The sequence below is a fragment of the Pinus tabuliformis genome, chromosome X (assembly GCF_031772625.1).
Source record: "Pinus tabuliformis cultivar Carrire ecotype Pingquan chromosome X, CPIR1, whole genome shotgun sequence".
Classification (NCBI taxonomy): domain Eukaryota; kingdom Viridiplantae; phylum Streptophyta; class Pinopsida; order Pinales; family Pinaceae; genus Pinus; species Pinus tabuliformis.
The window spans coordinates 1,086,247,530-1,086,391,708 of NC_142308.1; positions in this window are offsets into that span (position 1 = coordinate 1,086,247,530).

Consider the following 144,179-nt stretch of genomic DNA (forward strand, 5'->3'; position numbering starts at 1 on the left):
GGTCTTTCATCTTGCATTAGAACAGCACCAATTCCATTTCCTGAAGCATCACATTCCACAATAAAGGTTTTTGTGAAGTCCGGTGTAGCTAAGACCGGTGCTTGGCACATTGCCTCTTTAAGATGTTCAAAGGCCTTTGTTGCTTCCGGAGTCCATGAAAATGAATCTTTCTTCAATAATGTTGTTAGAGGTGCTGCTATTCTCCCATAATTCTTAACAAACTTGCGATAATACCCTGTCAACCCAAGAAATCCTCGCAGATGCTTTATGGATGTGGGGATTTTCCATTCCTTAATGGCTTTAATTTTGCTAGGGTCTACCTTAACTCCTTCATGAGATACAATATGACCCAAATATTCCACCTCCTGGACTCCAAAGAAACATTTGGATCTTTTTGCATATAATTGTTTCTCCTCCAATAGTTGTAGCACCTTGTCAACATGTTCAACATGATCCTTCCAAGACTTGTTGTAGATTAGTATATCATCAAAAAATACTAACACAAATTTTCTAAGGAATGGTTTGAAAATTGAATTCATCAAACCTTGAAATGTTGAAGGTGCATTGGTAAGGCCAAAAGGCATGACCAAAAATTCATAATGACCCTCATGAGTTCTAAATGCCGTTTCTGGAATGTCTTCAATCTTCATTCTGATTTGATGATATCCCGAACGAAGATCCAACTTGGTGAAGTAGATTGATCCATGCAATTCATCCAGTAATTCATCAATAACAGGAATGGGGAACTTATCTTTAATAGTGAGCTTGTTGAGCTCCCTATAATCTGGACACATGCGCCATGATCCATCCTTCTTGTGCACCAATACTACTGGAGCTGAGAAAGAACTTTGACTCGGTTGAATTATACCAGCCTCTAGCATTTCTGCAACCATACGTTCAATTTCACTTTTTTGGACATAGGGATATCTGTACGGCCTGATGTTTGGAGGAACACTTCCTGGAATCAAATGAATAGCATGATCATGATCACGCATAGGTGGGAGACCCTTGGGAGTCTCAAATACCTTGGAATGATTGTCCAAGACTTTTTGGAGATCTGGAGAAATAGATGATTCCAATGTGGAAACATCTAGCGAGCATAATTGTGCAATTACACCTCTTTGCTCCTTTCTTAGAAGCTTTGTCATACCATGAGAGCTGATTATCTTTCCTGGTTTCCCTGCAATACCCCTTAATTCAACTTTCTTTCCTTCCGAAGAAAATTTGATGAAAAGTTCTTGAAAATTAAAAGCTATTGTACCCAAGGATTGTAGCCATTGGACTCCAAGTACAACATCCGCACCTCCCATTGGAATGGAAAGCATTGGGCTAGTCAATACATATTCTCCCATGGATAGCTTGATATTATGGCACTTTCCAGAGCAATTTATTGTTCCTCCATTTGCAATCATCACTTGACACTCTGGTGCTGGATATAGGAAGCAATTCAATTCTTTTGCTACCCTACAATGAATAAAATTGTGGGTGCTTCCTGAATCAATCAACACTATTACCTTTTTCTTCTTGATTTGTCCTTCTATCTTGATGGTTTGAGGAGTGGTAATTCCCGCCAATGCATTACAAGATATGGTCGGATTTATTTGTTCTTCATCTAGGCTTTGTTCCTGGAATATATCCTCTCCTTTTGACCTTTCTTGCTCCTTTTCTTCTTCCTCTTCACAATCTATGTAGAATAATTTCTTCTCACCACACTTATGACCTTTTGTATATTTGCTATCACAATTGTAACAAAGCCCTTTTGCTCTTTTTTCTTCCAATTGTTGTGGTGTCAACCTTGTAGGTTGTGGAAGACTATGGGCAACAACACTTCCATCTTTATAGTTGTGAGTGGTATGCTTCCTAGTTTCCATAATTTTGCTTTCCATTTTTCTTGCTAACCTGAATGCCTTCTCTAATGAATCAGGTTCCCAAAGGCGCACATCATGTTGGATATTATCCTTTAAAGACCCTATGAACACATCAATCCTATGCTCCTCTGGAATATCTTTCACCCTTATGTTCAATTTTTGGAACTCCTCAATGTGCTCCATTATTGAACCCTTTTGTTTGAGACTTATCAATTGGCTAAAAAAAGTGTTGCTTTTTGTATCCTCATAATGTGCTATCAATTCTTCCGTAAAAATTGCCCAAGTGATAAATTGTTTACGAGAACAAAGCCATTGATACCATACAAACTGATTTGGTTCCAAATATAAAGTTGCCATATGTACCTTTTGTGTGTTTTGCACATTATTGAGATCGAAGAATTGCTCCATCTGGAATATCCATGTGGCGGGATCCTTGCCATCAAACTTCCTCATATCGATTTTTGGAACATGGTGAGTCTTCGATCCAACATTAGAGTCTATGGAATCATAATTAGCATTTCTTTTGTTCTCATCATGAGTTTCCTTTACTACCTTTTCACCATTCGTGACCCTTTCTTGTAGCAAGGTCTTCAATTCTTCCATGTCTGTCTTCAAATCTATCTTCAAATTTACCATCGAATCCTCCACCTTAGTTTCCATACCCTCTATCTTAGATTCCACGCCATTTATCTTAGATTCCACGCCACTTATCTTAGCTTCTGTTAGCTTTTGTGAGCGTGACATTTGTTGCACTTGTTCTTGTAATTTTGATATATCATGTAGCATTTCTTCCTCTTCTTCATGAGTCATGCTAGAGCTTTCAGGTTCCTTACTAGGTGTTTGCATTTTCTTTCCTCAGGGCATCAATTACTGATAATAATGCTTTACTATGCCCTTTGAATTCCGTTAAACCAAGCTTACATAAAAATTTAAAAAAAAAACTACACACCTTTTTTCACTTTATAGAAGCCTTATATTGAATCTGATGTATCTCTGTAATTTCGGATCATCTAGTTCTGAAATTGCTAATTGTAGTAGCCTTCTACGTCCTCTTTCCAATGCCACAAGTCTGAGCCAAATTGGATTCTCCAAGTAAGCGTTATGTGAAATCTCCCACAGTGACTTGCTTTTAGACTCGTTCAGTAGAGCGAACTTGTACGACGTGCCACGAGTCACTGTTTCAACCTTTGAATCTGAAACACACATACAAGCAACTACAGTCTGTCCTCTTTCTGTACCTATTTACGAAATTTCAATCCGATCCTCAGAGAGAGAGTTATGACGATTTTCCCCAGGTCACCTGTTTTGAATGTAATTCAGGAGTCTGCAGAAAGGCCAACTTCCTCAGATCATATCTCCGACACTATCACGCGAAAAGCTCTGAAATTCGGACCCACGGTTCAGCACCAATTCTTCTCAAATGGGTTTTTTTTGCGACTTTTGAAACGTCACAGAAAAAACGTTATAGTGAAAATGCCACGATGACCTGTTTGGAGCAGCGAAACCCTAGAATCCAAAGCTCTGATACCAAATGTTATGAAACCAACTCAAGAAAAGATAGAAAAGATAGATCAACGCCTTAGAATTCAGCCTCTTCGAGGGGGAAACCTCCTTTACATTACATAAATGAACAATTCTTGGATGATACAAATGACAAAACCTCCTTTCTATATATAGGAGTCTAAGGAGTCACAATATAATCCAGCCGACCTAACAATAATAATATAAAGCCACACAAATAACAATAGGGGGCTTCTATGGGGCACATAAATAACAATATGGGGGGTAATAGGGGCACAACAATATAAATAAGGGGTATAACTACAATATTAATGGGGTAATCACTAGTATTATAGGGACCCAACAAACTTACTGGAAACCAAAGAGGAAGACACTGTTTTTCTTACTCAAGAAGAATAGGATTTATATATGCTTCAACCGTTGCAGTTAGAATCTGGTGAATGTTTTGATTTTAAACAGGGATATGAGTCGGCTATATATAAGGTACATAAACAATATAGCTTGAGATGTAAGAAGAATAACGAGACTCCCATTAAAAGATCCATCCAAACCCAGACTAAGATAATAAAAGAATCTCCAGCTAATAAAGTGTTGCAAATCCTTCCTAAGGGAACACGAGAAACTTCAACCCGTAAGATTGTAGATATAACCTCCACTGAAACCCAAACAGAGACAATTAATGAAAACAATCAGAATAAAGAGAAATAAAGGAAAAACAATAGAAACACAGACTGAAATGCCTGCCACTGAGAAACATAATAAGGACACTCAATGTACACATATTAAGGAGGATTTAAATCAAACAAACAAACCTCAGCTCCCTTTCAACATCAAAAATGAAACAGAAAAATGAAAGATAACAGTTCCTTTGACCGAACTAGTAAAGAATGAATCTTATAGGTCACAAATAACTGAGACTTTGAATATAGAGGAGGGAGAGGATTCTATTAATTTGGATGATGACCAACCTGAAAACAAGAGTTACACATAAACATTCATGATAAAATTTTGCATAACACTATGTTGGACTCAGGGGCATCCCACAATTTAATGTCAAAGGCAATAATGGAAAGACTCAACCTAGACATTACTAGGCCTTATAAGGATTTTTTTCTTTTGAATCTAGCGAGGTTAAATGCCTTGGTCTAATCAAGGACTTATGTGTGACACTTGTCCAGTGCCCTACAAAGAGAATTCTAATGGACATTGTAGTTGCAGATATCCCACCAAAATATGGAATGCTGCTATCTCAGTCATGGGGAGGAAAATTGTAGGGATCCTTGCAGTTGGATATGTCTTATGCCACCATATCTATTTTTGGTCAACCAAGAAAATTATATAGGGAGACCTTGATGAAGTTCATGGTCAGTAGTGTGGAGAAGCCACAAAAATTTCCCATATATTCCATGCATTCAAATATGGACTCTTTCATCTTATACAATGTAGAAAGTGATAAAAAGGAAATCACAACTAAAGACCTTGAGTACAAAACAATTGACAGTGAGAACACATTTCATGAGTCACTATGGCATTTAGACTTGGATGGGTATGTCAATAGATTAGGGGCTAGTGCAGGAGTGTGGATTCATAATATGGAGAATAATCATGCTGAGGGACATGCTTGCATATTGAAATTCACATGTACCAATAATATGGCCGAATATGAAGCCCTAATTCTAGGGTTACAATTAATTGGTTAGGAAATTGGGAGCCAAAAGAGTTTCGATCATGGGAGACTCGGAGCTGATTATCAAACAGATCAGTGGTGAATACTCTGTCAACAACCCTAGGCTTGGTCGATATAGGGATACCATTTTAGACTTGATTAAGGACCTCTTGGAATCAAAATTTGTTGCCATTCCTAGAAAACAAAACATGCAGGCCCACAATCTAGCCACCTTTTCTAGTACTTGTAAATTGCCATTTCAACCAAATCACCTGTACACTGTAGAAGTCAGGCATAGGTCTGTGATACCAGATAACCTCAAGTATTGGTATATTTTCTCCTAGCACTCTCAGAGCTGTGATCTGTGATACCAGATAACCTCAAGTATTGGTATATTTTCTCCTAGCACTCTCAGAGCTGTGATTTCATGAACAATGAAGGTGAATTTCAGATTTGCAAGATAGATACAGACTATACAATAGACAATAATCTAGAAAGTAGCACAGATGTAAATATTTTCGATATAGATAAACCAACTAAATTTACTATAGTAGAAATAGATAGTTTAGAGAATGGAGCATAAATGAAATAATGGATGATGATCCTAAGATTCTTAATTTGAAAAATAATTTTTTGCCTAAAGGATTAGTACCTTTAGAGGATTTGTTTGACTCTAATGATGTAGCTAGGAACCCAAGATGGAACCTCTGAGAGCTGACATAGAGGAGGCTAACATAGGAATTGAGGATAAACCAAAACTCATCAAAATATAAAAAGCCTTACTTCTAGAGGAAAAGGCTAAATACATCAATCTATTTAAGGAGTTCTAGGATGTATTCGCCTGGAGTTATGAAGACTTAAAATCTTATGACATCAACATAATCCAACACAAAATACCTCTGAAAGAATATCATAAATCACTACAAATCTCACAAAAATGAAATACAAAGGTTGTTAGAATAATTGAAAAGAATGTTTTACATTTATTGGATATGTAGATGAACACCATGGAGATAAAGATGAATTAAGAGGATGTTATTATAGTCATGTTTATTTTCTTCCTCAAATGAAGAAAGAAACATGCCAATAAGCAGGGGAAATTTTAAGGATGGAAATTTATCTTAAAGTTTATAAACCTCAACGAATCTTACTAGTCTCTAATATAAAAACTATAAAATATTTGGGCATATATTTGTAAAAACATTAAAATTTATTATATTTTTATATATACTCTGTATATGATTTTGGTGATATTTAATGTAAAATAGTTTTATATTATAAAATTGGGCGAATTATTTTATGGAAGTTTGTGAATCTTTTATTTGGAAAAGCCATGGAAAATTAGCCCGAATACGAATATTAGCCCCTAAACTTTTCCATGCGAATAAGGAATGAACAAATATCATAGTGGATTTCTATGGAATTTGTGAAGAGAATAATCTAATGAGAAAATTACCTTCATTACATAGGCTGAAGGAAGCATACCAAGGCACATAACATAGCATGAAGTGGCTATGATTCATTAATAAAAGGTGTAAAGGACCAACAATACATTCCTAACAAGATATTTGAAAAATATAAAATGAGGTAGTTAAGCCTCTTAGTAAGATCTCCATTATTATGAAAGGCTAGAGAAAGAGAATACATAACAAAATAAAAGAATTATATTTTAGGAGAATTGAAAATTATGTTTGAATATACCACGCCTTCAGTCCATTAAATATGCACTATTATAAGATAAATAAATTAGGGAAATATCCATTAAGAAACCTAAGAGAAAGGAAAAATACCCCCTATAGTTAATATTATGGGGAAGGTTGCTAACTTTCTTTTACGAAAAGTCTTCACCCCCATGCGTTTTGATCTAGGGAATCACGTATGTGTATATTGGAAATTTTTTGATATAGACTAGTTTAGCGGACTCGTGAGCTACAATTATTGTAATTAACAAGGATACCTAGTTAATATTGAACTTAAGAGAATAGTTATGAAATACAAATACTATCCTTCAACTTGAAAATGGATAAATTGTTACTCTAGAAGGAATTTTATAAGACATCATTATACCAATTAATTCTTGGATGTAACCAAGACACTTCATTATTTTAAAAATTGAATGTAGACTTAATGGGTATCCACTTATCTTAGGTAAACTGTGGATGGTAACAACCAATGCATTGATAAACTATAGTTCAACATATATGACCTACTAATCCCCATATAAACCCCATGTTAAACCTAAATCCCCCTATTAACTAAGATATATTGGTTAATTACATTTCTATTTCTATATTATTATGTAGGCTAGTACCTTTAATGGTCCCATTTTATTGTAATTATATCCATTGTCTCCTATATACGTACAAAGGAGACCTAGTGATAGTATCATCAAGTATTGTCTTGTACATTGTATTCGTTGTAAAAGGAGGTTACCCCTTAAATTTTTTGGGTGTATGTTATATTATTTGCATGACTAGCCTTACATAGCCAAATATAGCATAACCTAGCCTAGCTTACTTTATCCTACTCTAGCCTAGATTATCCTAGCTTACCCCACTCTATCCTATCCTACCCTAGCCTAGCCTACTCTTGCCTACTTTAGCCAAGCCCAACCTAACCTAACCTAGTCCAGCCTAGTCTATCCTAGCTTAGCTTAGCCTACTTTAGCCTAACCTTTCCAACTTTGACTTAGCCTACTCCAGCCTAGCCTAGCTTAGCCTACCCTAGCTTCGTTTACTCTACCATAAACTAGCTTACTCTAGTCTACTCTACCGTATCCTAGCTTAGCATACTCTAGCCTAGTTTAGCCTATTCTAGCCTAGTCTACTCTCTCCTAGCCTAGCCTATCCCACTATAGCATAGCCTAGCCTAGCCTAGCCTAGACTAACCTAAAGTACCATATGCTAGCCTAGCCTACACTAACCTAACAGACCCTAGCCTAGCCTACTCTAGCCTAACCTACTCTGGCCACTCTTAGCCTAGCCTACCCTACTCTAACCTTGTCTAGCCCACTCTAACATAGCCTACTCTAACCTAGTCTATCCTGCTCTAACATAGCCTAGGTTGGATTAGCCTATCTTAGCATAACCTAGCCTACTATAGCCTACCTTAGTCCACTCTAGCCTAGCCCACTCTAACATAGCCTAGGTTGGAATAACCTATTATGACCTAGCCTATCCCACTCTAAGATAGCCTAGGTTGGACTAGCCTAGTTTAGCATAGTCTAGCCTACTCTAGCCTAGTTTATCATAGCCTAGCTTACTCTACCCTAGCCTAGTTTACTCTAGCCTAGTGTACTATAATGTAGCCTAGCCTAACCTACACTAGTATAGCCTAGCCTAGCCTAGCCTAACGTAACCTACTCTAACCTACTTTGGCCTAGCCTTGACTATCATGACCAACTCTATCTTACTCTCATCTAGCCTAACATAATCTAGCCTAGTCTATCCTATCCTAGCCTAGATTAGCTTACCTTTGCCTAGCCTAGCCTAGCCTACTCTACCCGGGCTTAACATAACCTACTCTAGCATAATATCCTACTCTAAAATAGCGTAACCTAGCATAGCATACTCTAACCCTACTCTAACATACTTTAGCCTTGAATACTCTAGCCTAGACTATCCCAGCTGACTATACTCTGTCCTAGTCTATCTTATCCCAATCTAGCCTAGCCTAGCCTACTCTAGCCTAACCTACCCTAGTTTATGTCAGCCCACTCTTACTTAGCCTTTCCTAGTATTACCTTGTATACCCTAGCTTTTTCTAGCTTAGCTTAGCCTAGTCTACCATAAGTTAGCTTAGCCTACTCTAACCTAGCCTACCGTAGCCTAGGTTAGCCTACTCTTGCTTAAACTAGCCTAGCCTTACCTTCACTAACCTAGCTTTCTCTAGCCTATGTTAGTATACTCTACCCTAGCTTAGATTAGCCTTCTCTAGCCTACTAGCCCAGTCCAAAATATCATAGCTTACTCTAGCCTAGTCTACTTAATCCTAGCCTACTCTAACCTACTCTATCCTAGCCTAACCTAATCTACTCTAGCTTAGCCTAGCCTAGCATACTCTAGCCTAGCCTAACTTAGATTACTGTTGCCTACCCTAGCTTAAACTACTCCAACCTAGCCTACTTTAGCCTAGTCGAGCCTAACGTAACCTAGCCCACTCTACTCTAACCTTTTCTGGTGAAGCCTAGTCTAGCATATCCTATTCTACTTTAATTTACTCTAGCATAGTCTAGCCTACTCTATCCTACTCTAACCTAGCTTAACCTACTCTAGCCTAGCCTATTCTAGTCTAGCCTACTATGGCCTAACCTAGTCTACCCTACTCTACTCTAGCCTATCCTAGCCTACTTTATAGTACTTTAGCCTACCATAGCCTAGCCTACCTTAGCCTACTCTATCCTATTCTATCCTAGCCTAGCTTATCTTAACATACTCTAGCCTAGACTTTCCTACATTAGCCTATCTTAGTTTCTGTTTAAAGTTTGTTGTCCTCTTCTACTCTAACCTACTCTAACCTAGCCTACTCTATCATAATCTAGCTTAGCTTAGCCTAGCTTAGTCCACTCTAACCTATCCTATTGTAGTCTAACCTACTATGGCCTAACCTAGTTTAGCCTACTCTACTCTAGCCTAGCCTAACCTAGTTTACAGTACTTTAACCTACCCTAGCCTAACCTACCTTAGCCTACTCTATCTTATTTCATCCTAGCCTAGCTTATCCTAACCTACTCTAGCCTAGCCTTGTCTACATTAGCCGAGCCTACTCTAGCCTAGCCTATTTTATCTTTATATTTGCCTCTCTTCTTCTTGTCTAACCTACTCTATCATATCCTAGCCTACTCTATCCTATTCTAGCTTAGATTAGCCTATTTTCATCTAACCTACTCTAGCCTAGCTTGCCTTAGCCTACTCTATCCTAAATTATCCTAGCCGAGCCTATCCTAGCCTACTTTATGCCATCCTAGCCTAGACTATCCTTAACCCACTCTAGCGTACTAGCCTACTCTACCCTAACCAACTCTAGCCTACTAGCCTACTCTACCCTATACTTTATCCTAGCCTACTCCAGCCCATCCTATTATACTCTAACCAACTCTAGCCTACCTTAGCCTACTCTAAGCTATTCTAGCCTACCTTAGCCTACTCTAGGCTAGCATATTCTAATATGACCTACTCTATCCTAGCCAAACTTAGCCTACTCTACTCTAGCCTAGTGTAGCCTACTTTAGCCTAGTGTAGACTAACCTACCTTAGCGTGCTTTATCCTACTCTAGCCAACTCTAGACTTAGTCTAGCCTAGCCTAGTCTAGCCTAGCCTTACTCTAGCCTACCCTACCTTAGCCTGCTTTATACTACTCTAGCCTACTATCTCTTACTCTAGCCTAGCATAGCCTACTCTAGCCTCGCCTAGCCTACTTTCGCCTACTCTACTCTATTCGACTCTGCTCTAGCCTAGCTTACTCTAGTCTACTCTACTCTACTATAGCCTACTCTAGCCTAGCCTAGCTTACTGTGGCATATCGTAGCCTACTCCAGCCTATCCTAGCCTACTCTAGCCTATCCTAGCCTACTCTCGCCTAGCCTACTATGGCCTAGCTTACTCTACTCTACCTTAGCCTACTCTAACCTAGCATAGCCTACTCTAGCCTATTGTAGCCTTAATCTAGCCTAGCCTGGCCTAGGCTACTCTAGCCTAGCCTAGTGTACTCTAGTCAACTCTACTCTACTTTATTGTAGCTTAGCCTAATCTACTCTAGCTTAGCCTACTCTAGGATATTGTAGCCTAGCCTAGCCTACTCCTACTCTAGCATAGTCTAGCCTACTCTAGCCTAGCCTAGAGGAGTGAGTACACAAGCTTAGCTGAGCTTACTCAAGCCTACATAGCCTATTCTAATATAACCTACTCTAGTCTAGGCTATCTTAGCCTATATTAGCCTATCCTACCCTGAGCTAGCCTAGCCTACTCTATCCTATCCTAGATTATACAAGCCTACTCTAGCCTAGCCTACCATATCCTACTCTACTCTACTCTAGCATAGCCTACTCTACTCTACTCTAGCCTAACCTAGCCTATCATATCCTATCATATCCTAGCCTACTCTAACCTACTCTAGTTTAACCTAGCCTACTCTACTCTACTCTAGCCTAGCCTAGCCTACTCTAGCCTAGCCTAACCTAGCCTACTCTACCCTAGCCTAGTCTACTCTACTCTACTCTAGCATAGCCTAGCCTAGCCTAGCCTATCCTATCCTTGCCTAGCCTACTCTTCTCTACTCTAACCTAGCCTACTCTACTTTAGCCTAGCCTATCCTACTATACTCTACTCTAACCTAGCCTACACTAGCCTACTCTCTTCTACTCTACTCCACTCTAGCCTAGCCTAGCCTACTATACTCTAGCCTAACATTCTCTAGCATACTCTACTCTACTCCACTCTAGCTTAGCCTACTCTACTCTAGCCTAGCCTACTCTACTCTAGCCTACTCTAGACTACTCTACTCTAGCTTACTCTAGCCTACCCTACTCTAACCTAACCTAGCCTACTCTAGCATGGCCTAGCCTACTATAGCCTATCCTAACCTACTCTACTCTAACATATCCTAGCCTAGCTTACTCTAACCTCTCCTAGCCTAGCTTACTCTACTCTAGCCTAACCTGTCTTACTCAAGCTTAGCCTAGGCTACTCTACCCTATCTTAGCTTAGCTCACTCTAGTTGACTATCCTACTCTAGGCTAGCATAGCCTACTCTAGCCTAGCCTAGCCTACTCTAGCCTAGCCTAGCCTAGTCTACTCTAGACTAACCTGGCCTAGTATACTCTACACTAGCCTAGCCTACTCTACCGAAGCCGAGCCTAGCCTAGCCGAGCCGAGCCAAGCCTATCCTATCATACTCTATTCTAGCCTAGTCTAACCTAGTCTACTCTAGCCTAGCCTAGCCAACTCTAGCTCAGCCTAGCCCACTTTACTCTAGCCTAGCCTACTCTATCTTATTCTACTATAGCCTATCGTATTCTACTCTACCCTACCCTACCCTACCCTAGACTACTCTAGCCTATCCTACTCTATCATAGCCTAGTCTAACCTAGTCTACTCTAGCCTAGCCTACCTTATCCTACCCTAGCCTATTCTATCCTAAGCTAGCTAGCCTAGCCTACTACATTTTACTGAATTTATAGGAGTTTATCTATATACATATTGTAGTTGAGACAATTAATGAGTGTTAAAAAACATTTACTTACAATTTTATTTTATAGTGTGTATTTGAATATAAAAGCATTATCATTTTATATTATATAATTCAATCATTTTTTCCTTATACATTATCTTATTTACATTAAACCTTAGGTTTAATATAAGTTTATAGAATATATATATATATATATATATATATATATATATATATATATATATATATAATTGACATTTATATTAGAATTTAATTTTATAATGTAAATTTATATATTTTCAAACTAAACTTTTTTCCCTTATATTACTTAAATTAAATAAACACACCATATTATATTACTAAAATAATATAATATAAATTTAATAATATATTAATTATCTTAATTTTAAAATCATTTTAAAAATAAATTAAACTAAAAAATATTAATAAAAACATTATTTAAAAAATAAAATATATAGCATTAATTAAAAATTAAACATAACCAAAATATTATATATATATAAACAAAAATTTAATATAGAAATTTATAAGACATTAACTAACAACATATTTCTAAAATGTAAAAGCTCAACAATCATTTAATATAAAACCACATTGTTTCATAAATTAGATTCAAGCAAACCAAAAATTAATTTTAATTATAAGAGGGCAGCCGTAAAAAACACAAGTTACACTAACTAATCAAGTATTTCGGAATATCCAGGAAATCCGATAGACATGAATCAAACAGTGAACTTCGCTCATATTTTTTAGATTTTCAAACAGTGAAGGAATCGTCCACGCGGTATCTTCTCTGATGGACTAATATCTTCTCACAATCACATAGCCTTATTTAAAAAAGGGACTAATATCCTCCCATGATGTATATTGTTTCCAATCACTTTAGATCAATGATGTAGTATCATCTCACTTATAACTCTCTCATGTCATGGAAAATTCTGAGAATTAATTACATGAAACTTATCAACCACAATTAACAAATTGGTAAGGAACTTTGCATGTGCACTCAGGCACTGTGATGGAAAAATGTCAACAATATGAAATCCACACTAACAACAGCTTTAATACCATGGTCGTGTGCACAAACTATATTATTATTTAGTGTCAATTGTGTGGTTTTTTTTTAACAACTTCATGCCAACATGACATGAAAAGCATGGCCAACAGAATTTTGACTCTTAGCTTCAATTTGTGGGTAATTAAAGAAAGGAATGAGAAAATGGGAATATAATAAAGGATATTCATAGTTCTTAACCCTTCATTTTATGAATTATTTTTCCTATCCTATTGAAAATTTTGATACAATTTTATCAAAAGCTTGACTCTCATATAGAAAAGATATATTTTTTTTATGGGTTATGAAGGTTACTTTTATATTTATATTTTGTGTGCACATGATTTTCTTATTTTATTAAATTGGAGGATTTGAATTACATAGGGAGGTTGGGATCCCAAAAAATAATGTAGGATTTAAGGATAACACCGATCAATCAAAGAAGTGATTAGGATTTCAATTAGATTTTCCCTCCAATCATACATAGGAGGACAGGTTGATACACTAGAGAACTTATACTTTTTTCAATGTTATTATTTATCTAGTACTACCAACACCTCATTTTGAAGTAGGATAAATCCCATTGCGCTATCATTATGACAGGTTTTCAATAAGAGAGTAAGATAACTTTTTTTGATTTTTTAGTTTTTCTTATCTAAACCAGGGTTCCAATAGCATCCTTGATTAGGTCCCACTCAACAAGAGATCCGATAACACATATATGCATCTCTTTCTTATATTTCAATTCTATTTCATTGTTGATTGTATACTTTTATGGTACGACTATTAATTCCTATAGTACACTAAGATAACTAGTTAATTCATGTTATTTCTAAAATTTATATATTTTTCTTCGTGTCTTTGAATAAAAATTATGTTATTTATACTTCCTCCATTTAATTGCTACAATTTAGTTTATAATCCTTAGTACTTGAAGCATGTTTGAAAAGAAATATAATATTTCTAAAAGCTATAAGGATTGGATATCGAATAGCATTATTTAGAATCTTAGTCCCAAAAATGCATTGTTGGCTAATTTTTCATGCTTTTCTCGAAAAAACATTCGCCAATTTCCATTTCTTTTAGAAATGATTCGCCCAAATTTTAGAGTATAAAATTATTTTACCAAAAAAATGGCTAAAATTGTATATACAATAATATAAATTATAATTAGAAATCAAAATAACTTTATAAAAAAATTTTCAAACATCTTACAATTTACATATTAGTTACTAATACCATTCGCCAAGATTTCTAAAATTTAAGATAAAGTTTCATCCTTCAAATTTTCCCTACCTATTTCTTTATTCCTTCACAAATGAATTGACATATTTATCCACACTTGTACATTGTGAAGGGAGTTACAATGAATATCACAAGATTTATGGTATGTAGCATAGAGAAATGACTTGTTAAACTCCAACATTCCACCTATTCAATTATTTAGAATTCTATTTAATTTCAAATTAAGATCTTTCTAGTTGCATACATAGTGAATCACACCTGATAAGTTTCCACAAAACATAGGTTTTCATTTAAAGAGAGCTAATATATTCAATATTCATTGTTGCATTATTATTCATTTTAAAATATATTAAGAAACAATACATCATTTTATAACTAGTTTGCATGAATCAACCTAGAGACACATCTCGTATATTCTTACCGAAAATGTGTAATCTAAGTCTGAACCAAACTCACTTACCTTTACCTAAGTGTGTGGTTTAGTAAATATAGATGAAATTCACAAAGAGATTAATAACATGTAACATATTCTTAAATATTCTATAATCAATGTTTTCTTAACCTTATTTGAATACTCCCATAGTAGTTTTGTCTCCCAACAATATAGGAGGTCTAAAACAAGGTATTAAGGAAGAAAAATAATGAAATATGATTAGAAACACCTAATTCTAATATAAATATATCAAATACCAAAGTGATAATATTAAAAAAATCACCCTTATCCTGATATTTTGTTGTCTTGTCTTTAATCATCTTGTTCACACAATTCGATATGAAATATAAAAAGTTGTGTTACTGAAGTACTTGATCCATGAGATCAATGGAATTTAATATATAGGAACTCTTTGGATGAAAAAAACGGCTATAAGTGTTTCACATTTTTCTCTCCTTCTTATGGTATCCTCCCTTAGTGATCAAAATCTCCTTAGTGGATTCAATGCTTTCTCCATTTATGTGATCAATATCCCTTGATTTCTACTTGTTCTTCTTGGTATCATCATGCATTATAGGTACATGGGTATTCAGTATGTTGATATCCCCCATGTTAATAATCTTATATTGCTAGTGAAAGACTGAATCTATAAAGTCATCTATATAATGCATCTTCTAGGTTTTTCCCATATAAATTCTAGTAGTGTGGAAAGAACAAACAAGCCTCGAAAACATAGTTCTTGAATTTGAAATACTGATATTATAAGGTTCTTAAATTTTCTATCAATGCCACATACCTTAAACTATTGAATTATAATATTAGGCTCAAATATGTGAATTCATTTTCGAGTTGATGTCCTCTCAACCCATCCCTATTTGCAAATAACCCATATAACCTAGTTCATGTGTCATTTGGAGTTGTACAGGAATCAATATGGAAGAGAAAAACTATATAAATGCACAACCATTATGTCACATAATCCATATCCATTTTGTTAAAGTACGTTGCCTTCACTAGAGATAAATTGATATTTTCCTTAATATGCATAATGACTATAAATTTCCTTACTTCATATTAGAAGAATTATGCAGGCCTTCCCCTCAAATAGTTAAATGGAGTATGAATAACAATGATAATTAGTTGATACATTCTGTTTGGGTTGTTCAATTCTATATGACATAAAATAATATGAGTATATTTTTCACAAAATCCTTAAATTCTTTGATACCTATTTTAAGAATCAAAAGATCTAGTTGTGTAAAAAAAACTACATTAAAAATTGCATGAAAAAGAGTGAATAGAGAATAAAATAACACTAAAATAGACTAAGAGACTGAAAGACCAATTTTAATTTCCTACTAATGGACTAAACAATTGCTTGACTAGATTACAATTAAATAGAGAAATCATAGAGAGAAGTAATGTGCACTAGGTATGGTTCCTTGTGCATGCAAAACTAATAGAGAAGGAAATCTTAGATCGAATTAACTAGCCCAAAAATGGAGTTTTATCTTCTGAAATTGAGTTAGGTTCAATAATAAGTTTGGATAAAGAAGTGATAATTATAACACACAGATGAAACTCTTAACTGAAGAACTCATGAAATACTCCAAGAATAGAACTAAAAATCAAAGGATAAGTATTCTTATGATAAAAGGATAAGAGTATAAGGTTTTTGATGAGGAATGTCCCTAGAAATAGGAAGGAATTATGCACTTGTGAATAACTAGGTTATAGATAGGGAAGTGTGGAGTAATTGATAAGATATATTCAAGTCACTACCTAGGCAATGCCTAATCACGACCACATGTCCTCATACATGAAAATGCATACCAAAAATAGGCATACTATAAGTTGGAACTTCTAAAAATAGTAGGAGGTAATGCACATGTACACCAACAAGTGAAGCAAACCTTCATATAGAAATGCATGGATCATTGCAATTCTAGAGAAACTAGAGAGTCGTTTTTTAGATTGATACAAAGAGAGAGTGAATCCCTTGAATATTATGAAGAAATATCTCAACTTAGTTAGAAGAGGACATATATTTGCATGATAGACAAGGAATACCCAAAACTTGTGCTAATTAGAGGTGTGAGTAAAGAGTTAATTAAGGCTTTGAACTTCCTTTCCAATGGAGAAATTTTCTAGTTAGATTATGATGACATAAACAAAGTGTTCAAAAAATACTCTTTGTCAGTTTAAAGAACAAGGGTAATAGAAGTTATTCCCAACAATATTCAAAATCTAACACTACAAATCTCACAAAAAATGAAATACAAAGGTTGTTAGAATAACTGAAAAAAATGTTTTACATTTATTGGATATGTAGATGAACACCGTGAAGATAAAGATGAATTAAGAGGATGTTATTATAGTCTTGTTCATTTTCTTCCTCAAATGAAGAAAGAAACATGCCAATAAGCAGGGGAAATTTTAAGGATGGAAATTTATCTTAAAGTTTATAAACCTCAACGAATCTTACTAGTCTCTAATATAAAAACTATAAAATATTTGGGCATATATTTGTAAAAATATTAAAATTTATTATATTTTTAAATTTAATCTGTATATGATTTTGGTGATATTTAATGTAAAATAGTTTTATATTATAAAATTGGGCGAAATATTTTATGGAAGTTGGTGAATCTTTTGTTTGGAAAAGCCATGGAAAATTAGCCCACCTACGAATATTAGCCTCTAAAATTTTCCATGCGAATAAGGAATGAAAAATATCATAGTGGATTTCTATGGAATTTGTGAAGAGAATAATCTAATGAGAAAATTCACTTCATTACATAGGCTGAAGGAAGCATACCAAGGCACATAACATAGCATGAAGTGGCTATGATTCATTAATAAAAGGTGTAAAGGACCAACAATACATTCCTAACAAGATATTTGAAAAATATAAAATGAGGTAGTTAGGCCTCTTAGTAAGATCTCCATTATTATTAAAGGGTAGAGAAAGAGTATACATACACAAAATAAAAGAATTATATTTTAGGAGAATTGAAAATTATGTTTGAATATACCACCCCTTCAATCCATTAAATATGAACTATTATACGATAAATAAATTAGGGAAGTATGCATTAAGAAACCTAAGAGAAAGGAAAAATACCCCATATAGTTAATGTTATGGGGAAGGTTGCTAACTCGCTTTTACGAAAAGTCTTTACCCCCATGTGTTTTGATCTAGGGAATCACGTATGTGTATATTGGATATTTTTTGATATAGACTAGTTTAGCGGACTCGTGAGCTACAATTATTGTAATTAACAAGGATACCTAGTTAATATTGAATTTAAGAGAATAGTTACGACATACAAATACTATCCTTCAACTTGAAAATAGATAAATTGTTACTCTAGAAGGAATTTTATAAGACATCATTATACCAATTAATTCTTGGAAGTAACCAAGACACTTCATTATTTTAAAAATTGAATGTAGACTCAATGGGTATCCACTTATCCTAGGTAAACTGTGGATGGTAATAACCAATGCATTGATAAACTATAGCTCAACATATATGACCTACTAATCCCCTTATAAACCCCATGTTAACCCTAAGCCCCCTATTATTTAAGACATATTGGGTAATTACATTTATATTTCTATATTATTATGTAGGCTAGTACCTTTAATGGTCCCATTTTATTGTAATTATATCCATTGTCTCCTATATATGTACAAAGGAGACCTAGTAATAGTATCATCAAGTATTGCCTTGTACATTGTATTCGTTGTAAAAGGAGGTTACCCATTAAATTTTTTGTGTGTTTGTTATATTATTTCCATGACTAGCCTTACCTAGCCAAATATAGCCTAACCTAGCCTAGCTTACTTTATCCTACTCTAGCCTAGATTATCCTAGCTTACTCTTGCCTACTTTAGCCAAGCCCAACCTAACCTAACCTAGTCTAGCCTAGTCTATCCTAGCTTAGCTTAGCCTACTTTAGCCTAACCTTTCCAATTTTGACTTAACCTACTCTAGCCTAGCCTAGCCTAGCCTAGCTTAGTTTACTCTACCATAAACTAGCCTACTCTAGTCTACTCGACCGTATTCTAGCTTAGCATACTCTAGCCTAGTTTAGCCTATTCTAGCATATTCTACTCTCTCCTAGCCTAACCTATCCCACTATAGCATAGCCTATCCTAGCCTAGCCTAGACTAGCCTAAAGTACCATATGCTAGCCTAGCCTACAATAACCTAACATACCCTAGCCTAGCCTACTCTAGCCTAGTTTAGCATAGCCTAGCCTACTCTAGCCTAGCCTAGTCTACTCTAGCCTAGCCTACTATAATGTAGCCTAGCCTAACCTACACTAGTATAGCCTAGCCTAGCCTAGCCTAACGTAACCTACTCTAACCTACTTTGGCTTAGCCTACTCTAGACTAGCCTTGACTATCATGACCAACTCTATCTTACTCTCATCTGGCCTAACATAATCCAGCCTAGTCTATCCTATCCTAGCTTAGATTAGCTTACCCTTGCTTAGCCTAGCCTAGCCTACTCTACACGGGCTTAACATAACCTACTCTAGCATTATATCCTACTCTAACATAGCGTAACCTAGCATAGCATACTCTAACCCTACTCTAACCTACTTTAGCCTTGAATACTCTAGCCTAGACTATCCCAACCCAACATGCTCTATCCTAGTCTATCTTATCCCAATCTAGCCTAGCCTAGCCTACTCTAGCCTAACCTACCCTAGTTTATGTCAGCCCACTCTTACGTAGCCTTTCCTAGTATTACCTTGTATAGCCTAGCTTTTTCTAGCTTAGCTTAGCCTACTCTACAATAACTTAGCTTAGTCTACTCTAACCTAGCCTACCGTAGCCTAGGTTAGCCTACTCTTGCTTAAACTAGCCTAGCCTTACCCTCACTAACCTAGCTTTCTCTAGCCTATGCTAGTCTACTCTACCCTAGCTTAGATTAGCCTTCTCTAGCCTACTAGCCCAGTCCAACCTATCATAGCTTACTCTAGCCTAGTCTACTTTATCCTAGCCTACTCTAACCTACTCTAACCTAGCCTAACCTAGTCTACTCTAGCTTAGCCTAGCCTAGCCTAATCTACTCTAGCTTAGCCTAGCCTAGCATACTCTAGCCTAGCCTAACTTAGGTTACTCTAGCTTACCCTAGCTTAAACTACTCCAACCTAGCCTACTTTAGCCTAGTCGAGCCTAACGTAACCTAGCCCACTCTACTCTAACCTTGTCTAGTGAAGCCTAGTCTAGCATATCTTTTTCTACTTTAATTTACTCTAGCATAGTCTAGCCTACTCTATCCTACTCTAACCTAGCTTAACCTACTATAGCCTAGCCTATTCTATTCTAGCCTACTTTGGCCTAACCTAGTCTACCCTACTCTACTCTAGCCTACTTTATAGTACTTTATCCTACCATAGCCTAGCCTACCTTAGCATACTCTATCCTATTCTATCCTAGCCTAGCTTATCTTAACGTACTCTAACCTAGACTTTCCTACATTAGCCTATCTTAGTTTCTGTTTATAGTTTGTTGTCCTCGTCTACTCTAACCTACTCTAACTTAGCCTACTCTATCCTAATCTAGCTTAGCTTAGCCTAGCTTAGTCCACTCTAACCTAGCCTATTGTAGTCTAACCTACTATGGCCTAACCTAGTTTAGCCTACTCTACTCTAGCCTAGCCTAGCCTAACCTACCTTAGCCTACTCTATCTTATTTTATCCTAGCCTAGCTTATCCTAACCTACTCTAGCCTTGTCTACATTAGCCTAGCCTACTCTAGCCTACCCTACTCTACCCTAGCCTAACCTAGCCTACTCTAGCCTAGCCTAGTCTACTCTACTCTACTCTAGCATAGCCTAGCCTAGCATAGCCTATCCTATCCCTTCCTAGCCTACTATACTCTACTCTAACCTAGCCTACTCTACTTTAGCATAGCCTATCCTACTATACTCTACTCTAACCTAGCCTAGCGTAGCCTACTCTCTTCTACTCTACTCTACTCTAGCCTAGCCTAGCCTACTATACACTAGCCTAACATTCTCTAACATATTGTACTCTACTCTACTCTAGCTTAGCCTACTCTACTCTTGCCTAGCCTACTCTACTCTAGCCTTCTCTAGCCTACTCTACTCTAGCTTACTCTAGCCTACCCTACTCTAACCTAACCTAGCCTACTCTAGCCTCGCCTAGCCTACTCTAGCCTATCCTAACCTACTCTACTCTAACATATCCTAGCCTACCTTACTCTAACCTATCCTAGCCTAGCTTACTCTACTCTAGCCTAAACTGTCTTACTCAAGCTTAGCCTAGGCTACTCTACCCTATCTTAGCCTAGCTAACTCTAGTTGACTATCCTACTCTAGTCTAATCTACTCTAGGCTAGCGTAGCCTACTCTAGCCTCGCTTAGCCTACTCTAGCCTAGCCTAGCCTAGTCTACTCTAGACTAACCTGGCCTAGTATACTCTACACTAGCCTAGCCTACTCTAACGAAGCCGAGCCTAGCCTAGCTGAGCCGAGCCAAGCCTAGCCTATCATACTCTATTCTAGCCTAGTCTAACATAGTCTACTCTAGCCTAGCCTAGCCTACTCTAGCTCAGCCTAGCCCACTTTAGCCTACTCTATCTTATTCTACTATAGCCTATCGTATTCTACACTAACCTACCCTACCCTAGACTACTCTAGCCTATCCTACTCTATCATAGCCTAGTCTAACCTAATCTACTCTAGCCTAGCCTACCTTATCTTACCCTAGCCTATTCTATCCTAAGCTAGCTAGCCTAGCCTATTACATTCTATTGAATTTATAAGAATTTTTCTATATACATATTGTAGTTGAGACAATTAATCAGTGTTAAAAAGCATTTACTTACAATTTTATTTTATAGTATGTATTTGAATATAAAAGCATTATCATTTTATATTATATAATTCAATCATTTTTCCATTATACATTATCTTATTTTCATTAAACCTTATATAAGTTTATAGAAATTATATATATATATATATATATATATATATAAAATGTAAATTTATATATTTTACAACAAAACATTTTTCTTTATATTACTTAAATTAAACAAATACACCATATTACATCACTAAAATATTATAATATAAATTTAATAATATATTAATTATTTTAATTTTAAAATCATTTTAAAAATAAATTAAACTAAAAAAATGTTAATAAAAAATTATTTAAAAAATAAAATATATAACATTAACTAAAAATTAAACCTAACCAAAATATTATATATATATATATATATATATAAACCAAAATTTAATATAGAAATTTATAAGACATTAATTAACAACATATTTCGTAAATGTAAAAGCTCAACCATCATTTACTATAAAACCAAGTTGTTTCATAAATTAGATTCAAGCAAACCAAAAATTAATTTTAATTATAAGAGAGAAGCCGTGAAAAGCACAAGTTACACTAACGAATTTTTATAACTCATATCAAACTGCCCCGAATTTAATAATTTAATAAAACTAAACTATAGAGGAATTAAATAGAAACTATGGTACACCATAAAAAAATTTAAATCAGTGGAGAACCAAAATATTGAACACATTGGAATGTTTAAACGTACATGCAGCTGAAAATACAACAAATTCAATTAATAGGAAACTATAATGATTTAATAAGCGCTGCATGCCTCGATGTAATAATATGAATAGAATGGAATAGTGATTGGATTAGAGGGAATTTCAATTATGAGCGAAGAAATTAAGCAGAGAATGGAGGAGTGGGATAATTTAATAACCAATAAAAAATATTTTCAGAAAATCAATTAGTGGCTGGATTGGTAATTGATGAAGACAATTTAAGAAAATTAAAAAAAAAAAAATCATAGAACTCTTGATTTCAGTTATTACATGGCTGAAAACTTAACATAAAGGAAACTGAAATAGAAAGAGAGATTAGAGAAAATCTACCTGTAATGGAAGCCCTCCAATTGCCTTTTTATACAACATGACTGAGTTTGCACAGGTTCCCTCATATGACAGGCATAGGCACAGGCATAGGCACAGGCACACGTAACCTTGGATTTAAATACCAAGGTTACTGCAACTGATTTTTATAACTCATATCAAACTGAACCGAATTTAATAAGAAAATATAATAATTGCATAGAAACTATGGTACACCATAAAAAAAAATTGAACCAATGGAGAAACAAAATATTGAACACATTGGAATGTTTAAACCTACATGCAGCTGAAAATACAACAAATTCAATTAATAGGAAACTATAATGATTTAATAAGCTCTGCATGCCTGGATGTAATAATATGAATAGAATGGAATAGTGATTGGATGAGACGGAATTTCAATTATGAGAGAAGAAATTAAGCAAAGAATGGAGGAATGGGATAATTTAATAACCAATAGAAAATGTTTTCAGAAAATCAATTAGTGGCTAACTCATGAAGACAATTTAAGAAAATTAAAAAAAGGAAAAATCATAGAACTCTTAGATTTCAGTTATTACAGGGCTGAAAACTTAACATAAAGGAAACTGAAATAAAAGGACTAGGGTTTCAGAGATTGGATTAGAGTAAATGTACCTTTAATTGAAGCCCTCCAATTGCCTCTTTATACAACATGACTAAGTTTGCACAGGCTCCCTCATATGACAGACATGGCATAGGCACAGGCCGAGGTAACCTTGGATTTAACGCAACTCATATCAAACTGCACCGAATTTAATAAGAAAATATAATAATTGCATAGAAACTATGGTACACCGTAAAAAAATTGAACCAGTGGAGAAACAAAATATTGATCACATTGGAATGTTTAAACGTACCTCCAAATGAAAATACAACAAATTCAATTAATGGGAAACTATAATGATTTAATAAGCTCTGCATGCGTGGATGTAATAATATGAATAGAATGGGATGAGAAGGAACTTCAATTATAAGTGGAGAAACTAAGCAAAGAATGGAGGAATGGGATAATTTAATAACTAATAGAAAATACTTTCAGAAAATCAATTATTGGCTTGATTGGTAACTAATAGAAAACAATTTCAGAAAATTAAAAAGAAAATCATAGAACTCTTGATTTCAGTCATTACAGGGCTGAAAACTTAACCTAAAGAAAACTGAAATAGAAGGACTAGGGTTTCAGAGATTAGAGGAAATGTACCTGTAATTGAAGCCCTGAGAATTATTGGGGAGGAGCAGTCAGTAAACCATAGCCGGCTCTTTAATTTGAGGTTCCTATCCATCATAACAAAGGAATTACATGAAACTACATCAGGGTACACGAGTGGATGGAATGATGACGTGGGTAAAGAAAGCAACAGAAAATACACTCAAAACTTAAAAGAATATACCCTGTTCCTTCTGTGGTTTGAGTTGAGGAAATCCCGATTTCGGCGCACAAGAAATTAACAAAAACAAAATAGAAATAAATGGGATGGCTGAATTTGCCAGTAGATATTAGAGGAATTGAGGAGGAGCATAACCGACTCACAACAATACAACATAAATCCCTTCAATAATTTTCAAGGAAATAAAAGGAATACATTGCAATGGATGAAATGAATTAAAAAGAGTTTTGATATACATAAATGCATTGCAATGGATGAAATGAATTAAAAAAAGCCTATTGCGTCTAACAACATAAATCCCTTCAATAATTTTCAAGGAAATAAAAGGAATACATTGCAATGGATGAAATGAATTAAAAAGAGTTTTGATATACATAAATGCATTGCAATGGATGAAATGAATTAAAAAAAACCTATTGCGTCTATCAAAGTAGAGAGAAACAAAGGAGAAATGTACCTGAAATTAAAAGACGCAGAGAAGATGGCCGCCTTTCCTTTGAAGCTAGGGAGTTGTTTGCGCACTAGTGGATGATCCAAGTGCCTCCTTATACAACATTACTGAGTTTGCACAGACTCCCTCATATGACAGACATGGCACTGGATGAGGCACAGGCACACGCAAGCACACAGACTGAGATGCCCAAGCACATATACCAGACCAAACCAAACAAATATACCAGACCAAACCAAAGACACATAAACATAGCACACATAGACACATCGGACCAGACAAGAGGAGGAAGTAAATGAGAAATTTCTGCAATCTTAGATAGATATATGTAGGGTTTCTATTGGCCTCCTTTTTTGAATAACAGCTTGAGACAAATCCGTGTCTCTTCCACAAATGGGAGAGAATTTAAAATTGGCATAAAACGATCATGTTTTTCTGCTTTTTATGCTTTAGCTTTTTCAGTTTCTTTTAATCATTGCGTTTTATGATCAATGATTTAATCTTACTTTTTAAATATGAAATAAGGTTCAGGTTTTTCATTCCTTTAATTTCTATTCACTCTTTTGCTTTTTCAGTTTCTTTTAATCACTTGGCAGATTGTAATGATGGACCAACGAACACCAAATTTTTAAAAAATTAGAAATGGAATTGTTAGACTCATACAAGTTAGCTATTCTACCCTTTCTTTAACGGATATATCTACCTATTCTCTGTTTCACGAAAATCCTCTTATTTCTTCGAGAGTGAAAATTTTAAAAATTAATTAGGCTCATCTATTAACTATGTTTTGTTAATTATTGTTAACTATTTTTTATTAATTGTTTTTAATAATAAAAGCATTATATCAATATCTTCTGAAATTTTGCAATAATCTATATAGGGTTTCTTTTAAGGAATATACTCGGGTCTCTAATTAAACAAATGTTTCTTTTATTTAATTGAACAATTGTTTCATATATATATATATATATATATATATACTATTTATATACTGGTTCATTTCTAAAATCTTTAAAACTGGTTTACCCCACCATCCTTAAAAAATAAGGCAAAAAAAAGTTTGTATGATTTTTTTTTTTTTTTTTTTTAATTTCAATTTATGATTTTTGTTTTCCTATTTATTTTAATTCCTACATTTTACTACGATGTCTCTATTAATCCTCATTTACTATTACTTTTTCAAATTTAGAGCAATAACCCAAATTGCTTAACACAATGCTGATGACAATTCTTTAAAACAATAAAGTATGACTCAAATAAAGGACAAAGACCAAATCCATAATATGTTGGCCACTATTTATTTTTGAATTGAAGAACTCACGTAGTGACTCCACTGAATGGGATTTGATCCCTTGACATATGGAGTTGAAATTGTTTTATGAAAGGTTGATAAAGTGGATGATAAAACAATAGAGAGTAACTCCACTAAAGGACAAAGACCAATTCCCTAATATGTTGGCCATGATATATTATTGAATTGAAGAACTCACTTAGTGACTCCACTAATTGGGATTTGATCCCTTCACATATGGAGTTGAAATTGTTTTATGAAAGGTTGATAAAGTGGATGATAGGGTAAGCATGATTATGCATTAGTACAAATGATTTTTTTTATTAATTGGGATTTGATCCCCTCACATATGGAGTTGAAATTATTTTATGAAAGGTTGATTAAGTGGATGATAGGGTAAGCATGATTATGCATTAGTACAAATGATCTTTTATTTTTATTTTTTATCATAGACTTCTCAAGTAAATGAGAATCACTCGAACAAGTAATTGTTACGTTATTAATAATTTAATGCAAGGGGATTCTATTTTCAAATATAACAAGTGTGGTTTTAAATAATAATCTTGGTGTCATAAATCTACTACTCATCTAAAATAAAGCTATGAGGAATATGAATAGTTAGAATAGACCATTCAATGGGTATCTTCGCAAATGGATATTGTATGAGAAATCATTTAAATGGGATGATTTTCTTAAGTAGTGTTGCACTAATCGTGGTGTTATCACGATATTTTCAAAGAAAAGATAAAATCAGCTTGTTTAAAGTGAAAAACCTGATTTTATTTCATTTTATTTATTTATTTATTTAGTGTTGGAGGCTTGGAGATTTTTCCATTTTGGAGCTATATCAACTAAGTGGAGGAGAAAATAAAAGAGTGAGCTAAGGAGGAGAGAGATTATATCCATAAAAACTGTATGGGCACCAATAGTTTTTGTTTTCATTGTTTTGTATCTTTGTTTTTCTTTTTTTCAATGTTTTTGGTTGGGTTTGGAATGGGGTTTTTGGCATTTGTCCAATGCATTTTTTTTTCGTTTTTTTGGTTGGGTTTGGAATGGGGTTTTTGACATTTCATTGTATATGAAATTATGACTCATGAGATACATTATTATATTTTTTTTGTCGATATTTTGAGGCTGAGTTGGGACTCAGGAGTCGAGACTTACTATTCATGACATGATTCACTGTTATGTGTGATTTTAACACTAGAAATGATATTAAACATCTTATATATTAGTTATTTTATAATATTTATGTGTCTATGTATTTATTTTATGTTGTACATGGTTTAGATATTAAAACAATTGGAAAAAAAATGAATATTTTTGTACCAAAAGATTTTTTCCCTATTACTACCGATTTTTTCTGGATTATTACGATTGTTTTCCGATTTTAGTGCAACATTGTTCTTAAGTGCTATAAAAAAATCCATGCAATTTTCTTTCTTATGGGCATGAATCAAGAGGAGGTAAAGGATTCATGGAATTTAAATACTAATCATTTTGAATTTTCATTTAATGAGGATAACAAGGTTGTGAAGGAGCCCTTCAAACTTAAAGGTGTAATGAATATACTATAGGATGTAATAATTTTTTGAACTAGTGATCCTAAATATTAATATGGTGGTCTATCCATGGAAGAAACACCCCAATCTATGAAGAATGTCAAGTGAATAATAATCAAGGGAATATTATTCATGTGTGTGAAAATAAATCCACCATGTGCATAGTATGAGTATTGATAGAAGCCATCTAGAAAGTTTTTCTCCAAATCCATGAAGAATACATTAGATATTTTTATAGCCTAGAGGAGTGAGTACACAAGGAATATATAAAGATTTTAATGATATAGAATTTGATCGTGAAGAGAATTAATATGAGGAAGGGTGTGCCATTTATTTTTGTAGTGTTGTTATGTTTTTTTTTCACTTCTCGTTCATGGACACCCATGGTCACTGGGTCCGCTACATCCAGGTTCGTTCAACGCTAGGGTGGACCCCACCCGAAGGGGGTCACAACCCTCGACCTATTTACGAACCTGACCCCAAGAGCTTTCGGGATTCGACCCTGTGACCTCCCATTGGCGAGGCACTTGATTTGACCAATTGAGCTAACTCTTGGGGCTCTAGTGTTGTTATGTTATTTGATATTGTATATAATGTAAAATATTATATTCATAGGGGTATTTAGAGAGTATAATATTACTATTAACTACTTTCAACAATGAATAATGGTTTCCAATGTTATAGGTTGATTTATCATGCCTAGAAAGCTATTTACTTATTTAAAATCAAAAAGAAATTTTGTCCTTCTATCTTCAAAAGGTGCAGATCCAAAAGGAACAAACTTACATGACTATCTAACTAATGATAATAGGTTTGCATCACTAGTAATCGATATCGATTTCTTAGTTAAATATGTTAATTTATAAATTGTGGGCATTCTCTCTTATTGTCAACAATTAATTCTGTATAACGAGGGGAATAGGTTGAACCAATTGAATTATGCATAAAATATTTTTTCATAATGTTAGATCATAATATTTTGTATTGTATTCATATATATGGATAAATAAGATATATGATTCTTGATTCTATTTCTGTTCACAGCCAATATTAATATTAATGTTGTCTTGTCAATGTGGAGAAACTATCAACCCATCCAAGAAGCTCCATAATTGATTAAATTTGCATTCCGAATTCCCTTAATATAGTATTCATTATACAAGTTAGGTTAGCTATCTAGTTATTACATTTGCATTTTGAATTCCCTTAATATAGTATTCATTATACAATTTAGGTTAGCTATCTAGTTATTATAGCAATAAGCTCCATTCAATTGCCAAATGAAAAGCAATCCTATCTTTTAAAATAGTTATGTTTCTCTCATTGTTAGGTTATGCATAAACATGTAATATAGCTAGAATATCTTACATTATTCATGGCTTGAATTCTTGGTAAAACCAATAACTCATGGTTTTGGCATACATATGATTTGATTTTGAGTAAAAAATTGAATCCTACTTGAATGAATTGAAATTACAAGATTTTTCCCATTAGTGCAACAAGTTGAAGATTATGGTTCTCCCAACAATCCCACAAAGGAATTTTGTCCCCAAGACAAAACACCTCATATGGCAGACCCATTAATGAGTATCATTTCGAATTCGTCTCATTCAAAAACATGCATGTAAAATTGAAATGTTGGTTGAAACCTTGGCTTCATTAAGTGTTGATGATCATTAGAAGTATAAAGCCTCATGATTGTTGTTTCAAGATTACTTGTGTTATAGCTTAGAGCTACAACCTTATTATTAATATAAAAATATCATGCGACCTTACATGTGACAAGTATTACAATGAGAAAAGGTCCACATTTACAAAGTCACTAGTAATCTCATATTTGAGTTAAACGGAAGGGCACAATGAAAAATACATTGAATATAGAAAGAAACTTTAGGTCGAGTGGTGAAAGCCTTATCCATTTATACTCTTAGAAAAGAAACTACCTTCTTTTACACTCTTAGAATCAAACAAATTAAATGATGGTGAAATCATTGTGCAGTTGAGAAACATAGAGAGAAGAAAGAGTGCACATAAAAAGAAGGTATTCAATAAAACTCCTATGATGTAAGTCCTATCATCTCCATTCACTTTTTTAATAGCATTTATTCACGTTCTTGAAATATATTCTCCTTAAGCAAAGTCAAAAATACCCCATCATAATCCCAGGTGTTGGATCAAGGATTGATCTAAATCACAAAGCTTTCCAATGGGACATGTTCTTTCTTTTTAGGTAGGTGGGACTACACACAGGTTTTTAACTAATGACCTTAACATCAAGGAGTTCCTTAAAGGTACACCCAATAAACATCTATTCAAAATCCCTATGGGATGGGGGAGAAAATATAATCATAAGGGAAGACATGTAATTGCATTTTGCAAATTCGATATGTTAATGTGATGTATTTGTCACAATCACAAAGCCTTATTTAAAAAAGGGACTAATATCCTACCATGATGTATATTGTTTCCAATCACTCCACATCAATGATGTAGTATCATCTCACTTATAACTCTCTCAAGTCATGGAAAATTTAGAGAATTAATTACATGAAACTTATCAACCACAATTAACAAATTGGTAAGGAACTTTGCACGTGCACTCAAGCACTGTGATGGAAACATGTCAACAATATGAAATCCACACTAACAACATCTTTAACACCATGGTAGTGTGCACAAGCTATCTTATTATTCAGTGTCAATTGTGTGGTTTTTTGTTTAACACCTTCATGCCAACCTGACATGAAAAGCATGGCCAATGGGATTTTGAATCTTATCTTCAACTCGTGGTTAACTAAGGAAAGGAATGAGGAAGCGGGAATATAATAAAGAGTATTCATAGTTGTTAGCCCTTCATTTTATGAATTATTTTTCCTATCCTATTGAAAATTTTGATACAATTTTCTCAATAACTTGACTCTCATATAGAAAAGATATATTTTTTTATGGGTTATTAAGGTTACTTTTATATTTATTTTTTGTGTGCACATGATTTTCTTACTTTATTAAATTGGAGAATTTGAATTACATAGGGAGGTTGAGATCCCAAAAAAAAATGTAGGTTTAAGGATAAGACCGATCAATCAAAGAAGTGATTAGGATTTCAATTAAATTTTCCCTCTAATCGTACATAAGAGGATAAATCCCATTGCCCTATCATTATGACAGGTTTTCAATAAGAGAATAAGATAACCTTTTTTTCATTTTTAGATGTTCTTATCTAAAACTTGGTTCCAATAGCACCCCTGATTAGGTCCCACTCAACAAGAGATCCGATAACAAATATATGCATCTCTTTCTTATATTTCAATTCTATTTCATTGTTGATTATATACTTGTATTGTACGACGATTAATTCCTATAGTACACTAAGATAACTAGTTAATTCATGTTATTTCTAAAATTTATATATTTTTCTTCGTGTATTTGAATAAAACTTATGTTATTTATACTTCCTCCATTTAATTGCTACGATTTAGTTTATAATCCTTAGTACTTGAAGCATGTTTGATAAGAAATATAATATTTCTAAAAGCTATAAGGATTGGATATCTAATAGCATCATTTAGTATCTTAGTCCCAACAATGCATTGACCTATTTCTATGGGAAATTTTAGGGGATAATATTTGCAGGTTGGCTAATTTTTCGTGCTTTTCTCGGAAAAAAACATTTGCCAATTTCCATTTTTTTAAGAAATTATTCGCGCAAATTTTAGAGTATAAAATTATTTTACCAAAAAAATGGCTAAAATTGTATATACAATAATATAAATTATAATTAGAAATAAAAATAACTTTATAAAATTTTTGTCAAACATCTTACAATTTACATATTAGGTACTAATAACATTTGCCAAGATTTTTAAAATTTAAGATAAAGTTTCGTCCTTACAATTTTCCCTATCTATTTCTTTATTCCTTGACAAATGAATTGATATATTTATCCACACTTGTACATTGTGAAGGGAGTTACAATGAATATCACAAGATTTATGGTATGTAGCATAGAGAAATGACTTGTTAAACTCCAACATTCCACCTATGCAATTATTTAGAATTCTATTTAATTTCAAATTAAGATCTTTCTAGTTGCATACATATTGAATCACACCTCATAAGTTTCCACAAAACATAGGTTGACCTTTAAAGTGAGCTAATATATTCAATATTCATTGTTGCATTATTATTCATTTTAAAATATATTAAAAAACAAAATATCATTTCATAACTAGTTTGCATGAATCAACCTAGAGACACATCTGGTATATTTTTACCAAAAAATTGTAATCTAAAATTTGTAATCTAAGTGTGAACTAAACTCACTTTCCTTTACCTAAGAGTGTGGTTTACTAAATATAGATGAGACTCACAAAGAGACTAATAACGTGTAACATATTCTTAAATCTTCTATAATCAATGTTTTCTTAACCTTATCTGAATACTCTCATAGTAGTTTTGTCTCCCAACAATATAGGAGGTCTAAAACAAGGTATAAAGGAAGAAAAATAATGAAATATGATTAGAAACACCTAATTATACGATAAATATATCAAATACCAAAGTGATAATATTAAAAAAATCACCCTTATCTTGATAGTTTGTTGTCTTGTCTTTAATCATCCTATCCACACAATTCGATATACAATATAAAAAGTTGTGTTATTGAAGTACTTGATCCATGAGATCAATTGAATTTAATATATAGGAACTCTTTGGATGAAAAAAATTGCTATGATTATTTCACGTTTTTCTCTCCTTCTTAGGGTTTCCTCCCTTAGTGATCAAAATCTCCTTAGTGGCTTCAATGGTTTCCCCATTTATGTGATCAATACCCTTGATTTCTACTTGTTCTTCTTTCTATCATCATGCATTATAGGTACATGGGTATTGAGTATCTTTATATCCCCCATGTTAATAATCTTATATTGCTAGTGAATGACTGAAACTATGAAGTCATCTATATAATGCATCTTTTAGATTTTTCCCATATAAATTCTAGTAGTGCAGAAAGAACAAACAAACCTGGAATACATAGGTCTTGAATTTGAAATACTGATATGATAAGGTTATTCTATTTCCTATCAATTCCACATACCTTAAACTATTGAATTATAGTATTATATCTAGAGAAGAAGTATTGTATGTTTTTGAAGTTTCATGGGCTCAAATATGTGAATTCATTTTCCAATTGATGTCCTCTCAAACCATCCATATTTCCAAATAACCAATATAACCTAGTTCATATGTCATTTGGAGTTGTAAAAGAATAAATATGGAAGAGAAAGACTATATAAATGTACAACCATGACGTCACATAATCCATGTCCATTTTGTTAAAGTACCTTGCCTTCACTAGAGATAAATTGATAATTCTTTAATATGCATAATGACTATAAATTTTCTTACTTCATATTAGAAGAATTATGTTGGGACTCCCCTCAAATAGTTAAATGGAGTAAGAATACCAATGATAATTAGTTGATACAGTATGTTTGGGTTGTTCAATTCTATATGAAATACAATAATATGAGTATATTTTTCACAAAATCCTTAAATTCTTTGATACCTTATTGTATTTTAAGAATGAAAAGATCTAATTGTGTAAAAAACAACTACATTAACAATTGCATGAAAAAGAGTGAATAGATAATAAAATAACACTCAAATAGACTAAGATACTGAAAGACTAATTTGAATTTCCTACCAATGGACTACACAACTACTTCTCTAGATTACAATTAAATAGAAAAATCCTAGAGAGAAGTAATGTGCAGTAGGTATGCTTCCTTGTGCATCCACAACTAATAGAAAAGGAACTCTTAGATCGAATTAACTAGCCCAAAAATGGAGTTTTATCATCTAAAATAGAGATAGGGTCAATAATAAGGTTGGATAAGGATAGGCTGAGCCATAAAGAAGTGATAATTATAACACACACATGAAACTCTTAACCGAAGAACTCCTAAAATACTCAAAGAATAGAACTAGAAGTCAAAGTATAAGTATTCTTATGATAAGAGGATAAGAGTATAAGGTTTTGGATGAGGAATGTCCCTAGAAATGGGAAGGAATTATGCACGTGAATAAATAGGTTATGGATACGGAAGTGTGGAGTAATGGATAAGATATAATCATGTCACTACCTAGTCAATGCCTAATCACTACAAATGTCATCATACATGAAAATTAGAAATAGGCATATTATAAGTTGTAACTTCTAAAAACAGTAGGACGTAATGCACCTGTACACCAACAAGTGAAGCAAACCTTCATAAAGAAATGCATGGATCATTGCAATTCTAGAGAAACTAGAGATTAGATTTTTAGAATGATACAAAGAGAGAGTGAATCCCTAGAATATTATGAAGAAAGATCTCAACTTAGTTAGAAGAGGACATATATTTGCATGATAGATCAGGAATACCCAAAACTTGTGCTTCTTAGAGGTGTGAGTGAAGAGTTAATTAAGGCTTTGAACTTCCTTTCCAATGGAGAAATTTTCTAGTTAGATTATGATGACATAAAAAAAGTGCTCAAAACATACTCTTTGTCTATAACTTTAAAGAACAAGGGTAATGGAAATTATTCCCCACAATATTCATGATCTATCACGACAAATCTTGCAGAAAATGAAATACAAAGGTTGTTAGAATAATTGAAAAAAATGTTTTAAATTTATTGGAAATGTAGATGAACACCATGAAGATAAAGATGAATTAAGAGGATGTTATTATAGTCTTGTTTATTTTCTTCCTCAAATTAAGAAATAAACATGCCAATAAGCAGGGAAAATTTTAAGGATGGAAATTTATCTTAAAGTTTATAAACCTCAACGAATCTTACTAGTCTTTAATATAAAAACTATAAAATATTTGGGCATATATTTGTAAAAACATTAAAATTTATTATATTTTTATATATACTCTATATATTGTTTTGGTGATATTTAATGTAAAATAGTTTTATATTATAAAATTGGGTGAACTATTTTATGGAAGTTGGTGAATCTTTTGTTTGGAAAAACCATGGAAAATTAGCCCACCTACGAATATTAGACCCTAGAATTTTCTATACGAATAAGGAATTAACAACTATCTTAGTGGATTTCTATGGATTTTGTGAAGAGAATATTCTAATGAGAAAATTAGGTTCATTACATAGGCTTAAGGAAGCATACCAAGGCACATAACATAGCATGAAGTGGCTATGATTCATTATTAAAAGGTGTAAAGGACCAAAAATACATTCCTAACATGATATTTGAAAATTATAAAATCAGGTGGTGAGGCCTGTTAGTAAGATCTCCACTATTATGAAAGGCTAGAGAAAGAGAAGACATACACAAAATAAAAGAATTATACAATAAATATGCGCTATTATACATTAAATATGCGCTATTATACAATAAATAAATTAGGGAAATACGCATTAAGAAACCTAATAGAAAGAAAAAACACCCCTTGTATTTAATGTTATGGGGAAGCTTGCTAACCTGGTTTTCCGAAAAGTCTTCACCCCCATGCATTTTGACCTAGGGAATCACGTATGTGTATATTGGAAAATTTTTGATATAGACTAGTTTAGTGGACTCGTGAGCTACAATTACTGTAATTAACAAGGATACGTAGCTAATACTGAACTTAAGAGAATAGTTACGACATACAAATACTATCCTTCAACTTGAAAATAGATAAATTGTTACTCTAGACAGAATTTTATAGGACATCATTATACCAATTAATTCTTGGGAGTAACCAACACACTTCATTATTTTAAAAGCTGAATGTAGACTCAATGGGTATCCACTAATCCTAGGTAAACCCTGGATGGTAACAACCAATGCATTGATAAACTATAGTTCAACATATATGACCTACTAATCCCCATATAAACCCCATGTTAACCCTAAATCCCCCTATTAATTAAGATATATTGGGTAATTACATTTCTATTTCTATATTGTTATCTAGGCTAGTACCTTTAATGGTCACATTTTATTGTAATTATATCCATTGTCTCCTGTATACGTACGAAGGAGACCTAGTAATAGTATCATCAAATATTGTCTTGTACGTTGTATTCATTGTAAAAGGAGGTTACCCCTTGAATTTTTTGGGTGTATGTTATATTATTTCCATGACTAGGCACACATGCGGGGAATGGTAGGCCCCCATGTTCATTGCACTAGGTGCAGTAGGGGTGTCATAGGGGGTGGAAGCCCCCTTCTGTCGGGGGGTTTATAGGGGGGTGGTAGCCCCCCAACATGGGGTTCAACGTAGCAGATGAGATATTTTTTCACCTATATATATGTGGAACCAAGGATTGGGGGCAGACCCAAAGATTGTGGGAGGACCTAACCACGGTTTTGTGCATGGGTTTTGCACATGGTTTTATGCATGATGGTTTTCTACCTAATGTATTTTGTAGATTTAGTTAAGGGATCTATGGTTATGTTATAATCCAAGGTTAATATATTGGGGTTTATAAATTCTTTGACATGTATATATATGTATTGTAACATTCAAAGGAACATAATGAAATAATTAATCTCGTAGTCCCAGTATTTGAACTCAGGGAAAATCTATGAGTATTTATTTTATGTTCTCTTCATTGTATATTTTCTATTTTAAGAATTCATTTGCAGGTAATTGTTGTACACGGTTAAAATCTACAGTTGGTATTAGATTTGTTTCCGCTTCAAGGGAATGCCTTTGTTGTTGAAGTGTTTTTCTAGGGACTGTGGTAGACCCATTTCAGTGGGAGATTTGTGAGTTCGATTCTTGCAGTGAAAGAAGATGGAAAGTTGTGGAAAGATAGAGAACAAGAAATTTATCTGCTAGAGTTTGGAGTTGTGGAAGCTCAAGATGGAGGATATTTTGGTGGATAATGATCAGTCGCTCATGTTAGATCTAAGTACCAAACCAATGAAAATGCTTGCAGAATACTTGGTGATGTTGGACTAGAAGGTAAAGACCCTAATATGGTTGTGTATATCAAGTTTAGTATTGTTGAATGTATCATGGGAAGCTACAAGGGAATTTCTACCAATATAAGTCTCCGGTGAACAAATTGCTCCTACGGAAAAATATATATAGCCTCAGAATGAAGGAAGGAGACTCGGTGACAAAGCATGTAAACACATTTAATAATGTGGTGAGAAAGTTTTTATCTATTGATATAAAAAATTTAGACAATGATAACTGCATAATTTTTTTGTGTTCTTTACGAGATTTGTGGGATAGTTTGGTTGTTGTAATAGGTAGAAATACAACTACCTTGAACTTTGATGAAATTGTCTCATCCTTGTTGTCAGAGGAGATGAGATGAGAAAATATGGAGAGCTAGAATGGAGATGCATTGTTTGTACGAAGACAGTCCTTGAGAAGAAACAAAAATAATTCCTCCAGTGGGAGATCTAAATCTAGAGGGAGATCAAAATATCCACGAAAACCTGTAAATATATTTTAGAAATGTGGAAAGGAAGGGAACAAGAAAAGAATATTGTGTATCTAAAGCTCCTAAGAAATGAAAGTGATTAGAAATTTGGAGAGAAACAGTGAATATTGGAGAATACTGTCAAACACACCCTTCCTTTGTCAAACGCGCCCTCTTAGTGTCCAACACACCCTCCAACTTCATAGTTGCATCTGGGTCCCTTCCTGGTGTCAAAATTTTCTCCAATATAGCTCGTTGGAAATCCCTTCGAGTTTACTTTCCAAATATGCCTTCACGTTTCAATTTGGAGGTCATTTTCCCTGTCAAAATTCCAATCTCCCAAAACTAGTAAAGGCGTAGTGATGAGGCCAAAAAAAGAGGTAGAAAGGTGATTTTTAGTGGTTTTTGACCCTTTTGGCTCACTATTTTTCCACAAAAAAGAGCACAACACCGTAGGTGTGGCGTGTTTGATAGGAAACTGGTCAAAGACACCCTATTTTTGTCAAACACTCCCTCCATCTTGCAGGGTGATTTTCACTACCTTCCTAGTGTTAAAATTGAGCCTAGAATAGCTCATTGGAACTATTTTCTTATCTAGTTCCCAAATCTACCTTTAATTTCCAAGATGGACTTGATTACATCCTCTGAAAGTTGATTCTCCCAAGACTGCTCAGAAAGTGCAGAATGAGGGTGCAAAAATTAAGTGTGATCTCGCAAGAAACTTTTGGAGGTCTTCCTCAACTCCAAACGGAGCTCATTATTTCTCATTGGAAATATATTTCTTCCTTGTTATCATTTGACTCATAAAGTAAGTCATTTGGACACTCCATATAGGAGAACAATTGATTTTCCCAAGTTTGCTCCAAAAGGGCAACAACCTTCTTGTACAAACCTATTTTTTGACATTTCTCCAAAACCATGACACTTGTGTAAGAAAAGAAGGAGGTTTTTCATTACTTTCTTATCATTGACAAAAACCTCTCTAACTTTTGTAAAATTCATCTCTGTTTGTTTGGAAACATACTTTGAAACAAAATTGGCCCTATGTGTGGTAAATTATTTGTCTCTTGGAATGACTTCTTGAAAAATGATGGAGAAGTGATGTTTATGAGTTGGAATGATCTCATACTTGCTGAAACGACCTATCTTAGGCCTCCTTTGCTCAGATGTATTCGATTCTATAGCCAACCCTAGCTCTATGGGAGAGGAAATTAGGGTTTAGTGCTTGTGGAAAATGATGATTTGGACGCCGGTAATCCTTTGAAAATCTACCCTTTCACTTGACTATTTCCTTTGAAAAATTGATCTTTTGATGGTCTTTGAGAACTCTTTGAATTTGAGTTTTCTTTAATGAAGTTGGCATATAGAGATTGAGTTGGCAACCTAGGAACATTACTTATTACATATAATGAACATAAAATTACATGATGAAATAAGCATTTCTCTTTACAAATCTTCCTCACATGATGACCCTAAAAAACCTAATGAGACCTTGAAGGATTGAATTTCAAGATGACATGACTGATGCGATGGCATGATGTCATTAACTTTATGGACAACGGATATTGATCAAGGTTGAAATGAGCCAAAAAGGGGTAAATTTCTAAAAGGAGTAAAGGAAACCCTAATTCAACCTTCAGTGACCAAAATTTTGCATGAAAACCTAGTGGAATGATAAAAATTTCAGAATGGGACCCTAATAAGATATGAAAAGAGGATTTTTGATCACTCATGGTAGTATGAAAATACTGACACTAGCATCATGAAGAGCATCTGAGGATTTGTTTTATAGACATTGTGGTAAAATGTAATACACTCTTTTAACGGTCGATGAAGCATTTTTTATCAGATACATGAGGTAGGTAATATTTAGACGATAATATCTCGGTGCCTTTAAACAGATAGTTAAACGTTATTTTGTTCACACCATCTTCTTCTATCATTTTTATTTGCAGTGAAAGTTTTTGTGTATCTCCATGTTTAGATTTGACTTTTTATGACTCAAATGGTTTTGACATTAAATTTCCATTTAAAAACCTACTTTTTGTGGTTTATTGATGAAACATTCTACCGTTCACTAGAAATATAAAAAAATCTCTCTTTGTGATATTCCAATAAGTTGTTGAGAGGCTATGACTTTATAAAACATATAAATGTCAATGAGAAAAAGGGTCACTATAGAATCCCTCATTCTATAGTATCCCTATCTTATTTCTATTTGTATATTATAATGCCTTAATAACACTTTATTTCATATGATTGATTGAATTATATATAATCCCTAACATCTACATGTGGTATAATTCGATGGAAAGTTATTACCTAATGAATCATAAACTATGTGATAATTTACGCTTGACCTTTTTAACATTTTGTTTATTTTCCATATTTTGATATTTGTTATATCATTAAATTATCATATAAGACTTGGTTTAAATATATTACTGACTAGACAACTCATTTATGATTATTGTGAGTTTATATTCATGTGTATGTTAATGTTCCTTTTGAAAGTTTCATATTTTCAATCATGAGAAATGATGGTTCTCATGCTAAGGGTTATTGCTTTGAGATTTGTATTAGGTTTCATGAGTGATTTGAAATTCTTGTCAGAGATGCTAATCCTGATTTGCACTAATTTTCTCAAATCCACCACTCACGGACACTCATATATGAAGCCATTAATGTCTCTATACCATACCTCCCAACTGTCAATGTTTGAGTTACCCCTTGGGGTTTCTAGGTTACCAACACCTTGTTGTTTCATTGTTGTTGTTCATATTTTTTACATTGCTATGTAAGTTAGGGTTTGGTGACTGTTCATTGTGCATTTTATCTCTACGTTTCACGCTAATTCCTAGTTGAAACCCTCTTGGATTCTAACCATGGAACCCCTTATCATGTTTAAATCCATTGGAGCTAAAATAATAGAGGCAAAGGATGAGTATGTAGACTTGTTCCGCCAAGTCAACTAGTGGGATTTGCTTCAGTTGTTTCAGGGTTATAGTAAAGTAGTTGTCAAGGATTTTTCCTCTTCTTTTGATACAAAGAAAGATTGAGTGGGTTATCTAGAGATGGTTATAGATATTTATTTCATTGTAGAAACTACTCATATGCGCTTTGAGAGAGATAAGTGGTCTAAAAATTGTATAATGTGTGACATTCCCTCGAAGAAACTTATCGTTAGTAAAGATTGTGGATATCATGTGAAAGGTATGCCAATTTCCTCTTTGAAATCTAAATGTCGTAATTTATTTCTTTTCTTGCATTAATATGCTACTTGTGAATGGTGACATAGTTTGGTTTTTATTTATCATAAAAGGTTGCTAATTGCATTTCTCACCCATAAACTTAATTTTCCCTTTCATCTTTATAAAAGCATAACTAAAATGTCCTGAACATACCAGTGACATCGCAAGAACACTGAAAAATCACTCCTTCATCATAGTTTCATCTATATTCTAGTTAGACACCATTTAGCATAAACGGGGGATGAATAGGATCATTTCCTAGATTGAAATGGTTTCAAAAAACCAAAACTACAAAATTATTCCAATTCCTCATGTATTTTTCCACATAGCCCTTCATTAGAGAGTCTTGTTCAGTCAACATATCATCATTCATTATAGAATGATCATGTAGAATCATTTCATGAAGAAAAACTTGTGTTTGAAATGAAAATAACATTGAAACCCTCAAACATACTCATGCTCTTTTAAGTAGAAGCATGAACAAGTGTACCATTGTCTATCATATGGAATTAAAATTAGAATTTAAGGATAAAAGAGAAGTGAAACCCTCTAGGGTAAGTCTTCGACCCAAAATTGCACATAAATAACATGTACATGTAAAATAAATGAATGAATATGAACAAAACCCTCAATCTAAAGTTAATATTAAACAAATTAAGAGGAAAATTTTTCGAGCAAGGCGAAACAGATAGTAGAATACTCCTAGAAATGATGAGTTTGTCCATATCGAGGCTCATCCTAAAACCTTTCCAAAATGAAATAGGCCATAGGTCGAAGATAATTTGGGATCTTTGTGTTGATTTCGCTTGTTGTAATGGCAGTCCTACAAGAAACATCCATTTGAATGAGGCTGAATTGAGAACATATATTGGTACAAACAATAATTGCTCACTCTATCATGTTTTGAAAAGTGTTTTCGTTAGCTTGTCCATGAAGATAATCAACTTAGAACTTCAGTTCAAGCTAAGGAAAGACACAATGAACAAAAATCTTCTAGTACCAAAAATAAATCTCAGTCTAAAGATACACATATTATTATTAGGTCATCAATGGTGAAAGTAGTTATATCTTCTAATGTAGATGGATATAATCCTGATAAGTAATGACTTTATTGTTATCTATGATCGGGAATTTTGAAGTTTTCAAGGGATGTATCTATTTTGATTTATTTTACTAAATTTAGGAAAGGGAAAATACATAATCCCTCATTTTGTAGCAACCCTATCTTCTTGTCTGTATAAATGCCTAATATATGTCTTGTTGGTTGTACAAATTCCTCCATATTCACCGGATGATGACCTTAGATACCACAATGGAGGGTAACTAAGGTAGAAAGGAGAATAAGTTTCTCACACTTTTAATTTAATTATTAATAATTATTAGGTGAATGGTAGAGATTTAACCTCCATGGAATATGCTAGAATAGTCATAGTAGTGTTCACATATCAAGGGTTAAGATATACCTCCAAGTTAATTATTTTGTTTTAAATAATTGATGTCAAATTGTTTAATTAAAGAAAACAACATATCAACATATGCCATATTGAACATGCAATATTTATAAGCCATGGTATTGGCCCATAGTATTTTAAGAAGAGCTATTTACTTCAGTTAAGAATTTCCATGGTAAAGTGGGGATAGAATTTATAATAAATTTATAATTTAGTTAAATTTTATGATTCTTTTTTATGTGGGTAATGTGATATTTATAATGGGGTAAGTGTTTTGATGCTTAAAAATTGGTAAAATTTCATATTATGTGGCTTGTAGTCTTGCTGAGTTATTTCTTGTTATATGGTACTAATGTGAAATAAAACATCAACCCATTGGTAATGACAATGTAACCTTTGATATTTTTTGTAGACATAACTTTATGTATAAATACAATTTTTTTCTCAAAATGACAATGAATCTAATCTATAGGGGACATGCCTAGCATGCAAATATATTTGTATATATCAAATACACAATCTATGGTATAGTGAAAAGTAATAATCTTTTAAATCATATAGTGCTCTAGAATAAATTATAGTTGTTTGGAGAATAGTTTCGTCTAAGGAATACATTCTTTTAACTATCAATTTTCTTTCTTGTTTTCTAGGATAAACTTTTAGTTGTTCAATATTGTATAAAAGCTAAAAAAATATTAAGAAAATATATCTAAAATTACAAAAAAAAAAGACAAGGCAAAGAAAGAAGAAAAAACAATCAAAAATATAAAATATATTTTAAAATATCAAAATATATAAAAATTTGAAATATTATGCTTGCATATATTTCGCCGATATTTTCGCCGATATTGCCGATAAGAATTTTCTGGACCCTCGATAATACCGATATTATCAACACTGCTTCAAACCATATAAAGAAATGTGTGCATGATATTTTAAGAAGAAAACTCTATACTAAAAATATTTAAACACGCAAATGCAATAACCAAAATAAGAGAAATTATCTCACTCCCCATATGCTTAAAAAAAGAGGTAAACACATGAGTAATTTACTATAAAATGTATTTTCAAATATTGAAAACCTATAGCATTAGAGTATCTTTCAAGTATTTAAAATTTACTTAAATTATCAATATTAAAAAAAACAAATAACAATTTTTTAATAGAAATTTACATACTAGCACAATTATATAAATTAAACGACTAGCAAATGTTAATAATTATCATTCCATAATAAAAATCAAAACATATACTTCATAATACATCTCATGTTCCTAAAATTTAGGAAATTATGAAATAAAATTTATTATTATTATTTTTCTTATTATAAGTTAAACATATATTCATTTCGGAAAGCATGGAATAAGACTTTTATCCATGAATATTTATATCCACTTTATTACCGAGTTTCTTAATCTATAAATAGGGTATGTTGCAATAACATGGGCAAGGGCCATCACTTCTCAATATCACATGCCAAAAAAACCATTACCCATGTTGGGTGTAGGAATTGCACTTGACAAACTCCTCAACACTTAATTGTCAACTCGAGGGTTTCGCAAACTTAGAGATGAAGCACACGCAATGATAGAAATGGTATGAACTTTTCCTATATCTAATCCTACTTCTTAAAGGAAATGCTTTGCAGAATTAGACAGAAATCAATCGGGAAGATAATTGACACCAAAGAAACTCTAGTGCTAGAATGTAAAAGACAATTTGGATTTAAATAAAGTAAAGAAGTTCCACACAACATAAACAATCTTAAATGCTATGTTCATCTTCAGATGGATGACTAATAGTTGTACAAGTGGACCCTTGCAAAATTCTATCTTCCTTATGAACTTCCTTCCACACAAGCAACCTATTCTTGCACTATTACAATATGCTTATACTAGTGCAGGTACAATGTCTCTGTGCAAAAGTATATATGACCTTCCTTATTGAAGACTTATGTCTTAGTGGAGGTGCTCCAAGCATAAGGGCTTAGAGCACTCTGTTTCTCTAACAAGAGACCAGGCCTTGAACCGAAGCCGAGCTTCCTTCACCTAGCTTCCAAATTACTTTCGAAAAGACTGAAATATGTGTCGGAAGAGAATTGCAACTGTAAATGAAATTTTGAAGTAAATTATCTGTGAAAAAGGAAATGCTTCAATTCATTAAACCTTGCAAAGGAAATAAACTTCATGAAAACAAAGCACTTCAAAACAGTCAAACAATAGTCTAAGTGTTTTGCATCCGTTATCTAAGTTTAGTAATCCATTCAAAGATGTTTTTTTCTCTTTGCAAGTATAATATGTTTATGATGATTTTATGCAACTACTTCTAGATCCTCTTAAAGATGCACTTTTAATACCGAAGACAATTACTAAATTAATGATTCATTTACTTGCATAATAACTGGAAATAATATGCATACAAGTGATTCACTATTCACTGCAAAAGAATGATTAAACCAAAGTGCAGGCAACACCATGCGTTGGTGCATTAAAGGGTTCTCTGCACGATCTGATAAAAAATATGTTAAAAAAAATATTGAGAATAAACGAAATGCAAGGAAGATATCTCATAAACATAGTAAACAAAGTTGATTCTCAAACCATGGATCTGTTTCACATTTTTACTACAAAAGATATTTTAAATCAAAACTTGAAAGATAAAAATAAACATTATAACATCACGCAACTGCAAATGAAATATCCACACCTTCTTTCTGAATAACAAAAGTGAGAGGCTTAAACGAGCTGGGTTGGCTGGGCCTAGCCAACCAGCTCATTCCACTTCTAAGGAACGAAAAAGATCAACACTTCGAAAGATACATCAAAGGTAAACTAGACATTGTGTATGCAAATCATGGTAAGTCTCTTGTATTACTTGATTAAGGAAATATACATGACAAAGGAGTCCAACTCCAGAGCTAAGGAGATAACTGGATTACATAAAAAAATTAAAATCAATGGTTCTCTACTTGCCTCCTCCTACCTATATCTATATTATATATATCCTTTAGGCTCTAGCAGTTTTCACTAATTATAGACATTTCTTGTTCACTAATTATAGACATTTCTTGTTCAGGCCTTTCAGCCGAACAGACTTAGAAATTGAAATTACAAACTTGGCCAGCAGTTATAATACACATGAATCTCACTTAGTCGTAGCCTAACTTTGGAAAACATTCCCTGATTGCGCACCACCTGTTATCCTGCTTCAATTCATCAACAATTAAACTAAGAGTCAAGGATCGAGACCCATCCTCATGGAATATTTAGCTTCTCGGAAATATCAGAGAATCTTCCTCGCGGTGCAGGAATCTACTTGCCCTAGTCATACTCATTCATAATTGATACCAAGTTCCATGATTACTCTAGGAAATTAATATGAGTTACAAGAGATATGTAAATAGGCATGAAATCTATTAGAGTCCTATAGTGATAGGATTCATAATTTTGAATTGGTTGAGGTTAACTTTTGTAATATTGTACATACCTTTCATTTCTGCAAATGTTTTCCATATTAAAATTAAAAACTGTAGAGAGGGTATGTCCTAAAAGAAATATCAAAGGACACGAAAAATAAGAAAAGATCAAAAACCACAAAAAAATATGGAAAAATATGAACCCCAAACAAAAAAAAGATCATGAAAGTGTGCAAGTCCAAGCGCCACTACTTTTTACTTTAATATCTTAAATAATGGTTCTGTGCAGCTTGTCATACATGCCACAACCCATGATAGTCAAACTAATTAATCTTGACTATTTCATGCTTTGAATTTCACATTTATAGTTATAGAATAAAATTTGACCAAACACTTTAATCTTGGCAGATCATTAGATAGGTAGAGAAATAAAAGGAGCTCATTAGTTTAATCTGAGCCCTTGGAAGATATAAGGTTAGAAGTATATAGTTTGTTTTATAAAAGAAAAGGAAAGAAAAGGGCTTGCTAGCTTAAGTGCACCCACCAAAGTGAAGAAAAAGTGTTAGGGTAAGTAAAGAAAGGTTGTAGAAATACAAGTTATTTAGAGCATAAGCACTACTATCATGCTTAACTATGTGTTTCAATTGTGCAGGAGCAACTATCAATGAAAAAACCATGATCATAAGTTGATTGGCCTAACTCCCCCTTCATTTCATTTCACCCCCACTATATACTCACTAATTTCCCTTTTACCCCTTCATGGCTAATGAAAACCCCTTTACCCTCATTTTTACTCCTACCCGTTAGTTTCACACATTTCCCTAGTTAATTACTCCTAAACTCCATTGTCCTAAGTGTGAAAACCCCTTCCCCCCTTTTAAAATCATTTTTTCCCTTCAATAATTACCCAAAATCCCCTCTAAAACCTTTAACCTAACATTAAAAATCCCTCGCTTCACTAACTCCACCGCTTAACCATTTTCCTGACTAAACCCGAATTTATCCCGACACCCTCGTGAAGTAAACTAGCCCCGCTACTCCAAAAAATCCACAGTTTAATTAAATCTGCAATTAAGCATGGGTTAATTACTCTAAATAATGATTAAAACCCATGGGTTCCACTAACCTTTGCCCAATCATCCGACCACACAAATTTCCAACGTGATGACCATCTGATCATCCACCCCCATATCTAACGGCCATCACCCATATTGCGCTTGCACAATGTGTGACCTTCAATGACCCGAGAGCACGTGATATGGGTAGTTTCACTCAGGGCCCATTTTCCTATGTGTCGGCCTCTAGCATAGATCACATTCCCGCAGCAAAATACTTCCCAACCCCCATAAGTAGTGTGATGGCCTCCAAAACCACTTCCCCACAAAAATCAAAGCCATCACTATTCATTAAACATTTTTTCCCCGCCATTTTCCATTTGGTCATGGTTAAAAGCCTTCTGTCCCCCATTTTCGCCCTTTTTCGCCCAAATCACACTTTTGAACCTCTAAGGCACCTGTGCATTCTGAACTCCTGTGATTAGCTGTCAACCATCAAATCCTTCCGACGCCACACTGCACAGCATCCTAGCTGCCAAAGAGCTCTGCAAACCAATCATAGCCTCGATTGTGAATTCTAGGTATTTAAGAAAAAAATGAGAATTGTCTCCTCTTTAATGAAATAATATTAAATTCTTAAAATAACTGAAAGAATTTAATTAATTTCAATTTAAATTGAGAGTCTACCATCGCCAAAGTACCAGAACCCTAAACTGTAACTTGCTAGTACCCAACCCTACTTTCAACTACTCAAGCTTCACTCTCGAAGCCATTTAAAGCCTAATTTTCCACATTTTATCACAAAAATGTTTGCCCCAACCTCTCTAGATGTCAAAAAAGTGACAACCCCTCAATTAGACATTAACGACCTGGCCTTAGCAGAGAGAGGTTTTCAAACCAAAGACACAGTCACCCAAGACAAGCTTCTTAGAATCCATTGCTGGGCCAAGGATAGATTCTTGAACAAAGAAGATTATATCCACCTTTGGGACTCAAATCTACCCAATTATACATTCCCAAAAACCCATCTATTCCCAGACATTGTACATTTCTACCATGCATGTTACATACCTAGCTAGAGGGCTATAATTTCCCAAAACCAAGACTTCTTATTTGCAATTACTACTGAGTTGAGGAGCGCCATACTCCTAAGGAAATTCTATCCTATGCTTTTGCTATCTTTTGAGGGACTGGGAGGAGAATAATCTCCATGATCTCATGCATCCGAGGATTCACATTAGATAATTTTGTGGATGAAATAATCATGTCCTTCTTGTCCATTTTCACTCCAGGCTAGCCTGATCCCATTATATGTGATTATGCCCAGTTCATTGCAGAGAGAATGCATGAACATTTCACTAGATTTTCCACTGAAAGAGCCTTCAAATACTCTTTAGTAATGTTTCATATGTCCATGTATTACCAAATAGACAAGTTCCCAGTGAAGATTCAGAAAACAGATACTAGGGGAAAGGATAGATCAGTCATCTACTAGACACCCTTGGTCCACAAGTATAACACAACATTCACATACACAAACTTCATAGAATGTTTTTTTCACCTAGTCATGAACATGCTAAATTCTAGCACTCAACCTAGAATCAGTACTGAGATCAAGAGAGTATTGCAACTACAGAAGAATAGCAGAGTAGGAGATTGGTACCTCTACCCAAATCATACTGAAATTAGGATCTATGGCTATGAATTACCCCCTAAAAATTGCCTAAGTATCTTCCAATGAGATTATTTTCCCTGGAATACTTCAGGAAAATGATAGGTGTGGATGAGGTCCAGCTCCTAGCTTCTAGGAAGAAAACATAGTTTAAAATGAAAAACCAAATGGGCCCATTCATCTGCAACACCAAAGAGGTTGGGCCTGAAGCTGATAAGATACTCTAACAATTCAAATTCATGAATAGTTTCATCTAGCATTATGCCCCTCATGAGGTTATAAGCAAACTCATACAAAAGGTCAAGATTGGACCTTACCTCCACTACCCCATGCCTGACATTGAACAATATGATAATCCGTTAGAATGGGTAGAGAACACATTGATAGCTAATGACATCACATAGGTGGATGTGGAGAACACCATAATTGACTTGGAGAAACAATTTGGCCAAATCTCTTTCTTGCAGATCCTAGAGTTGGAAGAGCCCATGAATATCCCTCCCGTCATTCAGAATCCTGTCAATGAGGAGAAGAATCCCAAAAGAAATAGGGAGGAAGCTTCAAGATCTGCTATGGTTACCACTAATTAACAGTTCCAACTAATCAAATGGCACAAATTGACTCCACTGTCTTAACATGAAGAACACATTACAGCAACAGAAATGATTGATACTGATGCAATGGGGCAAAGGAGTAGACAAACAATTAATACTGTTGCATCAACAAAATCACAACAGCCTTCCTCTTAAAACACCTAGATTATACATAGGCATAAGAGTGTGGAGGTGTCTTCCTTTGTCAGGCCAGTTGTCAGGGAAGCAAATATCAAGGAAAGATTCAAGGAGATCAAAATGAGGAATGAGAAGCGCAAGGTAGACACTTATGCCAAGTACATGCAGATGACAACACTAAACCAGAGTAGATTGATGTCAACCTTTGACATCAAAGAAGATAAAATGCAGATGTCTTTCTTACAGCCTATTTTACAGTAGCCTAAAACCACAACAGACTATAAGAAAACAAACTTTGAGCTCTTAGCCAGGGATGTGCATCCCATAGATCAAATAGAATTTCACAAGTAGGTTGGAGAGATGATATACTCCACCTTCACAACAAAAGCAATGGCAGCATTCAAGCTCAAGGAATCATTAAACAATCTGACAGCCCAGTACAAACTAGAAACAACCTCCTCTAGTTCCAAAGACACAAGGATCAAGTCCTTAGAAGACCTGATCATTGAGTTGGGCCATGACCCAAAGGACATCAAGGCTACTGAACATTTGATTAAGAAGAAAAATGAAGACATTGCAGCCCTTAAGAAACAACTCAAGTTGCCTCAGTCACAACATTGTCAAATGAAAGAAGTCCTAGAAAGCCAAACAAATCATGGGGAAATGATGGTCTTGGTGTTGTAATTTAATGACGAGTTGAAGGAAATGGAAAAGGAAATAGATAGCTTGATTCAGCTCAAACAAGCTACTCTAGATAGTTCTCCTTCAACTGTCATTCCTACAGAAACCACAGCTGTGCCTTCCACATTCACAATGGCATTAGCTCCCGCTGGTCCAATGGTCACTTCATTGCCAGCAAAAACAACAACTACATCAACATTGATATCAACAAAAATAGGTACCACTGGTGATGAAACAAATAGGTTGGTTAAGGGAATGAAATAAATGTTCATTCAGACTAGTGAAATGAACAAATTAAAAGAGAAACTTAGCAGCTTAGAGACAGATTGTAGGATAGCCCAGATAATGCACACGGATGAACAACAGAAGGCTGCTAGAATGAATGAGAGAGGGAAAATCCTGGAGAAGGAATTGACACTAAGTGAGCCTTTGGGAAAGGCCAAGCAAATATTATGGGCCAATATCGTTGACTCTGTCAATGATATTTGGCCATCTATCCAGGTCATTTTTTAACAGATAGACTTGATCAAACATGCTATAGAATCCATCCACAAGGTCAAAGAAGAACTTGGAGAAATGTCGGAGGAAGCAATAAGAATTATCCAATTCCTCAACTCCAAGAACAAATATGAGCTACAAGAACTTGACATACCTGATATGAAAAGTACCATTTTGGAAGTCAAGACGGTCTTAACTAAGAGAAATTTAATGTTAAATTTAGAAGATAAGTGTCAAACCATGCAACTAGCCATTGACAGGTTTATGACCAAGTTTGAAATTTTGAGAGAAAAGGGACTACCTAGTACCTTAGTCATAAATTATAAGATGGTGACACAGGAGGACTACAACAAGAAAATCAGGGAAGTGGCGAAAGAACAAGCAAATACCTCATCAATCAGTGTTACAGCAACTAGCAGAGTATTATACCAAAATCTTTTGAAAATCTGTTTTACCTCCAGCATGAGGTGAAACACTTATATATCAATAAGCCTACTTTTGCAAAAAATATAGTGGTTGATGAGATATATAGGAAAATGATCAACATCCAATTACTAGATGAAGAAACATGGAAAAAAATGAATGATTTACTATATTAAAAACATAGTAAATTATAAAATGTAAATTATAAGTTTACAGTAAAAAGTAAATGAGCATGGTAAAAGGATGAAGATAGATCAACACAGCCAAAGTGTATAAGGTGAAAGGGTATCAGATCAAAGGTGAAAGCCAAACAACCTACTAGCATAAACAACCAAAAATGAAAGCATAATAGCCAGTAGAACCAAAATAACAGGGACAACATGAAACAACTCAATAGTTGTCTCTATCTTCTTGGAAGAAGATATTTCCTTTTCGAAGATTAATTCTCAAATTAGTTTGAGATATTTTGTAATAAACCTTTTATATAAATACTTCAAAATTTAAAGTATTAACTATGGATTATTTTACTTTACATTTGCATAGTTATTTTCATCTTAAACTTGAGGGTGGTTGTACTATTTTCAAGTCAACAGACTAGAGAAAGTAATAAAATCATTTTACTACAGGATTCATGAGATGAGCCATTTGCAGTGAAGTACTTTATTTGTGTTATTGTGTTACCTCTCTTTTGTGTTTTCATAATATTAAATGTGTTATAAAATCAAAATAAATTGACTGGAAATATCATACAGAACTTGTTTAATTACACTTTGCTTTTCACAGTAATGTATTTACATGTTTTCTTATGATATCGAGATCTGAGAATCCTTGATTGCTCTCCCATCCCAATTGACTTCTTCTATTTCTTCCAAAATCCGTTCTAGGGAACCCTTAATTTCTCCCTAGACCCGATTTGAATCCATTCACCATTTAGACTCTGAGATCTACATTGACTAATCTATCTTGCCCAGTAGACACTATTCTTAGAACCCAATCCACACTTGTTTATCAAACATACGACTCCATAGCCCAATGGTATAAGCCAATCCTCTTTCCATCTAAGTAAATTGATCCCACCACCAAATTTTCAAAACAAAACCCAACTGCAATCAATAACTAGCCTAAAATCATCTTAACTAAAACAAAGTTAAATCTTAAAGAGAGAGCCCTCTCTGAGCATCAGGAACGCTAGGTCCTGATCTCCAAAAGTGGTTTGTGCTTAACTTTGGTTTTTATTTCTTCTTACTTCACAAGAATTATCAGAGTACTAACATTTTTGGTGAACATATTGGGGACTCGATCCTTAATCTCATAAAACTTTAAGGAAACCTTAAATTAAATCTTGAGCCCCTTAAGTTCATTATCCGAAGTAAAATTCAAAAAAAAAAAATCATAAAAAGAGTTTGAAAACTTAAAGTTCTAGCTTCTAAGAAGATTCACTATACTAGGGCAAACCGAGATCCAAACCCTGTAACTATAGTTGATGACCTAGCTAGAATTCTAAGAAAACCAAAAAAACAAGAAACTCACGCAAGTAGTAGCCAACTAGCTAGAGCCAATTCACTCCCTGAGGAGTTGTCAACTTTAGATGAAATCCCTTTTGATTTGTTAGTTGACCTCTCATTATTTAGAAGTAAATCTAAGAATGGTATCCATGAAACATTATTAGACCCTGAGTTTACTCAACTAATTGAATAAAAAATGGTTATCCATCGAGATTTAGATAAATATGCCTTGGACACTTTTGACAAGTTAGAAGGTTTGACCTCTACGTTGGTTAGAAATATAGATAGTTCTTACCTTTAATAATTTGTTGAGCTAGATGCCCTTACTGGTGCTAACTATCAATTTTTTTCACATTCTTCATTCATTGGAGATACCCCTTCTTTTACCACAACTTCACAAATTGTATCTACCACAATCCAATCACCTAACCAGTTATTCATCAATCATCTTCATCATCATCTAGTTCACCTTCATCTGTTTCAAGCCCTTCTTCAACCACCAAAACTTTACCCCCAAGTCAAACCAGAATCGCAGCAATGGAAAACCGATATGCTACTCTTGTTACACCTAACCAACTCCATCCCATGCCTACAGATTATTAGAGTAAGATATTCCTGTTGTAAGGTCCAATCTTGACCTTTTGTATGAGCTTGCTTATAACCTCATGAGGCTCATAATTCTAGATGAAACTCTTCTTGAATTTTAATGTTTGGAGTATCTTATCAGCTTCAGGCCCAACCTCTTTGGTGTTGCAGATGAACGGGCCCATTTGGTTTTTCATTTTAAACTGTGTTTTCTTCCTAGAAGCTAGGAGCTGGACCTCATCCAAACCTATCATTTTCCTGAAGTATTCCAGGGAAAATAATCTCGTTGGAAGATACTTAGGAAATTTGTAGTGGAGTAATTCATAGCCATAGATCCTAATTTTAGTATAATTTAGGTAGAGGTACCAGTCTCCTACTCTGATATTCTTCGCCAGTTGCAATACTCTCTTGATCTCAGTACTGATTCTAGGTTGAGTGCTAGAATTTAGCGTGTTCATGACCAGGTGAAAAAAACATTCTATGAAGTCTGTGTATGTAAATGTTGTGTTATACTTGTGGACCAAGGGTGTCTAGTAGATGACTGATCTTTCCTTTCCCCTGGTATCTGTTTTCTGAATCTTCACCGGGAACTTGTTTATTTGCTAATATAGGGACATATGAAACATTACTGAAGAGTATTTGAAGTCTCTTTAGGTGGGAAATCTAGTAAATTGTTCATGCATTTTGTCCGCAATGAATTGGGCATAATCACATATAATGGTCATAGGATAGCGTCGAGTGAAAATGCACAAGAAGGACATGATTATTTCATCCATAAAATTATCTAATGTCAATCCTCGGATGCATGAGATCATGGAGATTATTCTCCTTCCAGTATCTCAAAAGATAGCAAAGGCATAGGATGGAATTTCCTTAGGAGTATGGCGCTCCTCAACTTAGAAGTAATTGAAAACAAGAAGTCTTGGTTTTGGGCAATTATAGCCCTCTAGCTAGGTATGTAACATGCATGGCAGAAATGTACAATGTCTGGGAATGGATGGGCTTTTGGAAATGTATAACTGGGTAGATTCTAGTCCCAAAGGTGGATATAATCTTCTTTGTTCAAGAATCTATCCTTGGCCTAGTAATGGATTCTCAGAAGCTTGTCTTGGGTGACTGTCTCTTTGGTTTGAAAACCTCTGTCTGCTAAGGCCAGGTCGTCAACGTCTAATTGAGGGGTTGTCACCTTTTTGACATCTAGAGAGGTTGGGGCAAACAATTTTGTGATAAAATGTGGAAAATTAGGCTTTATATGGCTTCGAGAGTGAAACTTGAGTAGTTGAAACTAGGGTAGGGTACTGGCAGGTTGCAGGTTAGGGTTAATTTCCTAGAGTAATCATGGAAGTTAGTATCAATTATGAATGAGTATGACTAGTGCAAGTAGATTCCTGCACCGCTAGGAAGATTCTCTGAGATTTCCGAGAAGCTAAATATTCCATGAGGATGGGTCTTGATCCTTGACTCTTAGTTTAATTGTTGATGAACTGAAGCACGATAACAGGTTGTGCGTAATGAGGGAATTTTTTCCAAAGTTAGGCTACGACTAAGTGAGATTCATGTGTATTATAACTGCTGGCCAAGTTTATAATTTCAATTTCTATGTCTGTTCGACTAAAAGGCCTGAATAGGAAATGTCTATAATTAGTGAAAACGGCTATAGCCAAAAGGATATATATAATATAGATATAGGTAAGAGGAGGCTGGTAGAGAACCATTGATTGTAAATTTGTTTATGTAATCCAATTATCTCCTTAGCTCTGGAGCTGGACTCCTTTTTCATGTATATTTCTTGAATCAAGTAATACAAGAGAATTGCCATGATTTGCATACACAATGTCTAGTTTATCTTTGATGTATCTTTTGAAGTGTTGATCTTTTTCATTCCTTAGAAGTGGAATAAGCTGGTTGGCTAGGGCCCAGCCAACCCAGCTCATTTAAGCTTCTCACTTTTGCTATTTAGAAAGAAGGTGTCGATATTTCATTTGCAGTTGTGTGATTTTATAATTTTTATTTTTATCTTTCAAGTTCTGATTTGAAATATCTTTTGTAGTTAGCGTGTGAAACAGATCCATGGTTTGAGAATCAACTTTGTTTACTTTGTTTATGAGATATCTTCCTTGCATTTATTTTATTCTCAATATTTTTTTAACTTATTTTTTATCGGATCGTTCAAAGAACCCTTTAATGCACCAGTGCATGGTGTTGCCTACACTTTGGTTTAATCATTCTTTTGCAGTGAATAGTGAATCACTTCTATGCATATTATTTCTAGTTATTCCACAAGTAAATGAATCATTAATTTAGTAATTGTCTTCAATATTAAAAGTGCATCTTTAAGAGGATCTAGAAGCAGATCCATAAAATAATCATAAACATATTATACTTGCAAAGAGCAAAACATCTTTGAATGGATTACTGAAGTTAGATAACACATGCAAAACACTTAGACTACTGTTTGCTTCTTTTAAAGTGCTTTTTTTTCATGAAGTTTATTTCCTTTGCAAGGTTTAATGAATTGAAGCATTTCCTTTTTCACAAATAATTTACTTCAAAATTTCATTTACAGTTGCAATTTTTTTCCAACACATATTTTAGTCTTTTCGAAAGTAATTTGGAAGCTAGGTGAAGGAAGCTCTGCTTCGGTGCAAGGGCTGGTCTCTTGTCAGAGAAACAGAGTGCTCTAAGCCCTTATGCTTAGAGCACCTCCACTAAGACATAAGTCTTCAATAAGGAAGGTCATATATACTTTTGCACAGAGACACTGTACCTTCACTAGTACAAGCAGATTGTAATAGTGCAAGGATAGGTTGCTTGTGTGGAAGGAAGATCATAAGGAAGATAGAATTTTGCAAGGGTCCACTTGTCAAATTGTTAGTCATCCATATGGAGATTAACATAGAATTTAAGATTGTTTATGTTGTGTGGAACTTCTTTACTTTATTTACATCCAAATTGTCTTTTACATTCTAGCACTAGAGTTTCTTAGGTGTCAATTATCTTCCCGATTGATTTCTGTTTGATTCTGCAAAGCATTTCCTTTAAGAAGTAGGATTAGAGATAGGAAAAGTTCATACCATTTTTATCATTGCCTGTGCTTCATCTATAAGTTTGCAAAACCCTCGAGTTGACAATTAAGTGTTGAGGAGTTTTTCAAGTGCAATTCCTACAGCCAACATGGGTAATGTTTTTTTTGGCAAGTGATATTGAGAAGCAATGGCTCTGGCCCATGTTATTGTAACATACCCTATTTATAGATTAAGAAACTCGGTAATAAAGTGGATATAAATATTCATGGATAAAAATCTTATTCCATGCTTTCTGAAATGAATATACATTTAACTTATAATAAGAATAATAATAATAATAAGTTTAATTTCATATTTTTTTAAATTTTAGAAACATGAGATGTATTATGAAGTATATGTTTTGATGTTTATTATGGAATGATAATTATTAACTTTACTAGTCGTTTAATTTATATAATTGTGCTAGTATGTAAATTTCTATAAAAATGTGTTATTTGTTTTTTTTAATATTGATAATTTAAGTACATTTTAAATATTTGAAAGCTACTCTAATGCTATAGGTTTTCAATATTTGAAAATACATTTTATAGTGAATTACTCATGTGTTTACCTCTTTTTTCTAATCATATGGGGAGTGAGATAATTTATCTTATTTTGGTTATTGGATTTGTGTGTTTAAATATTTTTAGTATAGAGTTTTCTTCTCAAAATAACATGCACACATTTGTTTGTATGGTTTGAAGTGTAAAAATATTTTTGATTGTTTTTTCTTCTGGCTTTGCCTTGTATTTTGTTTGTAATTTTAGATGTATTTTCTTAATCTTTTTTTAGCTTTTATAAAATATTGAACAATTAAAATTTATCCTGGAAGACAAGAAAGAAAATTCATAGTTAAAAGAATGTATTCCTTTGATGAAACTATTCTCCAAACAACTATAATTTATTCTAGAGCACTATATGATTTAAAAGATTATTACTTTTCACTATACCATAGATTGTGTATTTGATATATACAAATATATTTGCATGCTAGGCATGTCCACTATAGATTAGATTCATTGTCATTTTAAGAAAAAATTTGTATTTATACATAAAGTTATGTCTACAAAACATATCAAAGGTTACCGATGGGTTGATGTTTTATTTCACATTAGTACCATATAACAAGAAACAACTCAACAAGACTACAAGCCACATAATAAGAACTTTTACCAATTTTTAAGCATCAAAACACTTACCCCATTATAAATATCACATTACCCACATAAAAAAGAATCATAAAATTTAACTAAATTATAAATTTATTATAAATTTTATCCCCACTTTACCATGGAAATTCTTAACTGAAGTAAATAGCTCTTCTTAAAATACTGTGGGCGAATACCATGGCTTATAAATATTACATGTCCAATATGGCATATGTTGATATGATGTTTTCTTTAATTAAACAAATTGACATCAATTATTTAAAAAAACATAATTAACTTGGAGGTATATCTTAACCCTTGATATGTGAACACTACTATGACTATTCTAGCATATTCCATGTAGGTTAAATCTCTACCATTCACCTAATAATTATTAATAGTTAAATTAAAAGTGTGAGAAACTTATTCTCCTTTATACCTTAGTTACCCTCCTTTGTGGTATCTAAGGTCATCATTTGGTGAATATGGAGGAATTGGTACAACCAACAAGACATATATTAGGCATTTATATGGACAAGAAGATAGGGTTGCTACAAAATGAGGGATTATGTATTTTCCCTTTCCTAAATTTAGTAAAATAAATCAAAATAGATACATCCCTTGAAAACTTCAAAATTCCCGATCATAGATAACAATAAAGTCATTACTTATCACGATTAGATCCATCTACATTAGAATATATAGCTACTTTCACCATTAATGACCTAATAATAATATGTGTATCTTTAGATTGAAATTTATTTTTAGGACTAGAAGATTTATGTTCCTTGTGTCTTTCCTTAGCTTGAACTGAAGTTCTAAGTTGATTATCTTCATGGACAAGCTAACGAAAACACTTTTCAAAACATGAGACAATGAGAAATTATTGTTCGTACCAATACATGTTCTCAATTTAGCCTCATTCGAATGGATGTTTCTTGTAGGACTGTCATTACAACTAGCGACATAACAACAAAAATCCCAAATTATCTTGGACCTATGGCCTATTTCATTTTGGCAAGGTTTTAGGATGAGCCTCGATATGGACAAACTCATCGTTTCTAGGAGTATTCTATTGTTTGTTTCGCCTTGCTCGGGAAATTTTCCTCTTAATTTGTTTAATATTAACTTTAGATTGAGGGTTTTGTTCATATTGATTCATTTATTTTACATGTACATGTTCTTTAGTTGCAATTTTGGGTCGAAGAATTACCCTAGAGGGTTTCACTTCTCTTTTATCCTTAAATTCTAATTTTAATTCCATATGATAGAAAATGGTACTCTTGTTCATGCTTCTACTTAAAAGAGCACGAGTAGGTTTGAGGGTTTCAATGTTATTTTCATTTGAAACACAAGTTTTTCTTCATGAAATTATTCTACATGATCATTCTATAATGGATGATGATATCTTGAGTGAACAAGACTCTCTAATGAAGGGGTATGTGGACAAATACATGAGGAATTGGAATAATTTTGTAGTTTTGGTTTTTTGAAACCATTTCAATCTAGGAAATGATCCTATTCATCCTCTGTTTATGCTAAATGGTGTCTAAATAGAATATAGATGAAACTATGATGAAGGAGTGATGATTCAGTGTTCTTGTGATGTGACTGGTATGTTCAGGACATTTTAGTTATGCTTTTATAAAGATGAAAGGGAAAATTAAGTTTATGGACGAGAAATGCCATTAGCAACCTTTTATGATAAATAAAAACCAAACTATGTCACCATTCACAAGTAGCATATTAATGCAAGAAAAGAACTAAATTACAACATTTAGATTTCAAAGAGGAAATTGGCATACCTTTCACATGATATCCACAATATTTACTAACGATAAGTTTCTTCATGGGAATGTCACACATTATAAAAATCTTAGACCATTTATCTCTCTCAAAGGGGATATGAGTAGTTTCTACAATGAAATCAATATCTATAACCATCTCTAGATAACCCACTCAATCTTTCTTCGTATCGAAAGAAGAGGCAAAATCCTTCACAACTCCTTTACTATAACCCTGAAACAACTGAAGTAAATCCCACTAGCTGACTTGGGGGAACAAGTCTACATACTCATCATATGCCTCTATTATGTGAGCTCCAATGGATTTAAACATGATAAGGGGTTCCATGGTTAGAATCCAAGAGGGTTTCAACTAGGAATTAGCGTGAAACGTAGAGATAAAATGCACAATGAGATAGTCACCAAACCCTAACTTACATAGCAATGTAAAAAATATGAACAACAAAAATGAAACAACAAGGTGTTGGTAACCTAGAAACCCCAAGGGGTAACTCAAACATTGAGAGTTGGGAGGTATGGTATAGAGACATTAATGGCTGTCATATATGAGTGACCGTGAGTGGTGGATTTGAGAAAATTAGTGCAAATCAGGATTAGCATCTGTGACAAGAATTTCAAATCACCCATGAAACCTAATATAAATCTCAAAGCAATAACCCTTAGCATGAGAACCATCATTTCTCATGATTGAAAATATGAAACTTTCAAAAGGAACATGACCATACACATGAATATAAACTCACAATAATCATAAATGAGTTTTCTAGTGAGTAATATATTTAAACCAAGTCTTATATGATAACTTAATGATATAACAAATATCAAAATATGGAAAAGAAACCAAATGTTAAAAAAGTCAAGCGTAAATTATCACATAGTTTATAATTCATTAGGTAATAACTTTTCATCAAATTATACCACATGTAGATGTTAGGGATTATATATAATTCAATCAAGCATATGAAATAAAGTGTTATTAAGGCATTATAATATACAAATATAAATAAGATAGGGATACTACAGAATGAGGGATTCTATAGTGACCCTTTTTCTCTTTGACATTTATATGTTTTATAAAGTCATAGCCTCTCAACAACTTATTGGAATATCACAAAGAGAGATTTTTTTTTTATTTCTACTCAATGGTAGAATGTTTCATCAATAAACCACAAAAAGTAGGTTTTTAAAGGGAAATTTCATGTGAAAACCATTCGAGTCATACAAAGTCAAATCTAAACATGGAGATACACAAAAAATTTCACTGCAAATAAAAATGATAGAAGAAGAGGATTTGAACAAAATAACTTTTAACTATCTGTTTAAAGGCACCGAGATATTATCGTCTAAATATTACCTACCTCATGTATCTAATAAAAAATGCTTGATCGACTGTTAAAAGAGTGTATTACAGTTTACCACAATGTCTATAAAAAAAATCCTCAGATGCTCTTCATGATGCTAGTGTCGGTATTTTCATACTACCATGAGTGATCAAAAATCCTCTCTTCATATCTTATTAGGGTCCCATTCTGAAATTTTTATCATTTGACTAGGTTTTCATGCAAAATTTTGGTCACTGAAGGTTGAATTAGGGTTTCCTTTACTCCTTTTAGAAATTTACCCCTTGCTCGCTCATTTCAACCTTGCTCAGTATCCATTGTCCATAAAGTTAATGAAATCATGCCATCGCATCAGTAATGTCATCTTGAAATTCAATCCTTCAAGGTCTCATTAGGTTTTTTAGGGTCATCATGTGAGGATGATTTGTAAAGAGAAATGATTATTTCATCATGTAATTTTATTTTCATGTATGTAATAAGTAATGTTCCTAAGTTGCCAACTCAATCCTATATGACAACTTCATTAAACGAAACTCAAATTCAAAGAGTTCTCAAAGACCATCAAAAGATCAATCTTTTGAAGGAAATATTCAAGTGAAAGGGTAAATTTTCAAAGGGTTAACAACATCCAAATCATCATTTTCCACAAGCACTAAACCCTAATTTCCTCTCCCATAGAGCTAGGGTTGGCTGTAGAATCAAAGACATCTGAGCAAAGGAGGCCTAAGGTAGGTCGTTTCAGCAATTATGAGGTCATTCCAACTCATAAACATCACTTCTCCATCATTTTTCAAGAAGTCATTCCAAGAGACAAATCATTTACCACACATAGGGCCAATTTTGTTTCAAAGTATGCTTCCAAACAAACAGAGATGAGTTTTACAAAAGTCAGAGAGGTTTTTGTCAATCATAAGAAAATAATGAAAAAACTCCTTCTTTTCTTACACAAGTTTTATGGTTTTGGAGAAATGTCAAAAATAAAGTTTCTACAAGAAGGTTGTTGCCCTTCTAGAGCAACCTTGGGAAAATCAATTGTTCTCCTATATGGAGTGTCCAAATGACTTACTTTATGAGTCAAATGATAACAAGGAAGAAATATATTTCCAATGAGAAATAATGAGCTCCATTTGGATTTGAGGAAGACCTCCAAAGTTTCTTGCAAGATCATGCTTCATTTTTGCACCCTCATTCTGTACTTTCTGACCAGTCTTGGGAGAATCAACTTTCGGAGGGTCTAATCAAGTCCATTTTGAAATTAAAGGTAGATTTGGAAACTAGATAGGTAAATAGTTCCAATGAGCTATTCTAGGCTCAATTTTAACACTAGGAAGGTAGTCAAAATCACCCTGCGGGATGGAGGGAGCGTTTGACAGAAAGAGGGTGTCTTTGACTAGTTGCCTGTCAAACGCGCCACACCTAGCGTGTTGTGCTCTTTTTTTGGGAAAAATAGTCAGCTAAAAGGGTCAAAAACCACTAAAAAATCACCTTTCTACCTCTTTTTTTGCCTCGTCACTGCGCCCTTACCAGTTTTGTGGGATTGGAATTTTGACAGGGAAAATGACCTCCAAATTGAAACCTGAAGGCATATTTGGAAAGTAAACACGAAGGGATTTCCAACGAGCTATATTGGAGAAACTTTTGACACTCGGAAGGGACCTAGATTCAACTATGAAGTTGGAGGGTGTGTTGGACACTATGAGGGTGCGTTTGAAAAAGGAAGGGTGTGTTTGACAATATTCTCCAATTTTCATTGTTTCTCTCCAAATTTCTGATCCCTTTCATTTCTGAGGAGATCTAGATACACAATATTTTTTTCTAGTTCCCTTCCTTTCCACATTTCTAAAATATATTTACAGGTTTTCCTGGATATTTGGATCTCCCTCTAGATTTAGATCTCCCACTGGAGGAATTATTTTTGTTTCTTCTCAAGGACTGTCTTCATACAAACAATGAATCTCCATTCTGGCTCTCCATATTTTCTCATCTCATCTCCTCTAACAACAAGGATGAGTCAATTTCATCAAAATTCAAGGTATTTGTATTTCTACCTATTACAACAACCAAACTATCCCACAAATCTGGTAGAGGACACAAAAAACTTATGCAGTTATCATTGTCTAAATTTTTTATATCAATAGATAAAAACTTTCTCACCACATTATTAAATGTGTTTACATGCTTTGTCACCGAGTCTCCTTCCTTCATTCTAAGGCTATATATATTTTTGTGTAGGAGCAATTTGTTCACCGGAGACCTATATTGGTAGAAATTCCCTTGTAGCTTCCCATGATACATTCAACAATACTAAATTTGATATACACAACCATATTGTGGTCTTTACCTTCTAATCCAACATCACCAAGTATTATGCAAGAATTTTCATTGGTTTGGTACTCAGATCTAACATGATCCACTGATCATTATCCACCAAAATATCCTCCATCTTGAGCTTCCACAACTCAAAACTCTAACCAATAAATTTCTTGTTCTCTATCTTTCCACAACTTTCCATCTTCTTTCACTGCAAGAATAGAACTCACAAATCTCCCACTAAACGGGGTCTACCACAGACCCTAGAAAAACACTTCAACAATAAAGGCATTCCCTTGAAGCCAAAACAAATCTGATACCAACTGTAGATTTTAACCATGTAGAACAATTACCTCCAAATGAATTCTTAAAATAGAAAATATACAATGAAGAGAGCATAAAATAAATACTCATAGATTTTCCCTGAGATCAAATACTGGGACTACCAGATTAATTATTTAATTATGTTCCTTTCAATGTTACAATACATATATATACATGTCAAAGAATTAATAAACCCCAATATATTAACCTTGGATTATAACATAACCATAGTTCCCTTAACTAAATCTACAAAATACATTAGGCAAAAAACCATCATGTGTAAAACCATGTGCAAAATCCTTGCACAAAACTGTGGGTAGGTCCTCCCACAATCTTTGGGTTTGCCCCCCATCCTTGGTTCCACATATATATAGCTAAAAAAGTATCTCATCCGCTATGCTAAACCCCATGTTGGGGGGCTACCGCCCCCCTATAAACCCCCTGACAGAAGGGGGCTTCCACCCCCCTATGACACCCCTCCTGCACCTGGTGCAATGAACATGGGGGCCTACCATCCCCCGCATGTGTGCCTAGTCATCGAAATAATATAACATACACCCAAAAAATTCAAGGGGTAACCTCCTTTTACAATGAATACAATGTACAAGACAATATTCGATGATACTATTACTAGGTCTCCTTTGTATGTATATAGGAGACAATGGATAAATTACAATATAATAGGACCATTAAAGGTACTAGCCTACATAATAATATAGAAATAGAAATGTATTTACCCAATATATCTTAATTAATAGGGGGCTTTAAGGTTAACATGGGGTTTATATGGGGATTATTAATGCATTGGTTGTTACCATCCAGGGTTTACCTAGGATTAGTGGATACCCATTAAGTCTACATTCAGCTTTTAAAATAATGAAGTGTCTTGGTTACTCCCAAGAATTAATTGGTATAATGATGTCCTATAAAATTCCTTCTAGAGTAACAATTTATCTATTTTCAAGTTGAAGGATAGTATTTGTATGTCGTAACTATTCTCTTAAGTTCAGTATTAGCTAGGTATCCTTGTTAATTACAGTAATTGTAGCTCGCGAGTCTCCTAAAATAGTCTATATCAAAAATTTTCCAATATACACATACGTGATTCCATAGATCAAAATGCATGGGGGTGAAGACTTTTCGTAAAACCAGGTTAGCAAGCTTCCCCATAACATTAACTACAAGGGGTGTTTTTTCTTTCTATTAGGTTTCTTAATGCATATTTCCCTAATTTATTTATTGTGTAATAGTGCATATTTAATGGATTGAAGGGGTGGTATATTCTAACATAATTTTCAATTCTCCTAAAATATAATTCTTTTATTTTGTGTATGTCTTCTCTTTCTCTAGCCTTTCATAATAATGGAGATCTTACTAAGAGGCCTCACCACCTCATTTTATAATTTTCAAATATCTTGTTAGGAATGTATTTTTGGTCCTTTACACTTTTTATTAATGAATCATAGCCAGTTCAAAGCCTTAATTAACTCTTCACTCACACCTCTAAGAAGCACAAGTTTTGGGTATTTCTGATCTATCATTAAAATATATGTACTCTTCTAACTAAGTTGAGATATTTCTTCATAATATTCTAGGGATTCACTCTCTCTTTGTATCATTCTAAAAAACTAATCTCTAGTTTCTATAGAATTGCAATGATCCATGCATTTCTTTATGAAGATTTGCTTCACTTGTTGGTGTACATCTGCATTACCTCCTACTATTTTTAGAAGTTACAACTTATAATATGCCTATTTCTAATTTTCATGTATGATGGCATCTGTAGTGATTAGGCATTGACTAGGTAGTGACATGAATATATCTTACCCATTACTCCACACTTCCCTATCCATAACCTATTTATTCACATGTGTATAATTCCTTCCTATTTCTAGGGACATTCCTCATCCAAAACATTATACTCTTATCCTCTTATCATAAGAATACTTATACTTTGACTTTTAGTTCTATTCTTTGAGTATTTCAGGAGTTCTTCGGTTAATAGTTTCATGTGTTTGTTATAATTATCACTTCTTTATGGCTCAGCCTATCCTTATCCAACCTTATTATTGTCCCTATCTCTATTTTAGACGATAAAACTCCATTTTTCGGCTAGTTAATTGGATCTAAGAGTTCCTTTTCTATTAGTTGTGCATGCACAAGGAAGCATACCTACTACACATTACTTCTCTCTAGGATTTTTCTATTTAATTGTAATCTAGAGAAGCAGTTGTCTAGTCCATTGGCAGGAAATTCAAATTAGTCTTTCATTCTCTTAGTCTATTTGAGTGTTATTTTATTCTATATTCACTCTTTTTCATGCAATTGTTAATGTAGTTGTTTTTTACACAATTAGATCTTTTCATTCTTAAAATACAATAATGTATCAAATAATTTAAGGATTTTGTGAAAAATGTACTGATATTATTGTATGTCATATAGAATTGAACAACCCAAACATACTGTATCAACTAGTTATCATTGTTATTCTTACTCCATTTAACTATTTGAGGGGAAGCCCAACATAATTCTTCTAATATGAAGTAAGGAAATTTATAGTCGATATGCATATTAAATAAATATCAATTTATCTCTAGTGAAGGCAAGGTACTTTAACAAAATGGACATGGATTATGTGACGTCATGGATGTACATTTATATAGTTTTTCTCTTCCATATTTATTCTTTTACAACTCCAAATGACACATGAACTAGGTTATATGGGTTATTTGGAAATATGGATGGTTTGAGAGGACATCAATTAGAAAATGAATTCACATATTTGAGCCCATGAAACATCAAAAACATACAATACTTCTTCTCTCGATCTGATATTATAATTCAATAGTTTAAGGTATGTGGCATTGATAGAAAATAGAAGAAACTTATCATATCAGTATTTCAAATTCAAGACCTATGTATTCTAGGTTTGTTTGTTCTTCCCACACTACTAGAATTTATATGGGAAAAATCTAGAAGATGCATTATATAGATGACTTCATAGTTTTAGTCATTCACTAACAATATAAGATTATTAACATGGGGGATATCAAGATACTCAATACCCATGTACCTATAATTCATGATGATAGAAAGAAGAACATGTATAAATCAAGGGATATTGATCACATAAATGGGGAAAGCATTGAATCCACTAAGGAGATTTTGATCACTAAGGGAGGAAACCCTAAGAAGGAGAGAAAAACATGAAATACTTATAGCAATTTTTTTCATCCAAAGAGTTCCTATATATTTAAATCAATTGATCTCATGGATCAAGTACTTCAATAACACAACTTTTTATATTGTATATCGAATTGTGTGGATAGGATGATTAAAGACAAGACAACATACTATCAGGATAAGGGTGATTTTTTTAATATTATCACTTTGGTATTTGATATATTTATCTTAGAATTAGGTGTTTCTAATCATATTTCATTATTTTTCTTCCTTTATCATGGTTGTACATTTATATAGTCTTTCTCTTCCATATTTATTCTTTTACAACTCCAAATGACATATGAAATAAGTTATATGGGTTATTTGGAAATATGGATGGTTTGAGAGGACATCAATTGGAAAATGAACTCACATATGTGAGCCCATGAAACTTCAAAAACATACAATACTTCTTCTCTAGATCTAATATTATAATTCAATAGTTTAAGGTATGTGGCGTTGATAGAAAATAGAAGAACCTTATCATATCAGTATTTCAAATTCAAGACCTATGTATTCCTGGTTTGTTTGTTCTTTCCACACTACTAGAATTTATATGGGAAAAATCTAAAAGATGCATTATATAGATGACTTCATAGTTTCAGTCATTCACTAGCAATATAAGATTATTAACATGGGGGATATCAAGATACTCAATACCCATGTACCTATAATGCATGATGATAGCAAGAAGAACAAGTAGAAATCAAGGGATATTGATCACATAAATGGGGAAAGCATTGAATCCACTAAGGAGATTTTGATCACTAAGGGAGGAAACCCTAAGAAGGAGAGAAAAACGTGAAATACTTATAGCAATTTTTTTCATCCAAAGAGATCCTATATATTAAATTCAATTGATCTCATGGATCAAGTACTTCAATAACACAACTTTTTATATTGTATATCGAATTGTGTGGATAGGATGATTAAAGACAAGACAACAAACTATCAAGATAAGGGTGATTTTTTTAATATTATCACTTTGGTATTTGATATATTTATCTTATAATTAGGTGTTTCTAATCATATTTCATTATTTTTCTTCCTTTATACCTTGTTTTAGACCTCCTATATTGTTGGGAGACAAAACTAATATGAGAGTATTCAGATAAGGTTAAGAAAACATTGATTATAGAAGATTTAAGAATATGTTACATGTTATTAGTCTCTTTGTGAATCTCATCTATATTTATTAAACCACACTCTTAGGTAAAGGCAAGTGAGTTTAGTTCACACTTAGATTACAAATTTTAGATTACAATTTTTTGGTAAAAATATACGAGATGTGTCTCTAGGTTGATTCATGCAAACCAGTTATGAAATGATATTTTGTTTTTTAATATATTTTAAAATGAATAATAATGCAACAATGAATATTGAATATCTTAGCTCAATTTAAAGGTCAACTTATGTTTTGTGGAAACTTATGAGGTGTGATTCAATATGTATGCAACTAGAAAGATCTTAATTTGAAATTAAATAGAATTCTAAATAATTGCATAGGTGGAATGTTGGACTTTAACTAGTCATTTCTCTATACTACATACCATAAATCTTGTGATATTCATTGTAACTCCCTTCACAATGTACAAGTGTGGATAAATATATCAATTCATTTGTGATGGAATAAAGAAATAGATAGGGAAAATTGTAAGGATGAAACTTTATCTTAAATTTTAGAAATCTTGGCAAAAGTTATTAGTACCTAATATGTAAATTGTAAGATGTTTGACAAAAATTTTATAAAGTTATTTTGATTTCTAATTATAATTTGTATTATTGTGTATACAAGTTTTGCCTTTTTTTTGGTAAAATAATTTTATACTCTAAAATTTGGGCGAATAATTTCTTAAAAATAATGGAAATTGACAAATGTTTTTTTTCGAGAAAAGCATGAAAAACTAGCCAACCTACAAATATTATCCCCTAAAATTTCCCATAGAAATAGGTTAATGCATTGTTGGGACTAAGATACCAAATGATGCTATTAGATATCCAATCCTTATAGCTTTTAGAAATATTATATTTCTTACCAAACATGCTTCAAGTACTAAGGATTATAAACTAAATCGTAGCAATTAAATGGAGGAAGTATAAATAACATAAGTTTTATTCAGATACATGAAGAACAATATATAAATTTTAGAAATAACATGAATTAACTAGTTATCTTAGTGTACTATAGGAATTAATAGTCGTACCATAGAAGTATATAATCAACAATGAAATAGAATTGAAATATAAGAAAGAGATGCATATATGTGTTATCGGATCTCTTGTTGAGTGGGACCTAATCAGGGGTGCTATTGGAACCAAGGTTTAGATAAGAACAACTAAAAATGAAAAAAAAAGTTATCTTATTCTCTTATTGAAAACCCGTCATAATGATAGGGCAATGGGATTTATCCTACTTCAACATGAGGTGTTGGCAGTACTAGATAAATAATAACGTTGAAAAAAGTATAAGTTCTCTAGTGTATCAAGTTATCCTCCTATGTACGATTAGAGGGAAAATCTAATTGAAATCATAATCACTTCTTTGATTGATCGGTCTTATCCTTAAACCAACATTATTTTTTGGGATCTCAACCTCCCTATGTAATTCAAATTCTCCAATTTAATAATATAAGAAAATCATGTGCACACAAAAAATAAATATAAAAGTAACCTTATAACCCATAAAAAAATATATCTTTTCTATATGAGAGAAGTTATTGAGAAAATTGTATCAAAATTTTCAATAGGATAGCAAAAATAATTCATAAAATGAAGGGCTAACAACCATGAATACCCTTTATTATATTCCCACTTCCTCATTCCTTTCCTTAGTTAACCACGAGTTGAAGCTAAGATTCAAAATCCCATTGGCCATGCTTTTCATGTCATGTTGGCATGAAGGTGTTAACTAAAAAACCACACAATTGACACTGAATAATAATATAGTTTGTGCACACAACCATGGTGTTAAAGATGTTGTTAGTGTGGATTTCATATTGTTGACATGTTTCCATCACAGTGCTTGAGTGTACGTGCAAAGTTCCTTACCAATTTGTTAATTGTGGTTGATAAGTTTCATTTAATTAATTCACTAAATTTTCCATGACATGAGAGAGTTATAAGTGAGATGATACTACATCATTGATGTAGAGTGATTGGAAACAATATACATCATGGGAGGATATTAGTCCCTTTTTTAAATAAGGCTTTGTGATTGTGACAAATACATCACATTAACATATCAAATTTGCAAAATGCAATTACATGTCTTCCCTTATGATTATATTTTCTCCCCCATCCCAAAGGGATTTTGAATAGATGTTTATTGGGTGTACTTTTAAGGAACTCCTTGATGTTAAGGTCATTAGTTAAAAATCTGTGTGTAGTCCCACCTACCTAAAAAGAAAGAATATGTCCCATTGGAAACCTTTGTGATTTAGATCAATCCTTGATCCAACACTTGGGATTATGATGGGGTATTTCTGACTTTTCTTAATGACAATATATTTCAAAAACATGAATAAATGCTATTAAAACAAGTGAATGGAGACGATAGGACTTACATCATAGGAGTTTTATTGAATACCTTCTTTTTATGTACACTCTTTCTTCTCTCTCTATGTTTCTCAACTGCACAATGATTTCACCATCATTTAATTTGTTTGATGCTAAGAGTGTAAAAGAAGGTAGTTTCTTTTCTAAGAGTATAAATGGATAAGGCTTTCAGCACTGGACCTAAAGTTTCTTTTTATATTCAATGTATTTTTCATTGTGCTCTTCCTTTTAACTCAACTATGAGATTCCTAATGACTTTGTAAATGTGGACCTTATCTCATTGTAATACTTGTCACATGTAAGGTCAGATGATATTTTTATATTAATAATAAGGGTGTAGCACTAAGCTATAACACAAGTAATCTTCAAACAAGGATCATAAGGCGTTATACTTCTAATGATCATCAACACTTAATGAAGGCAAGGTTTCAACCAACATTTAAAGTTTACATGCATGTTTTTGAATGAGAAGAATTAGAAATGATACTCATTAATGGGTGTGCCATATCAGGTTTTTTGTCGTGGGGAAAAAATTCCTTTGTGGGATTGTTGAGAGAACCATAATCTTCAACTTGTTGCACTAATGGGAAAAATCTTGTAATTTCAATTCATGCAAGTAGGATTCAATTTTTTACTCAAAACTCAAATAATATGTATGCCAAAACCATAAGTTATTGGTTTTACCAAGAATTCAAGCCGTGAATAATGTAAGATATTCTAGCTCTATTACATGTTTATGCATAACCTAACAATGAAAGAAACATAACTATTTTAAAAGATAGGATTGCTTTTCATTTCGCAATTGAATGGAGCTTATTGCTATAATAACTACATAGCTAACCTAACTTGTATAATGAATACTATATTAAGGGAACTCAAAATGCAATGTAATCAATTATGGAGCTTCTTGGATGGGTTGATAGTTTCTCCACATTGACAAGACAAAATTAATATTAATATTGGTTGTGAACAGAAATAGAATCAAGAATCATATATCTTATTTATCCATAAATATGAATACAATACAAAATATTATGATCTAACATTATGAAAAAATATTTTGTGCATAATTCAATTTGTTCAACCTATTCCCATGGTTATACAGAATTAAATGTTGACAATAAGAGAGAATGCCCACAATTTATAAATTAACATATTTAACTAAGAAATCGATATCGATTACTAGTGATGAAAACCTATTACCATTAGTTAGATAGTCATGTAAGTTTAGTCATTTTGGATCTGCACCTTCTGAAGATAGAAGGAAAAAATTTCTTTTTGATTTTATAATAAGTAAATAGCTTCCTAGGCATGATAACTCAACCTATAACATTGGAAACCATTATTCATTGTTGAAAGTAGTTAACAGTAATATTATACTCTCTAAATACCTGTATGAATATAATATTTTATATTATATACAATATCAAATAACATAACAACACTACAAAAATATATATCACACCCTTCCTCATATTAATTCTCTTCACGATCAAATTCTATATCATTAAAATCTTTATATATTCCTTGTGTAATCAATCCTCTAGGCTATAAAAATATCTAATGTATTCTTCATGGATTTGGAGAAAAACTTTCTAGATGGCTTCTATCAATACTCATACTATGCACATGGTGGATTTATTTTCATAGACATGAATAATATTCCCTTGATTATTATTCACTTGACATTCTTCATAAATTGGGGTGTTGCTTCGAAGGATAGACCACCATATTAATATTTAGGATCACTAGTTCAAAAAATTATTACATCCCATAGTATATTCATTACACCTTTAGGTTTGAAGGGCTCCTTCAAAACTTTGTTATCCTTGTTATCCTCATTGGTGCCCATACAATTTTTATGGATATAATTTGTCGCCTCCTTAGGTCACTCTTCTATTTTAGCACCAAAATGGAAAAATGGCAAAATCTCCAAGGCTCCAACACTCCATGTCTCCAAACCCCACCACGCCCTCTCCTATCCAAATGCAAAAAAAAATAAAAAATCGTGTTTTTCACTTTAAACAAGCGCTATTATTATAGGCGATTTTATCTTTTCTTTGAAACTATCGTGACAATAGATAATCCCACGATTAGTGCAACACTCCTTAAGAAAATCATCCCATTTAAATGATTTCTCATACAATATCCATTTGCGAAGATACCCATTGAATGGTCTATTCTAACTATTCATATACCTCATAGCATTATTTTAGATGAGTAGTAGATTTATGAAACCAAGATTATTATTTAGCACCACACCTGTTATATTTGAAAATAGAATCCCCTTGCATTAAATTATTACTGATTCTCATTTACTTGAGAAGTCTATGATAAAATATAAAAATAAAAAATCATTTGTAATAATGCATAAGCATGCTTACCCTATCATCCACTTAATCAACCTTTCATAAAATAATTTCAACTCCATATGTCAAGGGATCAAATCCCAATTAATAAAAAAAAAATCATTTGTACTAATGCATAATCATGCTTACCCTATCATCCACTTTATCAACCTTTCATAAAACAATTTCAACTCCATATGTCAAGGGATCAAATGCCAATTAGTGGAGTAGCTAAATGAGTTCTTCAATTCAATAATATATCATGGCCAACATATTAGGGAATTGGTCTTTGTCCTTTGGTGGAGTTACTCTCTATTGTTTTATAGTCCACTTTATCAACCTTTCATAAAACAATTTCATCTCCATATGTCAAGGGATCAAATCCCATTCAGTGGAGTCACTAAGTGAGTTCTTCAATTCAAAAATAAATGTGGCCAACATATTATGGATTTGGTCTTTGTCCTTTAATTGAGTCACAGTTTATTGTTTTAAAGAATTGTCATCATCATTGTGTTAAGCAAGTTGGGTTATTGTTCTAAATTTGAAAAAGTAATAATAAATTAGGGTTAATAGAGACATCATAGTAAAATGTAGGAATTAAAATAAATAGGAAAACAAAAATCATGAATTGAAATTAATTAAAAAACAAAAATCATGCAAACCTTTTTTTCCCCTTCTTTTTTAAGGAGAGTGGGGTAAACCAATTTTAAAGATTTCAGAAATGAGCTAGTATATATATATATATATATATATATATATATATATATATATACAATTGTTCAATTAAATAAAAGAAACATTTGTTTAATTAGAGACCCCAATATATTCATTAAAAGAAACCCTATATAGACTATTGCAAAATTTATATAGATATAATGTTTTTATTATTAAAAATATGTAATAAAAAATAGTTAACAATAATTAGCAAAACATAGTTAATAGATGAAGGTAATTAATTTTTAAAATTTTCACTCATCTATGAAAGAAATAAAAGATTTTTTTTGTGAAAGGGAGAATAAGTCCATATATCCTTTAAAGAAACTGTAGGAGAGCTAACCTGTATGAGTTTGACAATTCCATTTTTAATTTCTTAAAAATTTGGGGTTAGTTGGTACATCATTACATTCTTCCAAAGTGATTAAAACAAACTAAATAAGCTAAAGCGTGAATCTAAATTAAATGAATGAAAAACATGAACCTTATTTCAAATTTAAAAATAACATTGAATCATTGATCATAAAACGCAGTGATTAAAAAAAACTTAAAATGCTAAAGCATAAAATGCACTAATCATAAAACGCAGTGATTAAAAGAAACGGAAAAAGAAAAAGCTTGAATGAAATTAAAAGAAAAAGCAGTGATTAAAAGAAACGGAAAAAGCGAAAGCGTGAATCGAAATTGAAGGAAAGAAAGACATGAACGTTTTCAGCCAATTTTAAATTCTCTCCCATTTGTGTTTGTGGAAGAGACATGGATTTGTCTCAACCTGTTATTCAAAAAAGGAGGCCAATATATCCGTTGAGAGAAACCCTACATATATCTATCTAAGATTGCAGAAATTTCTCATTTACTTCATCCTTCTCTTGTCCGGTCCGATGTGTCTATGTGTGGTATGTTTATGTGTGTTTGGTTTGGTCTGGTATATGTGTTTGGTTTGATTTGGTATGTGTGTGTGTTTGGTTTGGTCTAGTATATGTGCTTGGGCATCTCAGTCTGTGTGCTTGCGTGTGCGTGTGCTTGTGCCACTGCACACTCAGTCATGTTGTATAAGGGGCAGTTGGATCATCCACTACTACGCAAACAACTCCCTAGCTTCAAAGGAAAGGCGGCCATCTTCTCTGCGTCTTTTAATTTCAGGTACATTTCTCTTCTGTTTGTTTCTCTCTACTTTAATTCATTTCATTCATTGCAATGCATTTATGTATATCAAAACTCTTTTTAATTCATTTCATCCATTGCAGTGTATTCCTTTTATTTCCTTGAAAATTATTAAAGGATTTATGTTGTATTGTTGTGAGTCTGTTAAGCTCCTCCTCAATTCCTCTAATATCTACTCGCAAATTCAGCCATCCCATTCATTTCCATTTTGTTTTTGTTAATTTCTTGTGCGCCGAAATCGGATATCCTCAACTCAAACTACACAAGGAACAGGGTATATTCTTTTAAGTTTTGAGTGTATTTTCTGTTTTTAGTTTCTTATGTCTCCCTATGTCAAATGGAAATTCTTTTATTTCCTTAGCGAAGGGATTAATTTCTGTCGTTTTGTTATGATGGATAGGAACTTCCAATTAAAGAGTGGGCTATGGTTTACCGACTGCTCCTCCCCAATAACTTTGAGGGCTTCAATTACAGGTACATTTCCTCTAATCTCTGAAACCCTAGTCCTTCTATTTCAGTTTTCTTTATGTAAAGTTTTCCACCTTGTAATGACGGAAATCAAAAGTTCTATGATTTTTTTTTTTTAATTTTCTGAAATTGTTTTCTATTAATTACCAATCAAGCCAATAATTGATTTTCTGAAAATTTTTCTATGGGTTATTAAATTATCCCATTCCTCCATTCTATTCATATTATTACATCCTGAATATTACATCCACCCATGCCGCCCTTATTAAATCATTATAGTTTCCCATTAATTGAATTTGTTGTATTTTCATTTGCATGTACGTTTAAACATTCCAATGTGTTCAATATTTTGTTTCTCCGCGGGTTCAATTTTTTTATGGTATACCATAGTTTCTATGCAATTCCTCTAAAATTTAGTTTTATTTAAATTCGGTGCAGTTAGATTTATTTACTCAGGGATGTAGTTTGGTGTGAGTGATAAAAATTCGTTAGTTAGTGATTGACCTATGTTAACACTTTACTTTCATTAGTAGCTTTCTTTCATTAGTAGCTTTTTGGATGGTTGATTAATTAATATGCATTTATATATGTGTTTAGTTTTAGTTGTGCCAATGCCAATTTCAATTATTAGTTAATTTTTTAATTATGTCGATTCACTAAAATAATCAATCTTTTGACTTAAAAGGATTAAGTTAATTTGTCAAAATTAATTTCTACAATTCTTAAATGTTGAATAACATGTTTATATTAACTATTATTTTAAATTCCTATTATATAATTATTACATTAATATCGTATGGGTTTTGTTAATTAGAATATTAAAAACTTAATTTTTTTCTATTTAATAGTATTATGTTTCTATCTTCATTGATAAAAAAATAGAGAAGAGAACAAGAGCACCGTAAAGTGTAACTACAATTACATAATTACACAAATAAGAAAGTTGAGAGTGGATGATGTCCACCTCTCACTAATCCCTTTTATTTATAGCAAAACTTAAGTCGCTAACATCAATTAAATTATTGTTTTGTGAGGTAGTGTTTCCCTTTCATTTCTATAGGTTGTGGTGATTGTTACATGTTTGATGAGGTAAGGCGGTGCAAGAATGCCAATGGTGACCTTCAGAAGCCTAAGAGACATGGCGATGTGTGGTGACGGTGGAAGATGACGTGTTTGGAATAATTATTGTTACATTATCCCCCTTAATTATTTCATGAAAAAAATAAAAATAAAAAAGGTTTCCTATTACATCAAAATGTGGTTACATCATACGCACTCCTATGCTTTCCCTTTGAGTTTCAAACAATTCTTTTCCCAAGGGTTTTGTAAATATGTCTACAAAATCGTCTTTTGATCTATAGAACTCCATACATATTTTATTGTTACTTACTAATTCTCGAATGAAGTGATACCTCGTATAAATATGATTACTCTTCTTATCGAAAACATGATTTCTTGATAATGCAATAGCATATTTGTTGTCATGGAAAATATGAGTTTCTTCTTTCTGTTCATGCAACAACTCTTTCAAAATTCTTCTCATCCACACAATTTGACATTTTGATGTTGTGGTTGCAACATACGCTACTTCAGCTAATGATAGAGTCATAACAAATTGCTTCACTGGTGCCCATGAAACTGCACCTGAACAAAAAATGAACACATACCCAAATGTGCTCTTCATGTCTTCAATATTACATACAAAATCACTATCTATATATAAAGTTAGTTTAAAATCTGAATCAGATGTATACAAGATACCATAATTTCTTTTTCTAGCAACATATCTTAAAATCATTTTTCCAACTAGACAATCGGTACTCTTCAGAGACTCCATGAATCTGGAAATTAAAATTACAACAAACGTTATATCAGGCCTTGCTGTAGTCAAATACATAAGATTTCCAACCAATTTTGTAAACAAAGTTCGATCAATATCTGAACCTTGATCATTCTTACTGATTTTTTTACCAATTTTAGTTGGGGTTACAACTAGCTTACAATTTTCCTTCTTGAACCTTTTCAATATATCCTTTTCATACTTAGATTGATAAATGAAAATATCATCTTCAGATTGAGTTACTTCAATACCAAGAAAATACTTCATTAGGCCTAAATCATTCATATCAAAATTTTGTTTTCATTCTTTTCTTAAAATCATATATTGAGAGATCTCTAGTGAAAATCAAATTGTCAACATACAGGCACAAAATCAAAATTTTACCTTACTCATGTACTTTTGTATACAATTTTGGCTCACTTGGACTCTTGATGAATCCATTTTTATTCATATATTCATCAATTCTGCTATACTATACTCGAGGTGCATGTTTCAATATATATAACTCTTTCTTTAATTTATAAAGTTTATCTTCTTAGCCATAAATTTCATATCCACGAGGTTGTTTCCCATAAACCTCTTCTTGAAAACCATTTTAAAAATTCAGACTTAACATCCATCTGGTATATTTTCCATTTATTTGTGAAACAATAGCTAATATAATTCTTAATGTGTCAAGTATAGCTAGAGGTGCACAAGTTTCATTATAATCAATACCAAGTTTTTCGCTGAACCCGTCAGCTACAAGTCTTCATTTATGCTTTTCAATTTCACCTTCAACATTCACTTTAGTTTTGTAAATCCTTTTAACACCTATAGTATTTTTACCTTCAGGAGAATCTACAAGTTCCCAATTATTATTTATTTCTATGGCATCAACTTCTTCATCCATGGATTTTATCCAAAATTTTTCCTTCACAAGTTTATCAAAATTTATTGGATCATATGCAAGTAATGTGAAATTTTAAACTTGATCTATTTCATCATTCTACTTATACAATTCCTTTCAAATTATAGTCTTCTTACCTTTAATTCTATTCTTTAATGTACTTATTATAAGATTAGTTTCATTACTTACCTCTGATCCTGATATTTATTTTCCACCATATCCTGATGGTTCGCCATGTTCTTGATTTCTCGGTGTTGTGAATTGTAATGGACTTATTCTTGGTGATTGGCTTATTGAAGTGCTTATGGAAAGTGTATATGGAATCGAATGTTCACCTTATACTTCTTTCTCATCTTCATTATCATCTCCATGAGATAATGTAGCTCCCTTTGTAACAGATTTATTTATTCTTACATCTGAAGCTTCTTCTTCCTTCAATTCAACATCTTTATTGATAATATATTTCTTGGTGATGGGATTATAGAGTCTATATGCTTTATATTCCTTATTGTATCCAATAATGATAAATTTCTCACTTCTATCATCTAACTTATTTCTCAACTATTTAGGAACATGTACATAAGAAACACATCCAAAAATTATTAAATGAGATATATGACAACGCTTACCATTCCAGGCTTCTTCAGGAATTCAGACCTTCACGCTCTTACTCGAACTTTAAGAATACAAACAACACAAGGTACTTCAACATACTTCGAGTCATATTCAAAATAGTTTGATTTCTCCTTTTAGCCATTCAATTTTGTTATAGAGTATAATGTGCAGTAAATTGTCTCTTGATGCCATGAGATTGACAAAACTAAATTAAATTTGTTATCATATGTTCACCACCTCTATCTAATCTCAAAATTTTAATATGCTCTCCGCTAATACCATTAAATATTTGAGATACTGTAAAGGCTTCAGATTTATGTTTGAGAAGATAAACCCATGTTTTTCAACTGTAGTCATCAATAAAAGTTAAAAAGTAAAAATCACTAGCTAAATAAGGTGTTTGCATTGGTGTGCATAAACCTGTGTGAGCAGTCTCCAATGGATATTTCATCGTATACAAAACTCCAAACGCAAATTTCTATCTATGATGTTATGCAAGTATACAACTTTCACACGAGCTCGTTGTTTTTGAATACTAGGTAACCCTTTCACCATTTATTTCTTCTCCAACAAATCTAGACCACCAAAATACAAATGACCATATCTTAAATGCCATAAACATGATTCATCGAAATTCTTAATTTTGTAAGCACTTAAGGAGGGACAAAATTCATTTGTCATTATAAGAGGAAACATCCTATTATTTGTCATTTCTTCTCTTGCTATTAGCTTCTTGCTTGTATATTTATCAATGATAGTACACACATTATTCTTGAATAACACTCTATACCTTTTCTCTATTAGTTGTCTAATGCTCAAAAAATTTCATTTTAAGCTAGGCACATAATACACATCATCAATTGTTCTTCTATCACCATCTCTAGTATAAAAAAAAATCACCCATTTACCTTTAACAAATACCTTATTATCATTATCCAACTTCACTTCAAATTGAATAATGGTTTCTAGATTGGAAAACAAATATTTGTTTCCAGCCATGTGATTGTTATAGCCGCTATCTAAAAACAAAATATCGTTTGAAAATTATTGAGTCACGTTACAAGTCATAAAAATTAGCTTCTGGTTATCTACAAATTCCTCCTGAGATGTGTGCAGACTACTTGCTAGCATCTACCTGCCTCTTCAAACACTTGGTAGAAAAATCGCCATATCTCTTGCAATAATAACATTAAACTTTAAGCATATCATATCTTTTATTTCCTTGATGCGAGGTTATATTGTTACTCCCCCTTAAATTGGAAAGACGTTGTTGATATTTTTCTTCATGATCATAATTATCTCGCGAACATATTTGATTAACTACTATGTCACCTATTCCTCTATTACTTGATATTCCTCTAACTCTTCCTCTATTAAATTGCAACATGGTTTTGAAGGCAATCTCCAATATGTTATTATAATATCTTGACATCGTGGATTCATGAGTAATCAACGAACTAGTCAACTCTTCAACTTCATTTGTCACATACCCCCTAGTCACCACAACACTAACTACCTACTATTATTTACTTGATCCATGATGTGGACCTTTGGGTTCCATTAATAGACTTATTTACTACAGTAGAAATAAACCCTTCAACATTTCTATGCATATACACTACAACTCAAAGGAAATAATCAATCACGAGCATTCAACATGATGAGATTGTGCATCCAAAATTTTAGTACTTTGATGACTTCATACAAGCATTAATGGAATTATTAACATAAATACATTGTAGCTAGCATTGCCATATATCATTTTCATAATCCTACGGGCGTAGTCGAAATAATACTGACATATATCTTATTCAATACGAGCCTCATTAGATGCAATTCACTCCATAATTCATAATGCATATCATAGATAACCTAAACCTTAAGCTATACGATTTCAAGTGTTAAAACACACACACACATCTATATATATATATATATATATATGTATGTATGTATGTATGTATGTATGTATGTATATATATATATATATATATATATATATATATATATATATATATATATCATGCATATTTATTCACCATCTTAAAAACCGAGATAGCGCATAAGTTTAAAGATGTGACAACATAATAATTATTGCATAATAAACCACATATTATGTTACTTCAATGAATTTAACTTGGATTACATTTATGTTCCATAATTGTCACATGTATCCATATATTATCATATCATAAATGCCATTAACACAGGCAAATCTACTCATCCATAGTGGTCACATGCAATTCATTCAATCATCTGATAGCAAGGGAAACTCAAGAAAATTATCTCATAAGTTAAATGAATTTACAACATATAGGGTAAGGAACCAACATACAGAACATGAAACCAGACTATCTGAAGGAAGGCCACTTAGAAAACTGAGCACTGCCACCCAACCTAGAACTAGCTTTCTCTAGTTCACCCTCGAGCCGAGAGTTATTACCATAGATCAATTGCCTCTTCTTGATCCTTTCAATGGGTATTTAATATCCTCTTTCATGATATGGTTTCCATTAACGGTGACCCACTTTTATGGATATTTTTATCTATTGTTGAGGCTTTTCTTAGAAAATCTCACCTTTTTGTCTTGCGAGCCTTTTACTCATAAAAGCCTACCTTTCTCTCCTGCAAGGCTTTTTTTTTCTTAAACTTATCATCTTTCTCCAACTAAGTAACTTAATGGATATTTATCTCCGAATCCATTAAGCTTATCTAGAATTGGGCCTAGAAGTCTTCTCATGAAAGAATTATCTGTTCCCATTTACCAATGGGATTTTATTTGGAAAGAACCTAATCTCTTGATGTCTCGTTTTCCAAATGTTTTATATTATCTTTATTTACTTAACCATAAAGTATTTACTTTCATTGTTACACCTTGGACCTAGCTTTTCTTGGCTTAGGTTAGCAGAGGTTTACATACAATGGAGGGGTGTTACATCATTTGGCTTGTGTCCTTGAACTCTTCTATGGATACAATAACCACTTCAAATTTCTTTAGCAAAATTTGAAGGAATTTCTCGATGAATATTGTTTGAGAGTTATTCTCCATACTATCTCAATTTATTAACAACACTCATGACTTGAGTCATAAAGGCATCCACAATTTCACTGTCTTTCATTTTCAGATTCTCGAAATCTGTTCTCAAATTATACAAATTGACATTCTTCACTTTCGATACCCCTTGGTAATAGGATTCGAGAGTGTCCCACATTGTAATAGACCTAACCTAAAAATATATGATAATAGAAATATGCCCGGAAGTAACAAGATCTAAATTTATAAATGCGTCTCTTTATTGATCAAAACCCTTAAGGTAGGGTAACACCATACAATCACTCCTTAAGGAACGAGAACACTCCATAAGCCATATGCTTTCCAATACAATAATCCTTCATACTTCTCAATGGAGAGTCTCTAGCCTCTATATATGATTCATACATACAATACCATGGGTCATTACCATGGTTCTCTCAATACCATATATCTAATACAATGGGCTTATCACATTATTGCTAACTACTTATAGTCTCTTACATGATGTAGGTTAACCACTTTATTATTAACTATGGCCCATCCCAGTATTACATTATTCCCTTGGGTACCTCCCTCTGTACCCCATAATATCCCCCCAGGTATACTACATTCCATCCCCCTTAAACATGTTTCATCCCCGAAACAGAAGAAGAACACAAATAATAAGATATACTCAAGAGACTAGCCCATTGGTACCATTCACGTGCATCTACCCATCCCAGAGATAGGTGATTACTTGATCTAGCCGGTGCCTTGCTCGCTTGAGATGGGAGTTGATCTTGATGGTTCCTTTGTGTTGATGTGTTGTAGGTGGGTTGAGGCACCTCTTTATCTATCATGCGAGGTTTTTGTCCTTGTTGTAATTCACTGCCATCATGTTGGTTGCTTTTCTGCTGGGTGATGTGGGTGGTGATATGCTGAAGTTTTAACCAATGATATCTCTTTCTTTAATTAACCACCTAATGGAGCCTAATGGATATCTGGTACCTGTTGTGGCTTCTACTATTATTTCTTATCTTCCAGTATTAATTCAACTACGGATTCCTCATCTGATGTGTTAGTCCTTGGAACATCTTCTCCTTCAACCTCCTTGGACTCTACCTATTTATTGATAGAAATATCATGTAATGTAGTTTTCTTCTTTTTATACCAGAGCTTCAGGAATTTCTTCTACACATTAATATTGATAGTACCAACAGATTTCATCCAAGGGTATCCCAAAACAACATCCACATTAGCCATATTTGAAGTATAAAATTCAAAATGCAATACATACTTGTCCATTGAAATCTTCAAATCTTTATAAACTTGAACATACTCATTATCAATCTACGCAGTTTCAATGTGTTTTGCTCGAAGTTGCAATTTTTTTTCCAAATTAACATTTATAATGTTTTGCTTGCAACTAGGATTTATAAACACAATGATATTCTCCTTCTGAATACATCCATGAACATGTAATAAGGAGATATCAGTAGAAAATAACCCACATGTTTCTCATATCTTGTTGTCCAACATAGGACCATTTATCTAAAAGGAATTTTTCAAATTCTTCATCAATAAGGCTTAACAACTTTGTACTATCAACTGAGCACCACCATATGGTAGCCTCGTCTTCAAAAATATGTCATAAAAATTTCCAATTCTTTTTCATATTGAATTTTCTCCTTTTATGAATTCTTCAATAGTAGGCCCATTATTGTTCCCTATAAAAAAATTCCTGCTAAAAGCCATGAAGAGGGTTTTGAAAAAAATTCACTTTGGCAAAAATTTAAAATGGAAACAACTCGATCAATATTGCTCAGAATCCTTATTATAACCTGTTTTTGGAAATGGAATGGCCACTCTACAACTTTCCATGTGATAGAAATCCTGATCTATGCACTATGGGATTTATATTTGTGTTGCAATTGTCTCGCTGTCACAAAAATTCTGAAACAAATAGTTGATTTTAAATCAAAAATATCCCCCTCATTCGAACTCTGATTCGATGAATTTTTTTTCTCAATTTGGGTAATTTTTCAATAGGATCCCAGATCTACAATTAGTTTCTCAAAATTCCCTACAGAAACTAAAAAAAGTAATTGGAGATCTGTCATCCACAAATTTTTGTCAAAAAAAAAATTGCAACACAACTAATTTTAAATTAGCAATATCTCCCTCATCTAGAATCCAATTCAACCGATTTATTTATTTATTTATTTATTTTAATTTGGGTATTTTTGAATCCAATCTATAATTTGTTTCTACCAATTTTGCACCAGACGTTTCAGATCTTCTCTGCAAACTTGTGCCCCAAAAAATTCCTACAAAAATAAAAATAAAAATATTTACACTTTGCCCAAGAAAGTGCTATGATATCACTTGTAATAGATCTGACCTACAAATATATGATAATATAAATATGTCCAAAAATAACAAGATCTAACTATAGAAATGCTTCTCTTTATTGATCAAAACCCTTACGGTAGGGTAACACCATACTATCACTCCTTAAGGAAGGAGAACATTGTACAAGCCATATGCTTGCCAATACAATAATCCTTCACACTTCTCAATGGGGAGTCTCTAGCCTCTATATATGATTCATACATACAATACCATGGGTCATTACCATGGTTCTCTCAATACAATATATCTAACACAATGGGCTTATTACATTATTGCTAACTACTTGTGGTCCCTTCCATGATGCAAGGTAACCACTTTATTTATTAACTATGACCCATCCCATTATTACATTATTCCCATGGGTACCTCCCTCTATACCCCATACTATCTCCCCTAGGTATACTACACTCGCCTTCTTTAAATATTGTGCATTTGAGACTTTTGAAAGTATCATGCCATCTAATCCTTGTTGTATAAGGCCAAGAGCTTTATTTTCCTTCTTTCTATTCTCTCTCAATAATGTTTTTTCAACAACTACAAGCACCATCTCTCCTTCCCCATTAGCACACTCTAGATACCCATCAGTAACAAATCCCCAAAGATCATGAGAATGCAACAATGTTCTCATTCGAATAAACCATGAATCATAATTTTTCTCATTTAATATAGGAATTCATGTTTGATTAATATTGGTATTTTTCACCATCTCTCACAAATAATTGAAATCTTTAGATAAAATTTAAAATAACTTTTACTGTGCATTACTTTCAATTCATTTTACAAGAAAACTACGAAAATGATGGAGATGTAAAATGGCTTGAAAATGCCCTTAAAATGATTATTGATTAAAAGGTAAATTTCAGAGTAGTACACATGAATTTCTTCTTCTTTTATATTTTGAAAAGAAAAACAATACCTTCTTCTACATACATTGGATTCCTTAACTTCCAAAAAAAATTGCAGCAATATTACTTTAATGCAAATTTAACTCGAACGATATAGAGATTGGGTTTTCTGATCGCGAATTTCCCAACACTACCGAGATTGAAAGTTCATACAGAATAGAGATTATAATTCGTCACCTTATATAACATAAAACAAACATAGAAAAAGCTAAAAGAAACTAAACGTAGATATTTGAACACACTACATAAAAATAAAGTCGTTAGGTATCAAATGCTGACTCACCAAGTCACTTCCTCTTTAACTGTTACTTAACGTTGCAGACACTAACATATACTGAAACCACACCACCACTTCATTATAGCTACATGATCCAATACTTCACGCTTGAGGCTATGTATAACAACTATTATAGTCACCTTCACCACCTATAATTTTTCAGTCCAGTCCTCCCAACAGCATAAGGAAAATCAGATAATTAAAGCAAATAACCACTTCCAAACTGAGTGAGCATTATCATATTCAAGAAATTTCAAGAATTATTTGAGATCCATGGCATGAATAGGATGTCGAGAGAATTATTTCTTTACCTATAGAGATTGCATTTAAAAAAGTTCAAAAATCTTGGAGGATCCAGGAATTGGTCCCACAGATTTCGAGATGGCCTAATTGGACAGAAGGAAACCCATTCTCAAAGTACTGAATCCATTCAAACACTTTCTCAAATTCTCTCAGCTCAACTCTCATACCTCAGATCTAATACCAGATGATAAAAAAATATAGAACAAACCAATAACATAGTAAAGCACATCTTCAGCTGCTTAATTACAAAAATAAGAAAGATGAGAATGGATGATGTTTGCCTCTCGGTGATCCCTTGTATGTATAGAAAAATTGAAGTTAGTTACATGAACTAAATTATTATTTTGTGAGTTAGTGTTCCCCTTCATTTCCACAAGCGGAGGTGACTGTTATATGTTTGATGAGGTAAGTCAGTGCCAGAATGGCGGTGGTGACCTCCAAAGCTTAAGAGACATGGCGGTGTGCGGTGATGGAAGAATACAGTGTGATCTTGAAATAATTACTCTTACATTAATTACAATATTTTTCCAACTTTAGTATCTAGTTCACATCTTTTTATTAATTCTTTGTGTGTTTTTTTATATTCTTTTCTCTCCATTTCACACAACTTTCTTTCATTGTTTCCTTGTTAGAAGTGTACAAAAACATGATTCAAATTAACACTCAATATGGTCTCAACAATTCTCTTGTTTGCATGTTATAGTCATTGTATTTAGTTCTTCAATTTTTTTTACTTACTGGTACTATTTATCAATTTCCCATTCAGCATTCATTTACTTCATGACATGTCATTGTAATTTCAAAGAAATACTTTTCTTTCTTTATTTATTTCAGTTTATTGTTTCTTTAGGAGAGAAATACAAAATATAAAATGTTGATGATATTATCATATAGGTCCAGGAATTGTTCGGATGGTGTGATAATCAATAGTTGGGGTAATTTTCTTTTTCAAATTATTTTTTGATCTGATCAATCATATATTTAAACTTAAGCAGAAGTTATTAGTGCCGATTAGTGAATTGAATGAAAAAAAAGGTGTGTTAAGCGAGAAGAAATAAGCAAAAAAAGAAGGATATGTAACAAAACTTAAATCATTAGACACATGAGAAATGAATCAATAGACTGTAAAAACACAGTTATACCACACAGTGAGATTGATGACGGAGTTCGTCCCTGATGGACTGCGTCTCTGGGTCCACTTTCAAGATGGGCGATCGTTTTTATTATGAATGAGAAGGAGTTGTTTACACAGTAATTCTATTAGACTGAACTAGCACACATGCAATTCTAACCTCTAACCAGAAATCTCTCTAAACCATCTTTCCAACGCTACTTACAGTTTCCAATTTCGTCTCTAGATTCCCAAGATATGACCAAAACATTGACTGCCTCTTTGTCTCAGCTTCTGAATAACAAGTACCAAAAACACTCAAATCCTCACTAACTCCTCTCAAGTCTGCAAATGTACATTTATACAGCAGTTAGATGCTTCATAACCAATGTTGCTCAATTTTGGCATGCATCAGCTGACTTGAAGGGTGAAATTAGGGTTTTTTAGATAAGTTTATTAATGTCACCTAGTGAAATTCACCATTTATTTTAAATATCTGTAACAAAAACCCATTTCAGATTTTGGAATAGACACTATCCACAAGCGGTCGTGCTAACGACGTAGAAAATGTTTAACAGCCCGCATGCGAACAGACGGTGCAACTGTGGTCTTGTCATAAGCCGCCAACTTGAATGTCTAGCCCGGTGGTTGCAATCAACTAAACTGTATGTGACAGCTCCACCCGACGGTTCTGAAGACCAGTGTTATGTTAAATGGACGGTTATATCCTGACTTCTCACATGTGCTGCTGCGGTTAGACTTTGATGCGGTCAGGATGGTGAATAGAAGCTGTGGTTAACCTGACAATTGATTTGATACCCACTCACATGTACATCGAAACTATGGTTCCGACGTGACTAACTGCCTGTGGTTTGAGACTGTATTAACACATTTTGTAATGTATTTAATATTTATGTGGTTTGCATTGACCCAAGAGGGTTTTAAACTTAGGGTTAAAGCTTTAATGTGGGTTTAATAGCTATATTTGATGCATGGTGTAGTTCTAGGCTAGGTTTTTTATTAGGATTTGATACAATGTTGGAATACAAGTCCTTTAGACTTGATACATCAAACTTCAACACCCTTTTACCATAAATGGTCATTGTATGACATCACCCATCGATGACATCACTGGACCGCACATTACTGACGATGACTGAACCTGTGTAACTTAATCAACGGAAACCTCCTGGATCATTCCTCTCCATTTGAAAGCTTTTGGACCACAAAAGTTGGATTTTAAACAGAGACTAGGTGAGGGTAGAGCTCCCTCACTCTCCTGATCTCAATCCAGTTTTCCTTTCTCAAATTTGTACCTTGGACTCACACTCGAAGGTATTCAACATTGCCTCTCTTCAAAGAGTGAGTTCTTCTATCCAAGATAGTATCTTCCTACAATTCTATCTTATATTCAGGTGCTAGATCATCAATAGTCAGAATCTAAGTATCCTCCTCTGGATCCATGATCATCGGAGGTTCATACAACTTCATATTTTCCACATGAACCACTGAGTAAATATGCATATAAGAAGGTAAATCTAGTCGAAAAGCATTATTACTAATCTTCTCAATAATCCTGAAAGGTGCATACCTGATGGGTTTCAGTTTTTTACCTTCTCCTTTTAATCTTTCCTTGCTGATATACAACCATACCTGATCTCCGATCTGAAAATGATGATCGACTCGATGTTTGTCATGGCGACATTTGTACTTCACCTGACCCTTCTCTAATTTATCTCGAACTACTTCATGTATTTGTTGTATCCATTCAATGAACTTGAGCACCCTGTTGGCTTCTCTATGTACATCTATTTCCTCATCTTCACCAAACATGAATTCTATTGGTGATTTAGGTAGATACCGAAAACATGTCTCAAATGGGGATTTATTAGTCAAAGAATGCAAGGCTCTATTATAAGCATGTTGCACATAAGACAATGATTCATCCCACTGCTTGGGATGTTTGCTACTATAACCTCAAAGGATTTGTATCATGGTTCTGTTAACCACTTTTGTTTTTCCATCTATTTGTGGATGAAAAGATGTGCTCTTCTTCAATTTTGTGTCCATGAGTCCCCAAAAGTCAACAAAAATTCTCCTACAAAACGAGTATCTCGATCTAAAATAATAGAAGTAGGTAACCCAAAATGAACCCATACCTGCTCAAAGAACATCTATGCAATCTCCTTAGTAGTGACTTTCTTTTTGCATGAAATGAGAATGCACATCTTGCTGAATTGATCCACCACAACATACATATAATCATGTCCTTTCCTAGACATTGGTAATCCTCCTATGAAATCCATGGAAATATTGTCCCACAGTCGTAAACGAATCGTAAGTGGCATATACAATCCAATATTTTGATTGCTTGGTTTGATTTTGGAACACATTATACATCCCTTGATGTATTTAACAATTGTTTCATACATTTGGGGCCAATAACAATACCTTTGTCTTTGAGCCATTGTCTTACTTACGCCAAAATGTCCTTATATGCGAGAAGAATGAGCTTCCCGTATGACATGTGGCCTTTCTATCTGTGGTATGCACAACTTACCCAGATGATATAGCAACCCATTATAAATATGATAATTGATTTCTTGAATCTGAGTGCCCTGAGTTAGTGATTCATAAACATCTTTGAAATCAACATCCATAGCATATTGTTCTAAATAACTTTCATGTTTTAAAGAACTATTTTGAAGTACTACTACAACATTTAAAGACGGTCTTGATAAGATATCATCTACTTTATTTGTTGTTCTCTTCTTATACTTGATGACTAAATGAAATTGCTTAAGAAATCCCATCCACCTATAATGGCGAGATTGTTGCAATTTTGTCTGTGACTGAAGGTACTGAAGTGGCTAATGGTCTATATGAATCATGGTTTCTTTTCCCACTAATTAATGTTTCCATTTTTTAACACTTTCTACCAATGCAAATAGTTCTTTGTCATAAGTTGGATAATTTATCACTTCTTTGGAAAAATTCTTCATATGAAAACAAATAGGTTTTCCTTTCTGTAATAAAATTGCACCCATGGCATAACCACTAGCATCCGTCTCTATCACAAATGGCTGTTGTAAGTAAAGAAAAGCTAAGATTGGAGCTGTGACTAGATTTTGCTTAAGATTATCGAAAGCTTTTTGTTACTTTCCTCCCCACTGAAGAGTAACTTTAGACCCTGTTAAAGCATGTAGTGGTGCTACAATTAAATAAAATTGAGAAATAAATTTTCTCCAATATTATACTGCACCTAAGAAACTTCGAACTTCAGCTACATTTTGTGGCCTTGGCCACTTAAGAATTGCTTCAATTTTAGCTAGATCTACGTTTAGATTGCCTCCTCCAACTATGTAACTAAGATAGTTTAGTGAAGTTCTTCCAAACTCACATTTGGCAAGTTTTAGATATAACTGTTCCTTTCGTAAGACTTGTAATACCTGCCTTACATGTCTAACATGTTATTATTTACTTTTACTGTATATTAGAATGTCATCTAAGTAGATTATAACAAATTTGTCAAGATATGGACGGAACACATCATTCATTACCGTCATAAAAGTTGCTGGTGCATTAGTCAAACCAAAAGGCATTACCAACCATTCGAATAATCCTTGTCTAGTTCTAAATGCAGTATTCCAAATATAATTCTCTGCAATACGGATATGATGACATCCACTTCTTAGATTTAACTTAGTGAAGTAAACAACATGTTTTAGTTGATCAAGCAAATCATCTATTCTCGGAAGAGGATACATGTTTTTTATGGTAATTTTATTTAAGGCTCTAATACCAACACACATCCTCCATGTACCATCTTTCTTTGGAACTAAGATTATGGGTAAGCCACATGGAGAAGAACTTGGCCGGATAAAACCTTTCTCTAACAAGTCTTGGATTTTCTTCTTAATTTCCTCATTCTCTATGACCGACATACGATACATTCCAACATTCGGAAGAGTAGCATCTGACAATAGCTAATTCTCGTGTTGTATTTCTCTCTTAGGAGGAAGATGTTTGAGATCTTCAAAATGACTTGAAAATGATTCTACTATTTCAACCAAACTATCTTTAAATGGAATTTCACAACTTGAAAAAGCATCTTTAAAATATTTAGGTTATTCTTTGATCATTAAGAGAACATATTTCTTGTTGGAACTAATCAACTGCTTCATTTGATTTGCAGTAACTAAATCCAGATGAGTTTTAGTTTTATGTGCTCTAATAATAAATTCAATTCCATCCTTCTTTAAGATATACTTATTCTCTTTTCTGTAAAACACTGCATCATGGTCATAAAGGTAAGGACTCCCTAGCACAACCCCACATATATCAGCTAGAATCACATCTAGATCTACTTCATCAATAAAATGATTTGCAATGGAAAAAATTAATTGACACTGCTTAGTTACTTTCTATTGTGTATCCTTAGTAAGCCATCCTAATGGGTATGTTGTTGGATGATCGTAAGTTTCCAAACCCATTTTCTTTACTAGATTTGCAGATATTAGATTAGCTTGTGACCCGCTATCAAATAATGTGTCTATTTTTTTATGCTTAGAGATAATCCTTATATGGAAGAGTTCAACTCTTTTATCCTCATTTAGAGGACTTATATTTGAAGAGGTAGTAGTAGCATTAGAACTAGAGGCTACATCATAAATTTTACCTACTGACACCATGGCAGTTATCTTTGATTCATCTCCTGAATCTGAACCAGTATCATGTTGGACAACTGTAATAGCTTTCTTCTCTCCCTTATTCTTTTGAAACTTTTGAGGTATGAGTTCTAGATGAGGCTTCCAACATCTAGCTTGGTCATGGCCAACTCTCTAACAATGTGTGCATGTAGGTCGATCACTATCTTTTTGAACTATTGTTGATTTCTTGCCTTTGTTAAAACCCTTCCTCTTACCATCCTTTGAATCTTTGTTTTCCAACTGCTTGGAAGTTTTTGGTGAAAACTTGAAAGGCATACCTATTGATTCAACATAAATAGCCTGTACAAAAACTTGATCAAAGTCATCAGGATTAAACATTAACAACATATGTTGTAAATAAGAATGTAGACTACCGATATACTTTAACAAAGTTTCTTTGGACTTCATTGAGATTCCAAGTGTAAGTGCTTTCTTTTTGAATTCCTGTGTGAAATCCTGAACACTTTGTCCTTTCCCTTGTCACAAATTCTGCCAATCAATTACAATTTTCTGCATATACCTTAAAGGATAAAATTGCTTTCTAAGGGATTTTAGAAACTTGGTCCATGAAGAAATTAATTTACCCTTATGCTTTAAATCTGATTGGGCTTGACTCTCCCACCAAATTAGGGCTCTACCTCCCATCCTAACGGTAGCTAACTGGATCTTAGTTTTATCATCAATGATATTTAGAATTCGACAATAAGCTTCTCTTTGCTTTATTCAATTATCCAATTTCTCGGTACTCATTTCTCTATTATAAACAGGCAACTCAAACTTTATGTCAAGTTTTAAGAGAGAAGTTTTATGAGGCTTCTTTCCTTCACCTGATTCTAAACTAGAAGAAGAAGATGAAGAAGATGATGATGGAGATGATGGAGGTGAAGGAGGTTTATCAACCTTGCCTTTACCTTTGTCCTTTTTCAATGTCTTTGAAGAAGAAGAAGCTGCATCTCTCGCCTTCTTGTCTTCGTACAATTCTCCCAACATCTACTGCATAATCAAGAATGCCTGCTGAAAATATTCTTTACGCATCTTAGTTTTAGGGTTTTCACTTGCATCAGGTCTTGACATGGTTGATTTATGAATGGTTCTTCATTTTCCCACTTCGGGATTGCCTTCTTCAACTGTTCCTTCTCCACGTCGCACCCTTGACCTGGTTAACATTCACTTGCTAACTCTACTTTCATATCCTGCTCTGATACCAAATTATATGATCTAATCAATCATATATTAAAACTTAAGCAGAATCTATTAGTGTCGATTAGTGAATTGAATGAAAACGAAGGTGCGTTAAGAGAGAATAAATAAGCAGAAGAAGAAGGATATACAACAGAACTTAAATCACTAGATGCATGAAAAATCAATCAATAGACTATAAAAACACAGTTATACTAGACAACGAGATTGATGACGGAGTTTGTCCCTGATGGACTATGTCTCCAGCTCTGCTTTCAAGATGGGCAACCGTTTTTATTAGGAATGAGAAGAAGGAGTTGTTTACACAGGAAATTTTTACCTCTATAACTAGAAAGCTCTCTGAACTAGCTTTCTAATGCTACTTACGGTTTACAATCCTGCCTCCGAATGCCCAAGATTTGACCAAAACACTAACGGCCTCTCTATCTCAGCTTCTAAATAACAAGTACCAAAAACACTTAAATCCTCACTAACTCCTCTCATGTCTGCAAATGTACATTTATATAGTGGTTAGATGCATCATAACCATTGTTGCTCAATTTTGGCATGCATCAACTGACTTGAAGGGTTAAATTAGGGTTTTTTAGATAAGTTTATTAATGTCACCTAGTGACATTCACCATTTATTTTAAATAACTGTAACAAAAACCCATTTCAAATGTTGGAATAGGAACTATCTACTTGTAATCATGCTAACGACACAGAAAAAGTTTAACGGTCTGCATGTGAACAGACGGTGCAACTGCGATCTTGTCATAAGCCGCCAACTTGCATGTCTAGCACGGTGGTTGCGGTCAACTGAACGGTATGTAACAGCTTCACCTGACGGTACCGAGGACTAGTGTTATGTTAACTCGATGGTTATACCCTGGCTACTCACATGTACCACCGCGGTTAGACTTTGATGCGGTCAGGATGGTGGTTAGAAGTTGTGGTTAACCTGATAGTTGATCCGATACCCGCTCACATGTACATCACAGCTATGGTTCTGACATGACTAACTGCCTGAGGTTTAGGACTATATTAACACATTTTGTAATTTATTTAATATCTATGTGGTTTGCATTGACCCAAGAGGGTTTTAAACTTAGGGTTAAAGCTTTAATGTGGGTTTAATACTTAGATTTGATGCATGTTGTAGTTCTAGGCTAGGTTTTAGATTAGGATTTGATACAATGTTGGAATACAAGTATTTTAGACTTTATACATCAAATTTCAACACCCTTTCACCATAAATATTCATTGTATGACATCACCCATCGACCACATCACTGAACCACAAATTAATGACAATGACTGAACCTATGTAACTGAATCAACGAAAACCTCTTGGATCAATTTTGCAATTCAATTTAAAGAGCTTGAAATTGATAGAAAATTAAATAGATTTGAATTAATTTTTTGAGATTAATTAACATACTTTGCACAATCAACTATCATGGAAATGAATGATAAAAATTTGAAAACATTAGTGTCAGGTAAATTAAAGTGTAGTTCAACTCGTATGATTTTTATACCATTGGTTAAATTCTCCATCAACACTTTTTTGATTAGTTGTTTATTTAACTCTACCATTTTGTTCCCTCCTTCCTTTACTGCCCTATCATTTAGTTCCCTCCTTCATTTACCGAGGGTTCAGACAAGTGAGCAGTAAATGAATAAACATATTAATAAAGAATACATAATTAAATTAATTAATTTGATTAATCAAACAAATTAATTTATTATTTAAACAAATTAATGAATCAATTGAACCAATTATTTAAAATAGAATTAATAAACATAATAATTAATTCTATAGATAATAAAATTATTTGATTAAGTTATCCCCTTGAATAAATTAATTAATTAATTAAAGATAAGAGCCGACCTATTTTCTTATTTCTTTTGTTTTAATAACTTATATATATACCCTAATTATAGCTTTTGGATACATCATTATGATTTTAAGAATATCTATTGACGCATTCTCCCCTGATGATGGACTCACTTGGTAGTCCGAAACGTTGGGTTCATAAAACTCTACAACAGGTCATTCCTCCTCTAACTAAAACACGAATAATGCCAGTGAATGCATCCTACCATTTTGACCCTTCCATCTGACCACCCGTATAATAGTTGATCACTAGCATAACATGACATTCTTCCGTGTGCTTGTAGGTCATGTCATGCCTCTTACGCATCATATGAATGGCAAGCCATTTCCTCCTTTGCTAATCCGGATACTTACCTATGTATTATTAATACTAACTATTATTAACCCATCTTAATTGAAGGAATTATTAATACATACCACTTACAGTTAGTCGTACCTCTTAAAATTGATATGTACCAAGTAGTTACTGTCCTCCATTCTTCTATTTTTATGTTGGTTATGCCCTTCTTTAAACATTTGTTTTTTGGGTTTTCTACCTTGGTCGTTATAAATTCTTCCCTATTTCTTTTGATTTTGGTGCAATTTTTTTACACCTGGTATAACTAAAAAGAATAATATATGGCTTCTGGTAGATGAAAAACCTAGTGGAACTGAAAAGGATAATATATGGCTTTTGGTAGATGAAATTCCTATAAATTAATTTGATGAAACTTTATGATGCACAATGTGTTCTAATTTTTTATAAAAATGATATATTGAAAGAGAATTCCCAATTATTCTACTTTTCGATAGAGTTTTCCTGAAATAAGTTTTTTTTAGCAAAGTCTTGATTTAGAGTAGTTTTTAGTTGTTCTATTTTACGATTTTTTAAAAGAATTACAAATATTTTGATATATATTTTAAATGAATAGTTGTTTTTTTCATTTACAAAATAATTTTAAAAATGTTTAATGGAACTATCTCTGGTTTCGAATTAAAATTGTGAATACCTAGATGAACTTTAATTGTTCAATTGAGGTGGCTTGCAAATTTATAAATAGAGAAATAACCAAAATCTCTTTTCTTTTTTCTTTTTTGTTTTGTTTCAAATACGGTAAGTGTTTGGAGGAGAAATAAACTTTTGGACTTGGTGACATAAGTTTTAATGTAGTTCTTTTTGTGTAAAGCTTCTCCTGTTCTGAATGTATTATATTAGATGTGCATTTGTGTTAACATAAATGTAAGGTTTTAAAATAATTTGTTATAATTTTTTCTAAGTATTCCCATAATAAGAGACCAGCAAGAGTTCATTAACTAATTGTCAATGTAGAGTATGCATTAACACAAAAATTTTCTAGGTACAAGCCTAAAAACTAAGCATTAATGAAGGTGATGTTGGGCTCATCATTAAGGGGTTGTGTTACTTAGCGCCTCTTATTATTAGTCTAGAAGTAAGAGCTCTTCCCAGGAACCTCCACAAATGCTTTGTGATTCTTTTGGTGCAAACAACGTTGCTTGCTAACTAGCTATATTAAGAATCATCGAGCCCAGACCGCAATGCCCTATAGCCACTACAAAAAACCTTGTGGCCCATTCACAACCATCGAACACCATCACATAGCCACAACATACTAGAAAAATCATCCAACCACGTATTTTTCTCCAATCGAAACATCCCTCTACCAAAAAATTGCACATAGGTAGAGGACCAAAATGTGTTTCCAAAGGATAGTGCCGATGCCACCAAATTTATAATGCTTTGAAGAATGTGGAACACCTTCACCATAGGAATAATTGCCACCATATGCTCAATTTTGAGAATAGAGCTAAGAAAAGATCCCTGCCTAGAAAGAGTAGGCTACAGATGGATCCTAATCGAACCATCTTCATTTCAAGTGAGAACAGAGTTGATACATATTTGACCTTATTGTAAAATTAACCTCATATCACCTGATGAACTGAAATTGTCGAAGAGAGTTGTGATGTGAGCCAGTAAACGAGCCATAAACACTTAGGTTGGAGAAAGCTCTAGAATTTCCATGAATGAGAGAGAGACCAATAGACATGAGTTCCTAGACAGTTGCAACACAATCCCTAAACACCATGTCTGAGCAACCCATTCTATTATCAGTTCCATTTCATATTGCAAGAAAAACACCACTGAAACCACGATCGACATGGATAATTATTGCTATCATACTCAAATTGACTGCAAGGGTGATAGAATTTAATTGTAATTGGGAAATTTCTATAAAATATTGGAGCTAACGCTGGGAGATGAGCCTTATGGTTTGTGTAGATGACCATTCCAGAGAATATTACGAATATACCATGTGGAGATTAAACAAGTCGTACTTCCATTCGATTGTCGTTGAAGCTTGTATCAGTTAGCAGTAAAATGTTATGTCCTGTCAACTTGAAGAGGGTGGATGGGAAGCCAAGTAGAGTTCCATTATAGCAGTTTTCATGATATCCATTACATCATAGAGGATAATCATCCCTGGTGGAGGATGTTTTAATGTGGTTATAAAATGTAAATAAATAAATATGAAAAATTTATGGTTTTATATATATGTTATCCTTAGTAGGAAATTAAATATTTTCAAACTTGAATGAATGAAATATACAATATGAGATCCCATTGCATCATTCGGTGACAAAGATTCAATAACCCAAAAGGATATCCAATAGAAAATGATTTAAGCAAGACTTAAAAATTATAGTGCTTATAATGTACACACTTCTAAATTAGCTTCTTTTCCACTAAAATGCTAATCAAATTTTCATGTAAAACAAAGTCAAATGAATTCTCCATGAAAGTGAAAGATGAATAAAATGGAATCTAAACATGAAAAATAATTACAATCTTCTATATTTTTATGAATAATAATGTTTTCAATAAACATGTCAGGTTTTTCTTTCATCCTTAACTTTGCAACTAAAAGTTAACCAATATGAAGCATATAAGCAATATATTCTCTATTCAACTTTGCATGTAAAAAAGATTTAAATAAATTCTCCATGAAAGTGAAAGACAGATAAAAAGGAATCCTAACATGAAAAATAATTGCAATCTTTTGTATGTTTATTAATAATAATGTTTTCAATAAACATGTCATGTTTTTCTTTCATCCTTAACTTTGCAACTAAAAGTTAACCAAAATGAAACATTTAAGCAATATATTTTGTATTATATTCATATGATGAGACATTAATTCATAAATTGCAAACAAACTATTCATCAACAAAATTCATTAAATATTTTTCAAAAATTCATATTTTAAAATTTTGCAAATATTTTTGAAAAAATATTCATTAATTTTATTTTTTAAATGGTTTTGAAAAAAAAAAACCATCCAGCTAGCTTTAAGAAAAGAAATCATTTCAAATATTTGAAATGCTTAATTTCTATTTTGCAAATACTACTTTTTCAAAACAATTCAAAAATAAAATAGTGTTTTGACAAATTTATCAACTTACTCTTTACTAATATCATCAAAATGTCATATACTTTGAAAAAAAGAAACCATATCTTATCCCTTCCTTAAAAAAAAAAATCAACAGAAAAGAACAGAAATATTACTTTGAAATGACAATGGAAATGATATGAAAGTCTTGAATACAATTAGAAAATGCCATGGTCAATTTACTTGTTGGGTTGATTCTTGTCGAAATTATGACTTTAATATTATTCTTCTCCACTATTACAATTTTGTGTATAATTTTATAAGAAAATAGGGTTGACTTTTTTCATTTGACTTGAAATATTAAGCTCTTTATGGCTTCTCAATCATGCATTTGCTTGTATCACTTTGTGCTCTTTTATTCTTTTATATATATGACACTAGTTTTATTGAAGTACATATGTAGGGAGGGTAATGGTTCGACCCATGTCCTTATTATTTATTCTGTAATTACTTAGTAATTTCCATATATACATAGATAGATATTGGTGTCTCTCATAGTGGTGATTTTATTGTTCATGTGCTCCATTTTGGTTTTGTAGCTATAGTTATTACACCTTCTCACAAACTCATTTAATATTCACTTTTTTATTATTATTCATTCATTCTAAAATGGTTATTAGTTCTATTCCTCGATATATTCACTTTTTTTATTATTCATTCATTCTAAAATGGTTATGAGTTCTATTCCTCGATATGATTATATGATTTGCATATTTTCTATTACTTTTTGAGAGCCAAGTGAGTTAGTTCTAGTTTATATGCACCTTCTCTATGCAACTCGACTTATTTATTTTTCACATAATTTAAAATATTTTATAGTCGACTGGAATATATTTAATATTCCATGTTTCCTTACCAATTACCCAAATAATATCTAGTATTCGATTTCTTAATAGCCTCTATTCCGTTTAAATGTTAGTTTCTTATTTCTCCATCTTTCATAAGATGTGACAACTCTATTCTAACATAAATCTTCTATAATAATATTAATTATAAAGGTTCCCCTTCATTCTAATTTATTCCTCCTTAGAAAGTGTCATTCAAGGTTTACACTATAATATTTAAAATAGTAATTGCATAAAACTATTTTACATAAATATATATGTAAATCTCATATACTCTACTCTACTTTAACTTCACATGCCCATTATCTACACAAGCTATATTTACAAAGATAGACTATAAATTTTAAATTTCTTATTGATAGGACAGGAATATTGCAACTCCTTAGTTCAATTTCCTGAATCTAGATTAGAAAATTAAAATTGTTACTTGATCCAAAAAAAAATTGATAGTAGTAGTTAAATAAGAGTATACAATAATGATCTGCAATAACCATCAGAAACAGAAAGAGAGAGAAAAGATACACAGAAAACAAATCACTCTCATATTTTTATTGATCCCAAAAGGTTATATATATATATATATATATATATATATATATATATATATATATATATATATATCATATAGAATACAAATTACTCACTTCAGCAAATCTAGATCCTGAGAAAGTGGATCTATGACTGGGACATGGCACAGAAACAAATATACACATGGGAAACAACCACATCTAGAATAACACCTCAAAATACTCAATGACGTCTTGTAATACATATTGAACACATGACATGGAAGCATTACTTCCAACACTCTCCCTTAATGCTTACATGGAAAACATTGAAAACACATTACAAAAATAAGGATAATATATGTCTTACTTGTCTTCATCAGCACTCACATCCACTCTGGAAACTCACAAACACCTCTCTTTCACCACCACATCCTTGAGTTGTCACTTGACCTCCATTTAAAATGTAACCACCTCTGACCATCATTGGTGAACATTGCAAGATCAACAATATTGACACCTTGGCTCGTTGGAGCTTCAATGATAAGGGTCATCAAGTAATGAAGCATCCTATGGACCAACCACCATCTATCAGATATTTCACTTTCAGCTATCTGTTAGTTGTTAAGATAGGGGTCCAGATACTAAATGTGTTCAAAAGGTTATCAAACAACTTGAATTTACTAACACATAAGAATTTATGTTTCATACATTAGAGCTTCCAATTTAAGAACCACCAACCTGTTTTATAGCCAGAGTTAAAAATTTCACAACTACAACCTCAACAATCATCAAACTATCAAATTTCATTCAAGCATAGACAATTCACCACTTCCCTCCTTAGCACAAAAAAACTTCTCATGAACACAAAAATAAGGAACTAAGGCCTGCAAACTTAAACTGAGAAATTGGGAGCAAGTTGCCTAGGAAGCCCATAACAAAAATCCTGAAAAACGGGAACTAAATACAAACAAAGCATGGCAAACATACAATCAAAATGACCACAACAAATTCCCTAAGAGGAGACACTAGCATCAAACGTAGAGGGCTACAACATTGGTGGCATTCATTAGGAGGAGACACATCTAAGAAATATCCCATGCAACATTAAATCCCTATCTAAAACACCATTGGAAGAAAAGAGGACCACCATGAAGAGGTCCACAAGGAAACTTGAGCAGGCATAATATGCTAGAATGAGCAATGCATGCCACATGGTACCCCACACAAAAACAACGTTGGTCGCTTAGTAGAAGAAGAAAACTCTAGCCACTTGAAAGGATGGAGGAACAAAATAGAGGGTCTAGGGAGCTAGCGCTTCAATGCCCCCGCTGTTTGCTCCAAACTTGACATTTGTGAATTCATTATTTATGTTATGTTGTTTATAATTTAATTTATGTGAAAAAGTCATTATGAATATTATGATGATATATACGTTTTATAATTTAATTTATGAGACAAAGTTAATTCCAAATATTTATGAATAATAAATACTTTATAATCTAATGTTATGTTTTATGTTGTAATTTAATAATTAATTTATATTTAAATTTAAATTACATCAATTATGTTAATTGGATTTATTTTGAGTGGTTTGGAGGAATGATTTTTATCATTTCATCACTGACTCAGAAAAAACACATTGATTTATAATTTCCACATACCTCCTTGACCCAATGTTAATAACTACCTACTATGCTCCCATCACTAAGTTTAACTTTCATTAAATTTGTATTCAATAGGTTTCACATGCATTAGTATTCAATCATCTCATAAACAAAGATAACCCATGCAATCATAGTCATATGCTAAGAGATTTGACAACATAAAGAGTAAAGAGCCATCATACAGAACATCCCATGCAATTGAATTAGACCAAAGTAGCTAAAAGAATGTCACTTGGAAAATCGAACACCAACACCCAACCTATAACTGACTTCCTCTAGATCACCACTGAGCCGAGATTTCTTGCCATGATATGGTTTCCTTTAGCGGTGTCTCTCTTTTATAGATATTTTTATCCATTTTCGTAGGCTTTTCCTAGAAAATCTTGCCTTTCTGTCCCGCTAGGATTTTCCTCATAGAAGCTTGCCTTTCTATACCGCAAGGATTTTATGTTTTTGTTAAACTTAGCATCTTTTTCCATCTAAGTAACTTAATGGATATTTATCTCCCATCAATTAATCTTATCTATAATTTGATCTAGAAGTCTTATCATGAAAGAATTATCTATTCCCATTCACCAATGGGATTTCATTTGGCAATAATCTCATCTCTTGGTTTCTCATTTTCTAAGCATTTTACATTATCTTTATTTATTTGGTAATAAAATATTCACTCTCATTTTTACACCTCTGGCCTAGATTTTCTATTATAGCTCAGCCTTAGCTTAGGTACAACATGCTAGAAACATAGTGTTACATACGACAAAGGGTTGATACATACTCCCCCCATTAAATTTACACAGTCCTCAGTGTATTACTGCATCTTACGAATTTTTTCCTCATTCACAGGTAGTTGTTCCTGAAATGACAAGTTCCCATGGCCTTGCCACCTGATTCAGATCTTCCAATATATAGCTTACATAGGAGTTCTACCATCAAATCTCCTTCCATTGCTACCTATAACATTTGTTTTAATTAATTTTGTGAGAGATTTCAGATGCACAAACTCAATTTGATTTACCACAACTAATGTCATTACTTGATATAACCATACTACTATTTGAGTAACTACGGGTTACTATTGCCCGCTGCTTAACTAGGATTCCTCATTTTTATTGTATTTAAATAATAGGGAAAAATGCATGTTCTTCAAATGCATTTGTGTTCTTGCCAAGCACTTGCTTCTTGCAATCTCCCTGCATTAGTCACAACAAGTCAAACTAGCATATTTTACCAAGAAACATGTATACAAATATCACATCAGGTTAGCTAAAAACATAACCATAAAATCATAAATCACATGTAATCATCATAAAACCAATCATAGATCACATATATAGGCCAAAATCATAAATCACATGTAAACAAAACTAACATAAACGACTAATACTTATCCTTGAATCACTCCTTAACTTCCACTTATGTCTTTATTCGACACGCACTCTAGATCAATTACCACACCAGGAAATTTCCCAATGCTTTCTCCTCAACCATGTGCACATACACAAGGTGTGCATCACACACATACAACTATACATGTCAGCCAACATAATGCAATACATGCATCCACATCGGTAACATATGTACCACATGTACAATGTACTACATGTACAATGTGTATGCAATACCAAATGTTCATAGCATCACATGCATGACATGTACCTTATCCGCATGTTTTCCGACAATGTTAGTATAATTAACATAACATTAAGTCAACACCAAAAAATAATCCTTTATTTATTCACATTACCTTCAGGTAAGTCCAATCAAACCATGCTTGGTTTGTCGATTAGAGAATAAGGAATTCATGGACATGTTCCACTTTTGTAACGAGAGCATAAGTGCATAATTTTATGTCAAAAGTATTCAAGTTCTTTTATTTAGCTAATCCTTCTCATATATCTTGTGGTTGCAGGAATTTTTCATCCAAATGATAACATAGAGATAATCATTCCTAATACAACTTTCTAATACCACTAACTTTGGGATTGACTCTGTCCATATGCAAGGTCTTAATAACACCAAATTCTGACCTCTCCCCAACTATAAAGCAGACTATTGACTATGAAAGTTAGTCCAACATGGACTTCAAATTTATATTTCAAGTCTAATAATATCCTTAACTTTTTCTTTAGCCAAGAAACTAATTGTTTGGTACTCAAAAGTACTCCACACATAAACGAGTTATGTCATATGATTTCTTGTTTTCTCTTTTTAACACTACTTCCAACACCTTGTTGGCCATGAATAATTCATTATATATTCCACACCAATGGAACAATCAGTATGCAACTACATACACTTCTCTAACATGAGTCAGAAACGAGGGTTACCATGTTCTCACATTCCCAAATATCTTAATTTCTAGCATACTATGTGAACCAGAGTGTGAACATAGGTCATTCACATACTGTATTACTAGATCAAGATCTCGTACAATATAATTCATTTCTTGGAAACCAAATCAATTATCAATTTATTTAAAATAAATAGTTTATGCAATAATTATTATGTTGTCATATTCAAACCTAGACAACATTATTCATGCAATCTGATAGGTAGACTTCTCCCATATTGCTTGATAGGAAATAGTGGTACAAAATATGCATCTAAAATTGTGCGATTGTCAATTAATTTGAAAAGAATGCTAGATACCAAATATCTTTGTCCACGACAATCCCGATTACAGTACCATTGAGCCATCAATATGGTGAAATTATCCTTTAATTTAGCATCAAGTTGTTGCATGGTTTGTTATCCTTTCTCTTCATCACTTAGAAACTTTTATATGTCACCCTTACTTGATGCATATATTATTTTACTACTAGCATAAGATCCTTAGATCATCATAAGTTGTATTAATGCGAAACCTTTCGGTTTACCAAAAAAATATTTATTAATTCGGACAAGCCATGTTCTGAGTATAGTGTACAATTCTTGTTAGTCATTAGGCTACTCTGAATTTCTCTAATGCATCAAGCACCACCATATCTAGTCCACATGTATACTTTGTTTATATATATTAGAAGCACATATATCATTTTGATCTTATCACTTCCCACATGAAGTGCATTTGTAAGACCTACAGTTATTCTATTGGAAGCATCTTCTTCTTGCTGCAGATTTGAAATGTCCATATTTTGAGATATTCTCAATGGAACCCATCTATGCACATCAAGGTTGTGGAGTTTGAGGTTGCATACTTTGCATTATAAAAATTGACACTTGTGAATGTGCCCTTGAACTTAATACTATCTTTCTTCTACTAACCGAGAAGCATTAGGAGGCTTTTACACTCCCATTATGCATTTTTACTTTTGGGTTCCTACCCCATTGACCTAATTATGAAGGTCATAAAATTGTTAACATATGATGTCTTCATGCATACAGTGAGTTGTATTGCATGTGTGCACAATATTCATAACTTTGACCCTAGTTCAGTATAGATTGAACATAATTTGCACCTCTTATTTATCTTAGTTACAATTATTTAGATATTGCTTTACTCAAAAGGGACTTGTAGGTTCCAAACTATGCATGTCTAATTAAATACGCATATTGCCACTAAATATCTGAATAATAACCTGATAAGGTTTAGTTCCCTCCAATAGTGTATATTTGGAGGATTATGCCAATAAGGTGAGTTAAACGTCTCAACCAGCGACAAAATCACATTCCAAATGCATCATTACATGTAGATGCATCAATCAATAAAAATATTAAATTGAAGGACAAGTATAAAAAAAACATAGTCTTAGACGATGTACAAAAACCTGTCTTTCATTTGCTTAATGATAATTCATGGGAATTTCATGAACAAAAAACCTTCAGAAGCTATTCGAGGTTGGATTCCAATTAATTAACCATCAATTTTTGCTAATATTGATAGAATTTCATGAACTTCATTCGTATGATCTATATAGATTCCATCTACATACTTTTATTTTTTATTTTTCCTCATGCTGGCCATGATCTATGGAAAGAGCGCTTGCAATTTTATTTATTTTTGTTTGCCAATTACCTTATAAGAGTTTGAAATTTATTCCTTTTATGTTTCATCCTTTCCTAAGATCTTTATAAGTATAAAATTCATTCCCTTAATCCATGTCCTTGGATGGACTATATTTACCGACATTAGTTTATATTTTATTCAGTTATGTCCTTGCATCGCAATCATACAATTCATAATTTAATTTGATAACAATATGGGAGGAGAGATCTATTGGCATGAAGTAAACATAGAATCCAAAATTTCCTTATGCAGCATTGCTCCCTTCAACCCTTGCATTCATATTTACAAGCCATGATGACCAGACCACTAAGATTCATCATCTAAACCTTCAATAATCATATCTTATAATTATTACAAATTTGTTCATTCATCAAGCTCAACTATGAACGTCGAAATCTATATCTATCATGTGTAAGTATCTTAAAATTGTTATAGAGTCTTTGTGCCCTCACAAGAGCATTCAAAAATAGCTTAAGTTTTGGGGGAAACTTCCACATATATAATGAAATAAAAATTTAATATTCACATCACTCAATAAGTCGGCACAATAAAAAAATAACCAATTGATGGTTAATCATTTATACTTATTAAAAATAATCAACATGTTAATTGTTTGTTATTTCTTTGCATTACTGTTTACTCCACCCAACACTATAAGGTTTTATGTTATTTAACCACATTGCAAAATTATTTGTTCCCATATAAACTTTTCACTTTTCTCCTCCCACAATGCTACTATAGATATCCACCATGGTGTATGAAATACCATACTTAGACTTGAGAAATTCAAGTTAAAGTGCAAGGATTAAATTCAATTATTTCACTCACCACACTTGACTATAACCGTCAAGTTCAAGTATCTTTAATTTTTAAATCGTGGTAATTAGTGAGAATTTTGAGCCATCCATGCAGGTAAGCATACAAATGTAGCTCATTATAACCACACAAATCAGCCATACATGCGAGCCATACATATATGTAATCACATGTATGGAATGACATCATGAGTTTAGGACAGTATCCACTCATCGTATGCAACATGAAGGATAAACTTACATCCTTCAAGCATAATGTAAATTATTAAATCCAAGGAGAAAGTACTTATATACTTATGAGATGCTTTATGTACAAACATAAAATAGTTCATATAATTATAATCACTCGTCTATGGAGTCCTTTTATACAAATTTTGTACATTCGTCATTTAATATCGTTTTTACGCAATGACTCCTTAAAATAATCATGTAGAATAATCTGAAAATAGTATCGTTGCCATCAAATAAATTGTAACTAAGTATTGCAGCAACATATGGAATATTGTCACCCAATTTATACATGTTTTAATGTTTCCCACACATTGATGTCTACAAAATGAGATATGTGCAATGCAGTCCTCATCAATACATACAATAATTTAATGACTGTGCACCTAAAATTACCAATATCAATTGTGGCATATATGTTCATCAAGCTATGAATGCTTTTACCTACACAATTATTTATTGGGGAGAGAATAAAATGCATGCATCATAGTATTCATAATAAAACATGCAACTAAATAACAAAGAACCTAGTCATGAATAACCTCTGAGGGAGTATTACCAAATTCAATGGGCACATTTTCATTGAAAACTATCCCCCTTTTTGGTACTACACTCTTTCTCATTAATTAATGCCATTAAAAACCTTACAAATGCTTTCCCAACCCAAGCTATAAGTTATGATGGCCTTTCTATGCATACACTATCATAGTTACTCGAGCCTTTGTGAGTTTAACTATCAACGAGAAAGCTATTCTCAATACAACTTGCTGCGCTCGAGGTCAAAGCTCCATCTCCTTCTTATCTGTTATGAAATGTTATTAAAAACTAACCATGCAGTTCGACATCCCCGACACCACACCCACAAGTCATCACAACACTAGCAGAGGGAGGGTAAGAAGTGCTAAGGAAAGTCATACTATGTGTTGTAGACACCTTGGTTTGGTTGTACAAAATAGCTACTTGAATGGCGACATAAACATTTTTCATGATAGGTAAAAGTAACATACCATTAATTTTATGAGATATTTTTCGTCGTAAATCACAAGATATTTCATTTGTTGAAGCGTTTCGAACCAACTTGTCCTGACGATGAACCACACTAGTTGGTTCGAAACGCGTCGACAAATGAAATATCTTGTGATTTATGCTGAAAAATCTCTCATAAAATTATTATGGATCACAGAAGCCTCAATTATACAACATACCATTAGTCGGATCATTGTATAGAATCTTATTCCCTACCAAGATGTATGTGATTTTTGTTGTGGGATAGTGTGGCTAAATGTTGGTGTTGAACCATTGGTTTGTAGTGTTTGTACTGCTAGTGAGCGACTAGATATCTTGATCAAGGACTCCCACCATTATTTCCATGCCAAAAAATGTTGTTCTGTGTATACATGCCTGCCATGTCTTTTGGCGAAGTTGATTACAGAAAAATCACAATGCACACAATTGTATAAAGATCATAATTCATAGTTTGGAAGCAGGGGAAAACCATTGGACTTGTTTCTCACCAATATAAACCTTTGAGTTCATTAACTAAAAAAATGTATCGGTAGGTGAGTAAAATCTCCTTGGCACCCATTAGCAATCCACCATGACACATCACCCTCCCTGGAATGTTGATGAATACTTACTACAATTGAGTTTTGCTCAAGAGTGTAACTACCCAAAAACATGCAAAACGAAGTGTAATGGCCACATCATGACCATGTGGATATATATCAAGAACTAACAATCGATAAGCATACACATCAAGTAAGGATAAGGATAAGCATTATTTACGTGTATGTAAGGAAAATTGTTATCCATTGAATGCATCCCTAGAATATTCCACAACCATGAGTTGTTTCTGAACTGTGTCTACTATAATGCATAATTTGATAAGCCTCTAGATCAGCGGATAGGCATGCAAAAGAGTGATGTTGTGGATCGAACAACAGTCGACATGAAACGAAGCCAAAAGTTGACCTTGCAGATCGAAAGGAAATAATAGTCCTTAAGTGCTTTTCTCCATCAATTCTAATTGGGAAGGTGTTTTTATGTTTTAAATCTACTAGAAACGTCAGCTTCCTAGGGTTGTCATAACTTAGCGTGCCTCCAAGCTCATTGGTGCTATGTTTTGCCAAGGCTTACCACTCAAAGTCATTCACTCAGTTTATGATAAGTGAATGAGGATTAGTGATAGTACATAATCACTTGAAACACGATCTCTTAAAAGAAAATTGGTGGAAGAATAAAATGATTTGAAGCTTGCGAAGTGAATCGATCAAGATTTGTCGAGGCTTTGTCTCCATTTCAAATGCCTTACTGCCCACAAATACTTAAGCGCAGAAGATAACTTAAGTAAAGGAATACTGAGCATGAAGACTGAATAACGAAGCTTAAGGCAAATGTCGAAACTATATCAATTTCCTTTGTAGTGTGTTCTATCACTACTTTCATTCTATTTGCAACTTGTATATAGCTTGTGACTCACACTCTTACTTCTTGAGAATTAAAGAAAAGTGTTATGGACCCCATCCTCCCCTGCTACAATGAAGTACCAATAAAGGGAATTCCAAATTAGTGACCTGACTTAATAAAGAAAGTTCCTTTTTTTCTCACAGTGACTAGATGGATCCAATTTCAAGATCAAGAGGTAAAATACTACTACCCTTAATAGATCCTCTTTTCATGGTGAATCCTCTTGGATGAGTTACCTCGTCCATCCTAGGGGAAGTGAGATCAATTTTGATCCTTTCAAGACTAATTCCTAAGATTTGGGTTGAAGAAAACGTAACCAATCAAGTCATAATGGTATCTCTTCCAAGTGTTTGTCATATAATCACCCAAACCATGCTTATCTTGTCATAACTACCTTGTAGCTAGTACTGCCATATATCATGATCGTATTCCTACGATCATAGTCGATAGTATTACCGACATATATCTTATGCAATACGAGACATAGTGAATAATTTGTATCATAGATAAAATGAGCGTCAATGGATCGAAATCAAACAACAATGCATAATGCATAACATAAATAACATGAGCCATCAACTATACCATTGCAATCGTTAAAGACATAATTAAAACCCATAAAGCGAGTCACATATTTTTCTTCTCACACAGTGATGCCACATGGAGAATGCAAACCATAGATATCATTGAACTTGTAGCCTTCATGGCACAGAGACTAGGGTTAATTATTCCCTTACAAATAAATATCTAGTAATCTGAATCAGGGTTTTGGATTGCTTATGTTTTTAAGTGATCCTTTTGTGCAATTGGAAACACACATACTTATATGCGTGTCAAGCAATATAGGAGGTTCCATTCTTCATTAAAATAACAAACTTTAGCTATTCTCAAAATCCATAACTTCAAACAACCTCGGTTCAAAATTACTCAAATTCATTCCTCAAATAAATTATTTTAAGATTTATTTGCAATCTTTATGGCTTCTAAGGCCTTTGGAACTACTCTAGAACTCATTGGAATATTTTTCCTTATAGAAATTTTCTAACCAAACCCTTAAGTGAAATCTCTTATTCGTTTAGGACTTGGTTAAGGACCTACAACTCATTCGTATCTTACGAATGAGGATTGACCCTTAGGCCACAATATTTTAACTTAGAGCTCAGATACGATTTGTCACATACCTCCTTGACCCAATATTAATAACCACCTACTATGCTCCCATCACTAAGTTTAACTTTCGGTAGATTTATATTGAATAGTTTTCACATGCATCAGTATTCAATCATCTCATAACCAAAGATAACCCATGTAATAATACTCATATGCTTAGAGATTCGACAAAATAAAGAGTAAAGAGATAACATATAGAACATCCCATGCAATTGAATCAGACTAGAGTAGATGAAAGAATGTCACTTGGAAAATCGAACACCACCACGCAACCTAGAACTAACTTCCCCTAGTTCACCCTCGAGACAAGAGTTCTTGCCATGGATCAACTGCCTCTTGTTGATCTCTTCAATGGGTATTTAATACCTTCTTTCATAATATGGTTTCCTTTAGTGGTGTCCCACTTTTATGGATACTTTTATCCATTTGCCTAGGCTTTTCCCAGAAAGGCTCACCTTTCTCTCCTGTGAGGCTTTTCCTCATAAAATCTTTCCTTTCTCTCCCATAAGGCCTTTATGTTTTTCTTAAACTTAACATATTTCTCCAGCTAAGTAACTTAATGGATATTTATCTCACATCCATTAAGTTTATTTAGAATTTGATCTAGAAGTCTTATCATGAAAGAATTATCTATTCCCATTCACCAATGGGATTTCATTTGGAAAGAAATCCTATTTGGAAAGAATCTCATCTCTTGGTGTCTCATTTTCCAAGGATTTTACATTATCTTTATTTATTTGGTAATAAAATATTCGCTTTCATTTCTACACCTCCGACCTAGCTTTTTTGTTATAACTCAGTCTTAGGTTAGGTTTGACATCATACCAACAGTGTGTTACATACAACGGATGGGTGTTACAATAATGAGTATATTATTGTAATGATTTCAAGTTTTATTGTTAACTATCTGTGTTAAAAAAATTGGATTTACATTATTTACCATTGACAATTTGGAAATCTACAAAACCAATAAAAAATATGTATGAATTTTATTAAAACAAATTATAGACTAAGTTAAAGATAAAATTATATTGATTTGTTTTACTATGATTTTTAACTTGTTATTATTTTAATAAAGTGTTTTCAATTTTATGATTTTTTGTTTTCTAATGTTATATAAAAATTCAAATACATTTTATTATTTTTAATTAATAAATTTAATTGAATATTGAAATACAAATTTAGCAAAAGAATGAGTGCTTTATAATACATGCAAAGTTAAAATCACATGCTTAAGAGATCAAATTATGATAAGATGGTATTTGGTCTCATACTTAAAATTAATGTTAAATATTAATAAAAAATATATATAAATTTACGAGAGGTAATTTAGAGATGATGATAAAAAACTATAGTAGCTACATGATGAGCTATAATGTTTTATAAATATTGTTGTGATGTTGATTTCCTATCAATATTGTTGTTTTGACTTGGAGCCTTGTGAACTTTAAAGTTATCTTCCCCACCTTATTCAAAACCTCACTAGCCACATGATGAGATATAATGCCTTGATAAATATTGTTGTGAAGTTGATTACATATAAATATTGTTGTGATGACTTAGAGTGTTGTGAACTTTAAAATGAAGATACTAGTTAGCTTGCCTAATATTAATTACAACATTATACAATAAAAAAACTGATTTTATTCTTGAATATATATACATATATAATCCGTAGCTTTTCAAATAATCTTTTGAGGAAAACATAAAAACATAGGGAAAAATTTAGAAAATTCCTCTGATTATCTCTTTTAAGATAATCATAATAAATTAGCATCTATTTACTGATGATCACGAAATGACCTATATTAATTAATAATTATTATAATTAAAAATATCAATTATCCGAATTACAATTATTACAATATTGGTCATAGCCATAAAATTAAAAATATTTGTAAAATAAAATAAACCGTGCTATTGTCATTGCAGCATATTGTTAATCGATTTTGTTTTCCCAATAACTTCACGGATGCCATCTACGTTTTTTTTCTCTTTCGTCCAGCCCTGCACTCCACTCTTGAAAATTAGAAAGGGTACCGCGTCAGGATCGGTTTTAAGCAAAAAAAAATTAAGGATAGTGTGAAAATATATAAGGATAGTGTGACAAATATATAAGAAAGCTCAGCAAACATGATTTTCAAGTACCGTGAGACCAATTACTTTATTTTGCATGCAACTAGGGAATTGCTGATATTTTAAGAGAAGTATTTCATTTCAATCTTCCACTATTTGTTGTGTACATACAATTACAAAACACTCGATCTTCCCACATCCTCCCTCAAATGCATAACTCCTTTCATTTACAACTGAAAAACAAACTATATGACAATTAAAAGGCCTAGCTGGTTTTTGTGACTGCAATAAAACTCAGCTCACGAAGCCTAAAACTGACCGTATACATATGTCACATACGTATATATGATAACTTCCGCATCGACAAAGAATGCATATGTAAAGCCACTTTAGTTTAATGCATATGCTTTTTAACAACGGCCAAATTCGTGGCGCAGTGTAGAAAAAGCTCCCACTATAACTACCACATTCAAATTTACATTCCCTCCCTCCGATTGACATTGTAATGACACGTCATTGTTTATTATGATGTCAGAAAAGATTCCACCACTATATGGGACCACTATGATGTCAGAAAAGATTCCACCACTACTTAGCACGAGGAAGATTTAAGGGACCACTATCACCCGTCATTGTTGAAAATCTATTTCCACCACTACTTAGCACGAGGAAGATTTAAGGGACCACTATCACCCGTCATTGTTGGCTGTTTGTTATGATGTCAGAAAATATTAGGCGACCATTATCACGCACGAGGAGGATCTTTGGGACCACTATCAGCGCAATATTAGGCTACCATTATCACGCACGAGGAGGATCTTTGGGACCACTATCAGCGCTTCTTTCCTCATGTAAGAAAGATATAAGAGCAATTAATCCACATCTTTCTTTCATTGCAGAAACGGTAAAGGTTTGATTATGAGTGTGAATAACCATATTTTCACGTGGAGAGAGGGAATAATGTCATTGTCAAATTTCTTGGTGTCACATTATTAAACTTTTTTGTGTAACGGTGGGTATGCAGACTTATTGAAGTGCTAAAAGACTATTTCTTCAATTACACAAAGTTATAGATATATGGTTAGCGTTTAAATTTATTATAAAATTTTAATGGAAGAACGTGATTGATAATAAAATTATATTAACGTGACTTGTTACATAATTTAGTTATAAATTTTTAAAATAAAATGTTTACGTTACATAAATTAAATTATGTATTTTTGATCTAGCTTATATTTTTATTTTTTTTAATTGATTAAATTAAATTATTTTATTTTCTAAAATTTAGATTATGTTTTTTTTTTAATAAGATTTTCTCACTATAATATATTAAAAATATACTTATTTTTTAATTTACTAAATTGTTAATTCAAATTTTTCAATAAATTTATATTCTAAAATAAAAATAACTAGATATATCTTTTTAATTAATTTTTTAAATTTAATATAAAAGTTTAATAAATCAACACTATGTTTTTATTGTTGAAGAAAGAAACTCAAACTCGTTCCAAAACTTTCTACTAGATGCGATGGAAGGTAGAGTCCACTTTCAGTGTAACATTATCAGAAAGTTTGAGGAAATCACCACACAATACAAAGCTTGTCATCACTATGTAACCGATTCGAGTTGAAGTTGTTGAGCTAGAGTTTCCTCAAACTCAAGCTTAATGTCTATTTTGTTTTATTAGGCTCTACCCATTTTTATTTCATAAGAGTTTTGTCTTTTTGTATTTTGAAATAAATGTAAATGGAAGTTCTAATAATCTAATGTGGATTATGAAAAGTCATTGGTCAACAAAAGACAAAAGAAGTCAAATAGTCATGAGGGAAGTCCAAAGGTCACAAAGGGAGACGAGGAGTCATCTCATTTGTTATAAATAAGCCCTCATAACTCAAGCAAAGGGCTTGGAACCAAAGAGTCTTGGAGACATAGATTTTGAAGCCTCAGAATCTCTTGTGTAGCATAAGAAGAGTATCATTCTTTGGAGAGAAGAAGTGTTGGCTTCATGTTCCACTATTGGGCTAGTTCTACTTAATCAAAAGCTCCCAGAGACAGAACATCTTCATGCATATGTCGTGAATGTTGTAAGACTATTCTTTATATATGTGTAATATATGTGGTTTCACTTATGCTAACGTTAATGAACTATTTTGTTAACCTTTGCATGTATCTCATTGAATACGTGTTTTTATATTATTATGTTCATTGTTATCCTTTGAACTATTTTGAAGATTAACTAACATTGCTTGTGTGTATCTTTAAAAATACGTAATATTACTTTCTTTTAAGGGGATCACCTTTTCCCCACTTTTATGTGAATGTACCTTTTATACATTACAGTCGATATCGCATAAAGTCATAAACTTGTAATCACCAAAGTCATGCATACTTTATCTTATGTGTTTGTTGCAATAAAGGCCTACCTTTAAAACCACAACTTTTGGCAATAGGTCGTATCCCAGTTCGGGCTCCTACTCCAAACTTTGTGGGGTCTATTTGGGACCTCACATCGAGGAGTCCCCCTTCCCTATTGGAAGCTTCCAACGTCCTCAATAAGTTTTTGGTGCTAGAAGGAGGGTTGAATGACAAGCTGAGCCCGTGAAGTTTGTTTGCACCCTTTTATCCTAAATGGCTACTTCCCATATCTTAACCCAAACATTTTTTCCTAGATTTGTAAAGTAGATAGTGCCTATGGAGATTACTCATGACTTGCCAAATTTAAAATTTGATGGCAAGGGTGAAATAACCATCCTTGAGCACACCTCTCACTTTCTTGAATTTTATGATTCTCGCAAAGTTGATTGTGAGGATGTTGCTTGTAGGTTTTTCACTTTCACATTCAAAGCATGCATTAAGCAGTGGTATTACACTTTTCCGACCGCCTCTATTCATTCTTTTGAACAACTTGTCAAAGAGTTTTATCTAGCCTTCGACGGGTATAACTATGAAGATGTTTATAAGAAGATTATCCATGTCAAAATGAAATATGATGATTCTATTGAAGATTTTCATGATCAACTTATTCACTTTTTTTTATGAATTTTATGATGATGATATTGATTAGAATTTTATGAAATCAAAAATTGAGTATCTTTTTCAAATTTCTTTGAATCCATCTGATCCTTAATCCCTTTTGAGTCCCCCACATTCCTAGGTTATGGATCTCCCAAAACAGTAAAAGAAAGGATTGTTATTCTGTGTGACTCTTTAATTTCTTTTGATCCTCTGTTAAATCGAGAAGCTTCATATAATCAGGGTGAGGTTGGAGAACATGAAAATATAACTTCTAATTTATCACCGTCTTCTCCCATTCAAGATTTGAATGCAAATTTTGAATCTAACTTAATCAATGGAATTCTTTCTCTTCCAGTTGTTTTTCATGATCCTACTATGTCACATGAACTTCTTATTAAAATATCTTCCAATTATCAAGAGGGTAAATTTTTCAATGGAGTTAGTGGAGACCAAACGACTTGCAATATCTTTGTGATCATTATGTATGAGATTTTGATTTAAAACAAGATTCAAAGAAGAAAGATGATATTTCATTCTTTCCTTTACTCGACTCCCTTTTTCCTGACTTATTTAATGATCCTACCAAATCTATCTAATCTTCTCATGAGTCATCCTCTTAGATAATAACTCTAATTGCAATTAGGAATAGTGGAATGTTGTTTCTACATCAAAGGAACGTGAGGAAGGATTATCTTTTCATAATATGTCTCATTCCTCATCATATCAAAATCAAGAAGCAAAGAATGTAATCTCATGTTTTTCATCCACCCTTCTTTATGATTCATCATATCATGATGATTCCTTTCTTTTGAATGAAAAATAGAATTTGTTCATGATTTTCTTGATGTGTTCGTCGATTTATCTAGCATTGATATTGTGTCTTCAAGTATCGATTATTATAAGCCACCGAATTTTGATGATCTATCTTCAAATATCTTGGAATTATGTCAAGATGTCGAGACACTTTGACATATGGCGATGGTTATGTCGGTATCTTGCATTCTTGATGGTTGTTCTAAGAATCATCAAATTGGTATTATTTCTCGGGAAAATCCTCATGAGGGGATCACAAATTTTGAAAATGGGCATTTCTTTCAAGCTTGAGAACCTTCATCTTCATATCAATATTTTATAGCTCAATGGTTGGAAAAATCATATGTGGTAGGCCGCTATGCAACAAAAAAGTTATTATTTTTCCTTATGTTTGCCAATCCTGAAAATTCGAATGCATGTTTTGATAGGAGAGTTTGTCACAATGTGTTTAAACACCATGATGCATCAGTAGAATGTTTAGAATGTGATTTCTTGTTTTTATTTGTTTCTTATGTTGTGTGCCTTCAGATTCTTGAACATGTCATGTTACATCTTTCTTGTCATGTGCTTCTCTTGATGATCTTTAGTGTAAGTGGTTCCCTCGGTGATATAGGTCAGTTAATGTTTCATTGGTTGCACTGGAAGTTTCCTTTTACATAAGCCTGGCCTATAACTTGTTAGATTAGGAGTATATTTAGGTTTTTTTTTACTATTTACATTTTTGGCTTTGTATTTTATTTCATACTTTCTTTTCCTTCTGTTGTAATAATACTTGAATGAAGTTGTGTTTGTGTTTTGGAATGAGCATGGTAGAGTTCAAGATGACATTGTACAATTGTCAATTTTTGACATTCTATCTATTCCTTCTCTTTTCATGGGCCTTGTATCATTTAGTCGATGATGCTTGGATGTAAAAGAAATTCTTCCTCGGAAAAAAAACCTTAGTGGAATTACGACGCTCGAATATTTAACTAGTACCCTCTTCTTTAATCAGTTATTATATTTCATCAGTTTTATTTGGTAAGCTTATTCAGGTATGGTAAATATGGGAGGAAACTAAAATAAGTTTGTTGTATTTCAAAGGTGTATATATATCCTTTTCTAAAGAGTAACCTCTCCTTCTCTCAATAAGCCGAGATCCCTTTTCTGCCCCATGAAATAATAAGTGTCGAAGCACGACCATATAAATAAATAAAGGGTGAAATAAGAGAAAGGCTTCTTGCACAGGGAGGTGAAGCAAGCAACTTCGCCAAGGTATTGTTCAGGCTCACTATCAGTGAAGAAATGTTTTTGTTCCTGCAGTGACTCTATCGAGGTATTTTCCAGGCCTACTGGCAGTGGAGAAATACCAAATATGTAAACTAAGACTGACATCCTTTTCACCTGCATATCTATACACTCTTTGTCCCCAATCAAAACAACTGAGTTTGACTTGATTTTGTTAGTGTGTCTTCGATGAAGAGAACAAAGGAACTATGTATTGAACTCAGGCTAAGTAAAAAAGCTATGGTAATCAATGACATGAATAATACTTCTGTTGAAAATATCAACAATAAATGCTAAAAATAGAAATTGTAAAAATAACATTGCTATAAATAGCATTTCAGGATATACTCCAACTTTGCTGGAAATAGAAAAAAATAGAAATGCTAAAAACGGAATTGCTATAATAACATTTCGAGATACATTCCAATTTTGATTTGTCCTTGAATCAAAACTGAGAATTCAAATTCAAATTTATTCTCACTAACTATTTGAAAAATAATTAATTAATTAATTCATCTTGAGTTATTTAGTTGGAGAAATTCAAACAAGAAGTTTTTGTGAAGTCATGCAACAATTATCCCTTAAATTAAGGACATTATCCCTTAATTAAGGAGATAAGGATGAGTTGTATTTGAGTTGTAATTAGTGAGCTCAGTTAACTCAGTTATGTCCAGTTAAATTAGTTCCAAACAATTTGAGGAACTAATTGTGAGTTCAGTCAGTTAATGCATGCATGCATGCAAATAGTGTTCTATAGATAACTGAATATTCTCTCATAAATAACTCATGCATGTCAGTTCAAAGAAAGACCCAGTTGAGATTAAGGACAGGGACATTGTACTATCAGTTGGAGGAATTTTCCTATAAAGGAAACTCATCCATGCAGAAGGAATTAACTCCTTTACGATTGCGCAGTTATATCAGAGGTCAGTGTTGTGTGTTAGGTGAGAATCGCACAGGTGGTAGCCGGAGGACCAATATAAATACTGAGAGTTGAATAGCTTCAGAGCTAAAGCTTTGTGTAATCCTTAGATATTTCCACTTGTATGATATTACAGATAGCGGAGTTTTTAACTAAGGCTTTCCCCAGAGTATTCTTCTGTGTTTCATGTGTATGATTTCTTCTTCTCTGTTGTATTTGTTCCGATTGATCTTGCTCAAACTGATTAAGCTTTCGCAAGTTTGATAGTAGAAGTAGATTAAGTATTTTTCTTTAGTACATTGCATAATCATTTTAATCTACAGTTTCTCTACAAGATGTTAGAGAGCAGAATTTCTACATGGTATCAGAGCGAGGTTTTGTAGAAAAAGTTATACATGGTATCGGAACAAAGGTTATCATAGCTGTGAACAGTTTACTGAGAAGGATTCGAAGTTTGAAGTTCGGGGTTGCAGGTGCAAACCGAATTCACAAGACGGGACATTATGCAACTAATTTCCCATCGAAGAAGTCCAATAAAGGATCAGAAGGTGAGGCATTAGCCTCTCAGTTCGAATTGGATTTTATCCTCATCGCACTCATGGTTTCATCGATGATGGGTTGTGGTTGGTTTCTTGACAGTGGAGCCTCATTCCACATGACTGGCGATAAGAGTTTATTCAGTACATTGGAGGAGAAAGACCTCAATATACTCATAGAGATGGGTGACAATGAAAGGTATAGTGTTTCCAGAGTGGGCACGGTTTCTTTTCAGAGGGAGCATGGAGCTTCTATCACCTTGACAGATGTGAAGTATGTGCCCAAACTGAAGAAGAACTTGGTATCGATTACGATGTTGTCTTGAGTAAGGGAAAGGTTTTCCTTAGACACATCACCATGGGTTAGGTGAAACAGATCGGTTCATAGGTACAAAACCTATATGCTCTTGAGGTTTGAGATGCATGCAAAGCTTTGAGGAGCAAGGAAAATGTTAGAGACTTGGTGGTTGAGAGGGAGAGCACATTACCTCTCAACATGCAACACCAGAAGAAGTCTCAGACAATTGTGGAGGAGCCACTATTGGTGAAGCAACTTTAAGAGGTTGTGGAGCAGCCACAACTGGAGAAGCTGAGAGGAGATCGAGTGGAGACATCCACTCATGCAGAGAACTCCAGTAGGGTGGAATTTGAAGCCAAGTGGGTAGAGGGATCACATGCAACCATACCTCTAGGTGAGAGGTGGGGCGATGTGAAGTGATAGTCTGAAGAAGGCTGAAATAGGGGCAAGATCTTTGAGGTACCCAACCTCTTTGATTAGACCTTGCTATGGTAGCCCCAACGAGGAGTAGTAGGACTGGCTGAGTGGGTAGAGATAGATGTGGATGGAGCGGCAGAGGGAGCTTTAGCATCAGAGGGCGTTTCTAGCCCAACAAGGAGGTTAGTTGGGAGATCAGTTACTTACTTCTCAGTAACTGAGTTTCAGTGCAGTAGTGGGCAGCATGATGCAACATGATGAGAGGAGGTGTAATGTGGATGTAGTGTTGGGAGATAGGACCAACAGCAACACGGATGCAGCAGGAGGAAACAGTGTGATTGATGCAGTTAAAGATGAATGTGACAGAGGCTAGAGTAGTCAGATACTGAAGAGCACAGAGGTGCAGATTTTTCAGTTGATAGAGGCAATAGCAGTCAGAGACTTTGATGAAAGAAGAATCATTCTGATTCAGGTTGAATATTTTTTGTGTGTCTAGAGTTGTTGGAGCAACAAAACTTGAGAGAAGTGTTGCATGCAGAACACTCCAAAAGTTCAAGATCAGGTTCGAGTTGAATGTCTTTCTTATTGAGAGGGAGTGTTGAAATTAGCAACAAGAAATGCTAAAAACAGAAATGCTAAAAATAGCATTGCTATAAATAGCATTTTAGGATATACTCCAACTCTAATGGAAATAGCAAAAAATAGAAATGCTAAAAGTAGCATTGCTATAAATAGCATTTCAGGATATATTCCAATTTTGATTTGTCCTTGAATCAAAATTGAGAATTGAAATTCGAATTTAATCTAACTAGTTGTTTGAAAAATAATTAATTAATTCATCTTGAGTTAATTAGTTGGAGAAATTCAAACAAGAAGTCTTTGTGAATTCATGCAACAGTTATCCCTTAAATTAAGGAGATTATCCCTTAATCAAGGAGATAAGGATGAGTTGTATTTGAGCTGTAATTAGTTAGCTCAGTTAACTGAGTTAAGTCCAGTTAAACTAGTTCCAAATAGTTTGAGGAACTAATTGTCAGTTCAGTCAGTTAATGCGTGCATACATGCAACTATTGTTCTCCATATAACTAAGTATTCTCTCATAAATAACTCATGCATGTCAATTCAGAGAAAGAACCAGTTGAGATTAAAGACAGGGACATTGTACTATCAGTTGGAGGAAATTTTCCTATAAAGGAAACTCATCCATGCAGAAGGAATTAACTCCTTCAGGATTGTGCAATTATTTCAGAGGTCAGTGTTGTGTGTGAGGTGAGAATCACACAGGTGTTAGTTGGAGGACCCAGGAGAAACTGCGCAAGGAAATAGGAGGATTAGAGGACTGAAGGTAGGCATATGTTTTGTCTATTCTGTCTATGAGCAGCAGTGAGGGATTGTATTGAGAGCTGGATAGCTTGAGAGCTAAAACATTGTGTAATCCTAAAATATTTCCACTTGTATGATATTACAGATAGTGGGGTAATTAGTTAAGGCTTTCCCCAAAGTATTGTTCTGTGTTTCATGTGTATGATTTCTTCTTCTCTGTTATATGTGTTCCGATTGATCTTGCTCAAATTGATTAAGCTTCCGCAAGTTTGATAGTAGAAGTAGATTGAGTATTTTTCTTTAGTACATTACATAATCAATTTAATCTATAGTCTCTCTACAAGATGTGTAGAGAGCAGAATTTCTACAACTTCCTAAAGAGATAGAACTGGCTTATAGAGATAGACCCATACAAACTGCTATAGTTCTACTAGTGTGCCACCAAGTGTTGTAACTACTACAACCCCACTCCAAAAATTTTCCTACACTTCTATTTTGGAGCCTACCTTCTGTTTATAAGAACTTATCTTTCACTCTCATCAAGTATTCCTTTTAATTGTCATGTGTTCTTATCACTTATCCATGCATTCAATCTTTGTCATGAGTCCATTAGGTTCTCTTGATGATGAATAAGTATTTTCGAAGACAAATAAACATCTTCCAAACACAAGTCAACTTTTTCCCTGATCCTACAACAACTCTAGGTCTTGACTCTTAGAACTATGCAATTCCTCAAGGTTTCTAGTTGTGCAATGTCCTAATGATCAAAACTGTACAACCTTGAAGACTAGCAGACAGTAAGCTTGCAAACTACAGAATATCTACTTTAGAGTATGGACTACACATTTCACTAAGCTAGTGGATTATGTAATCCCATGTTGCTAGGAATTGCATAGTCACCTTTGCAAGTGAGACTTTGTAATTTATCAGAGTAATAAAATGTGCATCCCTAGATAATAAGGAGTGAACAATCAGTTCTTGACATGTGGCATAATGTTTATATTTCGAGCTAAACAACATGTGTCACTACTTCCTTGATTTTAGGCATGTCCATCAGAAACCCTAAGCCTAGCCCTGTGGGGAGAAACCTATAAAATAGAGGCTATTAGAACTCATTTTCACACTTTAACTTTGAGCTCTAGCCTTCCTCATCAAATCAATGGGCTTTCAACTTGGTTTGCATTGCTTTTATGGGTAAGTTTTTTGTGTGTTGTTTTTTGCCATTTTTTTGCATATTTTACTTCTATGAGTGTTATTTTTCCCATTTATTTTCATGGTACATGGTTTTTGTATTAATATTATCTTGTAGAAGTGTTGTTTTAGTCCATCGTTCAATTTTTCAAGTGTTGCATCACCTTCTTGCTTGTTTCCTACCAACAATTTCCGCTGCTGGGACTTTTTATGCATGCTTGTTTTTCCTTTTTCATGAACAATTTTGGGCCATGTTATTCATTAATATAATCTCTCATATGGTTGATCTACACTTTCTCCTACCCCAACTTCATATATTGAAGTTTTTTTTCTCTCTCTCTCTCCTTCACAAAATTGCATAATCCTCACTATTTTTTTCCCACACTCAACTACGTATTTCACATCCTTAGGCCTGAAGCATTATCCTTGACCTTTAAGATTGTGCAATATGCATTGACTAGCTTGTCCATATCCATATTACGTAGTTCTAGGCCTCAGCCCTTAGCCTTGGCCATTGATATCATGGATTATGTACCCTCTTCTCTCTCTTGCCCAGCTGAGACTGCACATTGTGTAGTTTCAAGCCTCAAGCGCTCCCTTGACTATTGGAACTACACAGTCCCTCTCCGCACCGTGCGCTAGGTAATCCCAGTCATATGTCTACCTCCTAAATCCCAACAACTACACAATTCGTCTCCTTGATGAGTGATTTGTCGCTTTATGTTTGACTAATGGAATGATCTACTTGATCTAACTTGTTTTCCATACTACCTCTCTTATTATAGGTATTGCAATTTTTTAGCTCATCTCTTCTCCATTGGCAGGCATCATCATGCCTCCTAAGAGATCAGCCTCAAACGAGAGAAAAAAGAGCTATACTGATGAGGTGGTTGAGAGTTGTCAAGTTACCTTGCATATTCGTTCTGATAATCAGCTCATCATTGAAAAGGACTCTAAGATCACTTGGAACATGGTTAAAGATGCTTTTACAACTAAAGAATACAAAGCAGGTATAGAATACATAGAGGTATATATCGTTATCCAGCGATCGACTTTCCACAAGGAAGCATGCAAGTTCTCATTCTTCCTTGTGCAAATGTTATCAAGTGCATCCTACATGGCCTGGATACTAAGAACACGCTACTCAATAGTTTCAGTGGACATCATATTGCTTCCAATACGGATCACGATTTTCAATGGATGTATGATTTACCTAATCCCAAGCAATATATGGATTCACACTTATATGTTATTACAAACTATTTGAGCACCAAATATGTGATTAAGAATTGAGTGAAAGAGCCAACAAATTTTTTCTAGACACCCAGCAATACTTATAAAACTAAATGCTCGGGACAATGTTCCAATATTTTATTATATTATGTTGTTAGATTTATGTACAAAAGGATATTGATTCCTTTCATGAAGGATGGGTGTACATGTTGTATCAAATTATCACTAAGGGAAAGATATTTAATTGGTCTGACCTTTTGGCCAAGTAGCTTAGAGTTAATGCAAACATGGCGAAGAATCCTCCCAATGTTAAATAAGGAAAGTCATATATGTTTGGCTATATATTGGATGGTATATGTGCCTAGAATTCCTTTCTTGGTAAGAGCTGGAATTGGGTACCTAAAGAACCTCTTCTCCATATATATTACAAAATACTAGGAGAGTGCAGTCACAAAGGAGTTATTGGAAAGTTGGTTGATTATTTCTTCATTGTTTTGTATCGACTAATCTTTGAAGAAGAACCTCCTTACATGTCTCAAGAGGTGATGAATTCAATATCAGAGGTTGTTGATTGGTTGGCCTCTCCAAATGGCACTTACCTCTAGGTGTTCAGTGGTTTGAGGCATTGTCATTTTTGTTATTGAGGTATGCCACATATCATTTTGTCATGCAAGAAGTTGTGTATCATATTTTCATAGGGTTGTGAGCAGTGTTGCAAAGGAAAAATAAATTTCTTTGGCCCACCTTTCATCTACAAGTGGGATCTCACATAATCATGAATCTGAAGGTTGCATAAGATAAAGTCACAAAATTGGAGAACTTCAAGTTCCACACTATATATTGTTGGGTTGTGTTATATTCTTTCCATGACTAGCCCACAAAGTTAACCGGGGGGTTAGAGGGGGGGTCACATGGGGTTTGAGGCATACTCATAACCCCACTTCATGAAAATTTTGGTTTTGGAACCTATGTTATGTTGGGCGGACCCACCTATGGTTTTGTACATGATTTTCACACATGTTTTTTGGACGCGATAGTTTTCGGTCCATGGTATTGGATGCTTCAGCATGTATAAATATGTATTGTAACATTGAAAGGAACATAATGAAAAATCAAGCTGATAGTCCCGGTTTTGGATCCAAGGGAAAATCTCTATGTATATGTGTTTTATGTTTTATGCTCTCGCATTGTTTATTTTATGTGTTTTATAATTCGTATGCAGGTAATTTCTATATGGGGTTAAAACCTACATTTGGTATCAGAGCTATTTTGGCTTCAAGGGGACGCCTTTGTTGTTGAGGGGTTTCGCTCAGGCCTATCGTACACCCTGTTCAGTGGGAGATCTACGAGATCGATTTTGGTGGTGAAAGAAGATGGTGAGCAGTGGAAAGATAAAGATCGAGAAATTTAATGGTCAGAGTTTTGAGTTGTGGAAACTCAAGAAGGAGGATCTGTGGTGGATAAATATCAGTGGATCACAGTAGATCCAGGTACTAAACCAACAAGATTGTCCGATAAAGAATGGAAGAAGTTGGATTGGAAGGCAAAGAGCACAATACGATTGTGTGTCTCTGATTCAGTATTGTTGAATGTATCAGGGGAAGCTATGATGAAGGCTTTGTGGGACAAGTTAGGGACTTTTTACTAATCTGGTGAATAAACTGTTCCTACGGAAAAAGTTGTATAACCTGAGGATGAAAAATGGATACTCGGTGACAGAGCATTTGAATGCATTTAATATTGTGGTAATTCAGTTAGCATCTGTTGATATTAAATTTTTAATGAAGATAAGTGCATCAGTTTGTTGTGTTCTATACCAAATTCGTGGGATAGTTTGGTTATTGCAATAGGTAGCAATGCAACTGCCTTGTAGTTTGATGAAATAGTCTCAGCCTTGCTGACAAAAGAGATGAGACGGAAAAATATGGAGAGCCAGAATGGTGATGCCTTGTCTGTATGAGGACGGTCCCAGAACATAAACAAAAATAATTCATCGAGTGGGAGATCTAAATCTAGAGGGAGATCTAAATCTCCAAGAAAACCTGTAAAGGTGGTGTGCTGGAAATGCGGAAAGGAAGGCCACTTCAAAAGGGACTATAAATCTAAAGCTCCCGACAAAGGAAAGGGATCTGATGAGGCTCCTTCTACAGAGGCGAAAACCACCTCAGATGATGGTGGGTATGTGTACTTGGCTTCTTCAAGTACACATGTAGATCATGAGGCATGGTTGATTGACTTAGGTGCATCCTTTCACTTCACTCCCCATAGAGAGTGGTTCTACGAGTATGAGAAATATGATGGTGGTGATGTCTTCTTGGGGGATAACAGGAAGGCTAAAATCGTTGGTCGCAGAAAGGTAAAGTTGAAGTTGCAAGATGGAAGAGTTAGAACACTTCCGGGTGTTCTACATATTCTTGCATTGGCCAGAAATCTAATTTCTGTAAGCAAGTTGGATGATGCAGGTGTAAAAATAGTGTTTGAGAAGGATACCTGCAAGATGGTTTGGGAGCACTGGTATTGATGTGGGAAGTTCAGATTGGAACTCTGTACAAGCTGGAAGGTAGCATGGTTGTTTATGGGTGCAATAGTTCTATGGTTCCTGAAAGTGGAGCAGAAGATCTAGTGGTCTCTAAAGAGAAGACCATGTTGTGGCATCAAAGGCTTGGACATATTAAAGATAAAGGCCTTCGAATACTTCATGGTAAAGGTAAGGTAGAAGGTATGAGTAACAGCTCTGTGGATTTTGATTTCTGTGAAAATTGTGTATATGGGAAGCAGAAACGGGTGAGTTTCCCCTCTGGTGGTAAGAGGGTGAAACAGATATCAGATCTTGTGCACAGTGATGTGTTTGGACCTATGAAGGTTCCATCATTGGGTAAGTCTGTGTACTATGTATCATTTATATATGACTTCTCAAGGAATACATGGATATATTTTCTTAAGAAGAAATCTGAAGTCTTTGATAGGTTTAAAGAATTTAAGGCTCTCGTGGAAAATCAGACAGAGAAGAAGATAAAGGTGCTGAGGACAGATAATGGTGGAGAGTTTTGCAGTAAGGAATTTGAAGAATTCTATAAGAAGTGTGGTATAACACGATAGAAGACTACTCCATATACACCTCAACAAAATGGAGTTGCAGAAAGAATGAACAAGACGTTGATGGAAAGGGAAAAAAACATGCTCAGTTGTGCCAGGTTAGTACAGGAATTCTGGGCAGAGGCGGTGGATATTGCATGTTACCTAATCAATAAGTCACCTTCATCAGCATTGGAGGATAAGACTCCACAAGAGGTATGGACTGGTAAGAAACCCTCTCTTTCACATCTGAGGGTATTTGGATGTGATGCATATGTACATGTTCCAAAGGAGAAACAAACCAAGTTGGATAGTAAATATGAAAAGTGCATCTTTATTGGGTATAAGGATGGTTTAAAGGGTTATAATCTTTGTAACCTAGTAACAAGGAAGGTTGTGTACAACCGAGATGTGGTGTTCAGAGAGGTGAAAAATGTTATTAAACATGAAGTACAACCAAAGGAACCTGAGAAGATAGAGTTTGAGCTAAATGAGGAAGAATTAGACTCTACAGCAGAGAAGGAATCAGAAGATGAAGAGCCACAAACTCGGCTGTGAGAAGATTAGTTTAAGAAAGAAGGCAGCCAGAAAGGTATAGTCCATCTTCTTTCTGTTCAAATTTTGCTTTATCTATTATGGATGATGATCCCAGAACTGTGAAGGAAGCAGTAGATTCAAAGGATGGAAAACTTTGGAAAGAGGCCATGCCTGATGAAATGGCATCTTTGCACACAAATGAGGCTTCGAATCTAGTGGAGTTGTTGGCTGAAAGGAAACCCATTGGTAGCAAATGGGTGTTCAAGAAGAAGACAAATGTCGAAGGAAAAGTGGAGAAATACAAAGCTCAGTTGGTAGCAAAAGGTTATTCCCAGGTGTCGGGAATTGATTTTGTTATTTTAGGTAACGATTATAGATGGATGTGAAGACAAAATTTCTTCACGTGGATCTGGCAGAGGAGATCTACATGAAGCAACCAGAAGGCTTTGCGGTGAAGGGTAAGAAAGAACTAGTATGCAAGTTAAAGAAGTCTCTGTATGGGTTAAAACAATCACCAAGGATGTGGTATCAAAAATTTCATAGATTTATACGGGAACTTCACTTCACCAGAAGAAAAGCAGATCACTGTGTGTATTTTAAACTAATTGGTGACTGTGTTATTTATCTGGTCTTGTATGTGGATGATATGTTTCTAATTGGAAATGACAGAGAAATTATCTAGGATTTGAAGACCCAATTGTCCTTGAAATTTGACATGAAAGATCTTGGTGCTGCAAACTATATTTTGGGCATGGAAATTAAAAGAGATCGGGAAAAGAGGAAGCTTTGGTTAAACCAGAGGAAGTATGTTGAGACAATACTGCAGAGGTTTAATATGCAGGATAGTAAATCGGTGAAGGTTCCTATTTTTGTAGGTGTGATTTTATCTGTTGAACTGTGTCGCAAGACACAAGAAGAGGAAGAGGACATGTCCCATGTTCCATATGCAAATGCAGTTGGTAGCCTGATGTATGCAATGGTCTATACTAGACCAGACATTGCACACGCAGTGGGAGTATTGAGCAGGTTTATGTCAAAAATACAGAAGGAGCATTGGACAATAGTGAAGCGGGTTTTTAGGTATTTGCGTGGCACTACTGATTATGTTTTGTGCTACCAAGGAAGACTAGGATTGGACAGAGTGTTAGATATTCGTGGCTTTGTTGATGCAGACTGGGCTGGAGATCTGGATTAGAGAAGATCTATAAGTGGGTATGTGTTTAACCTATTTGGAGGTGCAGTTAGTTGGATGAGTAAGAAATAATCTATAGTGGCACTATCAACTACAGAGGCAGAATACATGGCCGCCACTCATGCAAGCAAGGAAGAAATTTGGTTGCAGAGATTGTGTTCAAGTATGGGGTTAGTATAGGAAGCTATAAGGATAGACAATGACAGCCAAAGTGCAATTTTATTGGCAAAGAACCCCACATATCATTCAAAGACAAAGCAAATTGATGTTCAGTATCACTTTGTGAGGGATATGATAGAAGACAAAAAGGTGTTTCTTGTAAAGGTGGAAACTTTGAATAATACTGCAGATACATTGACAAAATCTATGAGCTCTGAGAAGTTCTCTTGGTGTAGAGAGACAATGGGCATTTCAAGGCTGGAAAAATGACTAAGCTCTCTTGTGGCCCCCTGTGGAAAGAAAACAACAAGTGGGAGAATGTTGGGTTGTGTTATATTCTTTCCATGATTAGCCCACGAAGTTAACTGGAGGGTTAGATGGGGGGTTACATGGGGTTTGAGGCGTACCCGTAACCCTACTTTATGTGGTCTAGGGCAACGCCCCAAAAATTTTGGTTTTGGAACCTATGTTAGGTTGGACGGACCCACCTAAGGTTTTGTGCATGATTTTCACACATGTTTTTTGGATGCGATAGTTTTCTGTCCATGGTATTGGATGCTTTGGCATGTATAAATATGTATTCTGACATTGAAAGGAACATAATGAAAAATCAAGCTAGTAGTCCTGGTTTTTGGATCCAGGGGAAAATCTCTATGTATATGTGTTTTATGTGTTATGTTCTCGCATTGTTTATTTTATGTGTTTTAGAATTCATATGCAGGTAATTTCTATACGGGGTTAAAACCTACATATATTACCATTAGTACGAACCCAAGGGAATTTTTTGGAAACATTGTGTCAAGCTACATTATTCTTGGTCATTGGGATATTATCAGGCCAGAGGAGGAAAATATCAAGAAATGTTAAAGTGAATATACATTCCCAACACTAGTTGAACATGCAAGCCCTTCACATGCATTCTCAACGCAAAAAATCACTTTGGAAGCAAGGAAATCAAAGGAGAGCAACCCAATGAGCATTAAATATAAAATTAAGGTTGCTCATAGTCTAGGAGAGGTACAAAGCCCCAAATTTGAAGCAAACTCATCTATCTTGAGAGTGGATATGGAAATAGGGAGAAATAGGAAGCAAAAACAAGAAGAGCATAACAGAAAAGAAGAAGAAGAAAAGCAAGATGAGCTACATGAAAATCAAAACAAATAACAACAGGATCAATGACTTTCTCAGGAGATTCAAGAGCTTATAGTTGTTCAAGATATGGAGGTAAAACATGCCTAGTAGAAACATGATATTTATCTCATTCCCAACACAAATCAGATCATCATTTAGTCTTTGCCTCCTTCCAAAGATGTGTTAGCTTTAGGTTATGAAGGGGATATTTCTCCTTTAGATGACAGCTCAGTCATGGATATTTGCAGCTTTACTTTCAATGAGCTTCAATGATCTATAATGCTAGAGAGAAAGAAACATTTCCATGATGGCCTCATACATCATGGTTTTTTCAATACAGAGAGGGAGATTGCCACAGACACTAGGAAGAATCCATAAACCATCACCACAACTAACTTAGCCTTTGTAGGAGTTGCAAATTCTAACATAATTTTTTTGATAGAAGACAAAAAACAACTAGCAAAGGACTTGACAGATACAAGACAATGGGTAGAGAAACTCCAAGCACAAAGTCAAAGTCTTCCACACAGTTCTATTTGAAGGAATTCTAGGAATCCATATTTAGCGAGGTGTAAGAATTGGGAGACACCATGATGAATATTTATGAAGAGTTTGTCACCTTGCATAAGGCATGTGTTCCCTGGCACAACATGTAGAAGAAATCACAAGATAATGCAAAAGATCTAAAAGTTGTCGATGCAACTATCATTGTGATTCATGAATGGGGAATGAAATATATAGGTGCACCACCGGAACTGGTTAAGAAGATAAGGCAACAAGATGAGTTGGAAAAGGCAGAGCTCATAATGCTTATGCATAACAACAAATAACTTAACGCATTTATAACTAGTATCGTATCCTCTTATGCACGATTTTACAATAATGTGGATTCCTTGGTGAAAACTCATAAGATTCCCTCAGTTGGCACATTCACATAGGCTAAAGGAAGAAATGCAGGCATGCAAGAAGTTACAGAATAATTTGACTAGCTTAAGAAGATCTCCACCAAAGCAGACTTAGAGATTGACTAGCATACTATGGAGAAGTACATTGGTGGCCCTCCTGAGATCAACACTATGTTTTTCTTGTTGAAGAAGGACACTCAATCTGGTTCCAAAACTATCTACTCTGATACAATGGAAGCTAGAGTTTGCTTGCACCTTAAAATTATTGCAAAGTAGGAGGATATCATCGCATAATACAAAGCTTGGAATCGCTATGTAATCGAAGGTATTCAAGTTGAAGTTGTTGGGCTACAGTTTCCTTAAACTCAAACTTAACATCTATTTCATCTTATTAGGCTCTGCCCATTTTTGTCTCATATGGGTTTTTTCTTTTCTTTTTTTACTTTGAAATAAATGTAAATGGAAGTCCAAATAATTTAATGTGGAATATGAAAAGCGATTAGTCACTAAAAGACAAAATATGTAAGAGAGTCATGAGGGAAGTCCAAATGTCACAAAGGGAGATGAAGAGTCGTCTCATTTTTTATAAATAAGCCCTCATAACTCAAGCAAATGGATTGGAACCAAAGAGGCTTGGAGATAGATTTTGAGGCCTTGGCTTCTCTTGTTAGAATAGGAAGAGTATCATTCTTTTAAGAGAAGCAAGTTTTGGCTTCATGATCCACTATTGGGGCTAGTACTACATCAATTTAATTGTATGCTTGGGACTTTCAATTTCTTAATGAGAAGCTCTCAGAGCTGCCACATCCTCATGTATATGTTGTGAATGTTGTAAGAATATTCTTTATATATTTGTGATATATGTGGTGTCACTATGCTAACGTTAATGAACTATTTTTTTAACCTTAGTATGTTCTCATTGAATTTGTGTTTCTATATTATATTTTAGTTGTTATCTTGTGAACTATTTTGCCAGTTAACTAATGGTTCTTGTGTGCCTATTTTAAAATATCTATTATTACTTTCTTTTAAGGGGGTCACATTGCTCCCCTTTGATGTGAATGAACCTTTGATACATTACACTCTCAAATAAATTCATACACTTGTTATCACCAAAGTCATGCATAATTCATCTTATGTGTTTGTTGCAGCCAATGCCTACCTTTAAAACCGCCACTTTTGGCAACTAGTCATGACTCGTACTCCAATTTGTGTGGGCTCCAAGTGGGAATTCACACTGAGTATACCTCATTCCCTATTTGCGGCTTTCAACACCGCCAACATGTCGTTATATAAATAGGTAGACAAATAATTTAGCAAAATAATCCTTTTCTTGTATAGTTATACCCCACAATGATAGAAGAATATTTAGGATTTACAATCTTACGAGTTTCTTTGCAAAATATATTCAATATACCTCCAACTTTTCAAATTTATTTTCATGTTCCATTATTTATTTATTTTTGACATCAACCATAAAAAAGAGTCGTGTTTTGTTATATGTTGTTCCGATGATTATCACTTTGAAAGAACCTTTTTTTGAAGCCTCCTTTATTAACCTAGTTAGAACTTTAGAAATTAAAAAGAATATAAAAATCAATGAGGGGAACACTTATGTAATACCCCTCCCTATTCAAGGGCATCATTTTGTCACCTAATTGATTATGATCCAGAGATATTGAAGTAATATACATCATCACCCAAATAACAAACATAAGTGTATAATAATAAGTCTAGTGTAAATCAATTATACAATGTCATATGATTTCGAGAGTTTCCATTTTAATCACCATTTATCTTTGACCCCTAATCTTGATTGAGTGAATATTTTCTTATGTGATCCCAATTGTCTTGTGGATTTCCATTCCCTCTAAAAAATAAAACTCTTCGCAATAAATTTTCTTTGATAAAACATATTTCTTTATTTTTTTAATAAAGTTTGAGATAATTTTATATATGGATTTGTATAAGGATATTGGATTTATTTTTCTGAAGGTTGTTTTCATTTCTTTTTTAGGATTAAATTTTAGAAAAGTAGTGTTATAATCTCCTGTTCTTTAAGTAATTTTCGAAGAAATGAAAAAATCCTAAGAATAATTATATAGGAAGGCCATGTGGCCATATTATCCTTTTAAAATGTCTATAAAATTTCTTTCAATTTTTCTTTTAGAACCTCTTTTTCTCTCTTATTTACAAGTCTAGTAAATGATTTGGATAGCCATACTACTTAGATAATTATATCAACCATAGGGTTCCTACAAGAAATTGACTCCTTTGGCAATGTCTTGTGGAACTATCATTTCCTTTGTCAATTTTCCAAAATGAGTTCATGTTGTTCCCATTATTACATGTCTAAGAAAATAATTGGTATTGTCATCACTATGTTTATATCCATATTGCTCTATTCTTAAGTATCTTTTATTACTTATCCACTATGATGCTCTTATCTTTTTTCTTCCACAAGCTTTACACTCAATTTTTTATCCTTGTTCAAATTTCTACCCCCATCTATTACTATTGTAAAGTTTTTTTCAAGACTAACTGCATTCCACTTATTTTAAAAACCTATCATCTTTTTTCTTTTGATCTCCTTCACATTGACTAGTTGGCTTTCAAATTTCCACACCCATCTATTACTATTGTAAGGCATTTAGGAAGACTACTTGAATTCCACTTATTTTAATAACCTATCATTATTTTTCTTTTTATCTCCTTCTGATTAAGTAGTAACCTTTTCTTTTCTATTTCAAAATTTTAATTGAAATTAAATGAATGAAAATTCTCTTAAATATTAATTATAGGTTTGCAATAATCTTCAATTGTGATTACAAATTCTTGCATCTTCAACAATTGAAAATTCAATTTGAATATGTTAGATGGTTTATATTGCATTAAGATTACCTTCAAGCTTAGGTCAATCCTAGATTGGAAATTCTAATTTCCCTTAGTTTTTTATTCCTCTAGGTAGGAATTAGATCTATAGGTTCATATCTAATGTACACATAATCTACTTCTTCCAAATTTCTTATAAAGTAACTTATATAATAATTTAGTTGTACTCTTAATTCCTCCTAGAAAACATTCTAGAACTTCTATCATCATAACTAATTTATTTTGAAAGCTTATATAATACTCCATGTACAAACCCTGGATCAATGTGCCCTCTCGAATTACTATGTATGTCATGCCTCCCATGCCAACTCAATCTAGAGCATTAATGAATGAGGTTCGTTGGTGATACTGTTGATTCAACCTTGTAGATCACATTTGATGTAGAGGGGAAGGCGGTGGATGGAAAAGGAATCGACATACATGCCTTACTTGGGACATGGATTCAAACATTATTAGTCAGGGTGACATTCATTCCCACATTCAAACTGCTCTGTAGGTGGTTGTTCTCTATTGCATTTGCAAAGTAGTGAAGGTTGATGGCCTCGGCACTAACGGAAGAGATTTTTCTTACATGATAGCTATCGTCTCTGAACGAGGATGTGCTAGGAGAGGAGGGAAAGAAAGAGGCCATCAACGTCCCCCACCATGGAATGGCCAAGGGGTGGAACAACTTGATGAAGATTTTCCTCGATATATTAGACACTTGGTCACATTTATGGACACGTAAGATCTTAGGAACTCTAGCAATGGTCATGAGGAAGTCTAGAACTTGCTTTCTTGTTAGAGGGAACGGGAATAGGTCATGTGTGTTAGGGAAAGAAGAATTTTTGACATATATCTCCATCTAGTCCAGGCTCGCTCTACTTTAAGGGACATGTCACATGCTCGAGGAATTCAATTCCCTCCTCCACCCCCTCCTCTAGGTTCCTCCAACTCGGCAAACAATTGGGATAATGGAAACTTGATTTGTCAAGGTACCAAGCCTACGAACCCTAAACATCTTGGGTTTCAAAAAAAGAAGGAAAAGGTACGAGGTTGTCCCAACACTTTCAACCATATGGAGAAGGAGCAAACTTGCTCCAACAAGACAGCCGTTGCAAACCATCCCATAGGTGAAACCTTTGAGAAGGTCAACACCAGCATAAGTGTTGTTTCTTTAGTGGGAATGACCTCCATGCTTACAAGAAGGCTATGATGACCTCTTCAAGTAAGTGTTACCAATATTTCTATGAATATCAAAGAAAAGCATTCTTGAAACTTTTCTTGTGCCATTTTGTTCTCATTGTTCTATGATGTCAAAAGTTGGTCTTAGAACTCTCAAGGAGACCACCTAGTTGTGCACTTAAAGGTAGATGCAAACATGCTTTCAGGTAAGAATGTTTACATAGAAGACGTCACATTTCGCTAATGTTTATCCATATATGTACACTAGGTTACACGTTATCCTAATTAAAAAAAAATACATATTATTTCTTATAATTTACAATATCTTAAAATTTTAATAATTTATTGATAGATCAATTTAATACTCAAATATGGACTCCAATGTTATAAATTACACCACTAAAATATATATTGTAAAAAGAATTTAACTACAAATTAAACCAAAAGATAGTAAGATGATGCCTGAAAAAGAAATGCACACAAATTAAACACGTAGAAGAAAATACGAACTTTCTATCCTGCTGAAATATACCTGTGTATTCTATGATACCAACACCTATCTGTAATGATATCATGGAATTTGATACTTTAACAATCTGCTTTACTTTCGGATTTGCTACTCTCGGAATCCAGATATACAAGTTTGGTTCGAAATAAATATTAAATAGAATGACCCCAAACATATATATATAATGCAATCCATTTCCTTCGAAAATATTTTTGAGCGGAAGCGTATCCGTTTACATTCAAATATATTTGCATCGTTCAGCTCGCAACAACACCTATACTGTTTTAGGGAAAGAAAAGAATTTATGCATTTAGGGAAATGAGCAAAGAATGTTAAAAGAATTTATGCATTTAGGGAAATGAGTAAAGAATGTTACGCACGCGTGCAGTTAATGTAGTTCAGTTAACAAGAGCGCAGTGTCACCTGATCTGCCCTTCATTTCCAGTAATGTCGCCAATCCTGCCCATCTCCATCGATCTTGAAAAGTCAAAGAAGAAGCAGCCGAACGGTGGTAATTGCAGTGAATATAATCAAATGGAAGAACTATGTCGAGGTGCCCCTGTATTGTAGTAAAATAAAAGGCGCAGCGGGCCGAAGATAAAGTGGGAAGAACTGCCTCGAGGCGCCCTTGCAATAACACAAAAGGCGCAGCGGGCCGAACATAAGGTTTCTTCATATATTGGACGGAGCCATAATTCATTTGATCAGTACCATTGATAGTTTGAGCGCAGATAATTTGCATATTTCATGGAGATCACATGATAATTGGCCGTATTTACAAATCTCGTGGACATCACATTGGCCCGCGTTGAGATAACCTGGCACTGCCGTGATAATCCACGTATCCCATCAGAATTCGCATATGCTCCCGTGATAACCCGCTTTTCCGGTGATAAATCGCATATACCACCCGTGATAACCAGCGTATTTGATGATAATTCGCGTATGAATTGATAATTCGCGTATCATTTGATAATTCGCGTATTCAGCTCTGATAATTCGCATATTGGCGGTGATAGGTCGCATAACGGAGAGAGAACCCACATATTTGGTATTTTTGGTGGTCATTAACCGCAAATTCGTCGGAAAACACTCGTGTAAACGGCAAAGTTGACCCGCATGTCATGCGGTGATAACCAGCGTATCTGAGTAGTTAAGACTTGATAATCCGCGTACCGATTGAAAATCGCGTATCCAATGGTTATAATTCGCCTATCCCTTGAAAAATCGCGTATCGTTTGATTATTCGTGTATGTAGAGATAACGCGCATATCAATTGATGATAACTCGCATATTGGGTAGTTAACTTCACACATCAACCACGGTAATCGGCATGTTCCGCGGTGATAATCCGCGTATCGAGTGATAATGTGCATATTAGCGGATGATAAGTCGCATTTTGGGGAGTCAAGTCGCGCATTAACGGTGGTAATCGGCGGTGATAATCCGCATATAGCCCGCGTGACAAAACACAAATCCAGGCGAGAAAACTCGCATATCCATGGAGATATCCAGCCCACAAACTCGTATATCCCGATGAATTTAGTCACATAACAGAGAAGAAGTTGCATATCTCGGGAGATAATCCATATGCCCTCCCTGATTGAACCACAGGCGGAAAGGAATGCCAGATCCGGAGGCGGAGGAGGATCCATGATAACAATTTATATTTGTAATGAGGAGTTATATTTAATCATGGATCTTGGCCTTTGGTTGATCCATATTTATGTTGAAAGAACAGGAGGCAGAAGAGGAATTTTGTTTGATTAAAAGTTCAGAGACCGCAGAAGTATGAACGTATGGCGATGTGTCTCGCCCTGTGGGTATTTAACTTTCCTGTTTTCTATTCATTTGATGTTGTGCTCGCATATCTCGTAGGGGAGCAATTTACAGATTCCATTTATATGAATAGTTGAAATGGTTTTCCTCTGTTTGCACTTTGTGTCTCGCTGTAAGTAAACTCTTCAATATTTTCATTAAATTTGAATCCATGGTTTCAGTTATCAGATCCTCGTTTTTCAAATTAATCTTAAATGATAAAATATGCTTTATATATTTATAATTTATTTAACATTATTACACTTTACGTTTTATTATTATATTATTAATTTTTTTATTTTTTTTTATTTTTATTTTTTTCCCTGGCTAATGTGTAAAACATGCAAGGGCCAAAAAAAAATCTAATATTGTTTTATTATTATATTATTATTTTTTTATTTTAGTTTTATATGATGTGTGAAATTTTAAAAGGGTAAAATAATTTAATATTGCTTTATTATTATATTATTAATTAATTTTTTTAATATGGAGTGCTAATGCGCCAAACCTACTTGTAAATCTACCTGTAAGGAGGCAAAATAATCTAATATTGCTTTATTATTATATTATTTTATTTATTTTATTTTTTCTCATATGGAGTGTTCATGTGTGAAACCTGTAAGGGGCAAAAGAATCTAAGCTCAAATTTTGATAAAGACATACATAAACTCACTTTTTATGTAAATTTTAATCACTCGCCTGATGTCCATTTTAATAAGATTGCATAGAGTTATAATAAAACACTTAATAAAATTGGAAAGAATTATAGTGATGCTTGGTTGACTTATAACAACTTTTCAATAATAAGTTATATCTTATATTATAATAAATTGATTAATAAAGAGATATATGATTATTAAGTTATATTTTCAGTTTTGAAATTAATATTCGAAAAAGTTTGATTATTAAATATTTTTTTTGTTGGGATTATAAATGTTGTTTTGGTTGTAATAAATTTTATTAAATATTATATGTTTTTATTTTTAAACATAATAATTATGCTAAAATGTAATTGTTATTAAAAGAAATGTAGTATTTTATTATGATAGGTTATATTGATTAGTCTAAATTATATAAAAATAAAATTAAGTTAAGTTAACTTTATTGGGTTTTGGATAGATTTTGATATGTGAAGTCATTTATTTTTTTTGATGTGAAGTTACTCATTCTTTTTGATGTGATGTCACTCCTTCAATTCCCTCTGATGGTGGTGATTTATTAGACATGATGAAGGTGTAGAAATTAGTTAAATAAAAAAAGTATAATTATAATTATAACAATTAATTAAAACATTTTGAATCGATTAAATTATATAAAAATAAAAATAAAAATTACTGAAAAAATAAAATAAAATAAAATAAAAAATTAGTTAAATTATAATTAAGCAAAATATTTGCGTAGAAATCACATAAAAGAAACCAATTTAGATCCATCTTAAATCTATTGAGGGATTAAATATTTTGAAGTGTAAACTCTTTTTATAGTAAAAAGAGATTTAATCTGTGGAAACACATCATAGATCCAAAATTGAAATAAATCTAAACTAATTTATAATCATTCCATATGTAAATCAATATAATTCAAAATTAATTAATACAATTATAATCATATTTGGCCTTACCATTTTTAAACTTCACCTACATAATAAAATAGTTTATTAATACAAAACCCCAAATATAAAATGCATTGAAAAGTAAGACTTTTTACCATGAAGAAATCTAACTCAATACTTCTTTCCTTTAATAATTTATGAGAATATATATATATATATATATATATATATATATAATTAAATAAATTAAATATTCTTTATTTTAATTTTAATTTAATTATTTAATATTTAAATATAAAATCAATATATTAAATATAAGTAAAATAATAACTCACTTTTAAAAGAATTACTATTAATAAATTATATATATATAAAATAAAAAAACAAAACATTAACCCATCTTAATTCACGATCTATCAAGCTTCCAGAGGGATTAAATATAGGTGTAAACCTCTTTTTTGAGTGTAAAACTCGAAGAAAGGTTTGCACCTCGAGATATTTGATCCCTCTAGACACTTGATAGATTAGGAGTTAAGATGGATCTAGGCTAGTTTCAGTGTGCGGCTAAGGAAAATCTATCGAACATATGATTAATTTTATCAATAATATGTAAACACATCTAATATTAATATAATAATTTTAAATATGTGTGAGATTTGTTATTTTAATTTTAAATTTTCTTAGTTACTTGAGTTTGTTAACATAATAAATATTGTTAATAACTTTAATGATGAAAAATAATGAAATAAAATTTTTGAATGCAAAGTGATAATGTAATAGTATTTAACGATAGAAAATGTGAATAATAAGAATGTAGTCAATTACAAATAGTCTTCATTTTGATCGATCTCAAACTATTTTCTTGTACTATTCTTATTGTCACGTTTGTTAGTTTTATTATATTTTCATATCGATTATATGAACAAGACAGTTAAAATCGTAAACCATTTAAATCTTTAGCTCGAATTGTTGTAGTAAACATCATACCTTGTCTCTCTTGCTCTCCAATATCAATAGGTTGAATTACTATAACACAAAAATTAATGTACATTGTGAATAATTTTTTGTGCTTACACTGAAATCAATATACAATGTTAATCCAATCACTTTAAAATTAATGTATTGTCATACATCCAATTACATCAAATTGGAAATCAACATCTACATGGAAATCAATGCATCTAATGCAAGTAATCAAATATGATTAGAAAACAACATCTACACTTAAATCAATGCATCTAATGCAAGCAATCAAATAAGGTTAGAAAACAACATCTACACTTAAATCAATTAATCTAATGCAAGTAATCAAATAGGATTACAAATCAACATCTACACTCAAATCAATGCATCTAGTGCAAGTAAGCCAATATGATTAGAAACCATCACCTACACTCAAATCAATGCATCTAGTGGAAACAATCAAATAGGATTAGAAATCACCATCTACACTAAAATCAATGCATTTAGTGCAAGCAATCAAATAGGACTAGAAATTATCTACATTGAAATCAATGCATCTAGCGTAAGAAATCAAATATAATTAGAAATCAAACATCTACATTGAAATTAATGGATCTAGTGCAAGCAATCAAATAGGATTAGAAATCACCATCTACACTAAAATCAATGCATTTAGTGCAAGTAATCAAATACGATTAGAAATCATCTACATTGAAATAAATGCATCTAGTGCAAGTAATAAAATATCATTAAAAGTCAACATCTACACTAAAATCAATGCATCTAGTGAAAGCAATCAAATAGGATTAAAAAATTGCCATCTACATTAAAATCAATGCATATAGTGAAATAAATCTTCTTCCCTCTCTCCCCCACCATCTATATCTATATCTGCCTCCATTTCTCCTTCTTTGTCTCTCTATCTCACCCCCCCCAACTCACATGCTCTCTTGTTAAGTTATGGTATGTTCTATGCTTATAACAGTTTACTTCTTTTTCTTATTATATTCCACAGATTAGCAATCACATGTACATAAAGTAAAGTGCAGATAGAACATTAAACGATCGACAGAAAACAAGCCAAGACAAGAGACACAAGATGTGGCGGCTAGCCAGGGACAAACCCCACAATGTGTGGGGAAACCCTTTGATCAAATCTTCTTTTATCTTCAATAATTCAGCAGAGAGAAATAGTACAATAAATCTGATTCATATTAGCAGTAGCAAACCCTAGATCAGTAGCATCAGCATTAGCGGCTTCATTATCAAACTAGGGCAGACCATATCTCACAAACCGTTCGTCGGATTGACTTCATTCCACCACCAAAAGTTGCAGCTTTCAAAGGAGGTTCAGATGAACCTACAGCGCAGTTCCAAAGAGGAGATCTTCTAGGCCACGCAAGTCAATATTTACTTCTGCAGTTGCAGCTTCAGTTTCAGCAGTTTCCGGCTTCAAAGTAGGGCAGTTGATATCTTGCAAACCGTTCGTCGGATTGACTTCATTCCACCACCAAAAGTTGCGGCTTTCAAAGGAGGTTCAGATGAACCTACAACGCAGTTCCAAAGAGGAGATCTTCTAGGCCGCGCAAGTCAATCTTTACTTCTGCAGTTGCAGCTTCAGTGTCAGCAGTTTCCGGCTTCACATGTGTGAGAGAGAGAGACCCATTTCAGCGCAGTAGAGAAGAGACTCATATCTGCGCAGTAGAGAGAGAGAGATGTGATGAGATGAGTCCAAATGAGGAAAAGTCCTCTTATATTTATACACAACGTTGGTGGGTGAATAGATGCGACTGTTGGGCTTCTGAGCCTACATGAGTTGTAGGCCGGCTTGATAATAATTCCATAATCAAAATAAATTCATATCTCCATGAATACTTATCGGAATTGGATGATCTTTATATCAATCCTACACCTCTCGACGAGAGGAATCTAATAAAAATATTATTAGCCATGAATAAGATGACCCACATGAAGTTTTGCCCTGGTTGCCAATTTTAACACTCCCTCTCAACCATGGAGAACTTCATCTGCAATCTGTCTATCGGTCGTTACTATTCATCTATCAAATGCACTGCCTTGTACAACCTAACCCTTGCCCTGCTCTGCTCTATTTTGCCTGTTCTGCTTTGTCTTGTTCTGCCCTGCACTGATCTGTACTGTTTTGTTCTGTTCTGCTCTGCTCTTGCATTGTTCTGTTCTACTCTGCTTTTGTTCGAATTATGAAGAAGAAGAAATGATCGAGGATGTATCATACTGACTCAAAGTCAGTCTCAGAGTATGTACCACTATTCCCAGACCATTCTCAACCAACCCAAAGTCAGCGTCATAGTGAGTACAACTCCAATGGTCCCAGACCAATATCATCCTCCACTGACTCAAAGTCAGTCTCAGAGTATGTACCACTGATCCCAGACCAGTCTCAACCGACCCGAAGTCAGCGTCATAGTATAGTACAACTCCTACCACTGGTCCCAGACCAGTATCATTGATCCCAGATCAATGGAGGTCATCCTAGCGTAGGGAGTATGGTAGTTACAACGATGCGTCCATCGGTACTACTATGGTCCCTAACTTCATTTCCCTGCTCATTGATCAGATGAGAGGTACTTCCCATGAGTCCCAGACTGCATGGGTAGGATGCCTCGAAAGGAGAACTAATCAATCCTGTCCTCACAGGAGAACACATCAATCCTCCTACAATTGCCATGGAGAACACATCAATCCAGGCCTCACAGGAGAACACATCAATCCTGCTACAATTGCCATGGAGAACACATCAATCCTGCTACAATGTCGCCACGGGGTGTACATGTATACCACCAGGGATAGTGAATACTCCTGTGGTCATATGCTGCTCCAAGAAGCACCCCGCATCCCCTGGAGCTCTCAGAGCTCAATGCATCATACATGACCCTCATTGGAGGGTCTTTGAACAACTCCAAGTTTTTCATGGAAAGTCAGAAATTCTACTTTCCCAAGGGGTTTTGTCAGAATGTCAGCGACCTGTTCATCTGTACCGATATGATGGAGCCTTATAGCTCCCCGTTGCACCATATCTCGAATATAATGGTATCTGATATCAATATGCTTGGAGCGATCATGGAATACGGGATTCTCTGACAAACGAATCCCACTTTGGTTGTCACAAAGGATCACAGTGGTATCCAATGTGAATCCAAACAACTCACTGAAGAGCTTTCGCAACCAAACTGCCTCACAAGAATCCATGCTAGCAGCAATATATCCTGCTTCGGCGGTGCTCAAAGCCACTGACTTCTGCTTCCTGCTCATCCAGGATATCGAAGCAGATCCCAAGGTGAAACAGTACCCAAAAGTGCTTTTACGGTCCACCACACTGCCTGCCCAATCAACATCAGTATATCCAAGTAGTCTCACATCTCCGGCAGTGTATCTTAATCCATGAGAGATTATGTCCTGAAGAAATCTCAGAAGATTCCTGGCATCAATCCAGTGAGGCTCAACCATGTATGAGCTCACAATGCTAACTGCAAAACATATGTTCGGACGGAGGTTCACCAACAACATCAATGCGAATGAGTTTTTTGAAACTCAGAGGCATTTCCCAAGTCCGGTCCGACATCACTACCATATAACTTCTAAAAGTTAAGATCCTCGAGGTAGTCACACGCTTGCAGTCCATCATACCGAAACTTTCCAATATCTTCACCACATATTTTCCTTGAGATAGGAAAATTTCTCCTGGCTTTTGCCACACTTCAAGTCCTAGGAAGTAGTGCATCAGTCCTAGGTCTTTCATTTCAAATTCAGAGGCCGGCTCCCTCTTACATTTGTGAATGAGAGGGTCTGCACCTGTTAGAAAGAGGTCATCCACATACAACACCAGTATGAGAGGCTTGTCATCTTCAACCTTAAAGTAAAGGTTAGGATCGGCTTCACTCCTAGTGAATCCCAGCTTCATCAAGTAGCTATCGATCCTCTCATACCATGCTCGGGGAGCTTGCTTCAGCCCATAGAGAGCTTTCCTCAACCTGCATACATGAGATTTTTGACCATAAATCTCAAATCCTTCGGGTTGCTCCACGTAGACCTCTTCTTTGATCGAGCCATGCAAGAACGCAGTCTTGACATCCATCTGATGTAGGTTCCATCCTTGTGAAGCGGCAAGGGCTATGATCGAGCGGATGGTCGTATATCTGGCAACAGCTGCAAATATCTCATCATAGTCTATACCTTCCTTTTGGGAGAAACCTCGAGCAACAAAACGAGCCTTATACTTTTCCGTGCTTCCATCTGCTGCATGCTTTATCTTTTAAAGCCATTTGGAAGTAACAACAGTCTTGTCCTGGGGTCTGGGAACAACTTCCCAAACATCATTCTTTATGATAGACTCATATTCTTCGGTCATAGCATCCTTCCATACTTGATGCTTGACGGCATCTGAGAATGATGAAGGCTCATTTTGTATGATCGTGCTCATGATGGTCAGGTATCCTTGATACCTATTAGGTTTCTTACTTTCACGAAAGGTTCCTCGGGGTGCAGCATGTCCTTCAGCATCATCAAGTAACCCCTTAAGCCATGAAGGCCTCTTCCTAGAAGAGGAAGGCTCATATGGAGGAGGATCAATCGGATCCATGGGTTCTTCTACATCAGGCATTGATTCATCATCCTTTTCTTTCGGTTCCCTGGTGTCAGCTTCTTGAGAGCTCCTCAAAGTCGGAAGATTGATCACCTTGCTGAGAGCCATATCTTCGTCAAAGGTGACATCATGACTAATTATGACTTCCCTTTGACCGGCTACATAGATTCTATAGCCTTTAGTATTTTCACCATAGCCCACAAAAATTCCCTTCTTTCCAGATGCTCCCAATTTATTTCTTTTCTCTTTCGACACATGAAAGTATACAGGGCTTCCAAAAATTTTAAAATGAGAAACATCAGGTTTCTTACTGGTGAATTTTTCTTCAGAAGTCTTGGAATCCAATGCTTGATGAGGGCATCGATTTTGTACATATACGGCAGTGTTTGCAGCTTCAGCCCATAGAAACTTAGCAAGACTTTGATCATGTAGCATGGCCCGGACAGCTTCCATAATTGTGCGGTTCTTCCTTTCTGCCACACCATTTTGTTCAGGAGTATATGGTGTAGTAGTCTCCCTCTTGATGCCAGCCTCTTTACAAAAATCATGGAACTCATTCGATTCATATTCAGTCCCATTGTCAGTTCTTAAGATCTTGATCTTCTTTTCGGTTTGATTCTCGATTAGGGCTTTGAAGTGTCGGAACCAAGGGAACAATTCATCCTTCTTTTTCAAGAAGTATATCCAGGTCTTTCGAGAATGGTCATCTGTAAAAGTGAGATAATATGAGTATCCTCCCAAGGAGTTCACAGGCATCATACCTGATATGTCTGAGTGAACTAGTTGTAATATATCGGAGGACTTGCTTTGACTTGAAGGGAATGGTCCCCTTTTGAGCTTTCCTTCGGCACATCCCGGACATACACCTTCTTTCTCTACTTGGAATTCAGGCATCCCTGTTACCATCTGTCTTACATCGGGTAGAGCTTTGTAATGAAGGTGGGCAAACCTCCGATGCCAAAGTTCGGACTGAAGCGTTGTGTCACAAGACATGACACCTAGTGGACTTCCACCGACTTGATATAAAGAATCAACTCGAAACCCAAGAGTGAAAGCATCTTTAACATTATTTTTCCATATGCGTACCTTACCATCGCTGAAGGTTACCTTATAGCCTTTGTCTTCCATTGCCGAGATGGATACCAGGTTCTTTTTGAGATCAGGTACATATAATACATCTTGTAAGTGAATCGTATTACCTTGATTCAGTTTAAGAGAAACATTGCCTACACCTTTCACTGGGTATTTCATGTCATCTCCAAGGACAATTTCCAGGTTATTTTCTTTCTCTACCAGATTATAGAGTACTTCTTTGTAACCAGTGAAGTGTCTTGAGGCACCACTATCAATGAGCCAAATTCCCATTGAGTCCGAAGGAGCGGAGGTAGATAGAGCAGCTGGTAGATAATATTCAACCTGCTTATCGTCAACAATGTTAGATTCATACCTGGAATTTCTAGCCTTCTTGAATGGTTGCCCTCTTCCTTGATTTCCCGCATTCCTTTTTCCTTTGTTGTTGAATTTTCCATTCCTTTGATTACCATGAGAGGGATTTTGATCATCGTCACGGTGAGAGTCCTTTCTATCAGGGCATTCCCTTGCATAGTGACCTGCTTTATTGCAAATGAAACATCGTCCTTTTCTTCCACCCTTAAATCCAGCCTTTCTTTTCGATTTAGACCCAGAATTATTTCTTTTCTTAGCATGAGAAGAAAAAGCAGCAGGAGGACCTTTAGGCAAGGGCATTTCCTGCTCTTCTACCCTTGTTTGTTCTTGAATGCATCTAGCCATTAATTCCTCGAAACTAGGAATTACATTATTGTTCAGAAGAGTAGTCCTGAACACATACCATTCAGATGGTAATCCTCCGAGAGTTGTGAGTTCCATTTCTCTGTCAGTAATGGTTTCCCCAATAGATAGGAGATCATTCTTGATCTCGGTGATTCTTAAGAAGTATGCTTGCATACTTTCATCTTTACCCTTCTTGATTTCCCTCAACTTATTTCTAAGAAACAAAACTTGATTTGCATCATTAACTTTAAATAAACTCACCAGTCTGTCGTAGATTTCCTTAGAGGTGTCTAGATCAGAGATGTAGGCCACCAAGCGCTTGTCGATAGAGTCCCGGATGATCTTCTTTGTTTTGACTTCTCCATTTTTCCATTTGTTCCAGGCAGCAGCAGATGCATTTGATGAAGGCTCAACAATATTGCCTCTTACATGGTCCAACACTCCTTGATCTTCAAGGGTTAGATCGATAGACATCTTCCATCTGTGATAGTCAGCTTTCTCACGGAGCTTGTCTTCGGCAGGAAAGAGTGTTGAGGACCCCATAGTTCTTTTAGGATAGCCTTGCCAATCTTCTCTTCAATGATTGCTCTTGCTCTTTCTCGGGCTTTGTCTTCACCTCAGCTCTGATACCATGTTAAGTTATGGTATGTTCTATGCTTATAACAGTTTACTTCTTT